At 39.2% G+C, this 138,081-nt stretch overlaps 9 protein-coding genes across 12 annotated transcripts; 4 read left to right on the forward strand and 5 right to left on the reverse strand.

Annotated features, from left to right (window-relative positions):
• Positions 1–5,186: 5,186 nt before the first annotated feature.
• LOC146550811 (transcription initiation factor TFIID subunit 4-like) lies at positions 5,187–18,577 on the reverse strand. The gene is made up of 16 exons (XM_085258807.1): positions 18,295–18,577; positions 17,331–18,131; positions 15,664–15,818; positions 14,159–14,278; positions 12,415–12,570; positions 12,166–12,288; positions 11,941–12,030; positions 10,446–10,673; positions 10,146–10,281; positions 9,610–9,724; positions 8,893–9,062; positions 8,667–8,797; positions 8,434–8,559; positions 8,144–8,200; positions 7,920–8,039; positions 5,187–7,811 (listed from the first exon to the last, which is right to left on the reverse strand). The coding sequence occupies exons 1-16, from the start codon at positions 18,560–18,562 to the stop codon at positions 7,644–7,646; spliced, it is 2,964 nt and encodes a 987-aa protein (XP_085114933.1). The 5' UTR covers positions 18,563–18,577; the 3' UTR covers positions 5,187–7,643.
• Positions 18,578–19,050: 473 nt separating this feature from the next.
• On the forward strand, positions 19,051–22,983 carry lsm14b (LSM family member 14B). Its single transcript, XM_085258811.1, has 8 exons — positions 19,051–19,448; positions 20,022–20,185; positions 20,281–20,410; positions 20,510–20,731; positions 20,914–20,997; positions 21,103–21,264; positions 21,740–21,869; positions 21,959–22,983. Exons 1-8 carry the CDS (start codon positions 19,331–19,333, stop codon positions 22,080–22,082), a joined length of 1,134 nt encoding a protein of 377 aa, XP_085114937.1. The 5' UTR covers positions 19,051–19,330; the 3' UTR covers positions 22,083–22,983.
• A 413-nt stretch (positions 22,984–23,396) lies between these two features.
• Positions 23,397–32,415, forward strand: LOC146550813 (calcium-responsive transactivator-like). Of its 3 annotated transcripts, XM_085258808.1 has the most exons (11): positions 23,397–23,546; positions 24,265–24,341; positions 24,435–24,519; positions 24,703–24,835; positions 25,272–25,520; positions 26,284–26,448; positions 28,085–28,186; positions 28,695–28,787; positions 28,884–29,003; positions 29,105–29,232; positions 30,457–32,415. In XM_085258808.1, the coding sequence occupies exons 1-11, from the start codon at positions 23,478–23,480 to the stop codon at positions 30,481–30,483; spliced, it is 1,248 nt and encodes a 415-aa protein (XP_085114934.1). In that variant the 5' UTR covers positions 23,397–23,477; the 3' UTR covers positions 30,484–32,415. The 3 variants fall into 3 exon arrangements, with proteins under 3 accessions (XP_085114934.1, XP_085114935.1, XP_085114936.1); XM_085258809.1 differs by lacking the exon at positions 28,085–28,186; XM_085258810.1 differs by lacking the exon at positions 25,272–25,520.
• Positions 32,416–33,008: 593 nt separating this feature from the next.
• mtg2 (mitochondrial ribosome-associated GTPase 2) lies at positions 33,009–36,412 on the forward strand. The gene is made up of 6 exons (XM_085260753.1): positions 33,009–33,534; positions 33,682–33,829; positions 34,518–34,633; positions 34,757–34,975; positions 35,070–35,208; positions 35,341–36,412. Exons 1-6 carry the CDS (start codon positions 33,304–33,306, stop codon positions 35,712–35,714), a joined length of 1,227 nt encoding a protein of 408 aa, XP_085116879.1. The 5' UTR covers positions 33,009–33,303; the 3' UTR covers positions 35,715–36,412.
• A 9,554-nt stretch (positions 36,413–45,966) lies between these two features.
• LOC146550815 (cadherin-13-like) lies at positions 45,967–56,038 on the reverse strand. The gene is made up of 20 exons (XM_085259469.1): positions 55,397–56,038; positions 55,008–55,145; positions 54,770–54,916; positions 54,537–54,681; positions 54,242–54,417; positions 53,971–54,099; positions 53,704–53,886; positions 52,016–52,353; positions 51,768–51,910; positions 51,448–51,672; positions 51,054–51,278; positions 50,581–50,702; positions 50,302–50,373; positions 50,103–50,204; positions 49,891–49,947; positions 49,011–49,118; positions 48,792–48,851; positions 47,588–47,698; positions 47,407–47,466; positions 45,967–47,268 (listed from the first exon to the last, which is right to left on the reverse strand). Exons 1-20 carry the CDS (start codon positions 55,430–55,432, stop codon positions 46,921–46,923), a joined length of 2,925 nt encoding a protein of 974 aa, XP_085115595.1. The 5' UTR covers positions 55,433–56,038; the 3' UTR covers positions 45,967–46,920.
• A 4,539-nt stretch (positions 56,039–60,577) lies between these two features.
• On the forward strand, positions 60,578–71,383 carry LOC146550816 (uncharacterized). Its single transcript, XM_085259281.1, has 9 exons — positions 60,578–61,345; positions 67,568–67,849; positions 67,922–67,957; positions 68,035–68,205; positions 68,335–68,451; positions 68,612–68,674; positions 68,758–68,820; positions 68,907–69,002; positions 69,105–71,383. The coding sequence occupies exons 2-9, from the start codon at positions 67,777–67,779 to the stop codon at positions 69,656–69,658; spliced, it is 1,173 nt and encodes a 390-aa protein (XP_085115407.1). The 5' UTR covers positions 60,578–61,345; positions 67,568–67,776; the 3' UTR covers positions 69,659–71,383.
• A 629-nt stretch (positions 71,384–72,012) lies between these two features.
• Positions 72,013–73,320, reverse strand: LOC146550817 (uncharacterized protein F54H12.2-like). The gene has a single exon (XM_085259995.1). It carries the CDS (start codon positions 73,318–73,320, stop codon positions 72,013–72,015), a length of 1,308 nt encoding a protein of 435 aa, XP_085116121.1.
• Positions 73,321–86,787: 13,467 nt separating this feature from the next.
• On the reverse strand, positions 86,788–96,616 carry LOC146550818 (B-cadherin-like). Its single transcript, XM_085259402.1, has 20 exons — positions 96,197–96,616; positions 95,811–95,945; positions 95,573–95,719; positions 95,340–95,484; positions 95,045–95,220; positions 94,774–94,902; positions 94,507–94,689; positions 92,819–93,156; positions 92,571–92,713; positions 92,251–92,475; positions 91,857–92,081; positions 91,382–91,503; positions 91,103–91,174; positions 90,904–91,005; positions 90,692–90,748; positions 89,811–89,918; positions 89,592–89,651; positions 88,388–88,498; positions 88,207–88,266; positions 86,788–88,068 (listed from the first exon to the last, which is right to left on the reverse strand). The coding sequence occupies exons 1-20, from the start codon at positions 96,230–96,232 to the stop codon at positions 87,721–87,723; spliced, it is 2,922 nt and encodes a 973-aa protein (XP_085115528.1). The 5' UTR covers positions 96,233–96,616; the 3' UTR covers positions 86,788–87,720.
• Positions 96,617–102,761: 6,145 nt separating this feature from the next.
• On the reverse strand, positions 102,762–116,639 carry cdh26.1 (cadherin 26, tandem duplicate 1). 2 transcript variants are annotated; one of them, XM_085259721.1, is made up of 19 exons: positions 116,343–116,639; positions 112,685–112,744; positions 112,484–112,576; positions 112,232–112,375; positions 111,995–112,142; positions 111,578–111,747; positions 111,338–111,472; positions 111,073–111,258; positions 110,687–110,934; positions 109,572–109,717; positions 109,245–109,469; positions 108,923–109,144; positions 108,410–108,522; positions 108,238–108,309; positions 107,534–107,590; positions 105,796–105,855; positions 105,155–105,199; positions 104,946–105,020; positions 102,762–104,716 (listed from the first exon to the last, which is right to left on the reverse strand). In XM_085259721.1, the coding sequence occupies exons 1-19, from the start codon at positions 116,364–116,366 to the stop codon at positions 104,498–104,500; spliced, it is 2,442 nt and encodes an 813-aa protein (XP_085115847.1). In that variant the 5' UTR covers positions 116,367–116,639; the 3' UTR covers positions 102,762–104,497. The 2 variants fall into 2 exon arrangements, with proteins under 2 accessions (XP_085115847.1, XP_085115848.1); XM_085259722.1 differs by having other exon boundaries at positions 104,946–105,017; positions 116,343–116,636.
• Between the last annotated feature and the right edge of the window lie 21,442 nt (positions 116,640–138,081).

A 138,081-nucleotide genomic window follows, 5' to 3' on the forward strand; every position in this document is an offset into this window, starting at 1 on the left:
TCAAGACAGACGAGATTCCCCCCCCCCCCCCCCCCCCCTAAATTATTAACATAGAAATGGAACTGGCATTTCCGATTCTGCAAGATAATATGTAATCTTGACATTTATCTGTTTATAGATTCAACATCTAAATCCAATCTTTGATATTTGCAGGCTTTTGTCTTTTTTAGTCCCCATAGGAAAAACATTTCACTGCTGTGTTAGAATAGACACAGCGGGTAGCTTTAAGTGGAGTCCCATTTTCAACAATTGGGATGCTGTGAAAAATATAAATAACAGAATTCAATAATGTGAAAATCTTTTATACCATATGTTTAATTAAAAAATTGTACAAAGAAAAGATATCAGATGTCCAAACCAAAAAAAAGGGAAAAATGTTGAATTTTATTCCAAGATTGAACAGATTGTCAGTTGGACATGTCTCTAACAGTCTTTTCAGCTCACTGTGCCGAACGTTATCAAGAATCGTGTCCTAACCTGGAAATAAATAAAAATTGCATAGCCTTTGATTTTCTGACCTTTTAACTTAAAATCTAATAATAATAATAATAATAGTAACATAGGCTTTGATTCCAGACCTTTTAACTATAATTTTGCTTTATTGTTGGTGTCTTGATGTTTTAGAGGCCCATAAAAAAGCTCCTACTCCTATTGCTTGAACACCTCAGCATCTCCTCCAGTCATGGGAGCAGGGTTCAAAATAAAAAGCAACTCACAGTTGTAAGACCCAATGCCTCTCGAAAACACAAACAAACTCTGGCATCAGACTTGTTGGAGTTTTTAACTCATGGTGAGTTTCAACTAAGCAGGTGCACATATTGCTGTTTTTCACTGTTGCTGTGGGGCATGCTTATTTATCTGCTCCGATCCCTGTGGTAAAGTTGGTAGCCAGCTGTTTAACAGTGGCCCATCACGCTAGTTATTTATTTATTTATTTTTTGTATTGTTCTGAAAGCACACTGTTGAGCAGACCAGCAAGGGAGGACTACAAGGAAGAATTAGCTTTAAAGGCTGCTGCTACTGATGATGAAGTTTGGTGACAGAGTTTTACTTATACAGACGTATGACGATATGCTGTGAAGAAGTATTTTTTCCCTCAATTCTTCCCCCCCCCCCATTTGTTACACTTACATGTTTCCAATCGCCAAACATAATTTTAAAAGGAAGTTGTATAATGATCTAATTTATTAGCAGAAAAATGGTATCCAAACCTAACTGGTCTTACGTGAAAAAGTAATTGCTCTGCCATGTTAAATCATGAATTAACTGTGATTAACTACATTTTTTGGAAAGCAACTCAAATTCACTGGCCACACCCAGGTCCGATTACTGCCAGACCTGTTCAATCAGGAAATCATCTAAATAGAACCTGTGTGACAGAGGAGGTGGTGCAGCGCAACACATCATACCACAATCTCAAGAACAGAGGAGGAACAATAGTCACTGACATCTATCTATCTACAAAGCCATTTTTAAGCCTTTGGGACTGCAGCGAACCACAGTGAAAGCCATTATCTACAAATGGAGTAAACTAGCGGCAGTTGTGAACCTTCCCAGGAATGGATGGCCTACCAGAATTACTACAAGAGTAGCATCAATGACTCGTCCAGGAGGTCACAAAAACCCCAGAATAGCATCTAAAGGTCTAACTTGTTTCATTTAAAGTCAGTGTTCATAATTCAACAACAAAAAAGAGACTGCCCCAGTGTCCGTGGCAAAGTAGCCAAAAAACATCTTGATGATCCACATAACTTGTATGCCGTGGACTGACGAGACAAAAGTTGAAATTTATGGAATGTTTGAGTCCCGTTACATGTGGCATAAAACTAACACACCATTTTATAAAAAGAACATCATACCATCACACCTGGTGGTAGTGGGGCAGATATGTAGGGGGGGGGAAGCAGAAAGAGGGGGAAATACTTTTTTCACAGCCTTGTGGCTTTTAATTTATTTTCCAGGTTTGTTGAAGAAACACGATACATGTTAAGAAACCGTTTATTTAACAGAAGCTGTTTAGCCGCAGCGTCTGACTCGAGGAATGGCAGTGTCAGCACTGAGCCTGTCTGCCTGTCTGCTGTTTTGGCCACAAATAAAATGTCCAACGCTCACTGCAAAGGTTCCCATGAAATTTGGAACTGATTGTCCCCCGAGGATATTCCTCATATTTTTCCCATTCCCTCTTTCACGATAAAGCTCACATCAGTGGTTTTAAGTAAATTGTCTTACCAACTACGAAAAGGGAGACATTTGAGGCACAATTTAATGCCCCTACTAGAGTTACCTAAATTTAGCACTTTTATGACTTTTTGCCACATGTCATCAACAGGTCAAAACTTGCTTTGCAGCTGATTACAAACTAAACTGGTGTCACCCCTTCATCCTTGGCTATACCTTACTTTAAGTGCTAAGTAGCAAATATTAGCAAGGTGGCACCCTGTTAAACATTAGTATGTTAATACATCATTACAGTATGAGTATGTTAGCATGCTGACATTAACAATGAAACGCACACGTGCTCATTCTTGATGAAGTTTCAAAGTACATGTGAAAGTCATGCATAATCACCTCGGACAGGTGTCCACTATATTTAAACCATATGCAAGCAAGTTCTACTGGGGATCAAAGGAGCCCTGCTCACCACATTTTTAAGTATGTATACTGCACTTCTAGAATATATCAAAATATGTGAAATATATTCGCTCATCTTCATAACTGTCAGTCAAAGACATTATCCTGTGAGCAGCCAGCAGCCTCTCATTATGCAAAATCAAACAAGGCAGTGGAATTGAGTTTGGTGTCCCAGAGTAACATAAGCAAATATAGCCTGACAACTCATATTGGAGAAGACTTAGAAGTCTGCCTATGCCTGGATATCAATACAACAAAGACAATGGTTTGGGCACCTACAGGCATGAGATACCTTGTCTGCAGAGGGAACAGAACAAACAACTCTGTAAGCCTCAAATCCACCAAATCTGAAGGAATACGGGGAAGTGCTTTGGTATGATCCTTCTACGGAAATGTCCATCTGTGTGCGAGTGTGTGTTTTTGTGTATAAATATCCTTAGATCTTCTAAACAGCTAAAGTTATGAAGTCAGTGCTTGTATACAATGATAATACAGCTGTTATCCTTACAGACCAATGTTACACAGAAACGCATTCCCAACTTCCTGTTTTGATGGGTAAGAGTCTCTTTCATTTATTTATTTTTTAAGTAACATGTGGTGATAAAAGATATATATTTAATTAGCGATCAAACAAATTCTCAGGTTCTGCAGCTGTCAGAGATCTCAGTTCTAACGTGGTGCACCAGTGCCCTCCTGTGGAGCTCTGCGCTGCACCTCGGCTACAGCTTGTATCTGCTCTCTTCACTGCTACTTGCTAAAAAGAAAAAGGAATGCTGAGGCATTAAAGTAAGAAAAGAAACAGTGTCCTGGCTTAATAAAGTGCCATAAAGTGAGGAAATGGATGTACGAAAGAGAACGGTAAACAGAATTTTAAGGGGCGAAAAATGTAAATCAGTTTGTGAATCCATTTTCTTTTCTTTTTTAAAATAGATTTTAATTAGTGTAATTACTTATTTAACTCTTTATTTATTTATTTTTTTAAAAAAAGGGTTTTTATTAAATGTTTCATGTTATTTCTATATGTCATTTTTATTGATAAACAGTTCATTTTGGAAATTATTATTGTTTTTGTTAAAATATCAAATAATGAATTTTTTTACAAAGAAATTTTTAGATAATTTATTATATTTGTTTAGACATTAATAAAGTAAAGTTTGTAAATGAATTGACTATTGCATAATATTATTGTCCAATAAATCATTAATTCATGAAAAGCATTATTACAATTACTTTTCCCAAGGGGCTACTTAAGTAAGATGAACTCCACTTTGTATTCATTTTATCTCTTTATGAGCTAAATGGTATGGACTTCCACAACAATACCAGTTTTCCATGTGGCCCCTTGGGTTTAATTATTCCCCACATCTGCTCTAGGTCCTCAATACACAAGGACAGCTTCAGGACTGTGGACTGTAAATAAAAGATGGCTGCAACCAAGCAACATAAAAAGAAGACATTTTCCTTTTTTTCGCACATCTATTTATGTGAAAGGAGTCAAGAAAAATGTTGAAGCTTTTTTTATATGAAGGTACATCACAGTGAAATAGTGTAGCATGTAACTTCAAGTGCCAAAGCTGTGTAAACTGTACTGTATCACTTCAAAGTTTGCATGATGTAACAAAACTCTTCTTTAGTTTTCCTGTTGTGGTGAATGAATAGACATTTTTGACTGAAAAATAAGATTACAGTGATGGATCACTAAACCTAAACCTCTTCATGACTTCTGGTCTTAACTTAATCTAAAGACTGGCATTACCTTTACTGTAGTTCTTTAAAGAAGTCAGCAAGAGGTTGGGAGATTAAAAGTTGAAGTTTTATTCTGAGCAAAACATCTTTTGATAACATTTGAAGGTTGGAGGGGAAATTAATTCTTAGTGTTCTACTGTAACAGGCTTCTATTTATGTGATTTTGTGGACCAGGACTCGTCATTCTTGTGCCTAATGGGTGCAGAATATTAGAATTTTTTTTAACGTGGAAAGAGAGAAACCACTAAAGGCATGTTATCCTTTTACATCACATTTGTCTTTTTCTGAGAGGACATTTTCCTACCTATTGAAAAGCATGAACAAAAAGCACTGTGAGGAATCATTTTAGAAAAGATTTATAAAAGATCCCTGAGTTGAGCACGTATTTTATAATTTCTACTTCATGGTCTACTTCTTTGATGCATCTGAATAGTTTGAAAGCTATTTACTATGAGCTGTACACTTTCACACCCAGAAGAGATGGAAAATTCAGATGTTATGATTGGACAAGACATAATGTAGTTTGTCAAATCAATATTATGAATTACAATCAGACCATGAAACAGTCCACCTTCTAACTTCATTAGGACTTGACCACGAAGCTCCCAGCACCAGTGTTTGTGCTGACGTTAATGCCAGAGAAGATTTGGAAGTCTGCAGTCTTGAATCAGCAGAGGGTTGCTAATGTTTTCAAATTTGGATAGGGGCTTGATTTTATGCCTCTTTGGTAATGGGACTGAAAATGTCTGAATTCCAATTCCACATTGTGAACCTGTCAGAAATTAAGACCATTAAGACAGAAATAGTTGTTTATGTTTTATTTGGAGAACTTTTTCTCTCAATCCATTATAAAATAGCAATTAAAAACCTTTTTGTTTGAAAATCCTCTATTTACATATAAACAAGTACCTGTGCAAATTTTACAAGATATTGGCAAGAAAGCATAATATTTTTGTCTCCTTTTGTCACATAATTGTACAAGAAAAATAAGACATTTTTTCGTAATTCAAAATTGTCAAGTAAATCTACAAAGAGCAACTTAAGTATATACAGTAATAAAACTTGCTGATAAACATCTTGTCATAAAATGCTAAAGGTATAAAGACAAAAATTAGTATGTGCACAAAAATATAAACAATTTATAGAAGGTATGTTCATTTGATTGATTAGTTTTAGAAAACTGATCTGTCAAAGTGCAGTTGTTGCTCTGCATTTCACGTTTACCCAAAATAACCTCTATCATTCATAAATAAAAAAAAGTGTGGACATTCAACTTATTGAAAAAAATGTAATTCACTTAAATCGCTGAAATTAGTAATAATATTAGAATCGATTTTAAAATTGACTTTAAAAATCACATTACAGTAAAAATCCCCCCAACCTGGCTATGTTAAATTATTAAGAGCCATTTCATTTCCAAAATCATAACAACCTAGTCTTACTTAGTAAGTCTTTAGTTCTGTGGGTGATATTAAATAAAGGCATCATAAAAAACAAAAACAAACAAAAACCGGCTTATTTATTTGCGACAATTTTCAAGAAAAGGAGTAAAATTACCATTTTTGTTTTCAGAATTTAAATTTTTCATTTTTCTCTGCTCTTCTAAATATGTGGACCGTGAGCTCGCTTCCACTGCAGAAAATCTGCCGCTAAAAGTTTACACCGATGACTGCAATCACACTGTGATGAATAACAATTTCTTTGGAGAGGATTTTCACTGTGATTCAGTCCTTGACGTAAATGTCGTACTGACATCAGTGAAGAAATGTATTAACGCTACTAGCAGCTGGAGATGGGAAAGGAAATCTCAGTACTAAACAGTTGCAGTCAAAGTTTTGCAGCTCCATCAATAACAGCGTATACCCTCAGTACGCTTTGTTTATCATTTCTACATGCACAAGTGCAACAGAAGTCACATTCTGTTGTTCAGACAAACTATAGATGACGGTGGCAACCTGCTAGCAACTGCAAGGAGATGTTCAGTGCAGCACCATATACTTCTAGGGAACCAACTTCACATTAGAAACAGCAACAACCTCGAGCAAACATTCACCAATCATTGGCAGAATACATCCTTTTCCCTGGCAACAAGTGGTTACCAAGGGTCACTGACCAGCCTAACTGCTGCCTGAATGGACCATAAGAAATTTATTTCACAGTAGTTGCCAGCAACCTACAGTAAGTACTTGCAACTGCTTGGAAAAATGCGCATTTCCCCCTTCTGACTGGCGATTACCAGATGGTTGCCAACCGATCTCTAGGCTTGTATGTGGTGGAGTGCTCCAGAGGTTTAAAAGGAGATGGCACAAATTTAAGTCAGGTAAAGCTGACAGGTAAAGGGTGGAGTCACGATACCTTATGAGTACATCTTACCTAGTTGCTTTTAATTACTGACGAGCGACATAAAGTATTTAAATTCTCTGTAGAAAATACAAGACCCTAATTAAAAAGACTTCAAAATTTGTGCAAGAACTCTCACCATAAATCAGAAATCCTATGACAGTGAGCTCTAATACCACCTCTACACTGCACACAATACATGACACATAAAATATCATTGATTCCAATCACAGACAAAGATAAAAAAGAAATAAAACAAAACAAAACAACAGCCAACCAACAACAACAACTGTATCCCTAAAAAATCCTCTCATTCTACAAATCTGGAGAGAAGTGTTGGATATATAAAATTCCTTGATCAACACATTCTAATCCATATGGCTTAAACTGTTAAGAAGGCAACTCAGCAGATGATAAGACCGGTTAAGATTAATCTCTGTAAAACGATCCACAGGCATTGCTAAAATATAGTATAAATGTACGATAAATTAAAATCTCTGTTAACGACTTAAATAAACAAGAGTGTCTGCCAAGCACTTCAAAGAGATTTGCTGCTACAGCACAGACGCCACTGACACACGTTTTAAATCTGAAGTGTTCGGTTTGGTAAAGACATTGTTCTTTTGTGTAGCATGAGGCAGTGCATCTTCATCGAGTGTGGTTGGTTGTAACTGCAGAGCTGAGAGGCGCACTGAATTCAGGGCCAAGTTCCAATATTTGCTCCATTTCTCCACTGAAAATACAAAAGTCATTTTCTTTAAGAGGCTTTTAAAAGCCAAGGTCTCTTCAGCATGACTCCCACAGACAGATGCCTCATAATTCAACAGTGGGTGATCAAAGGAAGTACCGGCAGGAAGGGTCGGAGCCGATGGTCCACTCTGCCTCCTTAATGCCACTGAGTGAAACTAGTCATTTTAATGCGGGGGCTATTTGAGGAAGCCTTTATAGAGCAGGTGTGAGTGACTGGTTCCTCTTTCATTCTCCAGACAGAAGAGCAGGTCCCTGAGGTTGACTCTAGTGATGCGCTGTCGCATAAACTGTCTGGAGCCTGTTCCACCTGAGCCTCCAGTCTGAGAGGGACACGACCCTGATCCCTGGAGGGTGAAACAAAGCAAGGACATTCAATTTTTCATCAACTGCTTTTGTGAATCCAGAAAACTTCAAAATAAGCACATTCCTACTTTGGGTTAATCACACCTCACCTCTGCATTGGCACCTCTACCCGGTGAGTCCATTTTCCGCTTTTTCCTTGGGCCGATTGCTGCCAGCGCTGTTAGGTTGGCTTCTCTCTGCCTGATTTGAGCCAGCTCCTGCTGCTGCATCTGAAATACAAGTAGTAACACGTACATTCAACGTACAGGCAAACTCATAACAATGCTTCAAAAAGAAAGCAATCACCCAGGATATTATTTTAGCATATACTTACTTCTTTGGCCTTCTGTTTCAGTCGGAGTTGCTCCGGGTCTTCTTGCCGTGACCGAGACTGAAATAATATCGAGGACATTTTAATATTTCAAAAAGGATATGTAGAATTTATTAAATGACTTGTTTTATTCATTCACTCTCTCAGTTTCCATGTCTGGCATTTGGTGATGGCAGGGAAAATGTATATTAATGACAATGACCCAAGAGCACTCACTTGCCTTCTCTGTATAATTATGCATACAAGATTGTTTCTGTCAGTGATACCGTGTGTCCTTGTTCGAATGCTGTTACCTTGGCAGCTTTCAAGAGGATCTCTCTCTCCTGCTCTTCCTTCCTTTGCTTCTCCATTTGATCCAGCTGCTCAAAGAATTTGAGCTGGGTTCGCACATCGCTCGCCTGCTCATACTGTTCATCTTCCTGGAGTTGGCATGAAAAGCGAGGACAGACAGGAAAATGAAACAAGAGATCTTAAAACACAGTAGTGAGTGGGTCTCCCCTACTCTACAATTGCAATCAATTATCACCTTAAAAGTCAAGTTCTTCTGCTGTGCAACATGCGACACCTTTTCCAGTATGTCTTGCAGGCGCTGCTGTGTGGCATGGGAAATGTAGTTGATCACATCTGTGCCCAACTCACTGACACTGAACTTCTTACCTGTCGCAACAGGAGTGAGTATGGATAAAGCTTTAGACGGTGTCAGCATAGTGAGGAACATGCTGTGCATTTTCTCGACAGTGTACGTCTCTCACCAATGTCCAGAACTATCCGGGTGAGTAAAGAGGTGGAAAGGAAGGTCTCGTCCTTACAGGAACGAGTCACCATGCCAACAAGCTCGGAGTTGGTTGCTAAGATACGGGCACTCTCTTCTGACAAGTTGACTCCTGCCATTGAGGCCACATCGTTGATATCGTCATCGTCCCTGGAGAAGAGACAAAAACAGTTTTCTTACTTTTTGTGTCTTAAGCACATTTATACAGAATAAATACAACATTAAAAAAAACCAACACAACACACACAGAGTACTTGGCACTGTATGATGACAAAGAGAGGTGTTATCCTTAATATGGGTATCACAGGTGTACAGCTCTGGCTGTGGTCCCAATCACCTGTTATTATAACCTTCTATTCATGAGGCAACCAATTGGAAGCACTTGTTTAACACAATTAATGAACTAAGGAGCTGCACAAAGGATAATAAAGTAAATAATTTCTGTTCTGAATTGTGAAAAGCTACTCTAGTAGAGGCCAAGACTGAAAATATGGTGCTGGAAGTCAGTATGACAGGTAAACTTTAAGATAAAAGTAACAACAGCAATAAACTGCATTAATTTATCTTACGGTTGGCACATAAAAAGTTATGACATCACGTAAGTTTCTATGGATACTTAATTCTCTGTGAACGCATATACAGATACTGGTATTTAACAGTGAGTTGGATTTCTTTTTTTTTTTTTGGTCTCTCGTACCTGAAAGTGCCTCCTCCTTCCTTCAGCTTGTTCTTCTGAGCTGCACCGAAGGAAGGCTGACTGAAAGCTTGTATTCCTTTGGGTGCTGGAGCCAATGTCTGCTTCACTGCTGGTACTAAAAATCATAAACAGGAGCAAAAACAAGTTTTCTGTAGTGAATTTAGACTAATGAAAGGCAGCTGCACCTAAAACTATTAGAGCACGCAGTAGAATTTGAATATACACTTGACTCTTGTATTCTTGGACTTTGTGTCTTGCAATTATAAACAGTAGCCACAAGGTGGTAGCACTTCCATAGACGTGTTAAATGCATTAAAGACAGAAGCTAAACTCAAGCGTAACAGCTGCAATTTAGTGGATTTTAGTGATGCTATTGCATTAGTGGACCATGGGGATGTTTTCATGGATATCCATTTGAAACTGTATGAGGTACTAAAGTAATGAAATACAACACTGAGACTGAACATTGAAACTAACTGTACATTGATCAGTAATAAATATCAGTTAAGCATTAAACAAATATTAATATGACCCACTTGTTTGTAGCTGTTTGATAACCTGTGGCTGGCCCACGATGATGCGACTGTGAGTTTGTCCTCTCAGTGTTACCACGGCAGACTGAGCCAGCGTCACCGGTGGCCTCACAATGGTCCCCTGTTGCTGGGGTACTATCTGTGCACATTCAGAAAAAGACTAAGAATGAGAAACCTAAAAGAAAGCACACAAATGAAAGAAGTAGAGACAGGCATATATTCAGAAGCATCCACTTGTTCATACATGTTCATCAATATATTCCGATACAGGTAATAGCAAAAAAAAAAAAAAAAAAACATTACCAGTCCCGGTTTACTGTGAGGCGTCTGTGTAAGGCTGATAACTGTGGTTTTGGTTGTGGCAGGGCTGGTGGTTGTAGTGATGGTGGTGGAGAGAGGAGGTCGCAGCACCACAGCAGTGAGTGCTGTGGAGGCTGCGGCTGCAGGCTGAGGGCTCAGCTGAGGCAGCAGGCTTTGTTGGATGAAGGCCTCTGAATCTGGGGTCATCTGGCGCAGCGCTGGAAGACTTCTCTACAGTCAGAATGAATGAAGTGTGTATGTATTCAGTTCATAATGTGAATGAGTCAGTTAGTTGTGGTTATTGTGCTGGGGTCTTGGCCAGAGTACTCTTTAAAAAGAGAGGCTTTTACCTGGATAAGTAAAGAATATAATAGAAAGAAATCTAACAGAAGCAGCTTAGTGATAAATGATTACATTTCTATCATTTCTACACATCACATAGTACTCTAAAGAAACTGCAGTGCATAGAATTTAGTTTATGATGTAAGTGAAGTTCATTATGTAAGTGGAGTTCAGAAAAGTTTTTTTCTTTTTCATTTCTGTTCTTTGACTTTTCAACAAGAAACTATTGCAGAAGCTATATGAAACAACATGCTTTACAGATTTTTAAATATTATGAAATAGCTTTATTGATTTGATTATGAAAGAGAAATGCAGAGAGAATAAATTTGCCCCATCCTTTCTAGATTTTTAAAGCTACCTGTCTGGCTACTACATCACCATGTCAGCCAGCAGAGCAGATATTTCCTCTAGTTTTTCAGTAGCATTTAAGTCCATGTGTGACAAATTGCTATAGCTTTTGGCCTGGTCCTGATTAAGGCTGCAAATCCTCCGCTCACCTGCACTCTAATCTCTGTCATGGAGTGGGTACATGTGTGCGAATGCACACCTAGCAGTAGAAGTCACCAACCACTGGCTTCTTTTTGATACAGTGAATTTTAGGATTAGCGTTAACTGCTGCCTACAAAACAGGTAAAAGATGGCTTGCAAATTTTACTTTCCAAAATGCTGTTAAAAAATTGGTCAAGGTGAAGACCAACACAACCTTCAGATAAAGTTGCATTTGTTTGGCAGGAATGCAAATTAAAGTCCCATGTGACCACAAAGGAGCTTACCTTTATATTGTGGAGCATCTACATTATCAGCTTTCAGCCCAAAATCACATGATAACAATTGACAACACTGAGTAAACTGTTAAGGGGGAAAATATTCTGCTTTGAGGCTAGAAATAAGGTTTCCATGAAATATTAATCAATTTAAGCAAAAATGCTGCAGTGATCCTAAGCATGCCTCAGAACCATTATTGAAAATCTGTGGGCAGATCCTAAACATACCCAATGGACAAGATGTGCAATAATGTGAGAAAATTCTCTAATCAAAGACAAGAGTCTTGATGGCTTTTAAGTTTGTGAGTAATACAGTGCTCAACTGTAAGTCCCAAAGTTACAGAACAATGTAATAACTTTGGTTTTGTCTGCAGGTGTGTCACTAATCTCACCTTGAGAAAAGGTACAAGGTATGGCTGCGGTGATGAGTTGAGCTCCTGGTATAACCTACTGGTAAAATCTTCTGGCTCTATCTTTGCTTCCTGTTACAAGGAAAAAAGAAAAAAAAAAAAACATGATGGATGAGAATACATCATACATAAATAAACTTTGAAGGAATTTCACCAGGAGAAAGATTAAGTGTCAACCCAGAGAAGGTAAGAGGGAGAGAGAAGTACCAGTAGGTTCTTGACGAGCTCCTTAACATTAGCTGTGGTCTCAGACGACTGTTTCCCGCTGGATGCCAGCTTGATCAGTGTCGACAGAAAATTTCTACATTTTTTCACATTCTCCAGCGTCTCCTGCAAGCACACACAAATATTTTCTCTCAAATATTTACATAATACATGAAAAAAACATTAAATAGGGTGTAGGGAAAAAGGTATTTTTTTGCTGTTCATCAATCATGGTTAGCAATTCTCTCTTACAGCTGTGACAGGTGTCGGAGTGACAGGGGTTGCAGTAGCTCCAACGGGCCCCACCCTCTGTGCTACTGCTGTGGAGGCGGATCCGGGCTGCACTGTGGTGGCGGTTCCTAGCGGCTGTCCTGCGGTGGTAGCAACTCCTCCCAGCATGATGGTGTTCTGTATGTGTCAGTGAATATGCACTTGAAATTAGACCCAAGAAAAATGATGAGGTCAGAAACAGCTTTAACACGAGCAGGCCTGTTGAACAGTGCATTTCCTTTTTTTCCACATAACACTGGTGTTCTATGAATTTTACTTTTTATATACACAAATGCTTTAGAGCTTACTTTAAAAGCATGATCTGGAAAAAAAAACTAACAAGGTTTAGCAAAAATATATTTAAGGAATTTCCATGGCAATAAGGACATAAAAGATGAATAGAAGCAGCAATGTTTTTAAAAGTGAGCAAACAAGCCAGCCAGAGAGGAACTGAAAACAACTGTGTTGACCTTGTTGCAAAATCCCATCCTTTCACGCCACAGTTAGACCGTTTGGCAGAAAAATTGACCATATAATCTATGAAACAGATTCTGTGCTTGTTTTTTTAAAAACCATCTCACAGTAGGAAATCAGTCCTAACGAGTTCATGGAGGATACATTCAGCTTTTACTTGAGCAACAGTAATAAGAGTCTTACTTTAATATTCTCATATACCAAGAACCTTCTGCACAGCTGTTCTCAGCAGGTGTACAGTAACAGGCACACATTCCCTGACAAATAGAAAAATTATGAAGTGTAATTCATTTCAAATAACAACAACACTCTGCAGACACTTCAGACACACCGCTGACAATTCTAACTGAAGCAAATGTCATGTAAGTAGCAGCATGAGTTAGACTAATTTGGGTCAACTGTGTGAGATTAATGGAAACAGGATGTGACCGAGATCATAGTGAGGACCACTTGTCCAGATGTGGAAGATGAGAGAGTAGTGGTTTTAATCCAGGTCACAAGGGGGTATGAGAAACAATGATAATAAGATTTGTTTGTTTTTTCCTAAAAAAAAAAAAAAAAAAAAAACCCTTTAAATTATTCTTAATGTTAAAGATGATTGAAAAGATGCCTGGGTATGGCTATATGTAGGAAATGTTAAAAACAAATTGGGAATGATTCAAAAACTACACAGGAGTTTACGACCAAAATTACATGAAACCATTCAAGGTTCAGAGAATTTGGAAAAATCTCTGCACACAAGGAATGAGGCCAAAATCCAGCACTGAATAGATGTTATGTTTGGGCTGTTAGGCAGACCTACATTAAAAACAGAGATGATTCTGTAGTGAAAAATCACATGAGCATGAGATTGGAAAAGCTTTAAAAACTACAGTTCATAAGTGCATCTACAGGGGCAATTTAAGACAACTTTTTAAGATACTTTTTCCCTTGGTTTTAGTCTATTGTAGGGTCTCAGATCTATAAATTTTTCTAAAAAAAAAAACTTTTTGAAATTTGATCATTTGATTTACAGGTGATTCTATTCCTATTTTAATAATGTTTTACACAGCTTCGCTCTGGACAAGAGTATGCAATGCCTGGGTTCAAACCAGGCCAGGATGTTTGACTTAACCCATTAGGGATAGTGTGAAAAAACAGAGCTTCCCCAGGTAATCCGCAAAAGCATAGGGGGAAAATGCAAACTGAGCCTATGGGTTACACTTGGTGTTATGGAAATGAATCATTTGATTTAAATATAGTGAGAGTTTACCTGCAGAACAGGAGGCCTCTGTAGTGCGGTGGTAGCTGTCACAGTGGTCTGAACTGTGGAACACTGTTTAATAATGGTGGTGGGAGTAACAGGACGAGCCAGCAGTGGTGCACCTGGTGCCTGCAGGACATATAAAAGAAGATGTTACGCTTTTGGCAGACAGTGGAGCAGCAGGGGTTTTTCGGACACATGCTATATTGCTTAATAAAAAATAAATTAATAAATAACAAAAATCAGAAAATATTCAAAAAGTTACATATTAGTAGTAGTAGTATATAGTATATGTTTTTAAGTTGATGCAACAGTTACTCTGTGGAACGAAAATTAAATCAGAAATACTTGTTTTGTAAATGTTTACCAAGCAGAGGCACAGTATTTATGTTGAAGCAGTAACCAAAACTCAATTATAAACAGAAAGTAAAATAGTGATTAAGTTTATCCTTACTTTGAAGTTACAAGAGAGGTGTAATGTGAAAGAAGTTCAGCACAGCTTTCTTTGCATTACCTGGCATGTCAAAAACTAAAACCCCTGCTAGAAGTGAATGGGTATCACTTCAGTGGTTATCTACTTCCAGTGTTAACGCAGGCTTTCTGCCTCAGGCTCTGTGGACGCTAACAAAAAAAGGGGGCATTTTACGCATCACGAGTGCCGCCTACTTCGATCAGATGACGATAAAACGGTGATAAAAATCTATAAAGAGCATAAAAATTTAACATGCAATATAAAAGAAAGGAAAATGCAACCCCGTTACAAGTAAGATAGGAAATTAATACAGCAGAAAATTATTAATCTCGGGATTTAGCGCACTGAGGTGTAAAATAAACATTTCTATTTGAGTTAATCATTTTAATGCCGAGTGCACTCTCAGTCCTGCTTAGTTCTAAAATGACGGCTGCATGTTAGAGCTCTGAAACTTTCAACTGGACACATTTAAACATTAAATGGTACTGTCCCAAAGCCTGATAAGGGGACTGAAAATCACTTTAGTGAAAATTCAGTGAAAATGTGACAATTTACAGGTGACTTTAAATTAAAAACCCTGAGCATGACCTGCTTCCAACCAGGTTATGTGTTTAGCATAAGTTATCACTGTGAAAACCAGATAAAAAGGAACATATTTATGTATATGTAGCTTTAAAAATGATATGTTAATGTTACTGGTATAGACAGCATTGAATATGTCTATGAGTCACTGTAGATGGGATGTGGATGACCAGAGAAGAAAAAAAAAAATCAATAAAAGACAACTAATTTGAATTAATATAACTGATGTTGGGAATATAAACAAGTTTACTGGTTTTGCCAGACTGAACTTTATTTCAGTAAAAAGTCACTTGTACTCTTTTACTGTTAAAGACTAATAAATCAAATGTGAATTGGGAGGAATTACCTTTTTTGGGTTCTGAGAAAAAGTCTGAGAACCAACTGTTACAGAAGGTTTACAGAACTGTACAGGTATCTGAGTCATATTTTCTGCGTTTGACTGTATCTAGCAGATCTGTACCTGTAGGGATGTGATCTGGACAGGTGGAGTGCTTGTGGGAGCTGGAGGTCGTGGAGTCATGGCGCTTTGTGACTGCGACTGAGCTTGCATTTGAGCCAAAGCCTGCTGGGGAATCATCAGCAGTTGCCCACTCTCACTGCGAACCAAGACCATTCCTGTACGTGCCAAATATCCAAGGAGTTAAAATATTAAAAGGTCATTATCTTCCTGTCCCAATGAGTCACCAAAAAAAAAAGGATGTATGCACGCATGTATGCATCAATAGTGAGCCCTATTTAGTCCTAAGCCACTCAGCAACTTGTCAAACCAAAATGAGCCACAAGCATGTTAGCAGAGTCTGACTGATATATGTGACAATATTAAAACATTTATTTTGTTAGGAGTATAATGCAGGAGAGAGAGACTTGGGGCAATAAAGGAATAGTTTATACAGAAGAACAGCCCCATTTCAGTCTTTACAAAACTCTGTCTGCAAAAGAGCAGAGCAATCAGTGATGCAGGGATGAGCAGCGTCTTCAAAGTAAATAGAACTAATAGTAAAGTTAATAAACAATTACCCCACCATTTTCCTGTCTCAACATAACTCTTAAATGCTTAAATACGTATGCCAGTATACCCATATTTATTATTATTGGAATTTTATATTTATAAAAAATTGATATTACCAGAAAAAAAACATTATCAGTCAGGGTCTATATGGCAGCATAAATAAAAAAAAAAAGTTCAAGTCACAATCCACCATGCAAAAAGCTAAAAACATTCTTGTTCAAGGGGCAATTAAATCTGCCATGGAAGAAATCTGCCATTAATACAGTGGCCTACAACAAAGAACTATATCCTACAGGGAGGCCACAAAGGGGATTTTCCATTCTAAATTGCAAATAGATGCATTTGTCAAAAATGATGTTGTTTGTTTTAGTATTTGTATTTGATTTAGTATCTGTATTTGATCTGGATTCATTTTCTAATATAATAATTCTTTATTTTATGCTATACTGAGCATAAAATAGAATCACTGCACTTTTACAAAACCCTGAAATAACAGTTCACAACTGAGACAAAAATGCTAACCTGAAGACTTTGCATACTCAACACATGCATCCCAGAAAGTTGATTCAGTTCATTTGAACGTGGCATTATCAGTCGGAGAAATGTTTCATTATGCATTCAAGTGACTTTATCAGTCAGTCACTTGGATAAGTGATGAAATATTTCTCCCACTGAAAACAGTGCATCCAGATAGAGGGAATCAACTTTCTGGGACTTCCTTACATGCATTATTGAGCATGCATCAATACATTTTAACACATGCATCCAAACACACATAATGCTTGAGAGATATCCTGTATATTTTATCCAGCTGGTGCTATTATAATAGGATGTAATCGTCTCAGACAAGACAAACTAAAAAGAATCAATAGACTGGAATGGACAGCTACATTGATAAACTATATGAAGAATGTGTTGGCTGAGTTCCACTGAGTCCTGCTTTTAATCTGCTACAGAACCCTGGCCACCTCTAAAGTTGCTACTAAGCTACTACAATGTGTTTCAAATCATCTATTGCCTGCAAAGGCATCTCGGGAAACCGTTAAAGTTAATAATAATAATAATAATAATAATAATATTAATCTTCCACATGCTCTCAGACTTTACAACTCAATTACCTGGAGGCAGCTGAATGTTTTGGATATTTGGGGCGTTTTGTTGAGGCTGAGCGAGTCGAGGAGCTAACACCTGTGGAACAATAGTTCGTATTCCACCGGGAGTTGCAGCAACTGTTGAAGGTACTGAAGTCCTCAAGCCCTGCAAAACAGTCGGACTCCTCACTGTCGTCCCTGTAGCAACAACTGAAGCCACGACGTGGGCACCAGTAGGCAAGATAACTTTTGGGCAGTCAGTTTTGCTAGCAGGAGAGCCAGTTGTGCTGGTAACACTGACAGACGGTGACGTTAAAACTGTGGTTGGACTGCCTGTACTTGGTGAAGGGTTCATGAAGGTTTGCATAGGTGGCCTCACCAGCGTGATTGTGGGAACAGTTTTCACAGAAGGCTGGGACGAGATAACAGACGAAGTCACAACATTTTGCGCGTTCAAAGTAGCTCGGATAATAGTACTAGGTGTTCCAGGCAGACCTGCTGCGCTTGGTTTGCTCACAGGTCCGTTGTTGAGGAGTGTGACAGCACCGGGCTGCGAGTTGTTGCTGTCAGCGGGTCCGCCTGCGGTTATTTGACAGTTCATCACCACGGCACCTCCATTCAGAGTTTGCGCATCGGTCGCTCCAGGTCTGCCAGCGCCAGCTGTTGCATCTAGTGTAACCATAACAACTCCACTGGCTGCGTCCGACTTGGACTGACTCTGAGTGGCTGTCACACTCGGTCCTGCCGTCGATGTGATCCCTGCTGCCCCATCCATGCTTGAACCCAGGGACCCCGTACTGTTACTGACACCTCCTTGCGCTCCTGTCCCTGCAGCAGCGGAAACACATGAAAACAAGGGGAGTGTCGAGCAACTCTCCGATTCGCTTTAGTTTCGGGACACAGACAAGTGAAGCCAAATAAGCTATAACCAGCTGAGTAACGTGACCAAAATTAGCTAATGTTAGCTAACCGGAGTGCGCAGCTATCTTACCTGCTTTAGCAAGCTCTTGTTGTGAAAGTCCCATTTTGCTACCCTGAACATTTAAACTACTACCTAGAGCTGAGTTTCCGCCATGATTTTCTGCAGACGGGGCCCTAGCGGTTGTGTTATCGCGCCTTGTTTCTGTTAGTTCAGACTCCAGGGATCCATCTAGGTCACTAACTACTTTTTCGTCCACCTCTGTGCTCAAGAAAACATCACCCAGCAAATCGGAGCCCGCCGCCATCTTTTCCCAGCTACGCTCGTTCGTGAGACGCATGCGCCGATTGGATGCATCCTCCGTGACGCGACCTTAACTCGCCTCATGATTGGCTGTTGGATAAAAATAAAACCTGGAACAAATGGTTGCGAGCTGCAGTGCAAAGTGCCACCGCAGTCGGACTATTTCGTTGGAAATAAGCGACATCGCTCACAGAGCTGTGCCTTGTGGAGCATTAGCACATCGAAGAAACTGTCAGATAGTTCTCATGCACTATCACATGATTTCAAAGATGCTTGCATTACACTATTTTACTCTCTGAACAATCCAAAATGGCTGCGTTGATGCTATTTTTCCAGGACACCCGCAGTAACCGCCTAGTGCTCACAGACAGTGATGTGAAACTACCTGGATAGTAAACTTTTGAGAGTGCAGATCAGCACTTAGGCAGCCAGTTTGCACGGTTGTTTATGCATCACAGGACTCAGCCTTTTAACGCCGTGACTGTGACTTTTGTTGCAACTTATAAAAATTATCTAAAAAATGTTTTTATGAAAAAAATATGTACCATAAGCACAATCATAATTATTGATCGAATTCGTAACAAATCATAGATTACGAAAAAATTCAAACGAATGGGTCACAAGTGAGTTAAATCAAGCCGTGGTGATTGGCATTCATTTTATTGCCATCAATGATTGCCAGGTGCTTCAATCAGGTCAGCTGTGTACGCCTATAAATTGTTTCCGGTTTTACTAGGACTCGAAATGTGCCATGTGATGAGTCTTTATAGAAGTTTATAGCAACGGCCCCGGATATTCTCGAGCCATGGCTTCGAAGCCATACATTGGCTGTAAAGTATCACTCCTCTCAAAAGCCCAAAATCGTTATGAAGGGATTTTGTATACTATTGATGCAGCGAACAGCACAGTAGTTCTGGCAGAAGGTGAGTTATTTAGCTATCATCCATCCATCCATCCATCCATCTTCATCCGCTTTGTCCGGGGCCGGGTCGCGGGGGCAGCAGCCTAAGCAAAGAGGCCCAGACCTCCCTCTCCCCAGCCACCTCCTCCAGCTTGTCCGGGGGAATACCAAGGCGTTCCCAGGCCAGCCGAGAGATATAATCTCTCCAGCGTGTCCTGGGTCTGCCCCGGGGCCTCCTCCCGGTGGGACATGCCTGGAACACCTCACCCAGGAGGCGCCCAGGGGGCATCCTTGTCAGATGCCCGAACCACCTCAGCTTAGCTATCAGTGTTCTTGAAAATCTGTCAGCGTTTCAAAAACTTGCTTTTTAAATTTTTTCTCCATTTCTAGTTATTGTCATTTAATCTTAGCTGCTGGCAAAGTTTCTGGGCTGCCTTTCCTCATAACAGCCATCCCTCAAGAGTCTCTCCATCTAAAGCAATGCATTATCAGGGACTTTAACATCTAGTCCTTTTAACTGAATTGGAAAGAAACTGGGCAAGTGAAATATGGGTGGAACTTTCCTAACTTTATCCATTGTTTTTCTTTTCACTAGTCAAGTGTTTTGGAACTGAGGGACGGCCAACAGATAGGCCAACGTCACCCAAAGATGATGTCTATGAGTACATTACTTTCCGGGGAAGTGATATTAAGGATATTACACTGGGTGACCCTCCAAGGTATCACCATGGCCTGCCTCAGGATCCTGCAATAATACAGGTGTACAAAAACTGCTTGGTTACACCCTCCTTCTTCTAAAAACAGACTAAGTATGTATATGTGTGTTTAAACATTAACATATTTGGTTCATCCAGACCTCCAGTTCAGGCGCTTCAAGCATCCAATCTACCGTTGGATCACTCAGCCCTTTAAGGATGCCTGCCTACAACCAGGTTGCTGCTAGCTCTCTGCTTAATCAGCAGTATGTTGCAGCTCTCGGCCTTGGTAAATCAATGACAGCAAGTTTCTAACAAGTTAATTGACTAAAAAAATTAAATTTAAATGGGTTCTTTCTATACTACACACTTCATATCCTTTACCCAGGGCCTTTACTTCAAGGCTTACTTGCTCAAAGAGGTCCCATGGTGGAAAAGGCTGTTCAAACTGTCAGTGTAAAGACATTTAGGCAGAGAAGAGGTGCGAGTGGATCCCAGCAGCAGGAGCAACAAGAAGAACAAGGACAGCAGCAGCAGCAACGGAATAGGAGGCAGCCCAAGGGGACGAGAGGAACAAATATTCAAACCACAAGGGTCACTGAAGCCACCAGTGAGTAAACAATGTTGCAGCAATGAGAAGGAAATGCTGTTAAAGTACTGTGATGTTTCCCAAGTGAAACAGGTTGATTAACTGTGGAGGAGTATGTATGTTTTGGGGAAAATAATGGGGTATTTTTCTAGGCAGCTACATGCACTTAAAACTAAGTGTAGCTGTTGTGGGTGTCTTTGCAGTGCAATCAGACCCAAGTGGATCCACTTCTCAAGACAGTCAGCAGCAAAATGCTGAAACCAGGCCACCTGCTAGAAAAAGACAAGGTATTAAACATGCACGTTTCCAGTAGACTTGAAAATCAGAAAGGACATCCTTGTATACAAAACAAACTTGAGGTGCACTTAATAAAAAATAAATAATAATCTTAGGACCTCGACGGCGCAGGAACCGCAGAAGAGGCCAGCTGATGGTGGCTAATGCTCCATCTCCCACCCTTAAATTTGACACAGACTTTGATTTTGATTCCTCAAACGCACAATTCATTAAGGAGGCGCTTGAGGAGAAGTTCCAGGAGAGGCTGACTCTAAAAGGTTGGTTATCAGCTGGAGTTGCCAACAATGCACCACTTTTTTTTTTTTTTTTTTTTTTTTTTTTTTTAAATCACCTGCTTTGTCAGTTAATTCTCTTTGAAGGAATGCTGTCAATTTAAAGGTATGCATTATTAATGTTGTGGCATCTTCATGGAAGTTGTGCTCTCATGTAACTCTGTTTGAATGAGTTAAAGGTGTGGTGACAAAAATGAATGTTTGAATAGAAGTAAATTTGCATTCAGGTAAAATAAGCCTTCTAATGCCATGTTTCTCTCTGGCCTATAGATAGATAGATAGATAGATAGATAGATAGATAGATAGATAGATATAATTTCTTTAGTGGTTGTTTGTGTGGGTTTTGTTTTTTGTTTTTTTGTTTTTTGTTTTTTTTTTTAAAATAAATGCAATAGCTGAAAACCAGGGAATTGGTCTGTCCTTCCACTGTCAGTACTTTTTTTTTTTTTTCTGTTTTCAGATGGGAATTCTGAGGGAAGGGAAACGGAGGGGTTGCAGCTGAGTTCAGGGGAGGATCGTTTTGGTCCAAAGTGCTACTATGACAAAGCAAAGTCTTTCTTTGACAACATCTCATCTGATAATGGGCTCAGGTAATCAACTGACTCTCTTTGTCTTATATAAAAGTTGGTCTTTGTACAGATATGTGCTCATGGCTATTTATGTACATCAATGGTTTCAGACTGACGTGGGCAGAAGAGCGAAAGCGCAATCTGGAGACTTTTGGTGTCCCTGGACGTTTCCTGAGGGGCCAAGGATTCAGAGGTGGATATACCAGAAGAGGACAAGGTGCTGCTCGAGTCTAACTCAAAGAAATGCAACTGGGCGGCTGTACAGATCAGTTTCATACAAAGGCAGTAAAGCCACCTTGACTGATTTCATACCCTATTTCTGGAAGGTACTGGATCCCCTGTAAGAATCTTGCCCCCCTTTTCTTGACAGACCTTTTGATATTTAGTACAGTGAAGAAATCACAAGGGCAATAATGAAGGCTGTATTGCATTTGGAAGAGGTGCTATGCTGTGCATGTTTGTTTACAGTCTGTTTACTGGGATACGTGATGGAACTAAGCCATCATTATTACAGCTGTGCTGTAACCAGTCAAAACGTCTGTCATTAAAAAGTTTAACATTATTTCTTTGACATTTGACCTTGTTTTTATGTGGGTAAAATTTACTCCAACTTTTTTCTTTTTTTTTTTTTTTTTTTTTTTTTTTTTTTTTTTTGTTTAAAAGGGGGAAACCATGAATGCTTCAGTTTCTACTTTTGTTTGCTACTTGCACATTTGTAAATTCTTGCTTTTGCCTTTTGGGAGTATTAATCAGATTTGTCCATTCAATGTTGTATAGTATTAATATAATGAACAAAAGGAGCTTTCAGACTTAAGACTTAATTTGGTATAATCAAGGGAATGAGTTGAATGTAAATAAAATGGATGTGCTGATACACCTGTTATGAGACTAAAAGACATTTTGTTGCACAAGTAAGCATTTAAAAATTCTTAGTTGTACAATCCTAATTATAAATAATCTGGGATAGTATCTGTGTTCTATGGCTGTTTCTTTGTCCTTTTAAGAAGGATCACTCCTTTAAATAACGTTTGCAATATATTCAAGATTCGATTATATAAACTGGCAATAAAAAAAAATTTAAAAAGCGTAAATGTCACACTGATAAGATTACACGTTCCCTGATTCAGCACGTGAGGGGCAAGTGCTGTTGTTAAAAAGTAAACACTCCACAGTGAACGGTGGGATTCTCACATTTCCTGAAATGCTGAAAGCAACTTTGGCTACAGCTGATCCTTAAAGGTTTTGCGCACTGAGCAGCGTGTGCTCCAAGCAGACTGCTTTCTTGAATCAAACGATACCCCGTCTACAGTGAGGGGAAAGTGGTAGGCTACTCACTGCCTGGACTATACCAAAATCTGAGGGAGAGGGATTTGTCCCTTACCATCATATCCCTTTATATGCATGTAATTATTTGCACGCAGATAATAAATAATAGCTTAAGGGAAATCCTGTTTAATGCCATTCAGATAAGTCAAGTGTTTTCTAATTTTCCATCTTTCGCGACATGGCTCTGGTTTGGTCAGTACCCCTATTCCTGGTAATGGAGAAACTATGTAACCAAATAGAAGGCTGCGCTCGAGATAATAAATATTAGAATAAAAGCGGCTCTTTTATTTCCCATATGACAAAATGTCGGTGGCGTTTTCATCGGCGCGCCCCAGAAGTAAAGGGGAGGTGACACAGCAAACCATTCAAAAGGTAAAAAAAAATCCTAAAACGTCGCGACATTTCTATTTAGATATTCTAGCATGGGAGTATGTGATCCCCCTCCAGTGCAGAGAAAGTAGCCAGTGGTGAATATCAAAGAAATGGCAACTGGTATTGGAACGTTATAGTCAATTGAAGGTGCGAACCAAACAAAGCCATCGCGGTGATGTAGACGAGCGCTCGGCTTAACGCCGGCTGGATCTCTGCTTTCTTGGTGATGCTGTCTGTCATCCTCGCAGATATTTTGAGACGAATGGGAATATTTTTGTGTGAGAAATTGGAAATCAGTTTTATTTCCTCGCAAGATGGTTAACAAGAATTCTCAAAGCAGCAGCTCTGCCCTGGTGTTTAATTAAGTAGGCTATAGATTGAAATTGAAGGCAGGTGTTACAGTATATGTCCTAGGGCACCGCTTTTATCCTTGATTGAACCGTTTAGCGCGAAAGTAAAACGTAAACCCTATCCTTGAAAGCCAGACTTTCAACCGGCGTCCTAAATAAAGACAGTGAAAAATGAGTTCTTCTTTTGGCTCTGTTATATAAAAAGAAAATGAAAAAGATGACCCAGAAAAAAACACTCAAGGGCTGGATAAAGTTCTGAGAATCAAGCACAGCACTGTTTTAATAGAGTATTTGTTAGTTAATAATTTACTATACACTTATAGGACTTCAGATACAGTGGAATGAAGTTGTTTTATTATTTTCCAAAGATGCTGGATGAAAATCATCATTTAATACAGTGCATAATGGATTACCAAAGCAAAGGCAAGACGGCTGAATGCACACAGTAAGTGTTTTTTTCTTTCCTCCCTGACCAATACCTGCTAAATATCAAAGCATAGCACAATTAAGACTGGTTTTCTTCTTCTTCCTCCTCCAGGTATCAGCAGATCCTGCACAGAAATCTTGTTTACTTGGCCACAATAGCTGATTCAAATCAGAACATGCAGTCATTACTACCTGCGGTAAGTGTGATTTGTGACTCCAGTAATGGCAACTATGAAATATAAGTATACACTGTGTCCACTGAGAAAATAGAACATTAATCGAAAACAGAAAATAGATGCATATAAATACAGTGTGAAAAAAATGAACTGCATATCATTTATGACTGCCACTACTTAAATATTACGTTTCTACACCTTTAGCCTCCGACTTCCAGTATGTCTTTGGGTCCTGGAGGGATGGGCCAGAGTGGGGGACATGCTCAAAGTAACCTCAATGACAACATGGGACCAGCACTGCCCCCGACATCAATGATGCAGAGCCAAATGAGTAATGGTGAGAGTTAATTGCATACCTGTGTTTTACAGATAAGCCCTGAATCACTTATTTCAGCCCAAAGATGCCTCCCGATTTTGTTGTCTGTCCAGTGTCTTGCTTGCTCGTCTGATTCTGACTTAGTTGCATGTTTGTCTGCTGACACAGTACCATGTCTTGTCTGCCACAGTGCCCGCACTTCTATATTGCTTCATTGCCTTTAAGTATCTGTGGTTTTAAGTTCAGCCAATGAGTCAGATTGTTTCACAGTTATGTTACTATATTCCCTCTTCTTGTGAAAAAAATATACACACATCCTTAACGTGCGTTACTCTACCTTTGTTCAACCATGCACGTCTCCTGTGAAGATGAACTGAATGTGGGGCCGTGGTTAACATGACATGGCACCACAGGGGAATGTGTGGTGGCTGCTCTGACTGTGCGTGTGTGTTGTCAGGGCCCAACCATGCCCCCATGCAGCAGCAGTCTGGTCAGGTGCAGTCGGCTATTCCCTCCACCTCCCTCAGCCTGCCAGCAAGCAGCTATGGCAGCTCGGTCCCTGGGTACAGCCACGCTGCGCCCTCCTCCCAGGGCAGCATGATCCAGGGCCCTGGGCCTGGTTATGGCTCTTCCTCCTCTTCTTCCTCCACATCCTCATCCTCTTCTTCCTCCTCCCGCAGCAACCTCAACATGCATTCCAACCAAGGTGAGCCAGGTATCGTAAAGCCCAGTCATCAGGAATTGGTCTCTAAACCATCATGATCTGATAGTCAGGAGTTACCATCTCTCGAGATGCAAGATGCCGTACTTGTTTTTTACTTGTTTATGTGTATTATACAAGATTTGGCATTTAGAGGATGGGAATGATGAAAATAATCTTTTCAAGTTTTCAGGGTGAAATACTGTACATGGTAGCTGTGCCCCTTTTGAGCTTGCATAAAAAACATGCTTGCATGCATATCTTAAACTTTCCTCCTGTGTAACAGACAAATACGAAACACATTCAGTTCATCAGTGAGGTGTCCTGCCTCCCTCCTTCTTCCCTTTGCTTCAGGTTTAACTTCTCCTACTTTTTGAGATGCACCCCTCCTTTCCCTGGATGTCCGTGTGTATTTATCGTACTTCTGTTAATGCGCTGACTTCGCTGGCTTTGTTTACACTTAAAGCAGCATCTTGAAAGCATTTCTTTAAAGATATTTTTTTAAAAGACCCTTGACTGCTGTATGCTATGGATCCCTTTTGGCTTTCCTCTTGTGTCCTGATTGCCTTGGACCTCCTTCTACATTTGTTTGTATGTGTAACTATACACATTTCTGTCAGGCTCAGATCTGGAAATTCTGCTTATGCTCCAGAAGGCTGTGCATTCTGAAGCATAAGCAGGATTTATCAGCATTATAGATGAAGTTTATCTCTATATATTAATGTACAAGATCTCCCCCTCCCCCCAAATAATCCCACCTCCTCCACAGTCTCCATGATGCACCAGCAGTCTGCCACACCACACTACTCCTCAGCCCAAGCTGGGGGGCAACATTATCAGGGACAGCAGGCTATGGGCATGATGGGTCAGGGCAGTCAAGGAAACAGCATGATGTCTCAGAGGCCCATGGGATCCTACCGCTCTTCTCAGCAAGGTAGGTGGCAAGATTTCTTTATGCTGCTTTGGTATGGCTGTTGTTTCAGTGAGTTTATTTGGACTGATTTGTGTACTTATGTACACTTGTGTGGGTGGTTGTGTGTGAACACCTGAATGTCTGGCGAATAGTTTTCCAGGTCTTCCAAGTGTGACGGTGGTTGCCAGTATCTAAGTTTTGAGATGGATTGAGATGAAAGCCATAGTTGCTGCAAAAGCCCCTGATAAGTAGGTAGTATTGGTAGTATGATGTTCCAAGATTATAAAACGAGAGTGATATTAGACATCTGGAATTGTGTAGGCTCTAGTTGCCTTCCTGTAACTTTAAGAAGTAGCCTGGAGATGTATCACTTGTGTCACTTTAAGTTCCCATCTCTGTAAATCACCTAACTTGCAATGTCAGTGCGTGCCTAATAATAGCTCCACTCTGTCCCTTTGTGTCTTTCAAAGGGTGCAGGCTTTGAAGGCATGTAGTAACTTAGATTTAGAAGAAGCATGTGATACTAATTCCAGTGCAACAGGCCGTACCCTATTGCATTATAGTGTGAAGTGCTTCCAGATAGATGTGTGTTACAGGAATATTGTGTCCATGGTTAAGCTGTGTGGATTTCCCACCAGCCTTTGGTTGTGCAGCAGCTGGAAGGGATATTTTGATTATCTATAGCTAATTGGTCATATCTGGAAGTGCAAAAGACATGTACAGTTGTGGTGAGAAGTTTATATGCACTCATCATGGACATGGATGTCATGGTAATCTGGTGTTTCAAATGATTTGAATGATTTCTCTGAACTGTTCTTGGAATGATTGTACAGCAATCAGTTGTCTTTAGTGCACTTGTTGTTAATTTAATGAAACTGAAACCAAATATTAGTGTGGATGTATGTATATATTGTAACCTGTCTGAACCTGTGTGAATCTGAATTTATTGAATTAAAGATGTATGTTGTACAATCATTCCACCCCAGAAAAATCATCAAAACCCTGAAATTTGCATGGCATCTGCCCATGGTGAGTGAATATAAACTTCTGACCACAACTGTATGTTTTAGATTGCTTTGGTATGAGTGCGTTCTGTGATTCTGCCCATCTTTGTATGGAATTTTTGGCTTTGTTGTAGATTGAAGGGAGATTAGACTATGCTGACTTTTGTTGCAGTTTTCAGAGTACTTGTTATTTTGTAATTTTTTTTATTCTCTAAGATCCAGTTCAGATAAAAAAAACAAAACGGAAGTGGAATCTGGAGTTTCTGCACACCACCACCAAACAAATCCTAATTTTCCAGAATAACAGACCTTCTGTACTTCACACTTTATCTTCAAAAATTGCATATCATGCATTTTTCATTCAACCAAGCAGTGCAATTGTTTCACTTCAATTACTAAATCTAAAATTTGGATAAAAAAATAAATCTTCCTTCATATTATTTTTATTTAATATTATCAATTTAATCTATTGAAAATCATTTTCAGTGACTTGTACAGTACTCTATTTACACAAGTTATAAAACATCATTACTGTAATATTAATTATTTTTATTTTAAGCTATTTTTAGTTCTCCTGGCCACAGCCATGTCCAACACATGGCCAGTTGGTTTGACCAGTTGTTTAACCAATCATGGTCTTACCTGTCTTGCAGGATCTGCACAGCAGTACATGGGACAAGACGAGTTCTACGGAGAGCAGTATGGACACACTCAGAGCTCCAGCGAGCCCATAAACCAGCAGTATTACCCTGATGGTAATCGTGCACATCCATAAACTTCATACACACAGCTTTCAAACACACAACCCGCATTGTAGGTCATTCCATTTCCCTTTAGCACTGTCCTACAGGCCTGAGCCAGATTTATTGCTGAAGCTCTTCCTCCCAACTTTTCACTGTGGGAGACAAAAGTAATGAAAAAAAAATTGAAAACTCTGACATTGGTCTATTTTCTGCCACTGTGTCTGTGTCCATACTGTCCCCTTTGGTGTGCCGAAATTTCAGATTTCAGAGAGCGATATAGCAGCGTGTCACAGAGAGAGCTCAAACTTCATCTGGGGTGGTTTTTTTTAAAAAAAAATGCTTTGTGTAATACGTTGAAGTGAAAAGGCTGGCAAAATGGTGTTCGTGTGAAAATTTGTTGACAGACATTTATTATGAATGTTTCAGCTGCAACCTGCAAATAATAACTTCTCTTTCGTCTGTCACTGGATTTTGCCTTAGCAGAGGAGTTTTTGCATGTGTTGAATCGTGTTCTCTGCAGGTCACGGGGAGTATTCATATCAACAGTCCTCTTATGGGGAACAAGGGTATGATAGATCATTTGATGAATCCTCACAACATTACTATGAAGGAGGTAATAACATTTCTTAATTTAAATTGCATTTCTATATTTTATTGTTTAAATAAATACTTAACTATAGTAATGTGCATCTGATATGTCTACCTCCAGGGAACTCTCAGTACAGTCAACAGCAGGCCCAGTATCAACAGAGCTCTGGCCAGCAGCAAGCCTTCAGCCAACAGCAGTACTCTTCTCAACAAGGCTACAGTGGACAGCCCCAGGGATATGGTGAGAGTGACTCATACAGTCGTTTTTGTGCATCCAGGCAAATTTAAACACGCACATAAAATAACTGAAAACATCCACCTAATTGAACTCCTGTGCTACAGGTCCAGTCCAGGGAGGATCATCTCAATATTCTCAGTATCAGCAGAGTCAAAGCCAACAGTATGGATCCTACCGATCTTCCCAGGGAGGCCCTGGAGCGCAGACGCAGAGGCCGTTCTCCTATGAACAGGTACATGAGATGTTTTAACTTAAAGCAAAATGTATGTATTATTTAGGTATAGACATACTGGCACAAGTCTGTGCACGAAACAAGAGTAATAAAATAACACAGGACCTTGCTAGACCCCCTTTGTCTCAAAGGATTGTAATTGAATTTGACCATGATCTAAAACACTGTTTCCTGTTTCCTTATATAATTACACAGAGCAACAGAAAATCAGATTCATGTAGGACCAGTGAAGTAAAAAAAGATGTTGTAGTGTGTGTCTGTTTTAGTACTAATAGAAACATATACTCTGAAAGCACCATGCAGACAGTTGTGGTCAGACGTTTACATGCATTCATCATCAGCATGAATATGGTGTAACTGTTCATTTCCCACGGTGGAGAGCATGCATCTTTAATGAATAACTTGTTCTTATGTACATGCTTCTTTAATGACTTAAAAACCAAGAATTGGGTGCACATCTTTGAAATAATTTTTGGGTTTTCTGTAATCCACACAGGCCCAAAATGTTATATACAGACTAAAATATATACCTACATCTCCAGTAGTATTTGGTTAAATGTTCTTTAGCAATTTACACCTCAACCAGACACTTCTAGTAGCCATCAACAAGCTTCTGACATAATCCAAGTTCAGTATTTGGCTGCTCTCATTGGCAGAACTGGTGGAGTTAATTTAAATTGGCTGGTTTCCCAGCAGAGAACCTTTTAAGCATAGTCCAAAGATTTTCAGATTTGCAGATTCCAGTTCATTTCATGTTTGAACCTTGGGAATTCCCTGGGTTGTTTCTGAATATCCTAAATAATTTCCTCTCATCTGAGGGTGACATTTTGGTCTTCTTCCAGATCCTGGCAAAGTCGTGACACATCTGAATAATTTATATTTATTTATAATTGTTTGAATTAATGATCCTGAAATCTACAGCTGTTTTGAATTGGTTCTAAGAGACCGTCCCAACTTGATTAAATCTACAATTCTCCTTTTTAGATCTCCACTTTAGAGTTTCCCAGACATTTCCCATTGTTTTAAGTATCGGTCTACATCTTGAAGATGTATGTTAGAGTCATTCCACCAAAAAGAACAGTTCAAAAAATAACTAAAAACCAAATATTGTCTTTAAATTTATGCCCATGATGAGTATATGTAAATGTCCAACCACAACTTTAAGCAGTATATAAATAAATAAATAAATAAATCCAATTAAACATATATTTTTTCTAATTTCAGGGTCAATATGGAAATTATCAGCAATGAGGCAGCACAATGTTTTGCTGGTGGAAGAAAATGTGCGATGGAACATTCAACAGTAATGAACTGGGCTCAGCTATGGATTAGATCAGGCTGCCATCAGATTTATTATCCTCTCATTAATCATCATTCTAGCTAAAATAATTAATCCAGTCAAATGTGATGCTTCCCTCCTCCGTTTTAATTTCAACAGGGTTGTAGCTGGTTGTGGTGCTTGCAAAACCAAGGCAGTTAATGTAACCATTCTATACAAGCTACTAAAAAGGGCGCTGTGGAGTTGTCACATGCACCTCAGCCACATGCACAAATAAACTTGTTCTCTGTCCCCTACCTTTATTGTTTTAAGAGCTTTTGATGTTATTTTATTTTTGGTGCACAGCGCAAGTGAGACTGTGGGAGTACAAAAAAAAAGCTTATTAGCCTTGAAGAGAATATTCTTTGATATTTGATAGAAGACTATAAATCTTGCTCTTATTCCTGGTATAAACACTGTTATATCTCATGGTACATCCTTAAAAAAAGGTGAAAATGTTGGTCGTTAAACCTGACTTGATCATGGGGTTTGTCTGTGTTAGTCAAACTGTGATGTGTTGCTGTGTGGTATAACATTATGTGTTTTCACTCTCTACATATGTCTTGCTGAGGTAATCGACATAATAGATAGTTGACAGACGAAAACTTAACAATGTGTATCATTGTCCATGATAATCTTACATCGTGGTAGTATTTTTGACACTATATTTTGAGTGGCATCGCTCTGCGCCGGCTTATAGCGTCTGTGCAGAGGTAAGGAGTGTTGCGCTCTGATGCCATAAAGTAATGATTTTTACATAAAATTGCATTGCCACTTTGTCTGCACTTTATTTTACAGTGACAGTGTATGTATTGTCTAATATTTTGTATCGTAGCGTGATTCAGGCTGTTTTTAAGAGATGATACTCAAAAAGCCAAAGTAACACAGGAACAGAACAGTAACATGTCCTGCACCTCAACTTCAATAAGTGCAATACACTCAGCTCCGTCAGTCATGTTGAGGTTGGCTCTTACGGTGAACTTTACGTGATTATATGTAGTTTTTTTTGTTTGTTTGTTTGTTTTGTTTTTTTACATACAGCTGTGATAAAGACAGAGATCGTTTGTCTCAAATTATTCAGTGTTATGTTACAGGAAAAGAACAGAATGTGATAGACTATTTAAGAATATTACTTCTTTATTTACGTGACTTAGAGGCAGATATGTGAATATATCAAACATAAATCTTACTACTTTAGAAGTTTTTTTCTTTGTAATTTTTTTATTGCTATTATTTGTATTAGATCAAGGAATTCATGTAAGAAAAATAATACAATTGTTGCAGCAGTATAATTTTTGTACATGTACAAGAATTTACCTTTTTCATATTTATTATCGATCGATCTATCTGCAAGTTATTTCTTTGTTTATTTAGTTAAAAAGAAATCAGACAACTTTTTTTTTATTTCTGTGGTTGTGAGGGTCCAACTTAGCAGTATTCTGTTATAACATCTTGTTGTAACTCAACTTACCTCAGAGGGGAAGAATAACACAACAACTGTGGTCATTCTGCAGGGGTTATCAAGGATGGGAGATACCTGGCTGTCAAACAGCTGATTAACTATGTACCACTCAACACTGACAATCACAGGCGTCTCTAAATTGGTATCAGTTTCTCATTTTTACTGTGAACCAAACATGTGCGGCAAGTTGTTTTCCAGTTCTACGTAGTGTGTCATCACTCATGGGTGGTATGCCTTGTTAGTGTGCGTGTCGGTGTGTGTGGATGTGCGAGAAGGAGAGTTTGATGTGCATAATCCAAATATGAATGTTATCTACTTATCTATTGTAAGACTGCATCGCCTGATCTTTTCTGCTGTCTTTTGTTACTATTTGCTATACAAAAATAAATTGACATTCACCTTTTGTGTGTCTGGATTTTGTCATCTGAACGTGAGTCAGAGATTCTTTAATATTTCATTGTATGCTCATTGGTCACTTCATTAGGCACACCTGTTCTTCAGATTACTAGGCAATAATTTAGACAACTTAATATGCTCAGGTTTAAGCCAAGCATCAGAATGAGGAAGAAATGTGATTTCTTTACTTTGTAGTTGCTGGTGCCTGGTGGGCCATCTCTAGGGTTTCCAAAGAAGGGTCTCAAAAAGAGAAAATATCCAGTGAAGAGCAATTCAGAGTAAAAATGTCGCCAGAGAAGAATGGCCAAACTGCTTTGAGCTAAGAGGAAGGCAGCTTTTTAAATCTATTCAAAGAAGAAGTAAGGCAATTTTAAAGGCAAAAGGGGGTTTCAACCTGATACTTGTAAGGTTTACTTAATAAAGTCTCCATCATGTGTAGATTGCAACATGGTTAGGTCACAACCAAACTTCAGGAGCCCTTTTTTTTGTTAAGGTAGACACATTTTAGAGTTTTGAGTTGAAAATATGAGTTCTTTGGCGGTTCAGGTATGGGGTTTCCTTTTCTTTTGTAGCACAGCAGGTGGCGGTAGTGGACCGCAAAGCAACGGCAAAGACTGATTTTGACCGGTGGGGCTTCCGTACATGTGTTGGTCGTAGTCGGTAAACGTGTGATGGGTAGTTGCGATCGTTTTGGAAACGCCAAATAATTATACATATACAAGGGAAATCCATGAATGGACGTTTAGATTTTATAAACCCTTACCTAGTTCCCCGATAGTTTCCTGTTTATCACGCTGGTGGAGATGCGTATTAACGTAAACGGTCGACGTGACATTGACAGATCGCTTTTAGCTACTTTAAAACTGTAACCGGTGTCTGTTTGTTGAACGCTATAATGTTGGCAGCGTTGTCTCGATTTAAAATCCCTCGCCGACCATCCTCGGAATTACTTTTAAGATGTATTTTCGAACAAAAGGTCGAAAGAGGTGAGCTGAGCCCCCTCACACTCAGTTCTGTGACTTGTAGTAGGAAAGTCGGCGGTGTCAGAGATGTCAGCACCTCGAGTACACTGTGCACCAAAGTCCGCGGAAACTCCAAGAAAAGGGAGCTGTCTGAAAAGAAACTGGTATGTTACGTTAAAGCGTATTTTACACGTCTTATTTCTCAGGATATTTGCATATTTACAAAGCATAAACACACCTGTCGTGGAGACTATCAGAGTCGTAAGCATGGTTCACTCTACTGTGACATTGCTTCTTTTTGCGCCTCACAGACCCGTCACTTTGTGGACCACCGCCGTGTGAAGCTGGTGGCTGGGTCAGGGGGTAAAGGGGCCAGCAGCTTTCACAGTGAGCCTCGGAAAGAGTGGGGTGGACCGGATGGAGGGAATGGAGGTGACGGAGGAAGCATCATTATAAAGGGTAAGTTTGATTGGTTACAGGAATGTTTATTTGCACTATTTGCTATGTAGAAGTCAATATACTCTCAAGAGCAAACATACGGTAATTTTTCAATCTTCCGTTGTTCAGTTTCTGTGAGCCTGTGTGAATTGAAGCCTCAGCTTTTTGCTCTTAGCTGGCAGGAGTGGCGCCCGATGTAGTTTTTATGCTGCTGTAGCCCAACTGCTTCAAGGTTCAGCAGGTTGTCTTCCTATCAGCTCACCTCTGACCTCTGAAATCAACAAGGCATCTTCACCTGCTGAGAACTGCTGCTCACTGGATATTTTCTCTTTTCAAGACTGTTATGTATAAATCTTTGAGACCATTGTGCTGGAAAATTCCAGTAAACAAGTTTCTAAAATACTCACACCAGCCCTCCTGGCACCAACAATCCAGTCACATTCAAAGCAACTTAAGTCATGTTTCTTCGCCATATGGTGCTCTGTTTAAACTTGAGCAATTGGTCTTGACTGTGTCAAGATGTTTTATACATTAAGATGTTGCCATCTGATTAAATATATGTTTTAATGAGCACCTGGTGTACCTAATGAAGTGGCCGGTGAGTGTGTATAGACAGGAACCAAAGCCAGGATCAAATGGACAATAAATTCTTCAATAAGAATGAGTTTCTTCATGCTTTTATACGTATTCCTTTTTTGTCTGCTTTCAGCTGACCGCTTTGTCAAATCATTAGCACAAGTAGTTCCACTTTACAAGGGGGAGGATGGGGAATCGGGAGGCAGCAAGAACTGTTATGGTCGGAATGGCAGCCCAACCTACATTCGTGTGAGTCCCTGCATTTCATCATAAATGGCACCCACTTTGATCATGAGTCTGGCCTGACCTTACTTAACCTCTCCTGTGATGTTTTTTTTGTGTGTGTGTGTTTGCTTTTTTAAATCTGTAAAGGTACCATTAGGAACTGTAGTCAAGGAGCCGGGCAAAACCATACTGGACATGACTGAGCATGGTCAGGAGTATCTTGCTGCATTTGGAGGGGCTGGAGGGAAAGGGAACAGATTCTTTCTGTCAAATGAAAACCGTTCTCCAATGACAGCTACTCCTGGAATAACAGGCCAGGAGCGGCTCCTTCAACTGGAGCTTCGTACCATGGCACATGCTGGACTTGTGAGCAGACCCTGTTTCTGAAGAGAAAACTGGCGTCAGACTTTTCATCAATGCAGATGTATTGAAGTGTTTTTATTCTCTTTCATCCCATCAGGTTGGCTTTCCAAACGCTGGGAAATCATCTCTGTTGAGAGCCATCACCAATGCTAGACCTGCTGTGGCTGCTTACCCTTTTACAACTCTCAATCCTCATGTGGGCATAGTCAAGTACAGGGATCATGAGCAAGTTGCAGGTGGGTGGTTTTAAGCAAAGATTCTAATTGTCTATTGTAGGAGAAAAAAAAGGTTATTATTATAGTATATTACAGTATGATAAAGTTGAATGATGTTGTGATTTTTTTTTTTTTTATCTTAACTTTATGCAGTTGCTGACATCCCAGGGATTATTCGAGGAGCCCATCTAAATCGAGGCTTAGGAATCTCCTTCTTGCGCCACATAGAGCGCTGTCGTTTCCTCCTTTTTGTTCTGGACTTGTCGGCTCAAGAGCCCTGGACCCAGCTCCAACATTTGCGTTATGAACTGGACCAGTATGAACCTGGACTGTCCCAGCGGCCTCAGGCTATCATAGCCAACAAAATGGACCTATCTGAGGCCCAGGAAAAGCTGGAAACTCTTAAAAGCCACGTTTCCCAGAGGGTCATCCCTGTTTCAGCTCTCACAGGACAAAACACAGAGGAGCTCATTCTCCACCTGAGAGAGTTGTATGATGGCTACATCCAAGGGGGAGGTAATGGGTGAAGGGAGATTCAATGGTAGGAAAAACTGGCTACTTGCTTAATAGAAAATGTGTATGATGAATATTTATATTGGACAATTTAGTCAGTATTTTAATTTCTCAATAAATAAATAAAATAATAAATAAAACATAAGAGTTTGGTGTTTAATTAATGATGGTATTTACACATACAATATTTAAATGTATTATTTTATAAAAGATGAACAGCAAAAGAGATTTTCAATGCTGCCTTTAAGTTTTACTTGATCAATTTTTTTTAAGATATGATTTGTCAGGAACAAAGTTATTGAGAGTTGAAAGTAGATGGAATTCCTTGCTAAACCAGCAGAGGGCATGTTTGTCATGTTTTATTGAACCTCAGTGGTAGTTATGTAAATAAAGCTCCATATAGTCAAAGTAAAGACATCTGAGGGTTTGTGGAGAACTTAGTACAGTTACTGTGGTGAGCAGGGAACTTCAATTGATTTTTACAAGCTCATAAAAAGATTGGTGGTTGTGTATGTGTGTGTAAATCTTTAGAAAGTGGTGTCACTACAAACTAATATTTTGGGGTAAATCTAAATATGACTTGCAGCTTTCTCTCCTGGAGCTGATGTGGTTTCAGAAATGTGTGTTAAATTTTCTGTCAGTGAACGTTATATGAGTTTTGAATTGAACAGAGTAAAATAGCCCATTATTGTCATTGTACGTTGTGGGTACACCGCAGCAACTGTGCAGGAATAAATAACAAACAGGAGAAATATATACAAAATGCTTGGTCAGAGTAGAGACTATGTCCAAAAAGCCCAGGGGAAGAAGGAGTTTGAGAGATAGATATTTGTAAAATGCTAATTATAAAATCAGTACAGCCAGTTGGATAAACGTTGTTGACTGAGTTTATAATTTATAATGTTTATAATTTGATTATCAAGTCTGGTCCTCCTTTCATGTGGAAGCAATGGGCCACATTCCTAGCTATAATATGGTATAGCTCTTTGTGCACTTTGCGCAAAACAAACCATGTTAATAAGCTATATTCATTTTGTTAGTCTAAATGCGGTTTGTAAATAATTAAAAAAGCTTTTACTTACAAAGCTGCACCTCCACCAGGGGGCGGAAGAATCAACAAAAAACAGCCCTGATGCGCTGCAACTTTTAAAGTTAAATTTTAACAAAGGATTTGATAATGTTTGCAGGCACAAATAATAATTGCCATATAGAGCTGGGCGATAGAACGATAACGATATGTATCGCGATATAACTTTTACTCGATAGAGAAATTAAACTATCGCGATAGACCTCGCCACTCTTGTCCTCTTAAAAAAAAAAAAAAAAAAAAAAGGTCAGCCAATCCAAATTAAGTAGCGCAGAGCCGAACCAATCACAGCCGCAGCGTCACGTCGCGTGACTTGTTACATACAGCACAAGTGCCAAGCCGCACATGTGTATTTGTTTGTGAAGCAGCCAGCCACCGTACCGCCCGGGTGAATGAGTGTGCCGACTAGAAAAATCAACCGAGCGTGACCGAAGGTTACCGAAGAGAAAACAGATGATGGTTCCAATGCCGGAGAGATTGTCGAACGGAAGAGCCATAGAAGTTCCGTAGTGTGAAGGTATTTCGGCTATTTCAAGTCTGACAAAAAACAGAGTAGCGTGCACTGTAAATTGTGCCGAAAGCAAGTCTGGAAATACAATAAACTGGTGCATGCGTCACACTGTGCGCCACGTTATTGTTTCGGTGAAATGAATTTCTACAATACTGTTACTGTTAATTCTACTCTCTGCAGTGTTTAAATGCTTACATATACACACAGTTACTGTCCCTCCACACATACGACTCGGCTCTGCTTCTATGCCCCAGCTTTGTTTACTTTTTCCCACCGAGGCTTCTAGACTTCTGATTGGCCAACATTTCTGCACGGTTAGGAATCTAGCGCCACCTGCTGCTTTGGCATGTTCATAGCAGCGTTTTCCTTCATTTCTGCCTTTATGTGTGGACGGGATTATTTTTTAAAACAAACGGAAAATCTCCGTTTTCAAAAATACCCGTCTACGTGTGGACGTAGCCTCAGTCTCTGACTGGAAGCGCTAATTCGTCATTCGGCTTTTGTCAGACTAAAGTAACTGTTAAAACTGTTTGAAAAGCTAAGCTATACAACAAGGAGAGATTGAGAATTTCCTTTTAGTTCTCAGTTTATTTGATATTGACAAAAGTTAGTCAGTTTTGTCTGTTCTTCTGTAAAACAAACTAAGATTTATTTTTAGAATTAATATTTTGTTTCTAAGTGGAATTGACAATTTAGTAGTCTGTTTCGTTTGTTCTATTTTGAAACTTAAACGCTTTAGCGGCTGCCTTTTGTGTAGTTTGCAATATTTGCCTTTTATTTATCTGAAAAAGTCTCATGTTCCTTAAGTACATCTACCCTGTTGAACTTATTATGGGAAATAAATATTTAAATAAAAACAAGCTGCTGATTATTTCACATTTTACTTGTGAGCAACGGCACATTTAAATCTTACTAATAGATATCTTTATCGCCTGAAATGAAAAAAACATATCGTGATATGAAAAAATCTTATATCGCCCAGCTCTATTGCCATATCATTGTAACCTGTTTCTGGTCAAGAGATGAATAGACCTTCCAACTCAGGTTTGTTCACCATCATCTGGGGGAAAAAAAAGATTTTTTTTTCTCTTTAGCTAACAACGGTTTTCTTCACGAGCTAGCATAATAAGTGTGTCCTGTTTGGTGTTGTAAGTCAAGGATCAAGTAGACCGGAATTTCGCTATATATGATCTTTTTTCTTAACCAACAAGAGGTTAAGAAGTCTGTAACACCTCATAGCTGATTTTATTTCCTTTTTACTTTATCTCTGGGTAAGTTAATTTAAAACAAAAATGTAACCCAAGCAATTCGATTTAAAACTACAGTTTGATAAATGTATATGTATTGCTTATGCTTCTTATGTCTATTACTTCCTATGTCAATAAGATGTATACAGCACTGAAAGCAGTGTCTGATGTCAGAGTGATGTGTTAAATGACCCAGTATATCATCAAATGCCTCTGGGGAAGGATTAGCTGCCAGCCCGGGAAAACAAGGTCAGGAAGAGCACACTCAGCAATTTCTCCACTTTTAATTAAGTGTAGGGATGAACCTTTACAAGAGGTACTTACATCACTTTCCAGAATAAATTTGTTCTTTTGCTGGTCTCCTCAAATAGGTTATTTGAAAGAGCTGCAAAACACTATGCTTGATAGTTGGTATGAAGCATTTATGCTGATGCTCTCTGTAGTTTCCTCTTATGACCAGACTTGGTCTGGTCTGTTCAAAGGACATTTTCCAGAAGGGTTTGTTCAGATACAGCTTTGTAAACCTAATCAACACTGTCATGTTTCTAGAGAGAAAATGCTTTCTCATTTCAAACAATTCATAGGTTTTCTGTCCTTTTCTAATTGTGCTCTCATTAACTTTAACATTTAACAAGCTAATTGAGGCCTACATAGTTAACAATTATGGCATTGTGTTAACATACACTCCCATTCTTCAGACTTGAAAACTGTTAAAACCTCTGCCTGCACTTGCTGATGATAACAGAAACATTTTTTAAGTTGTATCTTCAGGCATTTTGTTACTAACAGCCTGTCACAAAAACATAATTTGTTCTGATTCCAGGAGTTTATTTATAGGATTGTCGGTAGATTAACGGCATAAAATAACATTTTTGTACTAACAAGACAGGAAAGGATTCACAGAAAGCAAGTAAACTTGAAATTTAACCATAGGAAAAATTAAAACTATGCCTTAAAAACTGTTGAGAACTCAAAATTACAGTAAAAAGCATTTCCCTGTTATGACTGTTGATAACCACATTCTCTATCTAACCACTATCACTGTCTAATGATATCGTAGTGAAAGTAGCATGTGAACCATTCTCATCTCTAAAGTCAAGTTTTCTTTTCCCATAACCCAGACCCCATCATATCATACTATCATCTCACACAATTAAGCTATACTCTGGCTTTGCGTTTTGTTAAGCTAATATTTAGATCAAGAGCAGCCATTTAAAATGCCTTACTTTTCATAATATTGTAATATACACTTATGAGACATATTAGAGACTATGAGTACTGAGCTGGCACTGAGCTCAAAGTTGTGATCTGTGGAGAGCATCCTGCTGGAGAGTATTCAAATTCTGAAAAATATAGACAAAGGGGTGAAAAAGAAGAGATAATACATTAATAACAGAATCTAGCTGTTTAGATCTATGTTTGCTGGATTTATTACTTTTTTGCTATTGCCTTATTTAGTAGAATTTTTAGAGAATATAGACAGAATCCCATTCAAGTCTTGAAAGTTAGAAGTAGAAAGTTGTATGAATTAGCTTGTTTCAGATGACTTAACAATAGCAACAAAAGTCTCTGTAAAAACCTTTCACACGAAAAGGTCTCATATTGCTTTACCCCAGGCTTAGGTTGTCCCTGCAGATGTCTCATTGCCATGTTTGAGGACGCTTCCAGTGGCTGGAAAAATCAAGCATTTAAATGTTAATAGTTTTGACCAGGTTTGCAAAAGTCTTAACACCTGCTTTTAAAAATCTGACAGATTTACTCAGTTATAATAAGAATAATTATTATAATAATCTGTACCATGCGTAACATTTTCATGACTAAATGATTGTGCCATTGAGCCTTCCTTTTGGGACTTTGAAATCAGTGCGCAGATTTCGGATACTCCAGGTACGGCTTTATTCATCACCTGAAAAGAAACCAAACAAAGAAATGTCAAACGTAATGTAATATCCAACGGTGCAATAGACTCACAATACTTGAAATGTGCAATTCCCTTGTATTCTTATTCCTATTTATTCTATTTATCCCTTTTGTATACTCTGTATTTATATATGTGTATATATGGTATATTTCTGCTCACATTCTGTAACTTCTGTCGGTGCAGTGCTATTGGAAACCAGATTTCCTGAAGGAACCCACCTGAGGGATATTAAAGTTTCATCTAATCTAATCTAATCTAAACCATGGCAGTATTTCATGTTTGAAATACAGTTGTCATCCAAGCCCATCATGCTAAGCTGGCTTGATGTACTTTTGTAGTTAATCTTGGAAAAAGACCAAATTCAAATGTTTTGACATCTTCTGTCCAAATTTCCAAACCTATATGTGACTTGGCTATTCTTAATGAAAATGTAAAAAAATAAAGACCTTTGACAAATAAACACTTATTTTCTTGGAACTATGTAGTTTTATTAAAGAGCAGAAAAGAAAACATTACACAAGCAGGAGTAAGTAGCATCTACATGTGCACAAAACACCCGCAAAAACCTTTAAATGGTCTCTCAGTCTAGTTCCGTAGGCTACACAATCAAGGGGAAGACTGCTTACTTGACAGTTGTCCAAAAGACAACCACTGACACGTTGCACAAGGAGGGCAAGACACAAAAGGTCATTGCAAAAGAGGCTGGCTGTTCACAGAGCGCTATGTCCAAGCACATTAATAGAGAGGCAAAGGGAAGGAAAAGATGTGGTCGAAAAAACTGTACAAGCAACAGGGATAACTGCACCCTCGAGAGGACTGTGAAACAAAACGCCTTCAAAAATGTGGGGGAGATTCACAAAGAGTGGACTGCAACTGGAGTCAGTGCTTTAAGAACCACTACGCACAGATGTATGCAAGACATGGGCTTCAGCTGTCGCATTCCTTGTGTCAAGCCACTGTTGAACAACAGACAGTGTCAGAAGGGTCTCGCCTTAACCCTAACCCTTGCCATGTCATCTGCTGGTGTTGCTCCACTGTGTTTTCTGAGGTCCAAAGTCAACACAGCCATATACCAGGAAGTTTTAGAGCACTTCATGCTTCCTGCTGCTGATCAACATTATGGAGATGCAGATTTCATTTTCCAACAGGACTTGGCACCTGCACACAGTGCCAAAGCTACCAGTATCTGGGACCATGGTATCCCTGTTCCTAATTGGCCAGCGAACTCACCTGACCTTAACCCCAGAGAAAATCTATGGGGTATTGTGAAGACGAAGATGCGATTTGCGAGACCCGACAATGCAGAAGAGCTGAAGGCCACTATCAGAGCAACCTGGGCTCTCAGTGGGGCGATTGTGGCTCAAGAGTTTCGTCTTGTAATCGGAAGGTTGCCGATTCGAGCCCCGGCTCCGACAGTCTCGGTCGTTGTGTCCTTGGGCAAGACACTTCACCCGTTGTCTAGTGGTCAGAGGGCCTGGTGGCGCCATGTCTGGCAGCCTCACCTCTGTTAGTGTGCCCCAGGGCAGCTGTGGCTACAATGTAGCTTGCCATCACCAGTGCGTGATTGGGTGGATGACTGAATGTAGTGTAAAGCACTTTTGGGTCCATAGGGACTAAGTAAAGTGCTATACAAATGCATTTACCGTTTACCTGAGCAGTGCCACAGACTGATCAAATCTATGCCATCCCGCAGTGCTGCAGTAATTCAGGTAAAAGGAGCCCCAACTACGGCAGAAATGAGCTTCCTCCGAAGGGTGGCTGGCCTCTCCCTTAGAGATAGGGTGAGAAGTTCGGCCATCCGGGAGGGGCTCAGAGTAGAGCAGCTGCTGCTCCACATCGAAAGGAGCCAGCTGAGGTGGTTCGGGCATCTGACAAGGATGCCCCCTGGGCGCCTCCTGGGTGAGGTGTTCCAGGCATGTCCCACTGGGAGGAGGCCCCGGGGCAGACCCAGGACACGCTGGAGAGATTATATCTCTCGGCTGGCCTGGGAACGCCTTGGTATTCCCCCGGATAAGCTGGAGGAGGTGGCTGGGGAGAGGGAGGTCTGGGCCTCTTTGCTTAGGCTGCTGCCCCCGCGACCCGGCCCCGGATAAAGCGGATGAAGATGGATGGATGGATGGAGCCCCAACTAAGTATTGCGTGCTGTACTTGCTCATACTTTTCAGTTGGCCAAGAATTCTAAAAATCCTTTCTTTGTATTGGTCTTAAGTAATATTCTACTTTTTTGAGATACTGAATTTGGGGTTTTCATTAGTTGTCAGTTATAGTCATCAAAATTAAAAGAAATAAACACTTGAAATATATCAGTCTGTGTGGAATGAATGTAACCATTATACAAGTCTCACTTTTCGAATGGAATTAGTGAAATAAATCAACTTTTTGATGATATTCTAATTACATGATTGGCACCTGTATTTAGGACAGTTTTGTGTTATTTCAGGTTTAATGTTTTTTTAACAGGATGATAAGTGTGTAATCAGCTCAAAGTAAATTGCGGTCACTCGTAATAGTAAAAAATAAGTTCAATGGCACAGACGATTAAGACACATTATATTTGGATTTATGTTACAATGATGGCACCTTGTATAGCAACTGCCTGCTCCTTTTGGGCTTTTCACAAGATTTGTTGAACATACAACCTAAAATATCACAAGAACAGTTTTATAATTTGTCCAGTAGTGATAGTTGATAATAAAAGTGTCCAATGCCAATTTTTATTTGGACTTTGTGACTTTTGCAGGAATTAATTTTCGCACATGTCATACTCCTCTAAGTGGCCATGCATCACAGTTGAATGATTTGTGACAGGCTGCAATTCAGAGCCACTCATTAAAAAAAAAAAAAAACAGCTAAAAAATTGTATTATTACAAAAATATATATTTTGCAACACTTACTGGATTCGTTGTGACAGTTTTAACGTGAGATATTTCTTGCATCTGGTTCTCTTTTTGGTTCCCGACACCTGCTTCAGAAATAGTAATAGTGTTTTAAGTTTTTCCACCAAAACCAGTCACAATTGTACGGAAGAGGATTAGGGCCACTGGAAAAAAAAAAAAAAGAATTCTGACTTTAATCCCAGAATTCTGAGAATAAAGTCAGAATTCTTTTTTTTTTTCCAGTGGCCCTAATCCTCTTCCGTAGTTATGTGTGTAGCAAGTGAAAATAAAATAAAATAAACAATAAAATCAAAGGTGAATCAAATAGACCAATATGGCAAGCCGGGATGGTCCATTTGGTAAAGTAAATCCGTTGGGTATCTTTCTTTGCCTTTAGACAATAATTCTGATGGCAAAAGCACCAAACGGGACAGGCGAAAAAACGAAAAGCGAAAAGTGCTTTAATTCATCTGATTTTTTTTCCATTTTATAAATACATTCTTAAATAAATACACCTGATATAAACTTTTAAGTCAAAGCTTGAAAAATGTATTTTTGAGCTCATTAACAGCTGTTTATTTGGAGAGATGTAGTCCTTACTGGACAGCCAACACAAACATATGATTATATATGTAGTACATGATGCACTACCCGAGATTAAACAGTATCTCCAAAGTGTTGTGATTTACAGATTCGCTTGCTAGGCCTCTTTGGGTTTTTATAAGGAAGGGCATCCAGCATTAAAATGTGTTGGATCAAAACATGCTGCTACAGTCTGTAGCGACCCCTTGTGGATATGGGAGCAATCAAGTAGCACTGGAGGTTAAACAGAAATATTTAAAATGAGCTCAACCATAAACAACTGCATCATTAATACTGATTCACATAACACTGTAAGTACTTTTTCATTTGATTGAATTTATGTACAGTTTGGCATTAATACAGTTTTATGTGTAATATGCTATTGTTACTTTTGCTAAGGGATCTTACATGATTTCTCCAGCACGTCATTGTGAGCTCAAGGAAATAATTAGATATAAACTTTATAATATTTCAGCCAGTTAGGTGTGCAGAACAGTGGTGATGTAAGACTTTTGCACAGAACTGTACTGTAGCCTTCCCTGTTGAAGTTGATGTGGTTTTAGAGAATTCTGTCTCACATATTCTTGCAGTGGGCATGCTGGGGGGTGCCAATGCTACCCCTCAGCCTCCTAGTAGATACAACTGTGGTATCAATTTCAAACTCCTTGTCGTCTTGTTCTCAAGATATTGCATTCGCAGAATTTTCAGAAAACCTGACCTCTGACCTGGAGGTCAAGGTCACCGAAATGCAAACTCATCTGAAATTTTTAGTAGCTGCACCTTTTGTATGAAATTCAAAATCCTACATCACCTCATTTTGTGGTCAAGGTAACTGGGATTCTGACCTTTTTGGGACCTGTACAACTGCAGTGAAAACTCTGGCTGCACTGACTGTCCCAAGTCTGATATTAGATGCATATCTAAAGATGCATGTGTAATTTACTTTTTGTGAATAAAATGTTGACAAGGTTGCCAAAAGCAGCACGATTTTATTAAGTGTGCAGTGTGAACCCTTACAGGAGGTTCTCACCTCACTTTCCACCATAAATTTGTTCTTGTGTTCCTTGTCTTGTCCTCAGACATTTTTCTTGAAAGCTGATTCCATTCCTTACAAGAGTTAATTAATAAATTATGTTGATTCTTCTAAAGACTAAACTTAGGAATGAATATGTATTCCTAAATGAACCCCCCCCCCCCCCAAGGTTTATGATTATGGAAGTTGAGACATGCCATAATCAGTGGCGTAACCAAGCTGATGAGTAAATCAGATGCTATCATGTGAAATACGAACTACAAGCCATGATTCCATAGTTTGTAGACCCACCGGCAACAAACTGAAGTCTAAAATGGTTGTGGAGGAATTTTGTCCCATGTCGTTGGTTCTGTTTTATAAGGTTTGCAGGTTTTTATTTATGCAGAGTTTTTGTAAAGTCCTACCACAACGTGATTCGTTAGTTTTTTTTAGCTATTCTGTTGTAGATTTTCTGGTGTACTTGGAACCATTGTCCTGTTGCGTGACCCTTTTTTGGCCAAGCTTTAGTTGATGGACTTATTATGATTTATTATCAGTATTTTTCTGAACAAGTGGAGCAATAGAAGTTGACTGCTTTGAGACTGCTTCCTTTTTACTTACAGTTGTTTTTATCTCTTTTATGTTCAGATTTCCATCTGTTGCAATAGACTAATCTTTACTAAAAGCACATTTTGGCATCGAATATGTCACCCCAAATAAATAAAGCTTTGTCTACAGAAAAGTTTAGGATTTTGACTTTAACCCATCTGACAAATCTAAAGCTTTGATAAGAAACCTGAGAGTTATTTTACTCATCTTTGGATGTTTTTTAATTAGTGAGAAAAATGTGCAATGACAAAGCTTACAAGAATGCCATTTAGAATGAAAAACTAATTCAGTCAGGCTTGTGTAGAAGCTTCTGACAGATTTAGACATTAATGAAATGTGAGTAAGTCATTAGATATTTACTAAGTTTAGTAAATATAATTTTAATGCACTTCCCAACATTACCTTTGCTGGTATGAGTGTTCAGAAGTATTTTTACTGTATGAATATGGCTTAATATAACTAGGCACAAATACAAATATAACAATTTCTTTGTAAAACCACAAGGAGTCAGTGTTTCACAAGAATTAGATTAATAAACATGATAGTGATAGTTCTATAGTGAGAATCTTGTTTGAGAGGTTCAGATTAACACGTTTATTAGTATTACCACTATACAAACATTTGATGCACATAAAACATGGTTACAATGATCCTTAGAAGCATATTAACTAGTTTATTAGATGCACCCAGATGCTCAGACAGTGTGGGAGAAGGCCGACCATCCTCCTCACCGAAGCAGTCAGCAGACTTACTGTCCTGCATGTACAAACATGAAAACACCCATACAACCACAGATACCCGAGAGCACGCCCACGCCAGCTCCTTTTGATAACGTGGAGTCTAAACAACAAAATGAGAACAAGTTTGACAAGTTTGTCGTGCCAAAATGGAAATACCGTGGAATTACATTACAGCGGCAGTCATCATTTATTCTGGAGAAAGCTTTTACTTGCACAAGACACACCTGCATGCCTTTAAGATTCATGCATTCAAGCTTAACTCTGTTTTTTTAAAGGCCTGACAACCTCTAATGGACAAAGAAAACAGTTCACACGCTTGAAATATATTATTTCGCAATAGAAAAAGATAAAAAAGTGACCTTAAAAAACACTTTTGAGAACAGAAGCTCAAGATAACCCAAACGAAAGTAGAAAGCATTACCCTCTTAGTACAATTGATCGTATGTTTCCCAAAGTGCAAATAAGCAGATTTGATAAATACCATATTCACCCCTCTGCATTAGTTTTTGCATTACCCAGTCTTTATTGTAAACATTATGACATGACACTGCATCTTACCATACCATGCTCCCGGACAACTGAATAAATATTTATGACTTTTCATATTGTACCTTATACTTGAGGTCTGGTGACTTTATTGTGAAATGTAAACCTCATTTATTGTGAGTTTCTGCCAGTTTAGTTCATGGCTTTCCTCTTGGACAAGAGTTGCTGTTTGGATTTTCTGTATTGTGGTGACATCACTAGGCATGCAGACTGAGGCCAGAGTAGTGAACTTGTCACACAGATCCATTTCAGGGTCAAAGGAAACATCAGCAATGGAGATTGAATCAAGCTCAAAGTTATGCTCTGTGTCTCCCTCCTCATTATATACACGAGGCAGATAATTGCCCAGTTCCTTTCCTTGTTCCTGGAGAGCATTTATCCTTTTTGGTATTACCTCATTTAGTAGCTGGTTTCGTTGGTCTAGTCCCATATAAATCTTAAAAAGTAGAAACAGGAAGTTGTATGAATTTTCTTTTTTGAAATATTATTATATTAGAATTTAAATAGGAATTAAGGTAAGACAAGACTTTGTAGTTGACCATAAATGACAAAACTGTAGAAAATGTTGCTTTACCCCATGCTTAGATTGAACCTGCAGATGTGCCGTTCCTTTGTTGGATGATCCTCCGAGTGACTGAAAAAATCAAGCATTTAAATAGTTAAGCAAAATTCTTAACACCGGACTATTTAAATATGACACATGTACTTAATGATAACAAGAGTAAGTACAAGTTTTATAAGAAAAATCTCTGTACCATGCGCATAAAGCTTCCACGAGTAAAACCTTGTGCCATTGAGCTTTCCCTTTGAAAAGCTGAGATTATTGACCCGGTTTGTGATGCTCCACGTACGGCTTCATCTATCAGCTGAAAAGAAACCAAACAAACAAATGTCAAAGAATGACAGCATTTCATGGTTGAAATCATTTTAATTATGATTAGGCTTGTCCTCCAAGCCTATCATACTTGGATCATGTTAGAGCAAGGCTGTCAGTTGATACTGTACTTTTCTGTGTTTAAAACCTTTTAAAAATAAAAGAGCAAGGGACTAAAGAAGAACACATTACACAAGTTAAACCAAGTAGCATATATTATGCTACTTGCATACTACTTGCATAATAATATGCACACACAGTGGCTGCTCTCTGTCCCGACAAAACTGTGTTCCCGTCTTTGACTTGAATTAAGGATTTTTATCAGTTATTCAGTGTTTTAATGAGTATTTGGCAGCAGGATTATGTGTATATAATCATCTCCAATTATGTAATAATGCCAATATTCATCTTTATTATCTATCCTGTAATATGCGGCTGTTGTTACATCGACAATACCTGTTAACAACAAAATTTGTTCCATAGTAGGAATTGCATGCAACAGCCACTTCATTAGGAATAACTGTTCAACTGCTCATTAATGCACATTTCTAATTAGCCAACCACATTCCATCAACTCAGTGTTACTGGCAGAGGGGTGATGGGGAGACGGGTGAACAGCTTTGAGTTGCTAGGATGGCAACAGTAAAAACTACTCGATCCTCCCAGGGTAGGCAGAAGTGCATCTCTTAATGGAAACAGGGAAACCTGAAACCAATGGGCTACAGTCTTCTGATGGCTCCTTCCAGTAAAATAATGTGCAACACCAAAACTGGTTTCTTGAACATAACAATGACTTCGCTATACTCAAATGGCATACTTTAATTCACAGTCTCCAGATCTCAATCCAGCAGAGCATCTATGGGATGTGGTGGAATTGGAGATTTGCACTTCTGCAAAATTTGTTAAACACTATCATATCAATAGGAACCAACATTTCTGAGGTATACTTCTAGCACCTTGTTGAATACATCCCATTATGACGACAAAAGGGTACTTGCAAGGTGTAACTAACAAAGTGGCTGGTGAGTGGAAATTATAAAATAGTTCTGGAAAATTTAACATCAAAAGGACTCATGTTGCTTTACCCCATGCCTGGATTGCCACTGGAGATGTTTCATTCCACTATTTGATATTGCTCCCAGTGACTGGAAAAATCAAGCATTAACTGGTTAATACTTTTGAAACTTCACAGAAAAGCAAAATGTCAAGAACCAGCAAAATCCTTAACAACCACTTCGTCAAACAGATGTACTCAATACTACTACTACTACTAATTATACTAATACTAATAATAATCTCAGTACCTTCCGCATGATGGTTCCACGAATAAATGCTGACCCTGATCCTTCCCCCCGGTACTGTGAGGTTAGTGAGTTCATTTGTGATCCTCCATGTACTGCTTCATTCATCAGCTGAAGAAAAAACCGCAAAACAAACACATCAAACCATGACATTGTTTCCTGGCACAAATGATTTCAATAAGAATCCATTTGCTAAAGTCTATGATAACATACAATGTAAAAAAGCAAGGCCAGCAGATTGTTCTGTGCTTTTTTAGTTTTCAATCAATCTCATAAAAAAAGGACCAAAACCCGAAAGAAATAAAGACTTCGTTTTTTGTTCTAAGGCTAAACAGTTTCTTGAAAGAGCAGGGGACTAACCCTACATCTCAACTGTGAAGCAAATGGGCTACAGCAGCAGCAGATGACCACACTGTCACTCTTGTCAACTAAAAACAGGAAACTGAGGCTATGTTTTACATAGGCTCACCAAAAACAGACAAGAGAACATTGGATGTATTGGCTTCTGTTGTGAAGTATATGATAGGAACAGTTGCATAAACAACATCTAAGCACAGGTTCATCCATCCTTATAGAAATGATTCAATCAGGTGGGGGTGATGTAATGGCGTGGGCGATATTTTCTTGGTATACTTTGGACCCCTTAGGACAAAGTCAACATCATTTAAATGCCACAGCCTACCTGAGTATTACTGCTGACCACGTCTGTCCCTTTATGACCACAGTGTACCCAAATTTGGATGGCTGCTTCCAGCAAAATAAGGCACCATGTCACAAATCTCAAATCATTTCATGCTGGTTTCTTGTAGAATTAAGTCAGTTCTGACAGAAAAGGTGGTCCAGCACTTTCAGAAGGTTTCATATGAAAAGAAATATTACATACCCCACTCACAGATTGTCCCTGGTGATATCCCATTCCCACGTTTGATCCCCGCTGTGACTGAAAAATCAAGCATTTAAATACTTCTGAGATTTGATAAATTTCATGAACAGAAAATTATGATGAGCAAAATTCTTAACTTCTACCTGTTTAAGTATCACAGGTTTACTTAGTGATAATAACAAATAAAACAACAGTAATCATAATATCTGTACCATGTGCATAAAGCTTCCACGAATGAAAGGTTGTGCCACCGAGCTTTCTTTTTGATACTTGAGGAATTCTGTGCTGGTTTCTGAGTCATTTAGAAGAAACGCCTGAAAAACATCAAATATTTCTCACAATGCATGGTATATTACAAAAATACTCTTTACAAACTAGTTATTACAATAATATATATTTTGTAGCACTTACTGGACTCATTTTCACAGTTTTAACTTGAGATATTTCTTGCATCGCATTTCCATTCTGATTCACAATGGCCACCTTGACAAAGTAATGATGTTTTAAGGTTTTTATACCAAAAACGAGAAGTTATGTTTACATAATTTCAGTCATTACAATTGCTGAAGTAGGGATAATTACTTTTAAAAAGTCAGGCAAAATGAATCTTTAATTTAAAAACCAACAAATATCTGTGTGTGTGAGCATTTGAGTGTGTGTGTAAGTGTGATTTATGATAAATGTATTTACCGAACAGTCTGTTCCTGGATTCTCAGTGTTAGACTTCATCAGTTGTTGTTCAGAAGATAAATCCTCTTTGATTTCCAAGATCTGTTTTTTGCAGGACATCAGAAGAGCCAAAAGTAGCAAACCTGGAGCATAAAGACCACACACACAAATATATGACATACAAAACATGCTAGATGTTTATTGCTGTTATAATTCTGTTATTTTTACTTTAAATAAATATTTAAAAAAAACTGTTTTTCAAAATCTTAACAAGTATAAAAATAAGTACTTAAATCTAACTGAAAAACACCCATCGAAAACTCATTTACATTTTTTTCCTGAAGAAGTCCAAAGCTTATTATTAAAGTCAAAGTTATTTCTTATTGTTAGACCTTTTTTATTATTACATTTTAATCGTTTTTAAATAACAACAACAAATATAAATGAGGATATCTTATTTATAATGATGGAAATATTTGAAACATGTGTCCAACCTGTGATCAGCAGCATGGCCAAAAAAATCATTCCCACTCCCCCTGCTCCTAGTGTGGTGCCAGATGTCCTCACATGACAGTTTGGGGTTTCTGAGTCTAAGCAGCTGCAAACAGTAACTGACAGGTTGTGGAAAGCTGATTTCCCCTGTTGGTCAGAAACTTCTAGCGACAGCTCATGGTGATTGGAATGAACTGTAGGCTCTTTAACCAAGTTGACTGAATAACCTGTGTGTCCAAAATGAATACATAATCAGATGTATAACAGTCATTGTGGCAGTCTATGTATATACTACTTATACTTTTATATAAAGGAGGCTTAGAAGTATATTTAATACAAGTGACATTGTTTTTGTGAGTAATATAAGGTTGAGTATCTGCAGACTCTAAAGCTTACCAGTGACAGGGTCAATCTTCCACTTGCCCTCAACATCTCCATGGAGCTTGAAGGTGAAAGGGCCACTGTAGGGCTCAACATCTGAGTCCAAGGCTGTGATGTTGGCAAAGGATTGTCCGTCAGATTGGCACATTTCAACTGTGCTTACAACCAGGTATGGAGTATGATCATTGTCATCTCTAACATAGATACTAAGAGTTGCAGTGCTTGTCATTTGTGGTTTCCCTGGTGATGAAAAAGTATTGCAACTTGTTTAGAAATGTAATGAGGAAATGTAAATGAATAATTGGCCAAATATGTAAATACTTGTCGATTCATACCATCGTCAACAGCACATATTGTGACTACATAAATGTTGTCTTTAACAAACTCTGACTCTCGATCCAAGGGCTTTGATGTTGTTATGTTTCCAGTGTCAGGGTCCACTTTAATCCAACCAGCTGGATCGTGTCCTATAATGTATCTGAAATGGTTTGTTAGTCATTTTCAAAGTGTCTACTGATGTAGTAATGCTGTATGTTTTTGTCTTGTAGAAGTGACATGTAGTTGTATAGTTGTCAAGACTTACTTAAATGTGTTTTTGTTGGCAACATCAGGGTCTTTAGCTGTGAGTGTTGCCAGGTATTGGCCTTCCTTAACATTCTCAGTGACCACAGTTTCTATGGAAGTCTTGTCAAAAACTGGAGGCTCATTGACATCCTCAACAGCCACGATCACTTGACGGCTGGATGCAACTGTTCCAGCCACGAAGCTCATTGCAGACCCAGTAGCAGCGGAACCAGATATGGTAACTACTTTCCAAAGACCAATGGAGCTGCGTTTTTCCACTTTGCATGAATAATAGGGGATCTCATTCTCTACAGTGATAGTTATATTCTTCAGAGCACCATCTTCATAGTTTAAAGCCTGTAAAAGAGCATAACTGTTGGAGTCAAATTGTTAAATGTTGTCATTGTGTTACTTAAATTTGTAAATCATGGAAATAAAAGGCTGCGAGGAAGGCTGTTTATTTGATTCTGGCTAGGAGACAGGTGAGGAGTGTTCAGCTCCCACCGCCAGTCTCCCTTGCTAGCAAGTAAAAGCTGTTCATCTTGCTTCCTTGCTTGACGTTAACGGGAATAGGTTTCTAAACCAGCGGGGCCTGTGGAAGCGCAGACCCAACAATAACTTATCATATTTTTCCAGGGCTTTTTAAATCATAGCTTTGGTTAAAACTGTTTGCTACCCGATTAAAATTGCTTTTAGCTTGAATAAAGCCATATCGATTTGTTAAAATCCTGAATCGATTTTTAAATATAAATGTACTTTGCCAGAAATGCCAGAATCTCACAAAACTATTTCAGCAACCACAAAACAGCTAAAACAGTAAATGAAAGCAGGTAAATGGATTCCACAAAAAGACTCTCGCACAGAGCGCGGACCCGATGCATCACAGTGAGTGAGATTTCGGCTTTCTTTCACATAAACAGTCAGTGCTGAAAGTCGACAGCTCACAGATTCTGATAGGTCGGGGCTGCGCTTTGTGTTTTTGTCTTTTTTTGCACTAGATTGTAAAGCTGTAGGTTTTGTCCCTCTCCAACCAAAATAGACTGAACCAGCAGCAAAAGAAGATCAAAACTATGCTTCGCCGCTTCACATTTCACTTTACATAAACATCGTCATGAATTCCCTCTTACTTTTGCTGTTTTGCTTCCACTATGATAAAATCACACTTCCTGCACAGCTCTCTCTCTCTCAGTGCACTTCAAGAACAGTTTCCCCATCTCAAATCTGTTTTCTGCATGATTTGCTTGCTTATTTCCAAGCAGTCTACTGTTGTTTACAGCACTGTTGGTCACTGCTTTTTCTTATATAAATGACTTCTGACAACAAAGTCTCATTTCTGCTGTTCAATACTGAATAAATATAAACTTTTTAAACTTATGCGAAATTGCAAAACGCTTAGCTGTGTCTAATAAAACCACTGTAATTTTGTTCTGCTTCACTTTAGCAGCATCAGGTATGTTCATATGCTGAGTCATGGTTTTCTTCCATTTTTGTTCTACTTCAAATTATTTTTAAGGTTATCTGCTATAAAAAGCCAGGCCAGGAAAATCTCTTTCATATTTTTCTGTGTTTTATATACTAATTTTTGAAGATAAAAAAGAGCTTATGTTGGTTAATTTAAAAAATGCAACAGGGTTTTTACCACAGAGACTGTTTTGAACTACTTAGATTGGAAAGTTTAGTCTACTGTAAACATAATCACAAAAATACCTTTTCCACATGGAGTAGTCCATCGTTTGTCTCAGGATCTGTAGTTATTCTAAAGTTGTTGTTTGTGTCTCCTTGGATTGTATATTTGGCTCTCCATGCTGGGGTTCCTCTGGTGTCTTCATCATGAACTTGTATACGTGAAACAAGAACATTTGTCTGTCCTTCTTTCACTTTTTCTGGGCCCTTGGGTCACAAAAGAGGAAGATGTAAAATAGGAAATGATTTTCATTGAATAAATTATTGTGACTGAAATAAGTAACTGCTAACTGTTTGCTGTGTGATGACAGGAAGGTGATTATTTCCATCTTCTATATTGATTATGATGGTGCAGGAGCTGGATAGTGGTTTTTCTCCATTGTCTTTGGCCTCCACTATAATGGTGTATTTCTCAGCTGTCTGATGGAGAAAAATAAAATTTTGCTCATCTTGAATGGATGTCAAAAATATTGAATTTAGTTGTACTATTGAAATTTGAGGAGATTCATGTTGAAAGATTAAAATGGAAAGTTTTAATTTTTCAAGCAGTAATTTCTCTCACCTCATGGTCCAGACATCCTTTAAAAGAAATGACTCCAATGCCTGTCTCATCGATCTCTTTGAAGTAGAACTCAAGATCCTTAGGTTTAGGTTTGACTGAAACTATGTTAAGGTCAACTTTGTTATATATCTCACTTATGTCTTGATCTGTTGCTTGAATTCTACCCACTTCAGTGCCTGTTAGTATCAAAAGGAAATAATGATTATTTTGTTTAGATTCACTGTCACAAAAACATAATTTTGACACCATAGCATTAGTAATTTAAATAATATTTCTTTCCAAATGAGAAAATTACCCTGTGATGTTGACTCTTTTATGGTGAAAGTGTACTTTTCAAACAGAAATTTTGGAGGGTTGTCGTTTGTGTCCAAAATCTCTATATAAATCCCGAGCTGTGTCTCTATTTCATGTTTTTCTCTGTCAAGTGCTTTAAATTTAAGCTGCAATGGAAAGATGAAATAATCAAACCTCACTCCATGCATAGCTTTTACTTTCCATTTAGATATTTTTTTTAAAATTTCTTCTTACCTTAAGAGTTTTATATTGTTCGTAGTCCACCGAACGGAGGACCTTTATTTCTCCTGTATATGAATTGATTTCTAACACTTGCGTTGGTTCCTCATCGACACCTTCTCCTTGTATCATAAAAAGAACGAGGTCCTTCTCAACCTCAATCTGTATCAAACATAAGACACACGAGCAGTGAATTTTGGAATTATCTTTCCTTATTTCATGATATGTGTTACATTTTAAGGCATACACTCACTTTGCCCAGTGAATATGGGAAAGGTCCCTGATAACCTTCATCAATAGTAAAGGAATTAATAATGATCCAGTTTCTTTTTTGACGCAGCAAAAGTTGTGAAGATGATCTGTGGACTCCCCAACACTGCAAAAGATCACACTGGAAAGATTTCTTGCAGTAAATGTGCAGCACAGCATATTTATGAGTATCATATATATTATATATTATATTATATTCTTAGCAGATTTTTAATCTTTAAACACTGGCTATAACTCAGTATAATGTTGACAGACATAATCGTCATAAACACAATTAGTAAAACAATTAGACATATTTTTAAAATATTTGTGTTGAAATTTATGGCAGAAGTAATAAAAGATTACATGTAGTTTTACATACTTAAGCCTTACCAGAATCAAAAGTAGAATTGGGTGTATTAGTTCCATTTTATATCCACAGAACGGCTAGTTTTGAAGTGAATTCGTTGCAGACTACTACTTGAATGCACTTGAGTAGAAACTCAGCTGCATGCCAATGTGAGCTTTGGCAGAGAGATACCGGTGGGAGGGATATCTTTATAAATCAGCTGTATACGTCTAGCCATGAGGTAATCGTAATCTTTATCTGTATCTGTATGGGTGTGTACAGTTTTCACCTTGACTAACAGTACCCGCTTGCTTGAGAACCTATAATGATGCTAGAAAAGAAAAGAAAAAAAAACCCAACTAAAAACCACGTAAAATCACATTTAAAAACATAATTAGTCTATGATATTATATTATGTATTATAATATATTATATAATATAGAATAGAATAGATAGAATTGCATTGTATTGTATTGCATCTGTGTGTCTGTGAGTATATGTATTTGTAACTGTATCTTGGGCAACTTTTATAGGTTCACTTAAATACATTGGAATAGATTATGGGTTTTTGCAACAGGCTAATCACCACAAAATGTCTAAAGGGACAATTTAAGATTTTTTGCTCACTTGTCTGTGTGCGCACACAACACACACCTTGATTTAGATACCTTTTGTGATTGAAGCGGCTATTTACAGAAAGGCAAGCAGACATGGTCGCCCCCTCAAACCACACAACAACAAAAATATATAAAAATATATCTACAATTACCAAATATGTTCTGTTAGCTGACACAAGTGGTGGAGGCATTTTTGCAAGGTCAGTGTTAAATGGCTTAAATGAAGAAAATCCCCCACACACAATTCTCTTCTAAAAGATTTAGAAAAATTACAAAAATGTCCAAATATGAAACAAACGAAGGCTGGCTAAAGATTGTTACACAATACTGATTGTATTTTAATACAGACAATTTAAATGTTGACAATAAAGACTAATACATGTAGTCACAGCACTGATTCAAGGGAATCAAGGACAAATGCGTTGTTTGATTTGCTCCGGATGTCACACATTTGAGTAACCTCACTCCAGAGTTAACTGCATTCCATTTGTAAAGTTGGAAAAGCAACTTTTTAAATGCTCTATGTCAAGGTACAATCATTCATCAATTACCATTAATATAGTACAAGGCCTTTTGTGTGATTAAAACCGCTTCATATTCACAAATAGAACATGGTTAGTGTTCTGTGTATGATTTATTTAGTGAGTCTCAAATGCACAGAAGTAGCTGTACAGATTCCAAGTTTTACAGGTTCCCTGCTGTTTATACGCAAAGCTGTCATAGGATTGTCAAATCTTGGTCGTATGGCTTCTCTGACTTTATGAATTTTATACACAAATTCAGAATTTCCACTTCAAATCAAATGCAGCAAAAAATACAGAGGCCACACATGACTTATTTGTTTCATGGTGGTAACCCGAGCCCTTGCGTGCACAAGTTAGCACATGATACAACATTATTAGAATTGCAAGATGGCAAAAGTTTTGGGAGATCTTGCAAAAGTTCATCTTTATTTTTTTTTCTCCAATGTCACTTGCGGGGCTCTGTACAGGTCAATTATCCAAACTAAGTCTAAAACGAATTATATTTTTAAAGTTTTTGTTTTAATGTTTTTAATCTAGTGCTTGTTAAAATGTTTACCTAAACACATATAGTCCAAGAGTTTGGTTGAGGCTTTCAGCACCTTTTTGTCTTGAAGTGTACCTTTTCTCATTGTGTCCAGATGTTCTAAACCTTAAGAGACCACAACAGGTGTTTCCAAAATGCGCCTGGCATGTTCAGACTTCTAGTGGAAGTCAGTTACAAGTATAGCATGTTGGGGATAGGCTACACAAGCCTTTCAGTGTTTCAGGTCTTACAGATCTTTCCAAAGCTACTTGACAATGCTTTTGTTGCAATTGTGGTAAAGACGGGATGAAGTCATTACAGAACTAAATGAATAGAAACTCATAGTTTTCCATCAGTTAATGATGAATGATTTGAGTGCCTTATTGTACACAATTTTATTTAGAGTTATATAGCTTTATAGATATTCTTTCTCGGCCAAGAAATGGAATGGTGTTTTCTTTTCGGCTTTTGTGGTATCTTCATTTAGAAAGCATTTTTGAAAATTGTACCTAAAAAGCAGCCCAAGAATCAGATTCATTCCCTTCAGGTTTGAGGCATGTGACTTTTATTTATAATACAAATTTAAAACACAAACTAACCCAAGTTCTGTCAGCAGAAGACAAATTAACTTTATGCAAATACTGATAATTTTTGTAGTAAAAATGTTTGTGACTAAAAAAAAAAGAAAGGGATTAAAATTGGGGTAAATAGCAGATTTAAAATACAATTTTGTTCTTCATAACACATATTTTCATGACTAATAGTAAGCTCTACTGTTATTTACATTTTTTATTTGTGTTTAATTTTAAATTTTAATTTTAATTAACCCTGACAGCAGAAGTTGGCAGCTTTTGTTACAAACTGTAACACTGTATAAATATATAAAATCTTGAAACTCTGACCTACTGAAAACTTGCTAGAACACAGAAAAAATAGTAAATAGTATTTGCTGATGCCACAGTCAGTTAAGTCAAATATTTAAGTCAAATGAATAAATCCCTTTAAAATTTGAAACCAAATTAGAAAGAAATTAGTTGTGGCTCAAGACTTTTGCATTTAGTAAAAAAAGAAAGAAAAAAAGGTGAGACTAACATGGTTTATGTCCACTACCCTGCATATTACTACAGTCTTGAGGACAGAAGGAGTTAAGGACTTTTAATCTGTTGCTTCAGGTTCGGATTAATCTGTATCTCTTCCCAGAAGGTGGAAGGGTTGGAGGAGTGGGAGGGTATTGGTAATGTCCACAGTGGCTCATAATAATAATAATAATAATAATAATAATAATAATAATAATAATAATAATAATAATAATAATACAGTTGTTTTTTTTAAGTGATTTGATTTATTTCATTTAGCCATTGAGCTGAAGGAACTAAGCAGGAACTTGCATACTTATCTGGAAATAATAAACAATTACACCACTCCTAACTTGAGGCCCTTTTCTCAAGAAGTGATTTGATTGCTTATAATAAAAGCTTTCATAGTTGTTTCGCTTTCTTTCTAACTAAGTGACAGAAATCTTTTTATGTATTTTAAACTAGAGATGGACCGATCTGATATTACGTATCGGTATCGGTCCGATACTGACCTAAATTACTGGATCGGATATCGGAGAAAAATAAAAAATGTAATCCGATCCATTAAATATCACGAAAGCACCTCACAAAACTTGCAACACGCTGTAACTCACCTCAGAACGTTAGCACGTCGGAGCAGTATGCATCACGTGATAGAGCGGCTGTGGCATGCGGGACCTGTCGGTGGTCTGGATTAGTGATGTGCGATGGACTAAACCCCAATTCAACCAGACCCAGAACTGATCCAGAATTAAAACAGGACTACAACAGTTCAAAAGCAGGATTACTGAGGACTTAACCAAGACATAACCACAATCAGAACTAGATGATAGTAGCACTAAAAATCATCATAGACCTGCGCTACACTTATTTATTTAATTCTACCAAAGTACAATATTTAGATTGAGAAAAGTTTATATAATTATTTAGCCTTGTTGTGCAAACAAGCCTGCAGAACTTAATAAATATAGAATTTGAAAAATAGCAAACCTAAAAAGAAACACTAGGTACGAGATACATGAGTACCTATGATACAGTGATACTTTTAGTAAGCAACCATTTGACTAACATGTGTGTCTCACCTGCTCTTGTTCATCTCTGTTCTGTCCTCATTCTCCATCTCAATCTCTGCTCCTCTCTCTCCCTCTTTGTGCTGACAATCATCAAATATACAGTTGAAACCAGATATTTACAAACTCTTCAGATCAAAACACAAACACTTTTTTAATTGTAACATCAAATCAGACTAAATGTTTATTTTTTAGATAAATATAAAAACATATTTGTTAACTTTAAGAGTAAAGAGAGAAACTGTCTGTGTTTTTTAATTGCAAATGGCACCAAATTGTATTCAAACTGAGCCACACTTATGGAGCTCCACGATTCTTTTCCTGGTGTTTTGGTTGACATCTCTTGATGTTCCCATGTCAAAGAAACAGGCTCTGTGTTTTACCTTATATGCATCCACAGCTGTGCCACCAATTTACTCACATGGACTCTACTAACCTATCAGAAGCTTCTTCAGCTCAGAATGGAATCGTCTGGAGTTTTCTTATTAATTAACAATAAACTTAGTGTATATGTACTCCTAAATTTAATGAAAGTGATAAAAAATAGACAGCTCTGTCTCTCTTTATTCTGACATTTAACTAATTCAAAATATATTTCAATATTTATCTAAAACAAAAGTTTACTCTAAATTGATGTTGTACAGTAAAAATGTTTTATGTTTTCTCCCTAAAGTGTAAATATCTGGTTACAAATGTGAATATCCTGCTGTGTACTGAAATCCCTCTTGTTTTGCATAGAAATATACTGAACAACATACAAAGCATAATATATAAAATAACATTTACCTGAGTTTTTTCTTTGAAAGAACCCTCTAATGTCCATTCTTATATTTCAGTACATAACTGAAACCGAATTAGTCGGGGAGGGTAAGAACTGAAAATATGAAATAAACACACGTAAGCTAAGACTCTCTAAAAAATAGCATTTGTTCGGCTTTTCATTTCGCCATTTGTTGATTCACTTGAAGAGCAAGTAAAATAATATTGGTCAAGTGATCAGTTTGATATCAATCTTTCGTGATGCACCGTCATATTTACATTATTTGTACGGTACGAATGATTTGCTTTGGTACCTGCTCAAACTTAAGCTCTCCTTAGTATGGCTGGCTCCGTCTCTCCAACAGCGCACTCACGGGCAGCAGCTCCCCCCGCCCCCTCGCTCAGTCGCTTAGTGCCTGAGCTTGGATCATACCAATATCAGGGGGGGATTCACGCACAGTCGTAAATTCCCACAGTGTGCACTATGTGCTTCGAATATTGTGTGTACTTTTTGTTTTATACAGTTGTCAGCCAGGCATCTAACTATGAAAAAATTACACTCCAAAATACCCCGGGCTTCTGACAAAACAACCCGGGCTTAAGCCCCGTAAGCCACCCCCACGCTCCGCCCCTGGTTTTCACACAGCTGAATAAACGTCAAACAGAAAACTGATTAAACAGAAGAGTTTACGTCAGTGTCCGGTTATATTTTAGACAGCAAGGAGCAGACGGCAGAGTTTCACTCCACCGAGGGAGCTCGTGACGTACTACCCGGCTTTCTTTAGACCGCGAAGGCCGGTCCTCAGGTGGAAGCAGCCTCTGAATTTGGACACCCCCGCTGTTTCCGGGCCGGCCAATAATAACGGTGACATTTAACGTATTTTATCCGATAAATAAACCCTGTAAAATATATTTATCCGCCCAAACAGCCCTTTTGAATGTCTCCCTAATTCTGAGGTCTCAAGGTTGGCAAGTATGGCCACAACACCTCACTTTTTTTGCCACATTTATTGCAAACCACGGCTCAGCTGTTTGTGGAGGTAAAATACATCCGCACAATTACGCTCAGCCATTGTTGTGAGTGCGCACGCCAAGGGGCTGCGAGACATTTATACAGCCGTATTTCGCACATGACTATGAAAGGCGGAAGAGGAAGTAGTTCCTTTGAATGTAGGCAATCCGAATGTTATAGTTTCTTTCCACTGTGTTCCTGTTAATGATAAACTACAAATTTACTCTAAATTACTAAAATATCGATATTTTAATGTGAGAATCGATTCTAGAACATAAATGATTGGTATCGGAGGAATCGATATTTCAGGATCGATCCGCACATCACTAGTCTGGATAGCATGTGGAGCTTCGCTAGCAACCTGGCATTTCATCTCCGACAAAGTTATCCCCGAGAGAAGTAAAGCAAGTGTGTAAGTCCATCTCTGAATGTTTGTAAAGCATTCCTGCGTTAAGCTTAACAAGCGACTGCCTCTCGCTCTCCGGCTGCTACTTCAATCGTGAAACTGCTTAATGATCAGCTGATCGGCTTTTCTGTCGCGACTCCGTCTCTCTTGTTTGTTTTTGCCCCACTTTGCACCAGAAAGAGGAAACCAGCGGCTGAACAACAGCAGCACGTTTAAGCTTGATAAGCTGTTGTTAGAATTTATTTAATATTACTTTCTACACCAGGATCTTTTTCTACGTAGCTGACGTAACTGTGCAGGGGCGGATCTAGCAAAGTTTAGCCAGGGGGGCCGATAGGGCATGAACAGGGAAAAGGGGGCACAAAGACATACTTTTCTTTCTTACTCTCATTTAAAATGTCGAGCTTTTAATAAATAATTATCTGACACCCAAAGTTTTAATTTGATGTAAAATGAATAGAAGTCAATTACTGTATATAGTGACTATTAAGTCTAATATATATACCCTAGTAAGTGTCATGATTCGAGTTTTGAGGAGAAGACAAACGACTGCATGGTCTCAGTAGATGTCAGAATAGTGATCTTTATTACACACTTCTAAGACAGAAGCATGGGAAGACAAGCGTACAGCCACAGATCTCCAAAGAGTGGACCGTTCCCCATCCTTATATAACCCATGATGACATCACACAGTTAGACCTTACTGGAAATGATAACAGTCTCCCCATAGTCCAAAGTTCTCCTTATACAAACATCAGATGATACTTTAGAGAAAAACAAGTGTGTGACATGTCATGTTGTGCAGTTCTGTGAGCCTGTGTGTCCAACTAGAGAATGTCCTGACATGACCTCCCTGTGTAAATAAGGGTGAACGTGCGTGTTTACATAACTCTCTATGTGCATGTTCTGATGTAGGCCTGCAAATGAATTAGAACAAGGTCCTGCTGGACCCTCCAGTTATGGACGGTGAATACAATGCTGTGGATACCATTTGAGACTTGATTACAATGATGATAACCTGCATACATTAATCTTTACTCAGATTACCATAGATATAAAACAAAGATTATACTATCATCAGATTCCACAATGGTAAATGATTAATCAATGATAACTGATTATGAGAATACAAAATAAAATATCTCCTGATCACACTCCTCCTCTTTGGCCTTTAGAAAAAAGGCCAACATTTAGAGATATTGTGTCACTCCTCCGTCCAAGCGGCTTCTCGCAACGGCATCATATGTTCCGGACCAGCTGACCCAGCTGGACCAGAGTCTAGGGCCCTGCTTACCAATTATACCAAGACACGCCTTAGCAGAGGAATGAAACAACACCCGATCATCAACATTCCTAGAAAAACCATAAAAGAAAACATGGCAGACATAAACACTCCCTTTTCATTGCCCAAAAACAGACGTCATCCGATCCTCCAGCGCCGTGTTCACACTTGGATGTACATACATTGTTAAAGTGTTTTTTCACCACGTCCGTCGCAAATTCAAGACATGTGTAAATATTTTCGTTTAGGCGTGGATCGACGTGTTTGCGTACGTTTGTCAATTCGCGGATATAAACCTGATAAGGTGGTGCAGTTACCTGTGTCCACAGCCTCTCTAGTTAATTTCAAAATACACTGATAACCCCAGTCATCCTCTGGATACAGAGGAGCGGGCTCAGTAAACTGTGTCAATCATCTACTTGCTGTTCTTTAGCAATTTGAGCCATCCCAGCCGGCGACTCAATCAATTTGGACTCTCGAGCGGGTAGACCTCTGCGTCTGGGCAATTCACCCGTCTGTCAAAAAACAAACAAACATGTAGCAACACTCATACATGTCAACTCCCCCTTTATTTTCCAATTTCCCCACAACCCAGCTGAGCTTTTAGCTTCAGACTCGAGTCTCAGCCTGTCACGCTTCAGGCCTCTTCGCCACCTCCTCTTGGAGTGAAGAAACACCCTCGGATTCTTCTTTCTTCAGCTCCCCAGGTAGACTACTGAGTGAGCTAGCCACGTTGCAGAGGATTATTCTGCCTCTGTTTTACCACCCGTGTTGTGACTTGGAATGAGTTTTCCCTGAGCTCCCCTCGGCTCATTCACCTTGAGACCACCGGAAACAGAACTATTACTTCCGGAGCTTGGCACGCTCCCTCCTTCTCCTGGAAGCTCAGTAGCACAGCTCTCTGTGCCATTTCCGCTGTTCTGCTCAAGATGATCCCTGACGCCTCTCCGCTCACGTCTCATCCAAGCATTCCCCGAGACCTCATTGTTCTGGTGTCTATTCCTTTCTCTGCAAGAGACAGAAAGCCAACACATCTCCCTCGCTGGCTCTCCTAACCTAATGTTGTTGACTTTGTTCATTCCAATCCTATGCTATGCCTATGTGACTGATTTATCTGATTCTGATTCCGATTCTATGTGTGTAAGCGTGCATGCATTTAACCCTCTTCACTTGAAGTCAATACCTCCAATATATCAATCCGATCCTTCGTCAACTGGACCATCCCGTCTCCTTATAAGCACATTTGCAATGTGTGTATAAAAGTGAACAACAGACCTCAAACAAATTGGGCATTCTTAATTCTAACTTAAGTTTAAGTCTAGTACTCAGTTTCTGATCATCTAATTATGTGTCTCACTGGTTCCCTAAATTGACTAGAAACCTTTAATTTTGCCATACCTAAATCATTAAAACACAAACGAAATCATAGACCCCTGCTATAGCTTTTTGCCTTATGAAGCTGAGCACAAATTCTATAATGAGCAACAACCTGCAATATGTACCAAAAATCTTCATGGTTACACCTGCAATTAAAGATCAGATGCATTTTATATCTGTTTTAATTCTTCCTTATATAGAACCTCCTCAGTGTCAGGTTAATTTTAATTAATCTCAACTAATAGTTCTAGTTGTATTTTGCAATTCAGCTAAAAAGCAAACCTGTTAAAGCAAACAGCTTATTTACAACCACCTGCAAATCATAAGAGTAATAAAAGATTCAGCACAACAGACAAGTATCATGTTCAGGATTTCTCTGATCATTAAATCACTATTATTGCCACAATTTGTTTTATTCACCCTTTGGGCAATGTTACTCCACTTGTGTATCCCTACCAAGAGCTCCCTAGTGGCCAGTTAGTGAGCTCTGTCAAACTGTCCCCAAATTAGTTATTTGTTATTATTACTTGTTTTCATGTCACTTGTCTGTTTTCTACTGCACCCTCCTCACACATTCTTAACACAGCAAAGCAAACATTAGCAGCACATCCACATTCCAGAGGTGCTATAAAAAGATTTCCTGTAAAAAGAATCACACATAAATTCATCCACCCTCTTGTTCTATCTCGGTGGAGGTTAACCTTAAGTCGTAGTCAAGTCTTGTCAGCTTTTACCAGTCAGTCCGTTTGTTTTATTTCCAGTCTTTCATCCATTCATTCATTCATCCATTTTTTCTTTCTTTGCTGATAGTGGAAACCATCGCCGCATTTAGATTTCCGCCCTCAGCAAAATTAGCTCATTTCAAAAAGAAAAAGAAGAACTTGAGATCGGATTACCTCGCTGAATCCTTTTTTGGGCAGGGACTCTCATTTTCTAATTGTCCCCATAAGTGGTTTCCTCCAGAGCCAATTCTAATGCGGAGAAACTCACTTACAACAATTTTCTCGCCGACGTGTAATGCTTGTAATTTCCGATGTGCAGATCTGCTTAAAGAAAAGATTCACAAACAAAAATCAGTGCACTGTTCAAAATATAAAACAAAATAAAATAAAAGATAACAAAAACAAAAATACCAACGCCCGGGTCTTAGGACTTGTCACTGAATATTCCTCCTATCAGTAAAAATACCCACCTAAACCTACACAGAGTCAAATCAACACCACCTCAACCTTTTCATATTCATAACCCTATATGTTTTGCGTTCGTGAAACAAAATAGAACCGTTTCCATATTAAGTAATTTGAGCTCTTGAAATGTTTTAATTCTCTTAATTCTGCCAGTTTATTTCAACACTTATTCCATGACTTTTATTCAACTGCTCCTTGGTCACTCAAATTTTACCTGTTCAAATTGCCTAGAGTTCAACAAAGTCTAGATCCCCATTGTCATGAAACTTGAACGGGTGTACGATAGAGAGTTAATCCCATACAGCTTATGACAAAATTTGATCCGAAGTGATTGATGGCCCTAATCACGACCTTTTGACCTCCCGCCCCTCCCCCCCGGAAGCGTGTAATGAGCGTGACGAATCGTATCCGGAGAAGGGGGGGTGGGAAACCCCCCGCGTGACGAATTATATCCTGAGAAAGGGGGGCGAACCCCGGAAGCGCGCCATCTGTTGCTAACCGTGTCGAATTGCACCCTGAGAAAGGAGGGGTGAACCCGGAAGCGCATCATCTGTTGTTGGGGAAAAAAAAAAAAGTTTTTAGAGGGAGGGGGGAAACCTCCGGAAGCGCGTCATCTGTTGCTGGGGAAAAAAAAGTTTTTAGAGGGAGGGGGAAACCTCCGGAAGCGCGCCATCTGTTGGAGGGGAATAAAAAAGCAGAGAGAGGAGTCCGTCACAATTTCTAAGGCACAGACACAAGATGGATTCTTTCCTTCTGCAGCCCCGCAGCGGTCCTGTGCCCGATGAGATCTGCTCTCCCAAAGAAGAAGGTTTTGAATATGACATATTCAAATACAGCATATTTACTATGGAAGGCATCGATCCGGACCTTATGACCCTACCGGAAATACTCCGGAAGTGTCTAGTCATTTTCAGACCTGTTGCATCATGTTCCCTAAGCACAGCGGTGATGCAGCAGATGATTCTGTGATGTATAGAGAGACAGAGCGGATGTAATTTTACTTTCTTAAGCTGCACCGGCGTTTGTAATGGAAATAAAGAGTGACTTCCTGTAGAGATTTCAATAGTATTTTATTTTCCTATAATACAGACGCTGTAAAAAAAAAACCTTTAAGATACACCATAGCTTGTGATGAAAAGAAGAACTTTCTATCCGCTTGTAACCTACAGGCTGCCTATGTGTAAAAAAAATTGAATAAATATCGCTTAGTGAATACTACTTTTCCTTTTGAGAGTCCTTTTTTACAAGAGACTGAAAAAACAAACCAGCGACAGGCGATCTTGTTTCACACACACACACACACACACACACACACACACACACACACACACACACACACACACACACCCACCTCTGTGGGAAAGAGTCAACCATGAGAGTTTTGTCAACAGCAATTGTCCATTTGGTAAAACAAATATCCGTCTCAAAGTCGTATTTTACCGTTGCAGAAAACAGACAGCGTTCGCAAGAAGGCCCACACACACACACACACTCACACACACACACACACACACACACACACACACACACACACCGCGGGTCAAGGAGGAGTGAGACAGCAGATATCAGTTTTTTCTCAATGCTTATATCCTATAACACGCCCCCCAAAAAAATATTATTATTATTATTATTAAAACATCTATATGAGGTAGGTTTTGCGCAACCTGCTCCTTGTCAGACCAAAGTAGAGAGTTTTTTCTTCAATACTTTAACAATAAGTTTTCTCAATAGATAGAAAATGTTGATCCGCTGAGGAGTCAACATCCGATATTATCATTGCTTGTAACCCGGTTTCTTACATCTCCCCATAAAACTAGTCTTAGTGAAAAAAAGCTCATATTCGAATAAGTTTATTAAAGCACCCCCCCCTCTGTGGGAAAGAGTCAACCATGAGCCGAGTTTTGTCAACAGCAATTGTCCATTTGGTAAAAACAAATATCCGTCTCAAAGTCGTATTTTACCGCTGCAGAAAACAGACGGCGTTCACAAGAAGGCCCACACACACACACACACACACACACACACACACACACACACACACACACACACACACACACACACACACACCCCGCGGGGCAAGGAGGAGTTTTTTTCTTCATTACTTTTTACAATAAGTTTTCTCAATAGATAGAAAATGATGACGCTGAGGAGTCAACATCCGATATTATCATTGCTTGTAACCCGGTTTCTTACATCTCCCCATAAAACTAGTCTTAGCGAGGAAAAAAGCTCATATTCGAATAAGTTTATTAAAGCACCCCCCCTCTGTGGGAAAGAGTCAACCATGAGCCGAGTTTTGTCAACAGCAAGAACAAGGTCAGACAGCAATTGTCCATTTGGTAAAACAAATACCCGTCTCAAAGCCATATTTTACCGTTGCAGAATGTGGGAAAACAGACGGCGTTCGCAAGAAGGCAATCAAAAAAAAAAACAACCCACTCTAACTATCGGTATTGTCAAGAGAAAGATGCGAAAAACAGATGCTTCGCTAGACTAGGATAAAATGAGAGAAGAAGCGGAAGGGGAGTCGCTATCTGCTCATCCCCTACTGTGACAGTTCTACCAATCGCGAGGAAGAATCCGTGAATATTATGTCAGCATTCCGTTCAAACAACGCCGCCGATCAGAGCGCCATCTCGCCAGAACTGTTCATACCTCACCCCGGTAAGTTTTTTTCTTTACGACTTTAAATTATATATCAACAGAGATGTCAATAATTTGATTACTTTCTTTTAGATTTCTACATCAATGATTTCACGCAAGTGGACTACGGTACGTTTAAATAAGTATATACCATTTTTTAAATAAGTTTAGATAGACTTGATTTAACCATGCTCTGATACTTACAGAAACAATCGATAATGCAGTGAGTAACAGCAGAAATCCGGCCGTTTTCCGCGGCGAATTAGAAGCCATATCCCCCGCAGAACCTCCGCTGCCGCCGCGTCGAAGAGAAGACGGCACTATTTTCGTCTCCGCATACCGGGAGAACCGCGGAGAAAAAAGTTTTAAAATCGAAGGTAAACAATATGATGCATTATCCGCCATTTTGTTGAATATCAGGATGTGACGGAGTAATCCGAGTGTGCTATACCGCCCCTCCCGACCCGGAGCAGATTTTTAAAAAGTTTTGCTTTATTTCTCGACAGAGGTAACCGAGAATATACAGACCCCGCCGCAGCGAAAAGAAGAAGAAGAAGACGACGACGTTATTTTCGTCAACGCATACCGGGAGAACTGCAGGAAAATACCTTTTAAACCAAAAGGTAAACAATATGATGCAATATCCGTCATTTCGATAAATATCAGGATGTGGCGGAGTAATCCGAGTGTGCTATACCGCCCCTCCCGACTTGGAGTGGCATAAAGCGTGCTAGAAAGTTTTTTTTTATTAAATCTTTCTCTTTTTGTTTTATTTCTCGGCAGCCGAGATTGCGGATATACCTATTCAAGCCCCCTCCGCTACAGACAATCGCGCGGAGGAGCGAGGTAAATAAAAAGTTTTTTCATTCTCGAAAAATAAGGAGGAGGAGGTTGTTTTCTTAAATCTCTTCTGTTTTATTTCTCGGCAGCCGAGATTGCGGATTTACCTAACCAATCCCCCGCCGCTACAGACAATAGGGCGGAGGAGCGAGGTAAATAAAACGTTTTTTCATTCTCAAAAAAATAGGAAGGATGAGATTGTTTTCTTAAATCTCTTCTGTTTTATTTTCCCCGACAGAGACCGATACAGAAAATCAGGCGGAAGAAAATCAGGCTGAGGAGGAACCGTCCAGATCGCCTCCTCTCAGGAGAGCTCCTCTCAGGAGACTGAGAGGTAATTGACGGGGGGATGAATCGATCCTATTAAACTTCTCTGCTCTATAAAAATAAAAAATGTAAGGTTTAAAAAATACATTCTGTCCGTCTTTTCTTACAGCTCGACGGATGCTTCATAAGAAGAGAATCCTTGAAAACCTCGCTTTCATGTACGCCATAACAGCTTTCACCACAGCCTACGCCCGTCTAAAACTCTACGAGTATTTAGAAAAATTGCAGCACAGCGTTCTGTACACCGACACCGACTCTCTGATCTACGTAGTGAAAGAGGGGGAGGAACCTTTAGAGCTGGGTAACTATCTAGGGGATCTCACGGACGAATTAGACGGGGACACCATCCAGGAATTTGTCTCCGCGGGTCCAAAGAGTTACGCCTACCGGACCAGAAACAAAAAGAAAATGGTGGTAAAAATGAAAGGAATAACGCAGAGGAGAGAATGTTGCGAACGTGTCAATTTCGACAGTATGAGCGGGTTGGTGGAAAGTTACCTTTCTGGTATGAAAGAGGCGGAGCTCCAGACCCCTCAGAACGGTATTCAGAGGGATAAGAGAGGCTTTGTGCTCAAAAACAGAACATTTCAGAAAAAGTTTCGCGTGGTTTACGACAAGAGACGTCTCTTTCCAGACGGTACAACTCTGCCTTTCGGGTACTAGTGTTTTTGTTTTAGTTTTCTTCTAAAAAAGAATGGAGGAAACTGATTTTGATCACAGACTGAAAGTGCCTTTTTCCTGTCTAGTTGTGGGTCCTAGCGGGTGTGGGAAAACTCATTTTGTAAAGTGTGTTTTGGAAAACTGTGAACGCGTCATGGATACTGTGCCCGCGAATATTGTGTGGATTTATACTTCTTTTCAACCCATGTATGAGGAGCTTTCAAAGGCCAATAAAAACATTAAATTTGTCGAGGGGCTGCCTGATTCTTTTGAAGATTTCCGAGACGTTCTGGTGGTGCTGGATGACGTCATCTTTCAGGCCTCGGATCACCAGGAAGTGGTTAAAATTTTCACTCAATACCGCCACCATAAAAACGTCTCGGTTATGATGCTAACCCAGAACGTTTTCCATCAGGGTAAATACAGCCGCACCATCAGCTTAAACTCCAATTATATGGTGTTGTTTAAAAACCCCAGAGACAAGCTGCAGATTGAGATTTTGGCCCGTCAGATTTTCCCTTCGCAAAAAACATTTTTCTCAGACAGTTTCAAAGACGCCACTGAGGAACCCCACGGGTATTTAATCCTCGATCTCACTCCCTCGTGCCCAGAACGCTACAGAGTGCGCGCCGGTCTGCTTCCGGGGCAGTACCCCGTCATTTACCTGCCTAAACCCAAGTAGCCATGTCTCAGCGTATAAAAAGAAACGCAGTCTTACTGCAAGCTCTGTACCACGCGTCGCCGCAGAAACGCAAAGACATTCTCGCTCACAGCTCCCCGGATTTCCTCCAGGCGCTGTGCGAGATAGCTTTAAATCTTTTAAGGGGAAACATACCTCTTTCCGCTCCTCAATACCAAAAACTGAAACGCCAGAAAAAGATCATCAGGCTGCTGGCCGACAAGAAAACGAGTTTAAACCGTAAGCGTCAAGTTTTAAAGAAACAAACGGGCGGGTTTCTTTTCCCTCTGTTGTCCGCAGCCGTACCCATTCTGGGGAACCTGCTGGGAGGAATATTTCAAAAACGCTGAGATGTTTAAAAAAATGATTCTCGTTCCCTCTCACGAGTTGAAAAAACTGACCCGACCCACCGAGCCTACCGTCAGAGAAACTGCCAAAGACGATTTGGACGAAAAGATGAAAGCCATACTGGAGGATCCGCGGTTAAATTCGTACGAAAAAATCAAAAGATACGAATCTCTGCTGCGGAGATATCTCACACTCTCTAAACAGGACCGGGACGAGGAGAGTAGGGTGACTTTCCACCTCCCGCCAGAGGAGGCGCAGCAGCAGGTGCAGCAGCAGGTGCAGCAACAAGTGCAGCGGCCCAGAGAGGAGGATGATGAAATGATGGAAGAAGTATTAAAATCCTTACCCCCTCGAGATCGCAAAAACGCCCGCTACATTATGCAGAAATTAGCTGAGGGTGGAGGAGGATGGACAAAGAGGGGTGAATTTGTTTACAAGGGGGATGCGGTGCGGGGTTCGCACATGATCGATCTATTTAAAAACCTCTCCCTCTCTTTTAAAAGTAAAAACCAAATGCGACCGAAAGGATGGAACGCGTTTTTAACTACTTTGGTCGAAACAAACATACCCTCATCCTCAATACATAACCGTATAGCTCGCGATCAGTATGCGCGTCTTAAATCTGTGGAGGAGGAGGGAGGACAGACACCTGCGCGAAGGGGGAGAAAACCTTCTCGGGTCAAAATAACGCTTTCCCCGACCTGGACCTCTATGTAAAATCAAATGTTTTTTTTTGTTTACAAATGAAATAAAAAAACGCTGCAACAAACTTTTTTTTGTTTACGTTTCTTTATTCGATACACACATCTTTAAACTTTTGTAAGGAGCACGCCACGTGATGACCTCTGCGAGAGCGAGCGGGGCAGCGTCCTTTCAGAAAGTCAGACACCATGTCATCATTTTTAAACACATCGTTATAGTACAGAGAAAGTATTTTACCGACGGATAACCCCTGAGCCTTGTGACATAGATAAAAAATGCAATGTTGCCCGCAAACGACAGACATAGGGTGCTGAAGTTGACGATCGTGATAGAGTATTTTGTCAGAGCGGCCTTCCAGAAACTCTGAGATGACAGAGGGATAGTGAGCAAAGTCAGGAGGGAATCCGTAAGAGTCAAAAAAAGTGGAGGAACCGTCCTTTTCCAGAGTCAGAGCCAGCCAGTGTTCTCCCCTCAAGTGCGAGGGGTGAGTGTTTACTATAAAGTAGGCGGGGGGTTTAAAGTCGCGCCTCAAAAAGGCCAGCTGGTCCGAGGCCCAAACCCCGCAGAAAACGTCTCCCAAGGCGCGATGTAGAATGTGCTCCAGCTGAAGGTTATCCATGTATATATTTTAGTAATAATCCACCAGCACCTGTCTTTTAGAGTCAATCTCCAAAATTGAGTTGTAGCAGGCGTACACTATGAGAGTTGTGGTCTGAGGCAGAGGAACTCTGAATCTCATCTCCAGCCTCAAATTCCCGTTGGAGACGGGAGACAGGGCGTCAGCATCCTCGCTGGGTTCCAGATTAAAGGCAAAAAGGGCGTACCCTTCGTTAAATTCCCGGCGATCGATGCTCAGAGGTAAATCTTTGAGGTGTCTCCCCGTGGCGGAAAACATGTGATAAAACTCCCTGACCGAATTTCCGCGGTCAAACTGTGGCTGGAAAGCTTTGGCGGGCACCTGCCTGCCGTCCTGACACAACGCCAGATACTCTACATCGTTGTGTCTAAAGTTGAAAGGCGACAGATCCCTCCTCCCGGTGAAGGCGTCGTGATGAACCATGCCCAGGACCACGTATTTTGGCATGGCTCCCAGAAAGAGATTCTCTTGGTTGCAGATCCTGGAATTTTCAGGGATGGAGTAGGTTTTCACAGAAACGCGCGAAAGAGGATAGAGGGCGTTTCCTTTCATCAGGGCCGCGGCGTGCCCCAGCCTGACGGCCGGCGAGACAGTGACCTTTTTAACAAACAGAGAGGCCGAAGTTATTTTCAGAGCAAACTGCGAATCCCGAGTTCCCATCAGACTGAAGGCATCGCTGTTGCGTATCAATTTAATTCTCAAATCCACAGAGTTCAGCAGGAGCCTCTCGCAGAAGAAAATATCTGCGTGGAGGGGACCCAGCAGGTCCACTTCTCGCGACTCGGCCGTGAAAACGGCTCTCTGTTTTATCCCTCTGTTCGGCCCGTTGCTTATAACTATAGAATCCATGTCTCCGGCAGTGTCTTTGTAAAACAGACCGGCGCTGAATTGACTCTTTAGAGTGTCTTCTGAAAAGTTGAGCAGCGTCTCGATCATGGCCCTGTAAGGATGGGTGGCGCTGGACTGCGAAATCAATCGATCCCCCAGAATAACGTCGCACTGACTGAAAATTGTGTTGAGAGGATAATTGATGAGGGCTACCCCCGCATCGGGTGGGATGTTGCTCCCGTCCCTTTCCGTAATTTTCACTCTCAGATGGAGCATGGTGTCGTTCAGATCGAGATACTTTTCCCCGTCTCCGGGGATGAAAAATTCAATGGGTGAGTTGTCGCTCAAAGCAGAGAGGGGCTGACATTCTTGATATTTTTTATCCTCTATGGATAGCTGGGTCATGGGAGCCGAAAATAGATCCAGTTCGGCAAGGGTGCATTCGGCAGATTTCTTGTGTAAGAGAGACATTTTTTATTTATTTTCTTCTAAAATATGTCAGAGCTCCTCTGGGGCTTCCTTCTCTTCCCGCTGCCAGCCTTAACTGATTTACTTTTTACTCCGACGCTTTTATTTTTAATCCGCTCGCCCGGAGGGCGTTTCCTCTTCCTGCGGGAGAGGACCATCATACCCCCCGCCCCCTCCTGGCGAGGCTCTGTCAGCTTACCCATCACTCTTTTCACAGCGTCTGTAGCGATATTGGTTGCGGCCGTTTTCAGGTGAGGTTTAGCTACGGCGAACCCGGATTTGAAGAGAGGAGACACGAAACGAAACAGTCTGGAGAAGATGGATCCTATCCCTCTGCCGTACATCACGGGCGCTCCGTAAAAACCCGGAAGGGAACCTCCCACCTGCCCCTCATAATACCTCACAAAACGGTGGGGGTCCTGCGGGAGACGCGCAGCCATTCTCAAGCCGGTTTAAAGTGCAGCTTGACTATCGTTTTCCCGTAAACAAAATCCACGAATCTGTCGCGGTCCGTTTTAATTTCTACGCGTATGGTTTTAATGTATTTTTTAGAAACGCGCAAGTAATGGACCGTATTATGTCTGATGCTGATCACGTCTCCGTAATCGCCTTTCACGTTAAGGACGCTGAGCAACGGTGAGTAACTGTCACCGACCGGCTGGTACTGAACGATGTCGGTGTAGAGAAACAGGTTATATACGCCCGCGTTCATATCGCACGGATACGGAGTAGAGCGCTTCGACAGAGTCCACCACTCGTTCGTTTTCAATCCCAGCATGTAAGCCAGAGGAGGGAAGACCTTTATTTTATGGCTCCCGACTCCTTTGATATCCAGACGTTTGGTGACGTTGTTGAATGAAGCCTCGAAGGACGGGTCGTACTTTTGGATCGCCGGCACCAGGTGATCCAATAGATCTTTAACGCGTCCGTAATGACCTCCCCTGCCGAATTTTAAAATCACCAGGGGCTGATCTTCCTCCGTCGTCCGCATCAGCTCCAAGTAGGAGGCGTCCGGCGGTAGATTGTACCATGTGCGCGGATAAATGAATTCGCATAAGCCCACGCTCCATTCTCCGGTCAGCTCGAGGGGTTTGGCCAGATCCACCGTGTAGCAGCCGCTGGCGTTATCTTTAAATAAGCCCTTGCTGGCGTTGGAAGGCAGGGTCACGTAAAACCCTTCGGACTGCATGATGAATTTTAAAAAATGAGCCGAATGATGCGAGGGGTCTCTTTTTTTATACGCCTACCACTTCCGAGGCTTTCACCCAGCTGTTGAATTTATCCGGCCAGTTTTTCCACTTGACAAAAACCTGTTTTTCCCCTCTGACTGTGCGCCGCTTTAAAATCTTCTCCACATGAAACGCTTTGTCCTCGGTCAGTTTCACTTTCTGCAGCTCGGGCTCATAAAACGACCCATCAATGGGGTCCCCGTCATAATCTTGTAGTTTATACACGGGTGGCGATCGGTGAAGGACCCTGATCACAGTAAAGATTTCGTCCGTGAAACTCTGCTCGTATTTTTTATCAAATACTCCTCTCAATTTGGATATCCTCACCAGATCCGCCCTCTTAAATTTCAACTTTATTTTAGGACGGACGGGTGTCTTTCCATACAAGTTGCGAAACACCTGATCCGCGTTCTCGGGGCGCACCTCGGCAGGTGCCATTTTAATGCTGCTGTGATAACTGCGGTTATATCCTTCTAACAGGTCGGGCAACACCTCCAGATAGCGTCTGGTATTGTGCGCGGTGAAATATCTCCACATCCTCGTTTTCAGGGTGCGGTTAAATCTCTCCACCACCGAGGCCTTTAGGTCGCTGGCGGTAGCAAAATGGGAGATGCTGTGATTTTTCATCAGAGCTTGAAAACTCTTGTTGAAAAACTCTTTTCCCGCATCGGTCTGTAAATTTTCCGGTATTTCACTCTCTCTCAACACAGATTCGAAAGCTTCAGTCACTTCAGAACCCGTCTTCTTTTTCAGGGGGCGGGCGTAAGCCTTTTTTGAAAATACGTCTATGACGGTTAATAAATAATTGAATCCGTCGTTGTATTCAGACAGCTGTCTCATGTCGCACAGGTCGGCCTGAAGCTGCTTCAGGGGTTTGGTCACAAACACTCTATTTCTCTTAAATCTTACTCGCGCCGGCTTGTGCAGAGTATAGGCGTCCTGCTCGGATAAAAAATTCTGCACCTTGCGGATATCAACTTTTTTACCAGTTTCATCTTCTAAAGCGCGTCGGAGTCTATTTACTCCTCCGAAACTACCTGGGTGATGCGGGTCATAATACACTTTTTTCATCTCACTTTTCTCGGCCATCTCGTCTTCTGATAAAAAGCTCGTCTGCGTTATAACGTCGCAGGAGTCGGCTTTTATTATTTTATTCAAAAACCAGAGATGAATGTTTTTTATTATTATTTTTTTGAAACCAGAGGGCTTAATGTGCAGAAAACAGGAATACAATATTCAAAAACCAGAGATGAATGCTTTTTAAATATTTTTTATTCAAAACCAGAGGGTTTAACATGCAAAAAACAGGAATACATTTTTATTCAAAAACCCTGAGATAAAACACACTTATAGAATACAAGTAAGTTACAAAAAAAACCAGGAATACACTTTTATTCAAAACCCTGAGATAAAACACAGTTATAGAATACAACAACTCTTTTTTTTTTTTAATTCAAAACCAGAAGGTTTAACATGCGAAAAAAACAGGAATACATTTTTATTCAAAACCCTGAGATAAAACACACTTATAGAATACAAAAAAACTCTCTTTTTTTTTTAAAAAACATGAGGTAAACATGTTAAAAGGTTACAAACAGGATACTTTTTTTAAAGCATACACGATTAAAAAACGTAGTTTTTTGTTTTTTTTGTTTTTTAAAAAGAAACAGAATACATGATTAAAATAAAGCAGAATTAAAAAACGAGGTAGTTTTTTTTTTGTTTTGTTTTTTAAAAAGAAACAGAATACACTTTTATTCAAAACCCTGAGATAAAACACAGTTATAGAGTCAAACGGTTACAAAAACTATTTTTTCTTTTTTTTAAAAAACATGAGGTAAACATGTTAAAAGGTTACAAACAAACAGGATACTTTTTTTTAAAGCATACACGATTAAAAAACGAGGTAGTTTTTTGTTTTTTTGTTTTTTAAAAAGAAACAGAATACATGATTAAAATAAAGCAGAATTAAAAAACGAGGTAGTTTTTTTTTGTTTTGTTTTTTAAAAAGAAACAGAATACATGGTTTAAAAAACAAGGTTAAATATAGGAAGCATGCAGGATAAGAATCAGCAACCTTTGTAAAACTCCGTAACCAAACGGAGTTCCCCGATTTTAACCACATCTTGCCCCACCAAATTGTCATAAGCGTCTGTGATGGCGTCAAAGACTTTCCTCACCGATTTCAGCTCATGAAGCAAGGTCTCCGCAACCATCCCGACTTTAACATCCTCAGTTTTGATGTTGCGGGCAATCAGCAGACGTTGAATGGAAGGGACAAAGCGAGGAGTGAGCAGTTTCTTTCTGATGTTATAATAATTGTCGGAATAAAAATCATCCTCCAGAATTTGCAGGCACTCGTGTTGTCTCTGGCTGGGATGGTCTATCTTACATCCATTACATTCGTCGGTGCGGTGCTTGTTTATCACCAAGTTGACCAGATGATACACAGCTGTTTTCACAGTGTCGATGAATAAAGAAGACGCCCAGCCGTCCATCTCGTCGGTATGCTGCTGCCGCCTCTGGCGCTTCAGAGGCCAGTAACCGGGAGTGTCGGGTACCAGCTCGCCCTCGTCAGAAAAACAATCGGTGGAGCCGGTCTCCTCATCGCAAAGCAGGGGTGCAGAGTCCATCTCTCTCTCTCTCTGAGCTAAAAAAGGCTTTTTGATCGGACTTTTAAAACAGAAGGAAGGGGGGCGTGGTCCGGGAGGGGCGGGGATTTTCAGAAGTTGAGACATTTCCTTACTCCTACGGCATCCCTCCAGCAGCGGCAAGTTTGAAAAAGAATTGTAATATCCTTCCTCACTTGCAGCATTCTTACGACCCACTCTTTGGCTGGTATAACCATCATGCTGCGAAATAATCCGCAGTCGGGGTTGAATTTTTCCATGACAAAAATGTCAGGGGCATCAGACTCGTCAGTCGAACGCAGACTAGCTCTCATTCTCCATCTCCCTGTGGCTGTGGTTCCTGAAGACCAGACGGTTGACAAGATTGTTTTAGTCTTGATCAGCTGCTCATCATTGAAGCGTATGCCTCCGTTCCGCGGCGGGGGAGGGGGAATAGCTTCTATTTCTTCTTCCGTAGCTTTTTCTGGAGCCGGGGGAATGTTTTCTTTATTCTCAGCGGCTGCTTTCTCCTCTTTTATTTCTGGAGCTGGGGGAATGTTTTCTTTTTTCTCAGGAGCTGCTTTCTCCTCTTTTATTTCTGGAGCTGGGGGCTCATCATCTTCTTCTGGAAGTTTTTCAGCCAGGGGCTCGTCATCTTCTTCTTCTTCTTCTTCTTCTTCTTCTGTAACTGTGTCGAGAGGATGATCATCATCATCATCAGCTGATTCATCAGGGGAGGAAACATCCTCTACAGAGGGGATCTTTTCTTTATCCTCATCATTCTCAACAGCAGTATCCTCTTTTTCATCAGAGGAGACAGAAGGAGGGGAAGGAGGATCTTTTTCATCATCAGCAGCATCATGCTCTTCTTCATCACCGAAGCCGGAAGGAGAAGGAGGAGGAGGGGGAGGAGAATCTACCTCTCTCCGGGGTCTTTTAGCGGCAACATCTTCCTCTTCAGGAATGGGAAAATCCTCATTTGCCTCTCCGATAGCCATCGCAACCAGCAGCTTCAGCACGGCCCAGTCATTGGGAGTCAGCTTCACAATGCTGCTCGATTCCGTCAAGCTTTCTCCTTCGTTCAACTGATAAAACCAGAGCTCCCCCGATTCATATTTGAATATGTAGCCCCACTTTCCACAACCCTCAGCAGGCAGAGTCCATTCTCCTCGCAAGTTTCTCGGTGCTGGAATTTGGCTGCGGAACATGAAGACGCTCTTACTTCTTCCTTCTTTCCGCGGAGTGTCGGTTGCTTCGGGTCTGGTACTGTAGACAGAGACCGGCGTATCGCTGATAATCGACGATGCCCACTCGCTGCTGCTGCCGCCCATGCTCGAGGGTTCTGCGGGAGAGCAGATTTCTTCACCGTCCAAGTAAACAGGACCGCTGGAGGGCTGCAGAAGGAAAGAATCCATCTTGTGTGTGTGAGACTTAGAAATTGTGACGGGGCTCCACCTCTCTGGTTTTTATTCTCCTCCCTCGCTGCAGTCCCTCCCACTAAAAACTTTTTTTCCCAACAACAGATGGCGCTCTTCCGGGGGTTCACCCCTCCTTTCTCAGGGTGCAATTCGACACGGTTAGCAACAGATGGCGCGCTTCCGGGGTTCGCCCCCCTTTCTCAGGATATAATTCGTCACGCGGGGGGTTTCCCACCCCCCCTTCTCCGGATACGATTCGTCACGCTCATTACACGCTTCCGGGGGGGAGGGGCGGGAGGTCAAAAGGTCGTGATTAGGGCCATCAATCACTTCGGATCAAATTTTGTCATAAGCTGTATGGGATTAACTCTCTTACGATGATTTACTTACAGTAATTTAGAATCATCACTCAACCTAGCTCTACTACTGGCACTGCGTGACTTTTCTCCCACTGGAAACCAGAATTTCGTACAGATCTTTAATACCTCAGGCAATCGTGTTCAAGGGCTGCCCCCCCCTTTCTCTTCTTCTTTGTCCGTGTGTTCCTCCTTTTATTAAATCTCCATCACAATGATGTGGCGCTCTGAAATAAGACTCACACTGTTAATTCATCGTCTTCACTCTGCACCACTGCTCAGGCTGTTTTCTTTTCTTTTTAGTGTACAGTAAACAATTGAGTCGAGGCCTTAAGCCCCAGATATCTCGCACGGGCATCGTTTTCATAACCAAACTGCTCTGGACTCTGCTCCCCAAACCACACAAATGCCCTCTGGGCTTATTATTGTAACAGATTCTGTATTTGGATTTGTTGTGTGCAGCATTGAGCCTTTGTTAATAAAGCATTCTTCATTGCAGCAGCTGGAGCATTGTGTGTCACTTCTTAGTGAATTGAATCAACATTTTGATTTTGGTGCATGGGTGTGTATCAGTTTTCACTCACTCAACGAGTGCATAAGTGTTCATGTGTGTGTTTCTCTTCATTCTAAGTCGGCGGATGCAGAAGTGTGTGTTTGTGTTCATCACCTTCCTGTTCTGTTGTTTGGGTAAACCAGCGGCCTGAAGCATGCCCTGAGGTCCTGCCCTCCTCTTTGGGTCTGTTTGCATCCGTTGTTGCAGCTGCCTGCATCTTCTCCTTGTAACTTGACCCTTTTGCTTCTGTAGCTCCTTCAGGGCTTGCTCCTGCTGTTGGAGCTTTGCATCAGGTCTGGCGACCTCCTGCTCCAGCAAGCTTCCGCCTGATTTCAAGTCCTGTATGTGGGACTCCAAGTCTGAGTGATGGGTTCAATTAGCAGCCAGCTCCTCCGGAGCCATGCTCAGTTTCTGCTCTGATGCCTTAAGCTCTTACTGAGGGCAAAAACCTCAGAGTCTTTTCCTTCCACGTCAGATCGGAGTCTATTTATGTTGTCTTTACTTTGCTCCACAGCCTTCTGCAGCTCTGCTGTTCGGCTCTTCTCAGAGGTCAGCATTCTTTTGCTCACCCTCCCTTTTCCTCCGGGCTTAATGCGCGTCTCGTCACAGCTCAAGTTGTTGTTGTGAGTCCAGCTGCTGTGGCCTTCAGGGGTCAAAGGGTCAAAGATGGTAGCGGAGAGGGCAACGATGATAGCGGGGAGGGTAGGAGTCCAGGTCAGCTTCGGCTTTCAGAAAAAACAAAAACAAAACAAAACAGGCGAACAGGAAAATGATGTTGTGCTGACTGTGTTGTGTTGGCTGTGTTATCCAGAGAGGGGAGAAACAACTGGGCCTCCTCCCCCCCTTTTTGTTTTTTCTTACCATATAATCAACTCATAACCCCCCAAGTTGGCAGGACAACACAGGTACGTGTTAAAATTCTTAAGATCCTGTTTAGAAACCTAAAAAGGAATTTTCTACCATTCAGTAGTCATTTGTCTTAAACAATCAACAAAAACATGTCCCAATTCGACCCTTTTAACCACTAAATTTGTCGTGTCCTCACTTAATCATCAGACCAGTATCTTTGTCTTTTGACGTTAAGTTGTTGTCCTGCAACCCAGAGAGTTTATTTGTCAGTAGTGGATAAACTATATCATTTAAAAACAGGTGTATGTTAAGTGTCGCTACTTTAACCTTGCATGTACGTGCACATGTATGTAAGCTGTTTCTTCATTGCATGTATATGGGTTAATTTTAACTTTTTCTCAAATGAGGCATTTCTCTAACACACACATGTGTCTGTTCCTCACACTTCTCATACCTTTCTCTGGTTGTGTGTGGTTTTATTTGTTTCAGTCATTTACCAGGAACATCTTTTCCTTTTTTCTAGCGAGACAGGAGAGATGTGGCGTTGGAAGTATTTTGGTTTTCATGTGACGTATGACCCTGAAGGTAAGCGTGTCATGGACAAAAGTAAAACAGTATGTCGGATGTGCCACGCAATGCTCAATTACATTGGTGGGAACTAGTGCGTTAGCGCAGTTAGCTCGTTAACGTGTTGGCCGTCCAGCCCCAAGCACTGGGCGATCCGCGGTAGCTCGTTAACGGAGATTTGCCGTGTTGTGGTGTTAAAATCATTTCAGATTAACGCTGACAGCACTAGTGGGAACAAAACGAATGTGACTGCACATTTACTCCGACATCATCCTAGTGCAAAGACAAGTGGAAGCAGACAAAAACAACAAGCACACATGGTACATGTCACGAATCGCCGTGCGGCAGGCAGGAGTAGGACCCAAAATGCAGGACTCACAGGCACGAGGGAATGAACTCAAAACTCAGCTTTATTTGCTGGCAGAACAAATATACAAACTAAACTAAACTGGGAAACCACAAACTAAGAACTCACAGAGAGACACAGGGAGATCCACACACGGCATGAGGGACGACGTCACGCTGAACAGAGGGAGACGCAGACAGAAATACACAGAGGGTTAACGAGGAAAGTGGGAACACACGGGGAACACAGGTGACACTGATAATCATAACGAGACAGGGCGGGGTGAACTGAACATGACATGTACGGGCGTGAGAGTCACAAAGTAAACAGGAAGTGCACAGAGGTTCAGACAGGAGGAGAGAGAGAGCACGGGGAAAACACAGACATAACGGGCTGGGAAAACATGAAACAACCACAAAGGGAGACGAGGGCTCATAAATACATAGAGGGCACACAGGGGGAAGAGAGAGCACGGGGAGAACTTAGACATAATGGGCAGGGGAAACATGGAATAAAACATAAGGAGAGACGAGGGCTCACAGATACACAGAGGGGCACACAGGGGGTAAAAGCCATGAAGGGAAAACACTTAGGGAACAACACAACAGGGCAACTCAGAAAACATGGCCTAAGCAAGGAACAAAATACAAACATACAAGAAAACTAAGAACACTGGGCCAACATGGCCCAGGACCATGACAGTACAAACTTTACCCGAGTCATTTAGACAGCCGTTAGCACATGATTCTCCTTATGGGGACCTGATATGTTTAATATGCTGCCCAGAAGAAGCGTATAGTATAGCTTTTATTTTGGAAAGAGCCATTTCTCTGTAATAAACTCTCTTTTCCAAAGATGAGTGATTCCTCAATCAGATAGATTTATGTTTTTTATTACTTTGTTGTTTCAGCAACATTAAATTTAAAAACTGTACTTTTGAGTTAAAATATATATTTATAATTTTAATAAATGACAAATTAAAAAGGCATGAACATCTACAGGTGCACAAAACACCCGCAAAAACCTTTAAATGGTCTCTCAGTCTAGTTCCGTAGGCTACACAATCAAGGGGAAGACTGCTTACTTGACAGTTGTCCAAAAGACAACCATTGACACGTTGCACAAGGAGGGCAAGACACAAAAGGTCATTGCAAAAGAGGCTGGCTGTTCACAGAGCGCTATGTCCAAGCACATTAATAGAGAGGCAAAGGGAAGGAAAAGATGTGGTCGAAAAAACTGTACAAGCAACAGGGATAACTGCACCCTCGAGAGGACTGTGAAACAAAACGCCTTCAAAAATGTGGGGGAGATTCACAAAGAGTGGACTGCAACTGGAGTCAGTGCTTTAAGAACCACTACGCACAGATGTATGCAAGACATGGGATTCAGCTGTCGCATTCCTTGTGTCAAGCCACTGTTGAACAACAGACAGTGTCAGAAGGGTCTCGCCTTAACCCTAACCCTTGCCATGTCATCTGCTGGTGTTGCTCCACTGTGTTTTCTGAGGTCCAAAGTCAACACAGCCATATACCAGGAAGTTTTAGAGCACTTCATGCTTCCTGCTGCTGATCAACATTATGGAGATGCAGATTTCATTTTCCAACAGGACTTGGCACCTGCACACAGTGCCAAAGCTACCAGTATCTGGGACCATGGTATCCCTGTTCCTAATTGGCCAGCGAACTCACCTGTGCCACAGACTGATCAAATCTATGCCATCCCGCAGTGCTGCAGTAATTCAGGTAAAAGGAGCCCCAACTACGGCAGAAATGAGCTTCCTCCGAAGGGTGGCTGGCCTCTCCCTTAGAGATAGGGTGAGAAGTTCGGCCATCCGGGAGGGGCTCAGAGTAGAGCAGCTGCTGCTCCACATCGAAAGGAGCCAGCTGAGGTGGTTCGGGCATCTGACAAGGATGCCCCCTGGGCGCCTCCTGGGTGAGGTGTTCCAGGCATGTCCCACCGGGAGGAGGCCCCGGGGCAGACCCAGGACACGCTGGAGAGATTATATCTCTCGGCTGGCCTGGGAACGCCTTGGTATTCCCCCGGATAAGCTGGAGGAGGTGGCTGGGGAGAGGGAGGTCTGGGCCTCTTTGCTTAGGCTGCTGCCCCCGCGACCCGGCCCCGGATAAAGCGGATGAAGATGGATGGATGGATGGAGCCCCAACTAAGTATTGCGTGCTGTACTTGCTCATACTTTTCAGTTGGCCAAGAATTCTAAAAATCCTTTCTTTGTATTGGTCTTAAGTAATATTCTACTTTTTTGAGATACTGAATTTGGGGTTTTCATTAGTTGTCAGTTATAGTCATCAAAATTAAAAGAAATAAACACTTGAAATATATCAGTCTGTGTGGAATGAATGTAACCATTATACAAGTCTCACTTTTCGAATGGAATTAGTGAAATAAATCAACTTTTTGATGATATTCTAATTACATGATTGGCACCTGTATTTAGGACAGTTTTGTGTTATTTCAGGTTTAATGTTTTTTTAACAGGATGATAAGTGTGTAATCAGCTCAAAGTAAATTGCGGTCACTCGTAATAGTAAAAAATAAGTTCAATGGCACAGACGATTAAGACACATTATATTTGGATTTATGTTACAATGATGGCACCTTGTATAGCAACTGCCTGCTCCTTTTGGGCTTTTCACAAGATTTGTTGAACATACAACCTAAAATATCACAAGAACAGTTTTATAATTTGTCCAGTAGTGATAGTTGATAATAAAAGTGTCCAATGCCAATTTTTATTTGGACTTTGTGACTTTTGCAGGAATTAATTTTCGCACATGTCATACTCCTCTAAGTGGCCATGCATCACAGTTGAATGATTTGTGACAGGCTGCAATTCAGAGCCACTCATTAAAAAAAAAAAAAAAACAGCTAAAAAATTGTATTATTACAAAAATATATATTTTGCAACACTTACTGGATTCGTTGTGACAGTTTTAACGTGAGATATTTCTTGCATCTGGTTCTCTTTTTGGTTCCCGACACCTGCTTCAGAAATAGTAATAGTGTTTTAAGTTTTTCCACCAAAACCAGTCACAATTGTACGGAAGAGGATTAGGGCCACTGGAAAAAAAAAAAAAAGAATTCTGACTTTAATCTCAGAATTCTGAGAATAAAGTCAGAATTCTTTTTTTTTTTCCAGTGGCCCTAATCCTCTTCCGTAGTTATGTGTGTAGCAAGTGAAAATAAAATAAAATAAACAATAAAATCAAAGGTGAATCAAATAGACCAATATGGCAAGCCGGGATGGTCCATTTGGTAAAGTAAATCCGTTGGGTATCTTTCTTTGCCTTTAGACAATAATTCTGAAGGCAAAAGCACCAAACGGGACAGGCGAAAAAACGAAAAGCGAAAAGTGCTTTAATTCATCTGATTTTTTTTCCATTTTATAAATACATTCTTAAATAAATACACCTGATATAAACTTTTAAGTCAAAGCTTGAAAAATGTATTTTTGAGCTCATTAACAGCTGTTTATTTGGAGAGATGTAGTCCTTACTGGACAGCCAACACAAACATATGATTATATATGTAGTACATGATGCACTACCCGAGATTAAACAGTATCTCCAAAATGTTGTGATTTACAGATTCGCTTGCTAGGCCTCTTTGGGTTTTTATAAGGAAGGGCATCCAGCATTAAAATGTGTTGGATCAAAACATGCTGCTACAGTCTGTAGCGACCCCTTGTGGATATGGGAGCAATCAAGTAGCACTGGAGGTTAAACAGAAATATTTAAAATGAGCTCAACCATAAACAACTGCATCATTAATACTGATTCACATAACACTGTAAGTACTTTTTCATTTGATTGAATTTATGTACAGTTTGGCATTAATACAGTTTTATATGTAATATGCTATTGTTACTTTTGCTAAGGGATCTTACATGATTTCTCCAGCACGTCATTGTGAGCTCAAGGAAATAATTAGATATAAACTTTATAATATTTCAGCCAGTTAGGTGTGCAGAACAGTGGTGATGTAAGACTTTTGCACAGAACTGTACTGCAGCCTTCCCTGTTGAAGTTGATGTGGTTTTAGAGAATTCTGTCTCACATATTCTTGCAGTGGGCATGCTGGGGGGTGCCAATGCTACCCCTCAGCCTCCTAGTAGATACAACTGTGGTATCAATTTCAAACTCCTTGTCGTCTTGTTCTCAAGATATTGCATTCACAGTATTTTCAGAAAACCTGACCTCTGACCTGGAGGTCAAGGTCACCGAAATGCAAACTCATCTGAAATTTTTAGTAGCTGCACCTTTTGTATGAAATTCAAAATCCTACATCACCTCATTTTGTGGTCAAGGTAACTGGGATTCTGACCTTTTTGGGACCTGTACAACTGCAGTGAAAACTCTGGATGCACTGACTGTCCCAAGTCTGATATTAGATGCATATCTAAAGATGCATGTGTAATTTACTTTTTGTGAATAAAATGTTGACAAGGTTGCCAAAAGCAGCACGATTTTATTAAGTGTGCAGTGTGAACCCTTACAGGAGGTTCTCACCTCACTTTCCACCATAAATTTGTTCTTGTGTTCCTTGTCTTGTCCTCAGACATTTTTCTTGAAAGCTGATTCCATTCCTTACAAGAGTTAATTAATAAATTATGTTGATTCTTCTAAAGACTAAACTTAGGAATGAATATGTATTCCTAAATGAACCCCCCCCCCCCCCCCCCCCCCAAGGTTTATGATTATGGAAGTTGAGACATGCCATAATCAGTGGCGTAACCAAGCTGATGAGTAAATCAGATGCTATCATGTGAAATACGAACTACAAGCCATGATTCCATAGTTTGTAGACCCACCGGCAACAAACTGAAGTCTAAAATGGTTGTGGAGGAATTTTGTCCCATGTCGTTGGTTCTGTTTTATAAGGTTTGCAGGTTTTTATTTATGCAGAGTTTTTGTAAAGTCCTACCACAACGTGATTCGTTAGTTTTTTTTAGCTATTCTGTTGTAGATTTTCTGGTGTACTTGGAACCATTGTCCTGTTGCGTGACCCTTTTTTGGCCAAGCTTTAGTTGATGGACTTATTATGATTTATTATCAGTATTTTTCTGAACAAGTGGAGCAATAGAAGTTGACTGCTTTGAGACTGCTTCCTTTTTACTTACAGTTGTTTTTATCTCTTTTATGTTCAGATTTCCATCTGTTGCAATAGACTAATCTTTACTAAAAGCACATTTTGGCATCGAATATGTCACCCCAAATAAATAAAGCTTTGTCTACAGAAAAGTTTAGGATTTTGACTTTAACCTATCTGACAAATCTAAAGCTTTGATAAGAAACCTGAGAGTTATTTTACTCATCTTTGGATGTTTTTTAATTAGTGAGAAAAATGTGCAATGACAAAGCTTACAAGAATGCCATTTAGAATGAAAAACTAATTCAGTCAGGCTTGTGTAGAAGTTTCTGACAGATTTAGACATTAATGAAATGTGAGTAAGTCATTAGATATTTACTAAGTTTAGTAAATATAATTTTAATGCACTTCCCAACATTACCTTTGCTGGTATGAGTGTTCAGAAGTATTTTTACTGTATGAATATGGCTTAATATAACTAGGCACAAATACAAATATAACAATTTCTTTGTAAAACCACAAGGAGTCAGTGTTTCACAAGAATTAGATTAATAAACATGATAGTGATAGTTCTATAGTGAGAATCTTGTTTGAGAGGTTCAGATTAACACGTTTATTAGTATTACCACTATACAAACATTTGATGCACATAAAACATGGTTACAATGATCCTTAGAAGCATATTAACTAGTTTATTAGATGCACCCAGATGCTCAGACAGTGTGGGAGAAGGCCGACCATCCTCCTCACCGAAGCAGTCAGCAGACTTACTGTCCTGCATGTACAAACATGAAAACACCCATACAACCACAGATATCCGAGAGCACGCCCACGCCAGCACCTTTTGATAACGTGGAGTCTAAACAACAAAATGAGAACAAGTTTGACAAGTTTGTCGTGCCAAAATGGAAATACCGTGGAATTACATTACAGCGGCAGTCATCATTTATTCTGGAGAAAGCTTTTACTTGCACAAGACACACCTGCATGCCTTTAAGATTCATGCATTCAAGCTTAACTCTGTCTCTAATGGACAAAGAAAACAGTTCACACGCTTGAAATATATTATTTCGCAATAGAAAAAGATAAAAAAGTGACCTTAAAAAACACTTTTGAGAACAGAAGCTCAAGATAACCCAAACGAAAGTAGAAAGCATTACCCTCTTAGTACAATTGATCGTATGTTTCCCAAAGTGCAAATAAGCAGATTTGATAAATACCATATTCACCCCTCTGCATTAGTTTTTGCATTACCCAGTCTTTATTGTAAACATTATGACATGACACTGCATCTTACCATACCATGCTCCCAGACAACTGAATAAATATTTATGACTTTTCATATTGTACCTTATACTTGAGGTCTGGTGACTTTATTGTGAAATGTAAACCTCATTTAATGTGAGTTTCTGCCAGTTTAGTTCATGGCTTTCCTCTTGGACAAGAGTTGCTGTTTGGATTTTCTGTATTGTGGTGACATCACTAGGCATGCAGACTGAGGCCAGAGTAGTGAACTTGTCACACAGATCCATTTCAGGGTCAAAGGAAACATCAGCAATGGAGATTGAATCAAGCTCAAAGTTATGCTCTGTGTCTCCCTCCTCATTATATACACGAGGCAGATAATTGCCCAGTTCCTTTCCTTGTTCCTGGAGAGCATTTATCCTTTTTGGTATTACCTCATTTAGTAGCTGGTTTCGTTGGTCTAGTCCCATATAAATCTTAAAAAGTAGAAACAGGAAGTTGTATGAATTTTCTTTTTTGAAATATTATTATATTAGAATTTAAATAGGAATTAAGGTAAGACAAGACTTTGTAGTTGACCATAAATGACAAAACTGTAGAAAATGTTGCTTTACCCCATGCTTAGATTGAACCTGCAGATGTGCCGTTCCTTTGTTGGATGATCCTCCGAGTGACTGAAAAAATCAAGCATTTAAATAGTTAAGCAAAATTCTTAACACCGGACTATTTAAATATGACACATGTACTTAATGATAACAAGAGTAAGTACAAGTTTTATAAGAAAAATCTCTGTACCATGCGCATAAAGCTTCCACGAGTAAAACCTTGTGCCATTGAGCTTTCCCTTTGAAAAGCTGAGATTATTGACCCGGTTTGTGATGCTCCACGTACGGCTTCATCTATCAGCTGAAAAGAAACCAAACAAACAAATGTCAAAGAATGACAGCATTTCATGGTTGAAATCATTTTAATTATGATTAGGCTTGTCCTCCAAGCCTATCATACTTGGATCATGTTAGAGCAAGGCTGTCAGTTGATACTGTACTTTTCTGTGTTTAAAACCTTTTAAAAATAAAAGAGCAAGGGACTAAAGAAGAACACATTACACAAGTTAAACCAAGTAGCATATATTATGCTACTTGCATACTACTTGCATAATAATATGCACACACAGTGGCTGCTCTCTGTCCCGACAAAACTGTGTTCCCGTCTTTGACTTGAATTAAGGATTTTTATCAGTTATTCAGTGTTTTAATGAGTATTTGGCAGCAGGATTATGTGTATATAATCATCTCCAATTATGTAATAATGCCAATATTCATCTTTATTATCTATCCTGTAATATGCGGCTGTTGTTACATCGACAATACCTGTTAACAACAAAATTTGTTCCATAGTAGGAATTGCATGCAACAGCCACTTCATTAGGAATAACTGTTCAACTGCTCATTAATGCACATTTCTAATTAGCCAACCACATTCCATCAACTCAGTGTTACTGGCAGAGGGGTGATGGGGAGACGGGTGAACAGCTTTGAGTTGCTAGGATGGCAACAGTAAAAACTACTCGATCCTCCCAGGGTAGGCAGAAGTGCATCTCTTAATGGAAACAGGGAAACCTGAAACCAATGGGCTACAGTCTTCTGATGGCTCCTTCCAGTAAAATAATGTGCAACACCAAAACTGGTTTCTTGAACATAACAATGACTTCGCTATACTCAAATGGCATACTTTAATTCACAGTCTCCAGATCTCAATCCAGCAGAGCATCTATGGGATGTGGTGGAATTGGAGATTTGCACTTCTGCAAAATTTGTTAAACACTATCATATCAATAGGAACCAACATTTCTGAGGTATACTTCTAGCACCTTGTTGAATACATCCCATTATGACGACAAAAGGGTACTTGCAAGGTGTAACTAACAAAGTGGCTGGTGAGTGGAAATTATAAAATAGTTCTGGAAAATTTAACATCAAAAGGACTCATGTTGCTTTACCCCATGCCTGGATTGCCACTGGAGATGTTTCATTCCACTATTTGATATTGCTCCCAGTGACTGGAAAAATCAAGCATTAACTGGTTAATACTTTTGAAACTTCACAGAAAAGCAAAATGTCAAGAACCAGCAAAATCCTTAACAACCACTTCGTCAAACAGATGTACTCAATACTACTACTACTACTAATTATACTAATACTAATAATAATCTCAGTACCTTCCGCATGATGGTTCCACGAATAAATGCTGACCCTGATCCTTCCCCCCGGTACTGTGAGGTTAGTGAGTTCATTTGTGATCCTCCATGTACTGCTTCATTCATTAGCTGAAGAAAAAAACCGCAAAACAAACACATCAAACCATGACATTGTTTCCTGGCACAAATGATTTCAATAAGAATCCATTTGCTAAAGTCTATGATAACATACAATGTAAAAAAGCAAGGCCAGCAGATTGTTCTGTGCTTTTTTAGTTTTCAATCAATCTCATAAAAAAAGGACCAAAACCTGAAAGAAATAAAGACTTCGTTTTTTGTTCTAAGGCTAAACAGTTTCTTGAAAGAGCAGGGGACTAACCCTACATCTCAACTGTGAAGCAAATGGGCTACAGCAGCAGCAGATGACCACACTGTCACTCTTGTCAACTAAAAACAGGAAACTGAGGCTATGTTTTACATAGGCTCACCAAAAACAGACAAGAGAACATTGGATGTATTGGCTTCTGTTGTGAAGTATATGATAGGAACAGTTGCATAAACAACATCTAAGCACAGGTTCATCCATCCTTATAGAAATGATTCAATCAGGTGGGGGTGATGTAATGGCGTGGGCGATATTTTCTTGGTATACTTTGGACCCCTTAGGACAAAGTCAACATCATTTAAATGCCACAGCCTACCTGAGTATTACTGCTGACCACGTCTGTCCCTTTATGACCACAGTGTACCCAAATTTGGATGGCTGCTTCCAGCAAAATAAGGCACCATGTCACAAATCTCAAATCATTTCATGCTGGTTTCTTGTAGAATTAAGTCAGTTCTGACAGAAAAGGTGGTCCAGCACTTTCAGAAGGTTTCATATGAAAAGAAATATTACATACCCCACTCACAGATTGTCCCTGGTGATATCCCATTCCCACGTTTGATCCCCGCTGTGACTGAAAAATCAAGCATTTAAATACTTCTGAGATTTGATAAATTTCATGAACAGAAAATTATGATGAGCAAAATTCTTAACTTCTACCTGTTTAAGTATCACAGGTTTACTTAGTGATAATAACAAATAAAACAACAGTAATCATAATATCTGTACCATGTGCATAAAGCTTCCACGAATGAAAGGTTGTGCCACCGAGCTTTCTTTTTGATACTTGAGGAATTCTGTGCTGGTTTCTGAGTCATTTAGAAGAAACGCCTGAAAAACATCAAATATTTCTCACAATGCATGGTATATTACAAAAATACTCTTTACAAACTAGTTATTACAATAATATATATTTTGTAGCACTTACTGGACTCATTTTCACAGTTTTAACTTGAGATATTTCTTGCATCGCATTTCCATTCTGATTCACAATGGCCACCTTGACAAAGTAATGATGTTTTAAGGTTTTTATACCAAAAACGAGAAGTTATGTTTACATAATTTCAGTCATTACAATTGCTGAAGTAGGGATAATTACTTTTAAAAAGTCAGGCAAAATGAATCTTTAATTTAAAAACCAACAAATATCTGTGTGTGTGAGCATTTGAGTGTGTGTGTAAGTGTGATTTATGATAAATGTATTTACCGAACAGTCTGTTCCTGGATTCTCAGTGTTAGACTTCATCAGTTGTTGTTCAGAAGATAAATCCTCTTTGATTTCCAAGATCTGTTTTTTGCAGGACATCAGAAGAGCCAAAAGTAGCAAACCTGGAGCATAAAGACCACACACACAAATATATGACATACAAAACATGCTAGATGTTTATTGCTGTTATAATTCTGTTATTTTTACTTTAAATAAATATTAAAAAAAAAAACTGTTTTTCAAAATCTTAACAAGTATAAAAATAAGTACTTAAATCTAACTGAAAAACACCCATCGAAAACTCATTTACATTTTTTTCCTGAAAAAGTCCAAAGCTTATTATTAAAGTCAAAGTTATTTCTTATTGTTAGACCTTTTTTATTATTACATTTTAATCGTTTTTAAATAACAACAACAAATATAAATGAGGATATCTTATTTATAATGATGGAAATATTTGAAACATGTGTCCAACCTGTGATCAGCAGCATGGCCAAAAAAATCATTCCCACTCCCCCTGCTCCTAGTGTGGTGCCAGATGTCCTCACATGACAGTTTGGGGTTTCTGAGTCTAAGCAGCTGCAAACAGTAACTGACAGGTTGTGGAAAGCTGATTTCCCCTGTTGGTCAGAAACTTCTAGCGACAGCTCATGGTGATTGGAATGAACTGTAGGCTCTTTAACCAAGTTGACTGAATAACCTGTGTGTCCAAAATGAATACATAATCAGATGTATAACAGTCATTGTGGCAGTCTATGTATATACTACTTATACTTTTATATAAAGGAGGCTTAGAAGTATATTTAATACAAGTGACATTGTTTTTGTGAGTAATATAAGGTTGACTATCTGCAGACTCTAAAGCTTACCAGTGACAGGGTCAATCTTCCACTTGCCCTCAACATCTCCATGGAGCTTGAAGGTGAAAGGGCCACTGTAGGGCTCAACATCTGAGTCCAAGGCTGTGATGTTGGCAAAGGATTGTCCGTCAGATTGGCACATTTCAATTGTGCTTACAACCAGGTATGGAGTATGATCATTGTCATCTCTAACATAGATACTAAGAGTTGCAGTGCTTGTCATTTGTGGTTTCCCTGGTGATGAAAAAGTATTGCAACTTGTTTAGAAATGTAATGAGGAAATGTAAATGAATAATTGGCCAAATATGTAAATACTTGTCGATTCATACCATCGTCAACAGCACATATTGTGACTACATAAATGTTGTCTTTAACAAACTCTGACTCTCGATCCAAGGGCTTTGATGTTGTTATGTTTCCAGTGTCAGGGTCCACTTTAATCCAACCAGCTGGATCGTGTCCTATAATGTATCTGAAATGGTTTGTTAGTCATTTTCAAAGTGTCTACTGATGTAGTAATGCTGTATGTTTTTGTCTTGTAGAAGTGACATGTAGTTGTATAGTTGTCAAGACTTACTTAAATGTGTTTTTGTTGGCAACATCAGGGTCTTTAGCTGTGAGTGTTGCCAGGTATTGGCCTTCCTTAACATTCTCAGTGACCACAGTTTCTATGGAAGTCTTGTCAAAAACTGGAGGCTCATTGACATCCTCAACAGCCACGATCACTTGACGGCTGGATGCAACTGTTCCAGCCACGAAGCTCATTGCAGACCCAGTAGCAGCGGAACCAGATATGGTAACTACTTTCCAAAGACCAATGGAGCTGCGTTTTTCCACTTTGCATGAATAATAGGGGATCTCATTCTCTACAGTGATAGTTATATTCTTCAGAGCACCATCTTCATAGTTTAAAGCCTGTAAAAGAGCATAACTGTTGGAGTCAAATTGTTAAATGTTGTCATTGTGTTACTTAAATTTGTAAATCATGGAAATAAAAGGCTGCGAGGAAGGCTGTTTATTTGATTCTGGCTAGGAGACAGGTGAGGAGTGTTCAGCTCCCACCGCCAGTCTCCCTTGCTAGCAAGTAAAAGCTGTTCATCTTGCTTCCTTGCTTGACGTTAACGGGAATAGGTTTCTAAACCAGCGGGGCCTGTGGAAGCGCAGACCCAACAATAACTTATCATATTTTTCCAGGGCTTTTTAAATCATAGCTTTGGTTAAAACTGTTTGCTACCCGATTAAAATTGCTTTTAGCTTGAATAAAGCCATATCGATTTGTTAAAATCCCGAATCGATTTTTAAATATAAATGTACTTTGCCAGAAATGCCAGAATCTCACAAAACTATTTCAGCAACCACAAAACAGCTAAAACAGTAAATGAAAGCAGGTAAATGGATTCCACAAAAAGACTCTCGCACAGAGCGCGGACCCGATGCATCACAGTGAGTGAGATTTCGGCTTTCTTTCACATAAACAGTCAGTGCTGAAAGTCGACAGCTCACAGATTCTGATAGGTCGGGGCTGCGCTTTGTGTTTTTGTCTTTTTTTGCACTAGATTGTAAAGCTGTAGGTTTTGTCCCTCTCCAACCAAAATAGACTGAACCAGCAGCAAAAGAAGATCAAAACTATGCTTCGCCGCTTCACATTTCACTTTACATAAACATCGTCATGAATTCCCTCTTACTTTTGCTGTTTTGCTTCCACTATGATAAAATCACACTTCCTGCACAGCTCTCTCTCTCTCAGTGCACTTCAAGAACAGTTTCCCCATCTCAAATCTGTTTTCTGCATGATTTGCTTGCTTATTTCCAAGCAGTCTACTGTTGTTTACAGCACTGTTGGTCACTGCTTTTTCTTATATAAATGACTTCTGACAACAAAGTCTCATTTCTGCTGTTCAATACTGAATAAATATAAACTTTTTAAACTTATGCGAAATTGCAAAACGCTTAGCTGTGTCTAATAAAACCACTGTAATTTTGTTCTGCTTCACTTTAGCAGCATCAGGTATGTTCATATGCTGAGTCATGGTTTTCTTCCATTTTTGTTCTACTTCAAATTATTTTTAAGGTTATCTGCTATAAAAAGCCAGGCCAGGAAAATCTCTTTCATATTTTTCTGTGTTTTATATACTAATTTTTGAAGATAAAAAAGAGCTTATGTTGGTTAATTTAAAAAATGCAACAGGGTTTTTACCACAGAGACTGTTTTGAACTACTTAGATTGGAAAGTTTAGTCTACTGTAAACATAATCACAAAAATACCTTTTCCACATGGAGTAGTCCATCGTTTGTCTCAGGATCTGTAGTTATTCTAAAGTTGTTGTTTGTGTCTCCTTGGATTGTATATTTGGCTCTCCATGCTGGGGTTCCTCTGGTGTCTTCATCATGAACTTGTATACGTGAAACAAGAACATTTGTCTGTCCTTCTTTCACTTTTTCTGGGCCCTTGGGTCACAAAAGAGGAAGATGTAAAATAGGAAATGATTTTCATTGAATAAATTATTGTGACTGAAATAAGTAACTGCTAACTGTTTGCTGTGTGATGACAGGAAGGTGATTATTTCCATCTTCTATATTGATTATGATGGTGCAGGAGGTGGATAGCGGTTTTTCTCCATTGTCTTTGGCCTCCACTATAATGGTGTATTTCTCAGCTGTCTGATGGAGAAAAATAAAATTTTGCTCATCTTGAATGGATGTCAAAAATATTGAATTTAGTTGTACTATTGAAATTTGAGGAGATTCATGTTGAAAGATTAAAATGGAAAGTTTTAATTTTTCAAGCAGTAATTTCTCTCACCTCATGGTCCAGACATCCTTTAAAAGAAATGACTCCAATGCCTGTCTCATCGATCTCTTTGAAGTAGAACTCAAGATCCTTAGGTTTAGGTTTGACTGAAACTATGTTAAGGTCAACTTTGTTATATATCTCACTTATGTCTTGATCTGTTGCTTGAATTCTACCCACTTCAGTGCCTGTTAGTATCAAAAGGAAATAATGATTATTTTGTTTAGATTCACTGTCACAAAAACATAATTTTGACACCGTAGCATTAGTAATTTAAATAATATTTCTTTCCAAATGAGAAAATTACCCTGTGATGTTGACTCTTTTATGGTGAAAGTGTACTTTTCAAACAGAAATTTTGGAGGGTTGTCGTTTGTGTCCAAAATCTCTATATAAATCCCGAGCTGTGTCTCTATTTCATGTTTTTCTCTGTCAAGTGCTTTAAATTTAAGCTGCAATGGAAAGATGAAATAATCAAACCTCACTCCATGCATAGCTTTTACTTTCCATTTAGATATTTTTTTTAAAATTTCTTCTTACCTTAAGAGTTTTATATTGTTCGTAGTCCACCGAACGGAGGACCTTTATTTCTCCTGTATATGAATTGATTTCTAACACTTGCGTTGGTTCCTCATCGACACCTTCTCCTTGTATCATAAAAAGAACGAGGTCCTTCTCAACCTCAATCTGTATCAAACATAAGACACACGAGCAGTGAATTTTGGAATTATCTTTCCTTATTTCATGATATGTGTTACATTTTAAGGCATACACTCACTTTGCCCAGTGAATATGGGAAAGGTCCCTGATAACCTTCATCAATAGTAAAGGAATTAATGATCCAGTTTCTTTTTTGACGCAGCAAAAGTTGTGAAGATGATCTGTGGACTCCCCAACACTGCAAAAGATCACACTGGAAAGATTTCTTGCAGTAAATGTGCAGCACAGCATATTTATGAGTATCATATATATTATATATTATATTATATTCTTAGCAGATTTTTAATCTTTAAACACTGGCTATAACTCAGTATAATGTTGACAGACATAATCGTCATAAACACAATTAGTAAAACAATTAGACATATTTTTAAAATATTTGTGTTGAAATTTATGGCAGAAGTAATAAAAGATTACATGTAGTTTTACATACTTAAGCCTTACCAGAATCAAAAGTAGAATTGGGTGTATTAGTTCCATTTTATATCCACAGAACGGCTAGTTTTGAAGTGAATTCGTTGCAGACTACTACTTGAATGCACTTGAGTAGAAACTCAGCTGCATGCCAATGTGAGCTTTGGCAGAGAGATACCGGTGGGAGGGATATCTTTATAAATCAGCTGTATACGTCTAGCCATGAGGTAATCGTAATCTTTATCTGTATCTGTATGGGTGTGTACAGTTTTCACCTTGACTAACAGTACCCGCTTGCTTGAGAACCTATAATGATGCTAGAAAAGAAAAGAAAAGAAACCCAACTAAAAACCACGTAAAATCACATTTAAAAACATAATTAGTCTATGATATTATATTATGTATTATAATATATTATATAATATAGAATAGAATAGAATAGATAGAATTGCATTGTATTGTATTGCATCTGTGTGTCTGTGAGTATATGTATTTGTAACTGTATCTTGGGCAACTTTTATAGGTTCACTTAAATACATTGGAATAGATTATGGGTTTTTGCAACAGGCTAATCACCACAAAATGTCTAAAGGGACAATTTAAGATTTTTTGCTCACTTGTCTGTGTGCGCACACAACACACACCTTGATTTAGATACCTTTTGTGATTGAAGCGGCTATTTACAGAAAGGCAAGCAGACATGGTCGCCCCCTCAAACCACACAACAACAAAAATATATAAAAATATATCTACAATTACCAAATATGTTCTGTTAGCTGACACAAGTGGTGGAGGCATTTTTGCAAGGTCAGTGTTAAATGGCTTAAATGAAGAAAATCCCCCACACACAATTCTCTTCTAAAAGATTTAGAAAAATTACAAAAATGTCCAAATATGAAACAAACGAAGGCTGGCTAAAGATTGTTACACAATACTGATTGTATTTTAATACAGACAATTTAAATGTTGACAATAAAGACTAATACATGTAGTCACAGCACTGATTCAAGGGAATCAAGGACAAATGCGTTGTTTGATTTGCTCCGGATGTCACACATTGGAGTAACCTCACTCCAGAGTTAACTGCATTCCATTTGTAAAGTTGGAAAAGCAACTTTTTAAATGCTCTATGTCAAGGTACAATCATTCATCAATTACCATTAATATAGTACAAGGCCTTTTGTGTGATTAAAACCGCTTCATATTCACAAATAGAACATGGTTAGTGTTCTGTGTATGATTTATTTAGTGAGTCTCAAATGCACAGAAGTAGCTGTACAGATTCCAAGTTTTACAGGTTCCCTGCTGTTTATACGCAAAGCTGTCATAGGATTGTGAAATCTTGGTCGTATGGCTTCTCTGACTTTATGAATTTTATACACAAATTCAGAATTTCCACTTCAAATCAAATGCAGCAAAAAATACAGAGGCCACACATGACTTATTTGTTTCATGGTGGTAACCCGAGCCCTTGCGTGCACAAGTTAGCACATGATACAACATTATTATTTTGGAGAAATACCACATTGCCTTTCACTATTATGCCGATGACATCCAGATCTATTTTGAGCTGAATGATGATCTAGCTATGTCCGTGAGTAACTTTCGAGAGTGCATGTGTGAGGTCAAGCAATGGCTTCTGGCAAATTTTCTTATCCTTAACGATAAGAAAACTGAAATTATGATCTTTGGCAGTGACGCTCTTCGTGCCAAACTTCATGATGCTTTTGGTTTTCTCACTAGTTCTTTCCCTGACACTGTTAGGAATCTGGGTGTGCTACTTGACAGCTCATTTAAACTTGACAAACAAGTATCTGCTGTCATCAGATCTAGTTTCTACCAACTTCGCCTTATTTCCAGGGCCAAACATTACATCCCGCACAATGACTTGGAAAAGCTTATCCATGCCTTTGTTACGTCACGACTAGATTACTGTAATTCACTTTATTATGGTCTCCACTCTACCCTTTTACATAGATTACAGACAGTCCAGAATGCCGCTGCACGCATTCTAACTAAAACTAGGAAGTTTGCTCACATCACTCCCGTCCTTGCCGATCTGCACTGGTTGCCTGTGAAATTTCGTATTCAATTTAAAATTCTGTTGTTTACTTTTAAAATTACCAATAACACAGGGCCAAGTTATCTTAAGGAACTCTTAAATTCATATCTTCCTACGAGGGCCTCAAGATCTTCCTCACAGTCATTGTTGGTTCAGCCCAGATCTCGCTTGAAGTCTAGAGGTGATCGAGCGTTCGCTCTAGCTGCACCTGAGCTGTGGAACAGTCTCCCGATTGGCATCCGGGCGTCTGATTCTATTCAATCTTTTAAATCACGGCTTAAAACATATCTGTTTGAACTTGCTTTTTCTACCAGTTAAATTCTCGCCTTGCTTCTAGTGAGTTGTTCTAATGTTCTAATGTGTCTGGTTGTTTTGCGTTGTCCTGTGCTGTCAATGTTTTCCATCACTGTGTTTGATGGTTCAGCTTTACAGCTTTACTCTGCTTTAGCTGTGTGCTATAGTTTATTCTTATTAGTGGTTTTTACCTGTGAACATAATCTCACACTTATATGACTCTGACGTTATAGTCTTAATTATTTTATTATTTTATTGTTGCGTTGCCTATGTCCTCTATCACTGTGTATGATGGTACAGTTCTTCTTTGCTACAGCTGTGTGCTATTGACTGTTCCTATTAGTGGTTTTTACCTGTGAACATAATCCCACACCTATATGATTCTGATGTTTTAGTGTAAATCATTTTATTGTTTTATTGTTTCATGTAAAGCACTTTGGCATGCCCCTGGCTTTTAATGTGCTCTATAAATAAAGATTGTTGTTGTTGTTGTTGTTGTTGTTGTTGTTGTATTAGAATTGCAAGATGGCAAAAGTTTTGGGAGATCTTGCAAAAGTTCATCTTTATTTTTTTTTCTCCAATGTCACTTGCGGGGCTCTGTACAGGTCAATTATCCAAACTAAGTCTAAAACGAATTATATTTTTAAAGTTTTTGTTTTAATGTTTTTAATCTAGTGCTTGTTAAAATGTTTACCTAAACACATATAGTCCAAGAGTTTGGTTGAGGCTTTCAGCACCTTTTTGTCTTGAAGTGTACCTTTTCTCATTGTGTCCAGATGTTCTAAACCTTAAGAGACCACAACAGGTGTTTCCAAAATGCGCCTGGCATGTTCAGACTTCTAGTGGAAGTCAGTTACAAGTATAGCATGTTGGGGATAGGCTACACAAGCCTTTCAGTGTTTCAGGTCTTACAGATCTTTCCAAAGCTACTTGACAATGCTTTTGTTGCAATTGTGGTAAAGACGGGATGAAGTCATTACAGAACTAAATGAATAGAAACTCATAGTTTTCCATCAGTTAATGATGAATGATTTGAGTGCCTTATTGTACACAATTTTATTTAGAGTTATATAGCTTTATAGATATTCTTTCTCGGCCAAGAAATGGAATGGTGTTTTCTTTTCGGCTTTTGTGGTATCTTCATTTAGAAAGCATTTTTGAAAATTGTACCTAAAAAGCAGCCCAAGAATCAGATTCATTCCCTTCAGGTTTGAGGCATGTGACTTTTATTTATAATACAAATTTAAAACACAAACTAACCCAAGTTCTGTCAGCAGAAGACAAATTAACTTTATGCAAATACTGATAATTTTTGTAGTAAAAATGTTTGTGACTAAAAAAAAAAGAAAGGGATTAAAATTGGGGTAAATAGCAGATTTAAAATACAATTTTGTTCTTCATAACACATATTTTCATGACTAATAGTAAGCTCTACTGTTATTTACATTTTTTATTTGTGTTTAATTTTAAATTTTAATTTTAATTAACCCTGACAGCAGAAGTTGGCAGCTTTTGTTACAAACTGTAACACTGTATAAATATATAAAATCTTGAAACTCTGACCTACTGAAAACTTGCTAGAACACAGAAAAAATAGTAAATAGTATTTGCTGATGCCACAGTCAGTTAAGTCAAATATTTAAGTCAAATGAATAAATCCCTTTAAAATTTGAAACCAAATTAGAAAGAAATTAGTTGTGGCTCAAGACTTTTGCATTTAGTAAAAAAAGAAAGAAAAAAAGGTGAGACTAACATGGTTTATGTCCACTACCCTGCATATTACTACAGTCTTGAGGACAGAAGGAGTTAAGGACTTTTAATCTGTTGCTTCAGGTTCGGATTAATCTGTATCTCTTCCCAGAAGGTGGAAGGGTTGGAGGAGTGGGAGGGTATTGGTAATGTCCACAGTGGCTCATAATAATAATAATAATAATAATAATAATAATAATAATACAGTTGTTTTTTTTAAGTGATTTGATTTATTTCATTTAGCCATTGAGCTGAAGGAACTAAGCAGGAACTTGCATACTTATTTGGAAATAATAAACAATTACACCACTCCTAACTTGAGGCCCTTTTCTCAAGAAGTGATTTGATTGCTTATAATAAAAGCTTTCATAGTTGTTTCGCTTTCTTTCTAACTAAGTGACAGAAATCTTTTTATGTATTTTAAACTAGAGATGAACCGATCCGATATTACTATCGGTATCGTCCGATACTGACCTAAATTACTGGATCGGATATCGGAGAAAAATAAAAAATGTAATCGATCCATTAAATATCACGAAAGCACCTCACAAAACTTCCAACACGCTGTAACTCACCTCAGAACGTCGGAGCAGTATGCATCACGTGATAGAGCGGCTGTGGCATGCGGCACCTGTCGGTGGTCTGGATAGCATTTGGAGCTTCGCTAGCAACCCGGCATTTCATCTCCGACAAAGTTATCCCGAGAGAAGTAAAGCAAGTGTGTAAGTCCATCTCTGAATGTTTGTAAAGCATTCCTGCGTTAAGCTTAACAAGCGACTGCCTCTTGCTCTCCGGCTGCTACTTCAATCATGAAACTGCTTAATGATCAGCTGATCGGCTTTTCTGTCGCGAGTCCGTCTCTCTTGTTTGTTTTTGCCCCACTTTGCACCAGAAAGAGGAAACCAGCGGCTGAACAACAGCAGCACGTTTAAGCTTGATCAGCTGTTGTTAGAATTTATTTATTATTACTTTCTACTCGAGGATCTTTTTCTACGTAGCTGACGCTGGTAGCTGTGCAGGGGCGGATCTAGCAAAGTTTAGCCAGGGGGGCCGATAGGGCATGAACAGGGAAAAGGGGGCACAAAGACATACTTTTCTTTCTTACTCTCATTTAAAATGTCGAGCTTTTAATAAATAATTATCTGACACCCAAAGTTTTAATTTGATGTAAAATGAATAGAAGTCAATTACTGTATATAGTGACTATTAAGTCTAATATATATACCCTAGTAAGCTATAGTACTTTTTACTTTGGGATGGTACCATCTGTGCAGTCTGCAATTTTGTTGAAGAAAGATGCTGAATCTATTTAATATTTCTTGAAAAATAATTGATTTCTGTGCATTTTATTTTCACACTGCATCAAATTAAGGTTGATTACGTCGATTAAGCATCATGAGGTGGAGCGTGAGGGGTGGTTCCCTATTTTTTATTTATTTATTTTTGTTGTTGCTGGGAGTTGGAACCCTATTAGTTAGGTTGCTTAATATTTACGCTAAGTACTCTTTAAAATACCAGAATAGGGAGGATGGTGTAGGTTTGAGTTTATTAGATTGATCAGTATTGCTGAACTATGAAATATTTTTTTTGTATACAGGTATAACAGAATAGCTTTAGTGTAGTTGTTGTTTTAAACTTGAGTATGAACTTGCAGACTTGCAAAATGCAGCAAGATATTTTAAAAAACAGTTTTGTTGATTAAAAAACACTATATCGGATTCATATCGGTATCGGCAGATATCCAAATTTATGATATCGGTATCGGTATCGGACATAAAAAAGTGGTATCGTGCCATCTCTATTTTAAACACATCAAATTGAGTAGCAGCAATAATTTGATCCTCTTTAAAACATTGTGTTCAAAGCGTTGCAGTCAAATTCAAATAAAGGAAACCCACACGGCATGTCATGGGAAAAGTAAAACCATCAGTTTTGGGAAATCAAACCAGATTAGATGTCAGCAATTTGAGCCTCCTTACAGAGTGATGGGTTAAACTTATTTACCCCTACAACTACTGAAGTTTGTGGTGGCACTGTGCAGCTATGGAGATCTCCAAAACCTTCAGAAAAACACTTTGTCAATTCCTCTGAGTCTGGTAGGGAAAGGGAAGAAGATCGCTTTCTGGAAAATAATGTACACATTTTCAGTGACTTACCAATTTGTCTATGATTTGCCAATTTAGTGATCAGGAATAGAGCCCTGGCTCCTGTCTGCTAGGCTTTTATTTTATTTTTTTACTGTTGGGATGTTCGTCTTTATTATTAAAATAACTATTTTATGGCCTGAAGCAAAACAGCCTTTCAGAGCCTTTACCAGCAGCACTGATGAAATCACTTCTTCGGAAAACAGATAAGAACTGTTAATGAACAACACCCTGCGTGGGAAGATCATTGCCAAAACCACCCCATGCAAAAAAACAAAGTAAAATAACTAAACAAACTGTTTTTCTAAAACAAGCAGGCTTACTTTAAAAACACAGAAACCCCCTATGCGTTCTTGTATGTACTTTAATCACTTTAATCCAGTCATTCTCAAACTTTCCTACTGTAGAAGCTAAAAAAAGGTTTTAAGAAAAAAAGTTTGGAATAATAAAAGTCAGCAAAAATGCATCAACAAGTTCAAATTTTAGTTTCCTTTTGAACCATACCGCACCTCACTTACACCAGCCAGAAGAAATGGAAAAAATGAAAGTGAACTTTAAGATTCTTTACATGTCTTTAATGCCCTTATTATCGCCTCATTCGATGCCTTCATCTGTCTGTTTTTGTTTCATATTATGTTTTATTATTTATAATCCATGTTTTGTCTTTTTATGAATTCTGGCAATTCATTTGCACTTGTAATAGAGAAAGGTTTTTAAGTTATGCATGCAAACATGTTCATAGATTTGTTTAGCATATTACCTTCTGTGGCTCACCTTGACTACCTGCTGACATTTGTCAGTATTTTAAAAAACAAACAAGTTCAGACACTTGATGAAAGAGCTATGACTACACGGCTTACAGTCAGCACAACACAACAAAGCACATTGTTAAGGAGCTGTCACAACGTTTTACAACCGAAGCTCAAAACTTTGCACAAGTACAGACAACCCAACTCAGTGTTACAGTGATATTTCTATGCAGTGATGTTTTTGAAGCCACACTTTAAGTAGCCGGGTTAGAGGAGCATTGTGCAAACATAAACTGAATAAATATAATTAATTGTTGTCATTAGAAAGTGTAAAAAAATCTTTGTATAATTTTAAAAAGTTGAAGTATTTCAGCCCAAAAACTACAATCTTTATTTTAATTCCTAACAAAGAAAATATTTTTTACAAATATGCACATTTGCTCTCTATTCTATACAGTTTCCAATTTTTCTATATTACTTGTAAATCACTTAAAATCAGTGTTTTTATTGTTTTAGTCCCCGGAACAAGTCTGTTACGCTTAGATCAGCTCAATCAGTCCAACCGTCCAGTAAACTCAAAAAATATACCTGTATACACTTGCTCTTCTAAAAATAACATTTCATGATGTATCTTGCTTTTTTTGTTGTTTTTTAATTTCATTTTTATTTTCATTTTTTTTATGTCATTCATTTTATTATGTATTTTATAAAAATGTGTTATTTTTGTATTGTAAAGTATTTAAAGAACCTTGTGACTGGTTTAGAAAGGTGTTATAGGAATAAAGTTTGTTATTTTTGTATCATGAAATGCAAATACGAAAACTAAACATTAACATTAACGTTTTAATCTTGTAGGATATCCAGTGTTAATTCCAGACCAGTATGTCACTCGATCATCAACCATAGGCCAAGGACATTTCTAACTTGCATGAACAATAACCCATTATGATAAGCCCTGTGTTCTCATCAAAAACCCTTTACAAAACAGTACTCTAGAAAAATGTGACTAACAGGAGTCAGCTCAGTTTCAACAAAAGAAGTTCTATTAAATTTCCCAATAATACTGCCCTGACAAAGCAAACTAAAAAAACAAGAAAACACACCTAATCCCTTTCAAGTTATTACATTTTACAAACCACTTGTGCGTCACTAGCTGTGTAGTGCGTTAAATCCATCTTAATGCCAACAAAATATATCTAGTTTAGGATGAATTAGATGTTATAGTCCATAATCTTTAAGTAAAAATATTAAAACGTAGTGGTGTATCGTCTCTGCTCAGTCTGTATTTTAGGGAGCGAAACTTGGAATACAATTTACATTTCAGCAGTGCCTTTTAAAGCTGTACTTTCTTTTTTTTAATTGCCTCATCATACATCTGTCCCAAAGTCTTGAACTTTGGCCCCAAATCATCCAGATACTTAAAATCCTCTCCCATGTCGTGGAATGACAGTTTATCCAATGACTGACATATGCTGCCATCTCCTTCAAAGGCATAGCTGTGGGGTTGGTATGTTGGGTGGTCAACAACATTTCCATCAACCTCGTTACATCTCTGTGGAATTTAGAAGTCAAAAATAAATGGCTTGGCTTAATTTGTAAAACAAACAAAAAAGAGAGATCACTCAGTATAGCGTTGAATTGCATTTGGTACAGCATGACTGCAGCCCTTCCACACATCATTGCTGTGCAGTCAGTGCAGTTTAATGAATGTGATCGTCAATAAAATCAAGTGCATTATAAGCCATATACAAGGCATGCTTTGTGTGAAATAAACCTCTTACCCTGTTGATATGGTCTTCAATGCGGTCAGCCGATCGAAGGCTGAAAGAACGTTGGTAAATTGATGAGCCGGCCTGCTTACAGAGAACAGGGTTGTCAGATTTTATTGCATCATATAATGCAAATGCATAATTTTCATAGTGCTTTGTTAACATAATCACTGATTTTCAATGTTTTGTAAAATATGAAGCCACATAAGAGTACTCCTTACCCGATAGGTGTTCATTCTGTTTGAGTTCCATGTAGAGTTCATCCTCTAAAAAAACCAAAATAAATTGTTCACTGCAGACTTAAATTTACTCTGAAAATCTGTGTATCTTTTCACACAAAATTTTTTTTTAACTGCTTCAGCATCTACCCACTTTAGTAATTGAGTAATTAAATACTGAACATATAATAAAATGAAGCAAAGCTGCCATTATGTGTGTTTGTTAACATAAGAGTAAATCTGTGAGTATAAATGTTGTATTTTAATATTATATTTAATATTGGCAGTATAGAATAATAATACTTGTAATCAAACATCCTCACTAATGTTTCACTTTCTTTAAACTACTTTTAGTAGTATTTGTATGTGTGTAAAAGCTAACAAGCTAGCATGAGTTAAATATTTTATCCAAAAAAAGGTAAGGCAGTATTTTTTAACATAGGGGTTCCAGCACCCTCTTGTGGATCTAAAGTGGTAGCATGGCTATTCATCATAGAGTTTACCAGTGCCTAGTACAATTCTTTTATTACAATATGATATTATTATTATATTATATATTAAAATAATTTTATCTAGAAAATAAATAGGGTAAGGTAAACGGTTAAGAAGGAAAAGTTCTTTTTATTACAGCCATTGAGACTTACCATGCTTCTCATGCCATGGCTCCTGTAGGTTTCTTGTTGATGCATGCCTAGTGGGTGGAACTGTAGGAAAGACACAACAAAGCTAAATAAAAAAACAACAACAAGCCCTGCTCCTTTGGTCAGATTTGTGCCTTAAAGTTAAATATTTATGCCCATAATTAGGGATATATATTGTTAGGATTGTATTCATATGATACAGACACTGCTTATTGTTTACCTTTATTTATCTACACTTTTGTTGATGCTACAATGAACATTTTATTGTAAAATTAAAAGATTACATTGATAATAGCTGCTTTTAGACACTGACAAGTTCAGCCGGTCTTCATACTCGAGAGCTATGCTCGGCCCAGCATAACCATGGGTAATACCAAGTTGTTTACCTGTGATTGGCAGGACAGCTCACACGAAGTTTAGGATAGGTCAAACAAATTTGTGGTACATACTCTTGACTAGACTAGGGGTGAGTTGGCTATCCTTTATAAATGAGTTTACAAGGGTCTACAACGTTTCAGGATATGTAGCAAGTCTGTCTCCATACAGGTAGCTTTTTTTGTAAAACACATAAGGGGTGGATGAAAGCGGTTAAAAAAAGATAACTTTTCTACATGTTGCTTAATGGTCGTGGAACACATACTGTGATCCAGAACCACCTTTTTCACTTGTAAAAGGTTTGATTGTGCTCACAGTAACAAGAGTAAATGTTAATTCCCTAAAAATGTTCTCTTTCAGTTCATCAGTTTGTCTTCATTGCGGCACCTCTTGTCTGTCAGCTACATGCCAGTGAGTGTCAGAGAAGACACACCTTTCTATTCTCACATGATGTTCTTCACTCGGCAGGTACCAGGGTGTCTGCTAGTCACTCACATCTGTTTTATTATACGAATGAAATGGTTGTCATTGCCTTAACTTGCATTCAAGAATGAGTTTGATTTGGCTGTCAGATCTCCAGTGAGAGCCACGTTTAAGACAAGAAACTACAGTAGACACGTTTTTTTCGGATATAATTCTGATCTATTTAGAGAACTAAAAAAATCAAAAATACACTGTTCACTTCAAGATTATTGTTTCAATTCTTATTCAACATTCCTCTCACTTCAAGTAAATAAGCAATGTACACTGAACATATAATAAAGTGCATATATTATATAATTAAAAAATCTAATAAAGTATTTGCAGAATATAGCCAAACATCCTCTACTTTTTTAACTTCACCTTTTTCCATAAAGTCAGCACTGTCATACATGACTCTTCCCACCCATTGCACAACTCATTTTAACCCCGACTTCTAAGCATTTAAAGAAGTGCTTAGAATTGATGCTTGTTCTGAGTTTATGAGATAATTTGTGCTAGAGAAAAAACTTTGAGTGCTTTTGGAAAGAAGAGAAGATGAGCTTCATTTTTGGTGTATCACGGTATAATAAAACATTTACAAAGCACTGCTGTCTGGAGACAAACAGAAAAGTGAGCTCTGCATAGTAGATTTTACCATGTGCATTTTACCATAATTGCTCAACCTTTTTGGACCTTTTTGGGCTATAGCGGAAATTCAAAAGCTTTATCATCAGGGAGCAATAAGTAATTTTGTCAAGGGACTTGTAATTGATGCTATACTTTAGGACCAAGCAGTCTGACACAAGAATCTGTTTAATAATGGTCCTCAGTACCCATCCCAAAGCTTAATTATCATGTACACTTAAAATAAACAAAAGAAAATATTTTAAAAAGCTTTACTCACCATGGTAGACACTGAGCTGTTGTACCTATTTACGTCATATGGTCCTTCTGTATCAATCTGGGATAGATAATTGAGCAGAAGAGGTTAATTAAGCATTGAATTCAGAAAATATTCAAGTTTTATAAAAAATGTTTTAAGTTGAATTACTTTTCAATTAAAAACATCTCAACAGATTTGAAAATGAAAATGTATCTATAGCACCTTCTTCTAAATAATAAAACTTTATGCTTTCTTAAGTGCTCACAAACTTCCCAAAACTGTATATTCATTGGTACAGAAATCAATTCCTACCTGTAGCTTACACTTAAAGACCACCATAGAGATTCACAACTTAATGCAGCAAATATGATCAGTACATCTAAAAATGAAGAAGCTGTTCCAACTTGTCTTCTCTATGATGTGCTCACACTTTTTAAACGTTTACCTTGCAGACTGTATGCAAACTCTTTCCTATAGCTGTATACACAGCATACATCTTAACCACTGCCTTACATACCTGTCTGTCATCAAAGAAAAATATGATAACAACTGGATTATAGCTGCCATTCATTTTAAGCAGGATTAACTGACACATTTTGGCTTCTCTCCTGATGTCTTTAACTACACTATGACTGTGTCCAAATTGGCACAACTGATGTCTCTTTTGGAAAAAAAAACCCTTCACCAAAAAAGAAAGAAAGTGTCAGAGTTGAGAGGTTGATCACCTGCATGGTATCCATCTGACCATTTGTCACTGCCATATTATCTACTTGTGACTGGACGAAATTGGGCTCGGTCTGAAGGAAAGAGAGAATATTAAAAAACATGTTTTGCTTGGTGGAGAAATATAGCACACCGTTGTCTTGAATTTACACGCAGAGAACATGACAAACCCACCGTGCATGGAGAGCACCCTCCTTCTTGATTGTACTGGATTAGAGTCTGATTGCCCTCATCTTGTGGCAAAATCTTATCTGGTCCAAACTTGCAGAAAAATGCAATTAGAAGCACTGCAGACACACATGAAACAAATGCTAAGAACACAGTGTGCATCTTGTCTTTGTGTTTTATTGAACTGTCATTGCCATGGGTACCAGAAGGTCTCCCAAGTAGTACATTAAAGTTGGTTGGGAAAGCAGAAGAGCCGAGTCTTCCTTATGAACAACAGATGTGACTGTGGTTGTACTAAGGAGTTCTAAAAGTGTAACTGTCTGATTGGGTTATTCCTAAAAATTAAAGCATTTCTTACAGTGAAACTGAAAATTGAAAACAAAAAGGTTTTGCGGTCAACACTTGTGTATTAATGCTAATACAGATTTTTTGTTTTTACCTTCAAAAACACAGGAGACTATAATCTTATTAGAATTTATAATAGCTCAGTTTTGTCTTCTCACTGATTTTAATACTCACACAAAAATGCAAGCAATCCTATAATAACCAACCCAATGCCAGCTGGTCCAAGACGGGTTGAAAGCGGCTCTCTGTCGCGACAAACATCATTTTCATCACACTGACACACGGTCAATTGCAGAGTGTCATGTCCAGCTATGCCCTGTTGGTCCATAATCACCAGGGGAATGGAATAGTTAAGATAAGGAAGTGTCTTCTGGCTAACAAGAGATACTTCCTCACCTGTGTGGGGTGAGAAAACAGCATGGGGGTTTGTGGCTTTTTCCCAGAAATGTTTGTTTAATATAGAAATGAGGGTTAACATATATCTAAATGTACCAACCATAGTCAGGTTCTATTTTCCACTGTTGCTTTTGTGTTTCATCCCCCAGAGTAAAGTGGAAGGGTCCACTGTAAGGAATGGCATCTAGGTCCTTTGCACGCACCTTGACCTTGTTAACCTTGTTTCCACACATGACAGCGCTGTTGTTGACCAGTTTAGGAATATTGTCATTGATGTCCGTCAGGTGGATCCTGACAGTGCATGTGCTCGTGGCTGGAGGCTGACCTTTGAAACCACAGCAAAATTAAAAAAAATTGCTTTGTTATTCCAAAGATTTGTTTAAGAAATTATCCAATTTATTTTAACAATAGTAGAGCTTCTGTGTACCATCATCTATGGCAGCTATGACGACTGTGTAAACATTCTCGTCATCAACAAATCGTGACTCTCTGTCCATCCTCTTAGTTGATTTGATTTCTCCTGTTTTGGTATCAATGGCCACCCAGTCAGCTGGATCTGTTAGGAGCACATACCTAAAGAGTAATCAGAGAGTGGTGCAGAACATATTAGATGAAAATACTGAGTTTAGCTTGTGGAAACCAAAGTTGTAGCTTTTTGTGTACTGCAGTGCAAAGGGCGTTACTCCCTCAGTAGCCATTTCTAACTTAATCATGTTATGCTTCACTGTGACACCTACTGGCCTTGCAGTGGTAAGGCCACTGTTGTATAGGCTTATTTTCTGATAATCTATATGACCAGGTGTTGATAAAGACATGATTAGCTTGGGATAGCTACCATTTCTTGTTGCTTATCACGCTTTGCAGGATCTGTTTTTTCTTTCAAGAAAGAAGAAGAAATAAAAGGGTTTAAATAAAACCCTTGTCAGTCTCTATTTTATGTTGTAGCTTACAGGCAGAATGAAAAATCTTGGATTCACATTAGACTCAATCAATGAGATTATCATGAACTACAGTACAGTATAACTCAAATTAAGTCAACTGACCCAACCTTTATGTCAAGAAGTGTTATTGCTGAGGAGATTTGGGCCACTTGGGGTTTGTTCTATAAACATAGCAGATTTAGTCATGATTTAGTAACTGAGTATTATCAATAATCAATGCCGCAGAGTTTTACTGGCACAAATGCAATTTTATTGGCCTGTAAAAAACGTATATATATTATTATTTGTAAATATTAATGCAGTTTTATTAATATTTTATTTTATTTCACTTTAAATCAGAAAAAATGATGTTACGCAAGCCTTGAAATATGCTTCTAGATATGTTTCTACTGCAAGTCTATTCTTAGGCACAAATGTGGGTGAAGCACTCAGGTTTACATGGGGACAACTGAGCGCTACACAGCCGAGTGTTATCAAAGAAAAAATTTGTGTTGAGGATTTTTTATAATTGAGTTATTCGAATGACTCAAAGAATCATTGCAGCCCTTATATATTTATGTCAATCAAAATAAGCTTTGTAGAAAGGTTGTAGACACCCTACCTGGTAATATTAGAGTCGACATCATGAACCTTTGGCTTGAACAGCACCTTTCCTGGCTCTGCTTCCTCCTTCAAGTGCATGTCATTTATAGCTTTTTCAAACTCTGGTGGATCGTTGGTATCAATCATTTTTAGAGTGACATTGGCTCTGTCTGTAGGTGGATTTGTGCCAGCACAAACAAATATGTCTTCAATGTTTTTTACTCCAATCTGCAGGTTTATTGAAGTTGTGCGTTCAAAATTTTTTTTCTGAAACACACAACACGTACACACACAAACAACTTTTATTAAATGCTGATACAGTTTTTGTGATAAAACATTAGTGGACTAGTTCTTCCCAGAGTAAAATAATCAAGTTTTTAATCCAAGTGAGAAAAGCAGAATTACCTTGACAATACTCAGGACACCCTCATTTGTTTCTGGATCAGTTTCAATTTTGTAGATTCCTTCTTCATTCCCTGCAATAATGGAGTACTTGGCACGCCATGCATCAGTGTTTGGAGTGTCTTTATCCTCCACAGCAACTCTCAAAACATTAGCAATGGTCTCCATTTCTATTGCTTCACCGTTGTACTAAAAAGAAGGAAAAATTTCAAACGTTTAATATGTGCGTCTGTTAAAAAGCACTTTTAGTAAGTAAAATAATTGATACCTGTCTCTGCTTAAATCTTGGTTGGTGAGTGTTCGCATCGACAATGTTCAGGGTAACAACAGCAGTAGAGGACTGAGCCTTTGGCTTTGTTCCACGATCTTTTGCTTGTAAGACGATGGTATACTTTGTTGCTTTCTGAAACATATAAAATATATTTGAGATATTTGAAAATTCTACATGTTTATTTGCATGTACATTAACTTTTCAAAGATTTAGCAAGAATATCGCAATAAATCTCACATCATAGTCAAAGCATCCTTTTAAGGTGAGTTTGGCCAGTCCTCCTGGAAGTTGCTGCACAGCAATTTTGGGCTCTGCTGGAGTCTGTGAAACCATCGTGATGTCAAATTCAGAGTTGGGTGTGTTCTCCTTATCTTTGTCTGTGACCACCAGGGTAACTGGCAAAAGGCCTTTAAGAAGTTGGGTAAAGACAAACAAGGAGAGTTGGAGAGTAAATGTGGGATAAAGAAAAGGTTTTCAGTCAGGAAAACATAACTATAGAACTATGTAGTATGATTATAGTAAGATGAAATATGAGACTTTGGTTTGAAATGATTCTATATTCTCAAAGAGTCTTAATATCATTTGTTTTATTTTTTTAGTGTTTGAAATAGAAAATGTGCACACTATGAGTTATTTACCACACCGTATACTCACTTCCTTGTATATTTTCTTTTACATTAACTGTTACTTCAGGAAAAGAGAACTTGGGTGGATTATCATTTATGTCTTGTATTTCAACATCAAATGCTAGTTCCTTGTCTAGTTTTTCACCCGTATTTCTGTCCAAGACATCAAAGTTAATCTGTGGATAAAAAAAGACGCATCACTTAAAAAGCATCAATATCAGTTGCGTTTATTGTCAGAGGAATTTATATTCCAGTATTAGCTCACATGGTAAAGTGGCTTTTGCTCCCTGTCCACTTTTTTATGTGCAAAGACGGCTCCAGTGTTTTCATTGATGGTAAACACGTCCGGCACACCATCACCACTTAAACGGAACCTAAAGTCTTTCCCCTGAGTCTTGTCGTTATACATCTAGTCAAGATACAATCAGGCTGTTAATTTTTGCATATTAGATTTGTCCATAGTGACCAGTCATATCATTTATCAGTATCAGTTATTTCTTTCATATAATTTCCTTACCACTGAAATCTCTATGGGGTACTGTGCATCCTTCTCTTCTTCTAATTCAATTGTAGATAAGACCCATCTTCTTTTGGAACGCACCAGGAGATCCTGATAAGGCCAAAATATGGACCAAACTTTACACCAGCTTTGTTTTCTACAGAAAGTTATTTTACAAAAATAGCCTTAACAAACAGATAAAGTAAAAATTATGTTTACCCTTTTGGAAGGGCTGCTGTACTTGCTACCATAACAATCTGCCACGGCTGCTGCAGCAACCTATATGCAACAGGAAAACATTGCTGTGAGATTCAGTTGCTGTAGCAAACTTCAGTGTGCACTGGGACAGAAACTCAGGTCTCCCTTCTATCACAAAACAAATATACACAGGAGTCCCTTCACACATATGGGGAAGTCAGTTTCTTGTTCAAATTAATCTGCATGTTAATAAGAAAAACAGAATCATTTGTACAAGTATTGGAGAAGGAACTCATGATGAATGTCTCAGTGAATAATAAGATGTTGTTTTTTTATGACAGCCTGATGACAAATTAACAGTAATGAGTGGGAAGTGATCATTATTTAATCAACTCCTGCAATTCTAACATAATTCATGAAGTATAATTGCATTGAACTAATGATTTTCAGGTGAACATCTGTAGCATTGTGTAACTGCGGGCCATAAGTGACTTGAAATGAAACCTTGTCTCTTCTTTCTTGCTCTCTTCCTTCCCTGCCTTTACAGACTTCCTCTGCTCAAAAGCCATTGCTAAGTTACTGTTAAGGGCACATATAGACAGCTAAAATAGTAAATAAATCATTAACTTGAGCACAAACAGCAGTCCCAGTGCTTAATGTTAACAGTTATAATCCTAAAGTTAAGACAGGTCAAAACAGGTTAATGATAAGGAGAACCTATAGTCCTATGTCGGGACATGCAGAGATCTTCACACACAAAATAAATATCATCAGAGGTGGGAAGTAACAAAGTGTAAATACTTCGTTACTGTACTCATGTACAGACTACTTTTTACTTTTACTGCCTGCATTTTTAAACAAGTGTCTATACTTTCTACTCCTTACATTTTCAAAGCAGCTTTAGCACATTTGGGTGGGTTATTATTTTGTCTCTGTGACCCTTCACACATCAAACCGATTTGACCCTAAACAGAAAAACGTGAGTGGCAGTCCTGTTCATGCATTAATCACCAGAGGATGTTGCATAAAAAGAGATGACGTGTACCAAATTTACGGGTTAAAAGTAGACCGGTGCTTTTTGTTTTTGCCACAACACCGGAACAACAGCAGATCTACGGAAGTCATGTTTGTGGTACTTTGGCATCGAAGCTAGTCCTACAGAAGAGGAGTGAATATACAGGGAGTGATTTTTGTGTTTTGTGTCTTTGTTGGTTGCTCTAATGTGTTTAACATATCTACAAATGAATACTGACATTACTTTTATAGAGAATAAAGGTGACCTTGGTTCTTGCAACCTGTAGAAACTATTACACAGCCTCACCATATGGCTTAGAACAAATGACATTTTTAAGTATTAGTTTAGTTTGGGTTGTTCATGATGCTTATTTTCACTAGGGATCACACACAAAAACAGATGTCTCATATATGGCAGCATCTGAACAGGGACTCAAACAAACAATTTGCAGATTACTAGTAAGGTGTACCAACCTCTGGTCTTCATCTTGTTTAGGTTGCTGTGTAACTGCTATAGTTGCACAAGCTGCACACCCTAGCACACAACCATGAGCCCCACGAAAGTGTATAAATCCCCAACAACTCTGTTACAGATACTGGCACAATACACAGTATTTTACTGAGAGATGACAGGAACTGTTGGGTGGAGCTGGCAAGAGGGGAGCTCTAGGGTCACTGCATACTACCTTGACCAAAGCCTTTCAATGAGGTCCTACTTATACATATCTATATATATCTGTATCTATCTGTCGATATATAATCAAAAGTTTAAGACCACTTGAAAAATGGCAACAACAAAAAAATTGCATGGCTGGATCTTAACGAGGTTCCAAGCAGGGCTTCAACCAGTGTTGCCAACTCCTCAGTAAGGAAAATCACTATTGGCTGTCCTAAAAGTCGCTAGAAGTTGCTAAATTACGTCATTGTCATCTAATTAGCATAATTGGTCATGCTAATGTAATTGTAACCTGTTGGAGAGAGAAATAACATCGTGGAAGAGACATAAAGTCAGTAAAAAAACGTCTTAAATGCATTTATAATTTATTTAGAACTACAAATTAAATTTCTTTTAGCAATTATTGTTTTTTTTTAATGTAACAATTCCAAGACTGCTCCTTTTCCGGGCTTGGACCGGCAAAAGTGACCCGAAATAGGCACTCTGGTGGAGTTACCTTGTGTGTGTGTGTTTATAAGTAGTTTTAAACCTTGTGGTCCACAAAGCAACATAACAGTAAAAGAAGAACTGACTGCGTTACGGTCAGTGCGGGAGCAGCGGCTTGGCTCATGCGCGATTCATTTGCAGTTTGGACGCATAGGTGTGAACATCTCCTGCCCTAATAGCAGCTGGGGGAGTGCTATCCTCGGCCTGTGAGCGCTTTGGCACGGGCAAGGTGCACCTGCTGCTTATTGAGAGTAAGAGCGATACGCGCTTTCACGTCAAAAAGTCGTCATAAATAAGTCTCCAATAACACCAAAAAAAAGTCGCCGGATTTGTCGCTAGTCGCTTTTTTAGAAAAAAAAAGTCGCTAAATATAGCGACAAAGTCGCTAAGTTAGCAACACTGGCTTCAACATGCTAGAAGAAGAAATGGGAGTGAGACAAGACATTTTTTGAGTATGCAATTTATTAAAAGCACTCCCATTCCTTCTTGTTGCATGTTGAAGCTCTGCTTGGAACCTTGTTAAGATCCGACCATGCAATTTTTTGTTGTTGCCATTTTTCAGGTTTTCTTAAACTTTTGATCAGGGCTCTATATTTAGTTTTTGTGTATAGTTTTTTTTTATTTATATATACTTTTATCCACATTCATCTTAAAGCCTAAAGGTCTTCTGTAAGTTTCATATAAAATAAACAAGTGAAGAGTGTGCTTAAACCTTTGCAACAGTATGAAACATTTTGTGCTTTATTTTAATATAATTGGCTCCCTCAAATACAAAATATGGAAAACCATTCAAACAAAGTACCCAAAATTTGTTGAAGTCATTTATATCAATATTTTCTGGATTTTTTTTTCTGAATGAAGAATAATCATCTGACAAACATGCAGTATTATAGCATTTAGTTTACCAAGTGCAGATGACAGGACATATATTATGTTATTAGCTACTAAATAAAATAGTAAATAATTAAATGAGCTTCAGACAATAATAGGAAGGTCTGTAGGCTAGTACATATAGTACGATGGATGAACCTGGGAGTGAGCATATAGGTGTGTGAGCAAATAGCTTCTTGATTGATTGTTTTTCCCACAACAGAAACTAAATATACTGCAAAGTAAATTTAAACACCTAAAGCACCTGAGCACCTAAAGGCTTATTCACCGAATACACTGTGTTAAAGTTCATAGTCCACAAGCTGTAACAACACTGCATAGAACAAGTTCTGCTTGCGTTGCTCATCTATCTCTTGTGAACGGATGGGAACTTATACATTAACAGAAGCTAAATGCTCTATGCAGGTTAATGTAACCTGAAAATATCATTAGATATAATACAAATAAACATTACAGAAAAAATATCAAACATTGAAATTGATGTTTATCTTCAGTGGTGAATACAATTATCTTTTTTGGGTTTAACAATAAGAATAAGAAAAAGAATAACAATAAGAATTTATAAGACAATCCCTTATCAATACTGAAGATTATTAAAAAGGTTGTACTCACCAACAGAAAAAGGGAGATCCTCATCTTGCTCTACACTCCTTAGAGCACTCTGCTGGAGTGCTCTAAGTTTCAAAAACAGCTTGACTAGGAGTGCGGGAAAGCCCTGCCCACAGCTGCTGTAGAGAGCAGATTGGCTGACTTTCCAGTCTACACAGACCTGCGTCTTCATGCTGTACTATTTGATGTATCAGGGTGCAATAAATGTATTTTTTTTTTCAGTTTTGTGCAGTAAAAGACCAGTTGGTTATGCATCCCATAAATGTGCCTGTATAAATGTCCTTCATGAGAGAATGTATAAGCTACTGTGAGTTTTTAGTCTGTGGGTGTGCTTCGCAGCTCAGGTGTACATCCCTCCAGCTCTACAGCTCAGGTTACCGTGTTTTATTTATGCGCGGCCTACATCATATGCAAATGAAGTTTGACTCCACAGATCCTTCAGCTTAGTCGCTTTGAGAACCTTTTAAGCACACAGGTAAAAGTAGCTTCACTTATACTCAGTCAGTGATATGTTACACACACTCTGTATGTGCCTTCTCTACCTGCGTATTCCTATAATTCCTAAATATTTAGTACTGAAGCTTTGCAGTTCTTTTCAGACTCAGAGTCAGTGGATTTGAATTGTAATTAACAGTTATTATCATATAATCCTTGACTAATGGTAACTGTGTCCACCTTGCCAAAGGCAATGCTTTTTGGCAGGTTTTGGAGGTATTAGTTTTGGCTTCCACAAAGTTGCAGGTAAACAGTTCCCGCTGACTAAGCCTGGTTATTAAAATGACGCATCTGTATTTAAGGAGGTGAGCCACATCTAAAAAAAATAAATTTGGATGGTGATTCACTACTTTAACACGGAATCAAATTACTTCGTCACTGATGTTTAACACATAATTTATTAAACTTATATATGAATACTGCTATATTCTTGAATACTGTTTTCTCTCTCCCATGGGCTTTGTTTTGTCCCGTCTCCCTATATATGTATATTAGGGGTGCAACGATATTCATATCGATATTGAACCGTTTGATACAGTGCTTTCGGTTCGGTACGCATATGTATGAACAATACAAAATTTTTAATTTATTTTATCAACTTTCCTTCTGACGATGCTGTCTGTGTTGAGCGCTCAGTGGATCTGCGCTAGACAGTGCAGCCTAGGCGGAGTGATCGAACGCAGATTCACTGAGCGCAGGGCAAGCTAGCGAGACAGGAGAGATGTGGCGTTGGAAGTATTTTGGTTTTCATGTGACGTATGACCCTGAAGGTAAGCGCGTCATGGACAAAAGTAAAACAGTATGTCGGATGTGCCACGCAATGCTCAATTACATTGGTGGGAACTAGTGCGTTAGCGCAGTTAGCTCGTTAACGTGTTGGCCGTCCAGCCCCAAGCACTGGGCGATCCGCGGTAGCTCGTTAACGGAGATTTGCCGTGTTGTGGTGTTAAAATCATTTCAGATTAACGCTGACAGCACTAGTGGGAACAAAACGAATGTGACTGCACATTTACTCCGACATCATCCTAGTGCAAAGACAAGTGGAAGCAGACAAAAACAACAAGCACACATGGTACAAACTTTACCCGAGTCATTTAGACAGCCGTTAGCACATGATTCTCCTTATGGGGACCTGATATGTTTAATATGCTGCCCAGAAGAAGCGTATAGTATAGCTTTTATTTTGGAAAGAGCCATTTCTCTGTAATAAACTCTCTTTTCCAAAGATGAGTGATTCCTCAATCAGATAGATTTATGTTTTTTATTACTTTGTTGTTTCAGCAACATTAAATTTAAAAACTGTACTTTTGAGTTAAAATATATATTTATAATTTTAATAAATGACAAATTAAAAAGGCATGAACATTTTTTTTGTATCGAAAAAATATCGAGTGACGGAAGGGAACGGTAAGTGACGGAAGTGATGTTGTAGGTGACGTCAGACGCCGGAGATTTTGGCGGAGAAAAAGCAAATGGTAGCATAGAGTTTAACAAAGGTTTTCCAAGCTTCAGTATTACCAAATATACTAATCAATTGTCATATAACTAACAACATCTGTTTTATCATCTCTAACACCCTGGAGGACAACGGGGAGAGTTTAGACGCTCTCCAAGATTACATCGACCGCTGTTTTCAAGATTTAGTAATGCATAAGGCCCAGAGTGCATCTTCCCCGGCCAAAATCGAGACGCCGTCATCGAAGAGAAGTCGCCAGGCAGACTCCCCCGGTACAACATCGCCTGCCGGCAAAGACATCGCAGAAATCCTGGAGTCAATCGACAAGCGATTGTCCAGTTTCGATGCGAGGCTGTCCCTGGTGGAGATTTTACACCGGGAATTTAAATCTCTGAGAGAATCCCTGGAATTCAGCCAGCAGCAGGTGGAAACGCTTGCCGCTGAAAATGCCACGCTACGGGAGTCGGTTAAATCTCTCACCGATAACGTGACCCAGCTAAACATTGAAAATAAAAAAATAAAAGAGTCCGTTATCGATCTACAAGCCCGTAGCATGAGAGATAATCTTGTGTTTTCTGGTATTCCAGAAACTGCCGGAGAGGACGCAGAGGCAACGGTGAAAAACTTCATTAAAATCCACCTGAAGCTGCCGGAGGACACCGTAAAGAACATCGACTTCGATAGAGTACATCGCTTGGGGGGCGCGCGGTCGCGGACCGGGAGACCACGGCCTATTGTGGCCAAATTCAGTCAATTCAAACAGAAGGAACAGGTGAAGAGTCGCGGCAGAGAGCTGAAAGGAACGGACTTCAGCGTGAACGACCAGTTCTCCAAAGAGATCCTGGAACGACGCAAGGTCCTGTTCCCAGTTCGACGTAGCTTCATCCAGAAAGGCTCCCGTGCTGTCATCGCCGTGGACCGGCTCTACGTGGACGGACAGCTTTACCGCGACCTCGGCACCACACCGTGGTTATATTAACTGCACTCCAGATAAGAACCCGCTACACTCTTTTCTTATTCATTCACACTCTCTCCTTTAACATGAGTTTAAGCTAGTAATATCAATATGATGTCATAGCAGATATAACACCGTCACCCTCCGTCATTGCTTTAATTGGAATGTTTCCGTTTCGTTTCTTTTTTTTTTGTTGTCGCTCACAGTTCATGTGGTTTCTTTCTTTCTCTTGTCTTTCACTGCTGTGGTCACCTACTTCCCCACTCACCTACAAACAACACCCTCTATTTCTCCATATTTTCACAACACGATCACGCAAACACATCAGCTCAACGGCAGCACATTCACAACAGCCTCACAGCACGCACAGACTTGCAGGACACATAAGCAAGCCACGCTTGTTCATATTAGTGAATATTCACACACATAGTCAGACTTATGGAGTCTCTCACCACACTTCTTTTTCTCTTTCTATTTACAAACAAGGGATGTTTCCATATTCTCTCCACCTGTCTAAACGAAACACCCAGCATACATCATTAGACATACACGCACAATTAAGGGCATGCTGAGGTTTGTCACATGGAATGTAAATGGAGCTGGCACCAGAGGAAAGAGGTTAAAAATATTTAACCAGCTTAAAAAACTACAGGCAGATGTTGTTTTATTACAAGAAACTCACAAACCTGTCACAGGTTTAAATGAACTTAAAACACCTGAGTTTCCTAACGTGTTTGCAGCCGGTTATAATTCTAGACAACGGGGAGTAGCAATTTTAATACATAAAAATGTTAATTTTACAGTACTCGATACAGTTATAGATCCAGAGGGTAGATTTCTAATTATTAAACTATCAATATTGAACAAAAAACTATGTATTGTTAGTATATATGGTCCAAATGTTGATGAACCCTCATTCTTCCACGGTTTTTTTTAGTGCACTCTCTGAACACCTTGATTGCACACTCATTCTTGGCGGTGACCTCAACCTTGGACTAAATGAAGAAATGGATAGGCTCAACACAACAGGAACTCAGCGTAATTGGCAATCCACAAATATAATCAAACAGTATATGAACGACTTTGGTCTTTGCGATGCTTGGCGCTCTCTTCACCCCACCAGTAAGGAATATACTTTTTTCTCGCATGTTCATCACTCTTACTCTCGTCTGGATTACTTTTTGGTCAGCAGCTCACTGCTGTGTGACATTTCAGACACTGAGATTCATCCTATAGCTGTCAGCGATCATGCTCCTGTATCTTTAACACTAATGCACAAGAATAATACTACGCCAAGTAAAAACTGGAGATTTAATATATCACTACTTAAAGATGAAGACTTTATTAAATACTTTAAAAAGGAATGGACTTCATATTTAGACTTTAATGACACTCCCGGAATATCTGCTTCTGTTCTATGGGAAGCAGGGAAAGCTGTGATGAGAGGTAAAATAATTTCTTTCTCATCACACAAAAAGAAAGAAGAAAACAAAAATATTCAGGAATTAGAAAAAAACATCAAATCACTAGAAGAAGCCTACGCGTCCCACCAAGATCAGGAAACATTGAACAAAATATGCAAAACAAAACTAGAATTAAATGAAACTATTAATAAAAAAACACAATTCCTTATACAAAGACTTCGCTTGCAGAATTTTGAACACAGTAACAAATCAGGTCGATTTCTAGCTAACCAGCTAAAAATAAATAAAGAAAAAATAACTATATGTGCTGCTAAAGATTTATCGGGGAACACAATATATGATCCTGGAAGAATAAACAACATTTTTAGGGATTTCTATGAAACTTTATACTCACCACAAATAAACCCATATAAAATGAAATTGATCTGTTTCTTGACAACGTAACTCTTCCAAAATTACTAGACAGTCAAGCAATGGAACTGGATTCGCCACTGACGCCAAGTGAACTCCAGGAAGCCCTGATAAGTATGCCCAATAATAAGGCTCCAGGTCCAGACGGCTTCCCTGCAGAATTCTACAAAGAATTCTGGACAATTTTGGCACCAGTATTCCACAGCATGTTGCAGGAAATCGAGGAAAAGGGCAGACTACCACCAAATATGAATTCTGCCAACATTAGTCTCCTGCTAAAACCAGGCAAAGACCCTTTATTTCCCTCAAGCTATCGTCCAATTTCTCTTTTAAATGTAGACCTTAAAATAATCTGCAAAGCTCTCTCAAAGAGATTAGAGAAAATGACCCCCCTCTTAATTCATCCTGACCAAACTGGTTTCATAAAAGGTCGGCACTCCTCAACAAACACTCGTAGATTACTTAATTTAATAGACTACTCATACGATAAAAACATCGAAACCATAATATTATCTCTAGATGCAGAAAAAGCATTTGACAGAGTTAATTGGAAATTTTTATTCGCAACTTTACACAAATTTGGTTTTGGAAACTCTTTCATAAACTGGATAAGAATATTATACAATTCCCCAACGGCTCGTATCAGAACAAATGACCAGACATCCTCCAGCTTCTGTCTCCTGAGGGGCACCAGACAGGGATGCCCACTCTCCCCTTCACTTTTTGCAATTTTTATCGAACCTCTAGCAGCAGCATTTAGACAGGCTACAACAATTAAGGGCATAAAAGGTAAGAACATAGAACATAAAATCAGTCTCTATGCGGATGATGTGTTGCTTTTTCTGCAAAACACACAAACCAACCTCTCTGAGGTAATTACTTTAATAAACTGGTTTTCAAGAGTTTCAGATTATTCAATTAACTGGCCAAAATCTACAGTTCTCCCCATTAACTGCTCCTTCCATAATTCTTCCTCTGCCCCACTGCAATCCGGAAATATTAAATATTTAGGTATTAATGTCTCTCCTAAGCTTTCAGACTTAACTAAACTAAACCACATCCCACTTCTAAAGAAAGTAGAAGGCGATCTGACTAGATGGAAATCTTTACCCATATCACTCATGGGAAGGGTCGCCACTATAAAAATGATGATCTTGCCAAAAATAAATTACTTATTTTTGATGATCCCTAACAAACCATCACAAGATTGGTTCAGATCTCTGGATTCATATATTTCCAAATTCCTTTGGAAAGATAAACCCCCGCGTATCAGCTTAAAAACGCTACAAAGAACCAAGGATAGAGGAGGATTAGATCTGCCTAATTTTCACCAATACTTCTTAGCCAACAGGCTTCAGTTCATCTCAGAATGGTTAAAACATACCTTCTTAGTTGAGCCCTGGCTAGATGTTGAACAGGCACTATGCAAGGATCTAGAGATTTCAGACCTACCATTTATTAGCTCAAACATCAAAAGACATGAATGCTTTAAAAGTATCAACATCAGCTTTTCTCTAACAGCATGGTGGGAGAGTCTTCATTAATCCCATGCAAACGTACACCTATCTGGAATAACCCTGACATATTACAAAACAATAATATGATTAATTTCCCAGAATGGAGTTGTAAAGGAATTAAATACTTAGAACATATATTAGAGGGAACAGAATTTATTCCATTTGACAGACTAGTTGAGCAATATGGGATCAACAAGACAAGGTTTTTAGAATATCAACAAATTAAATCCATAGTAAAAAAGAAATTTAACCTCAGTCAAGTTGAATTACAAACACCACTAAGTGCGGCACATTTTCTTACTCTTAAATCCCCCAAATTATTATCTAAAATATACAGAACACTTTCTAAATTAGATGAATCAATATCCCTTCCTACTGCAAAGTGGGAAGCAGATTTATCAGTCAACCTAGACCAAAACTTCTGGTCTCAGATTTGCTTAAAAACTTTTAAATTAATTAAAAATCCCAGTCTGCAATTAATACAATACAAAATACTTCATAGAGTGCACTATACAGGTCATCGGATGTTCAAGATGGGCTTTACATCTTCCAACAACTGCTCACACTGTCAAGGCAATACACCAGACAATTACATCCACGCTCTTTGGTTCTGTCCACCAGTGCAAAAGTTTTGGCGCGAGATATGTGAAGACTTATCAAAGTGTCTGAAATGTAACATTCCAACTTCCCCCTTAGTGTGTCTACTGGGCAGCTTAGATAATGTCACTTCAGAAAAGAATATAGCCCATATGATCTTCACTGCCCTATGCATAGCCAAGAAAACAGTCCTCATGAACTGGAAAAATAAAAATAATCTTAATTCTAACCAATATAGAAATTATCTATTAGATTACATTAGTCTTGACACAGCCTCTACCACCACATTAGATCAATTGCTCTGGGCCCCTTTTATCAGCTCCATCACCTAGTGGGGGTGGGGGGTCATAGTTTGGTCCCGCCTTCACTGTTGTGATTGGTGAGGGGGTAGGGACAGGCTTAGGGCGTCGGGGGGTTCCCCGGAGGCATCTTCCTTGGGGGGCTCAACCCGGGGTAGCGGTCACGTCCGGTTGGGGGCTCTGTTGGCTCTCAGGTGACTGTTTCCTCGCGGCTGCGTGCAGCGGGGCTAGGGGAGGGTCTGTGCTGACGGGCGTGGGTTACTGACCTGGCAACCTGGCTGCCCCTGGGTGGGTCCGGGATGGGCGTGAGGTTCTGGGGGCACTCCGTCTCTGGGCTGGGGCCCGGGTCGGGCCTCGGGGGCTTGGGTCCTGGTTGGTGTGTTGCTGGGGTTGTGGGCGGGTGGGTGCATGGGGGCCCGGCCCTGGAGCAGGGTGCCGCCGGTGCGTCGAGCCGCCTGGGGGGCTCTTCAACTGGTGGGGGGGATGGTCACATCTTGCAGGAGCTTTCTTCTCTTCAGGAACTCTCTGCAGGAGGGGGAGATACAGGAGAGGTGGAGGAAGATCTCAGCCTGGGCGTTTACCGTCTTATGTAGTCTGGAAGATGTGTGGATGGTGGGGTGGGTGCAGTTTTCTCTGTGGTGGGGTTGGGTGGACTGTCCAGGGCTCTGTGGAGCCAGAGGGCGCTACTGCACTGGGCCCCGGTCTGATGGGCCTGGGCCCCCCTTCCCTGGCGGGTCGCGAAGGGTGGGAGTGCCTACTGGGGTCAGCGGGGGAGCTGGCCCCAGGGAGGGGTTACCTGCCCCTCCCTTCCTTCCCTCCCCATCTCCAGCTGCCTCCCTCTTCCCGCTCCTCCACAACCACCCACACATGCAGGGTCTTGGAGTGGGGGTATGTCACCAGGGTGCAGAGGAGGCTACCCCCCCCCCCCCCCCCCCCGTCCCCCCGTCCCCTTCTGGCTGCCTCTGCCTCAATTTTATCCCACAACTTAGACATTCACATTATTCACACTCTCATTACACATACATATAGGATCTTGGGGGTGGGCACAATCACGGAGTCCAAATTACCATCAGGGTGTATACCTCACCCCTGACGTCGTTGCCCACCTCTCAATTTTAAATACACTTAGTCATTGAGGGCTAGCAGGAGGGACTATGCGCTTACCTGCTGCTCCTTGGCAGGTAGCTCCATGCCCTCCTGGGTTTTAATTGCACCTTAGAACACATATGCATCAACACTACAATGAGCGGGTGGAGGGAGGTTTGGAGTCTTCTCCCACCCCCATTCTCTGCGGCCTGCTGGAGCGGGAGGGCTAGTAGGAGGAGTTGGCCGTCCGACTGCGGTCTGGGGTGTGGGGCCTCCCTGCTGCTGCGGAGTCGGGGTGGTCTGCCTCTCCCCACCGCAGGGAAAAGGTAACACCACCTGGGTCTGGGTGCAATTCCCCCCTCCAGGGGCAAGGGTACCTAGACCCGGTTTGTAGAGTACGCTTGGGGAGTGTGATTGTGTGTACAGCGTCTCTTTATGTCTGTCTCCACGTTGGTTGAGTGTGGAGTGAGTGCATATGAGAGCATGAGGGTGGGAATGGATGTTTGTGTCTGTGTGTGCCTGTATGTCTGTGTCTATATGTCAGGTTGGGTATCAGACGCCACCTCTCTGGGGACACCTCAGGCCCTCCAAGGTTTGGAGGCCTATCTCCACCCACCACCACTTCCCCTGCCGGTGGCGGACTCCCTCAGGTGTCGGTGTGTTGGTGGTTCTTTGTGTCTGGGGGTGGGCGTCCGGGTACACACCGGCTCACTCCTTGGCGGCCGCTTGTCGGGGCCTGGGGCCTGGGGCTCGCTCGGGCCCCTTTGGAGGTGGGGTGCCCCCGGCCTCTCGGCCTGGGGCTCGGTCACTCAGGCACAGCTGGGGGCCGGCGGAGCTCACGGGCGCGTCACTGCAACTCCCCCTGACTTCTGCTCCGCGGCTGCTGGGCGAGCCCTCATCTGGGACTCTCCTCAGCTCTTACTGGAACAGTGGCGCGGCTGCCCCTCTGTTGGTCTTCCATGGTCTCTTGTGTTCTGGGGGCCTCTGGATGTCTGGAGTTTTGATCTCCTCCATACCCGCTTCACACCCTGGAGGACGGGGCTGTGGTCCCCCCACACTCCCTAGCAGATCATTACATGGAGAAACTTTTGGAATGCAAGCATGCTGATCCACACAGGTATGCACACATGGGTATTCACAGACGCGGACTAAAGCTTTCTTGGCTGCTGCCTCAAAGCACACTGTGCGCTGTCTATCTTGCGTGCTGCACAATATCGTTTATTATTTAGTAAATATTGATATCTATGACTAGCTAGTTTATTGTGATGGTGCTTTGTTTTCTCTATTATTATGTTGCTCTTTGTTGTTTGCTGTCTCCTCTGTTTGTTTTTTTTGTTTGTTTTTTTTTTTTTCTCCATACAGGTGACCCAGGAGTTCTTTTTTTTTTTCTCTCTCTTCCCCCCCCTTCTCACCGTCTCTTCTCCCCTTTGGTTTTCTTTCTTTCTCTCCCCCTCTTTCTCTCATTCATTCCCCCTGTCCTATTTATTAAAAAAAAAAAAAAAAAAAGAAAAAAAAAAAAATGACAAAGGATGAACTGAAGCTCTGCCATCACGTAATGTCGCATACTGCTGTTTCTGATGTCATTTAGGAAAAAAAAAAAAAAAAATATCGAACCGTGACACCAAAGTATCGAACCGAACCGAACCGTGAATTTTGTGTATCGTTGCACCCCTAATGTATATGTATACAAACTTGAATTGAATTGAAATTGAATAACTCTGTGTACTTGTACTTGTGTTGTATAAATTAAAGGGATAGAGAAGCTAAATCAGAAAAAAATTACATTAAATGGGCCCTAGTGTAACTTGACCACGACATCCCACATATAAAAAAAAGCTTCCAGGTGTTTTGTTTCTTTGTTTTTTTAAAAGAAAAATATTTTAAAAGTACACAAAATGGGCAAGTGCAACTCATATCCTGGAGCCTTCCTAAGCAACATAAAGAAGGTTCAAATTGTAAACCTTAAAACTCAGTAAAAAAGTAAAACTACCAAGCCTAAAGGAGTACATTGATAGACTGATGCCACTACTAAATGACTCGTGGCCACTAAAGAAAGAAAACTAAATTCTTTAATCTCTAAAATCTACGGAGGAGGTAAAGGTCTGGCAGCTTTTACTATCAGAGTTATGATCTGAATGCGCTAGTTGTGCCAAATACATTTTGCTTTTCCATCATTAGCTCTGTAAATACTCTATAGGCTTCTCTTGTTAAGATGTTTGTTTTATCTGTTATTTCAGTTATTACGTAGCAGTATGACAATCTGTAAGACAGGACAGGCTGGGAAAAAAAACGCCACACTCTTGTTTATTAACCACTTTCAGTTAATGTCAGTTAATGAGTTCTAGCTCTTTCTAACCTGTTTCAGTACACCGTGATGGGAGGGGAGGCTTTGTTTCTGTGGAATGCAAGTATGAAAGTATCTGCAGGGTTTGACACTAGCGAGGCCTGGCCCAGTGCCAATAAAAAATAGAGAGCTGCATAAATCGGTGGCTGTTTGGGCCTCCTACTACTGTTTGTAGTAGGATTGTTATGATACAGATAGTCACTATACTGGACTGTAATTTCAGAAAATTATAACTATAATTTTAACTTGTCTGTAGAACAAAAAAATACGGTGATAAGGTGTATATATGATAATATATAAATAAAAAAAGACCAGAAGTAGAGTATCTTTTCTATCGTTCCATTGTGTTCCAGTTCTAGTGACTTGGCATATTTTATACTGATCAAATAGAGTTGGCAAGGTTGCCATTGTTTCTCTCTATTTCCTGGTTGACCTTGTTTAACCTCAATCTGGCGCTGCTTTGGAGAAACATAGAACTTTTTAGACAACAATAATTGAGTTTTCTTAGTAAATTAACACTGTGTTGTTCAGTGCTGTGAACGTCAACTATGCATTGATTATATGTTGCAGACAAGGACAGCTGGACACCCGACAGCCAAGTAATCATTCCTGTTATACTTGGCCTGGAGTCTGCCTGGGCCACATGTGCGGCTGGTGCATTGTAATTAAAATTCTCTCGGGAGAAGTCACAAAAAAACAGGCAAACATGAGGGCATCCACACGGACTCATCTGATAAAATTTATGTAACTTGGCCCCCAGTGGACCCTAGCAGACTTGTGTGCATGGAAAGTATTACCAAGGCTTTAAGCTGCTATTGAGTGAAAATCTTCCTATGAAGATTTCCAGGGATTCCTGATATATTTTAAAACATGTACACCTGTGTGAAGACATATCCGCAGAGCTTCAAGATGACAGTGATTCACAGGCATTTAAAATTTCAAATTTTTGCATTTTCCATAGATGAGTTTTCAACTGTAAATACCCATTCTTACATATTTATCCCTATATTTGTTTGATAACAGGAATAGTGATGATAGCGTCACAATGAGGAGGGCAAACCCCAAATCTGAAATAAAAACCTTTTTCAAAAGTTGACATCTTATCTTTTTAACAGTATGTGAATGTGTAAACCTTCCCTGAAGAAACCAAATATAGTCATTTGTAAAACGACCTGTTCAACAAGCTTAAACATGTGGGAAAGTAATTTGCTTATTTTCATCTGCTTCCTTGCAGCCTCCACTATTTTCAACACAACCACAGCGTGCTTGCTAGGTTGTTGAACCAGACAAAATGAATTCTGGCTCTATGAAGAGTGTTGGCTGGTTAGTTGACAGATTCTTGTGGAGTTATCTGCAGGCTTACAGTAGTTGCCTCCAGAGTCTGTATATGTGTATATGCGTGTGTGTATTCGTGGGAGCACAGTGCCAAACCTCTCCAAAAAAGTTATAGTGTAGTAAGTACTATCTTTCTAACAATACCCATACCATTATATCAAAGCAGGAAAAGGACCATAGGTGGAATGTAACAATAATGTTTACTTAAGTAACAAATAATTTACTGCAGCCCCAAACCTTTGCTTGAGTGTGAATTAGTGTTAATGTGTTAAACAAGAACCACATAGTTTAGATGTATATATGTATTTAACTTTTATGATAACATTTAGACCATTTAATGTTATGGACATTTAGTTTTTATGTCGGTGTGTCTTTGCTCTGTATCTTGAAGTTATATTATAAGTTTATGTAAATGACATATCAACCTCCTGAGGGCTTTTTGGATGGTGTGCCATAAAGCTGTCAAAATGAGCTGAATTGAGAGAAATCCTGCTGAGGAGCTTTGTACATAAATTATATACAAACAGCCTTCATCTATGGAAAGACAGGGATATATTCTGCTCACTGCCTCTCATGATTTCTCTCTCTGAATCACACACATAGAGGTTCTCTAAACACTATATATACATTAAAGTTGAGATAGTAAGAGAAAAATAAAGCAAACAAGGAAAAAATAAATTAAAAAAAAGAATTGGGAGTTGTAGGAAAAGCTTTCTCAATAACCAATTCCAATGAAGACTCCATTTTCAGTGAGAAGGTAGTGTTATTGATATTTTTCTTGGCATCAAAATAGTGTTCACATTTGCTTAACGATTGCACCAGAGTAATTGATGCCTAACACTGTTTATCCATGGAAGAAGTTGCCCATAGTTTGGTTTTTCCAAAACCTCAACATGAACAAAGCAATCCAACAGTGCAAACAAATTAGTCACAATCATTTTCAAAAATCTGCATGACTTTTACCAATCACTACATGTAGCACCTTTTCACACAGAGATTTAGTTAGGTGATTTTTCAAAAATGTTTCCCACTGCAGAGTCAGAACATAAAACATAAAACTCTTGGCACAAAAATGAGCTCCTCCCTTTAGACCCAAGTAACCTTAAGGCTTTTATGTTTGTCACGCAAAGATGGCTTTTACAACCTGCTGTATTTTCATGAATTGTTTTTTTTTGTAGTCTTCTTTTTAGTTATTTTCTCTGTCAATGAAGTTAGCTTTCTTTTTGTAATTTGTTATTCTTTCTACTATTCTGTCACTATTCTGTGACTATTAACAAATTTAACATCCCAAACCCACCTGATACAGTACAAAATTGTCGATTTTCTGATAATAATTATTGTTTGGTTGATAAGAATTATATTTACATTATCTTAAAAAAGAAGGAGTAATTAATTACATGTTCTTTAAGATTTAAGTGTGTTACAATTATTGGAAGAAACCACTTATAGGCTGTATTTTTGGTGCTTGCACCTATTTAGCTTCTTTCACTAAGTTGCTGAATCAGTGGATATGGTGCACAAATCTTTAAAACAAAATAGGGTTTAAATTTGAGCTATCTGTGATTCCTTGACATGATATTCAAAGCAAATTTTCATTGCTCTGGTAGTAGCCCTGCCACAAAAGATTATTTTGATAGTCGACTAGTCACCGATTATTTTTGCGATTAGTTGACTAATCAGATCATGCATAAATTGGAAGTAAAACGTACAGCTTATTGCACCAGCAGCATCTGCTCTTATATAACTATCATTATCTTACAGCTTGAAGTTTTTAAGGTATGTGCTAACTAAAAATAAAGACAAGATGACAGTTTATTAAACTTTTAATGAAATTGGCAAATTGTCTTGGTGGAGTTTAATAAACTCAGCCGTCTGCTCCTTGCTATCTAAAATATAACAGGACACCGGAGTATATTCTCTATCATCTCACACTTCGGTTTTCTGTTTGATGTTTATTCAGCTGTGTGAAAACTATAACTTTAATCTCAGCCAAACTGATTTACTCAGGAACAAATAAAACACTGAAAAAAGGCAAACAATAAGATTTTTACGTTATCTAAGTGACTTATATATCGTGTTTAACTGAAGTAGCAAAAGACCGCGGGGGGTGTTCTCGCCAGCTCTAGTGAGTCTTGAACCCTGGCTAGCTATCGAGCTGGTGGCTAACAGACCTCTCCGAAATCGTCAGAGCACTTTTGCAAATATGTGATGTCTTGATAAATCGAGCAGATATATGAAGTTTACACAGCTACATTCTTGCCTGAAAATATGTTAAAAGTTTATTTTGTGACCCAGAAAGAGTAATATTAAAACTCAGTAGCTGCCGCCATTGTTGGAACATGAAATTGGCTGGGCTGCGCTATGAATTCTGGGATAGGTTGGGCCACGAAGGATACACCCAACCCATCCTTCCAATCTGGAGAAATGAAGGACGCATTTGTCGGCCGCATTTGAAGAAACCTTCAAATTTGAACAGCCTTTGTCGCTTTGCTGTAACGTAATTGGCCAACAAATGCGGCCTCCGAAGGATGAGGCCCGTGAATTTGGACACAGCTACGATACCGGAGACTGCTTCTTCTTCTTCTTTGGCATGTAACTGCAGCTGGCATGTTTGTATTGCATTGCTGTCATCTTCTGTTTCGGTCCATTATTACACTCTTAAATCCAACTACTTAGTCCTGCATCTTTTAGGATCTTACAAAGCTTCAAACAACGCGTCGACTATAAAAGTTGTCGTCGATGATTTTGATAGTTGACGTAATCATGATTCGTGATGGCTACCAGATAGGCAGCCCTATCTGGTAGCCATCACTGTACTGTATAACAAATCAGGAATTTAACAGATCAAATGTTTAGAAGTCAAAACTTGTTTAAATGATTTTGTTTATACTAGAGATGGACCGATCCGATATTACGTATCGGTATCGGTCCGATACTGACCTAAATTACTGGATCGGCTATCGGAGAAAAATAAAAAATGTAATCTGATCCATTAAATATCACGAAAGCACCTCACAAAACTTGCAACACGCCGTAACTCACCTCAGAACGTATGCATCACGTGATAGAGCAGCTGTGGCATGCAGGACCTGTCGGTGGTCTGGATAGCATGTGGAGCTTCGCTAGCAACCTGGCATTTCATCTCCGACAAAGTTATCCCCGAGAGAAGTAAAGCAAGTGTGTAAGTCCATCTCTGAATGTTTGTAAAGCATTCCCACGTTAAGCTTAACAAGCGACTGCCTCTCGCTCTCCGGCTGCTACTTCAATCGTGAAACTGCTTAAATCAGCTGATCGGCTTTTCTGTCGCGAGTCTGTCTCTCGTTTGTTTTTGGTCCACTTTGCGCCAGAAAGAGCAAACTAGCGGCTGAACAACAGCAGCACGTTTAAGCTTGATAAGCTGTTGTTAGAATTTATTTAATATTAATTTCTACACCAGGATCTTTTTCTACGTAGCTGACGGCTGGTAACTGTGCAGGGGCGGATCTAGCAAAGTTTAGCCAGGGGGGCCGATAGGGCATTAACTGGGAAAAGGGGGCACAAAGACATACTTTTCTTTCTTATTCTCATTTAAAATGTCTAGCTTTTAATAAATAATTATCTGACACCCAAAGTTTTAATTTGATGTAAAATGAATAGAAGTCAATTACTGTACATAGTGACTATTAAGTCTAATATATATACCCTAGTAAGCTATAGTACTTTTTACTTTGGGAAGGTACCATCTGTGCAGTCTGCAATTTTGTTGAAGAAAGATGTTGAATCTATTTAATATTTCTTGAAAAATAATTGATTTCTGTGCATTTTTTTTCACACTGCATCAAATTAAGGTTGATTACGTCGATTAAGCATCATGAGGTGGAGCGTGAGGGGTGGTTCCCTATTTTTTATTTATTTATTTTTGTTGTTGCTGGGAGTTGGAACCCTATTAGTTAGGCTGCTTAATATTTACGCTAAGTACTCTTTAAAATACCAGAATAGGGAGGATGGTGTAGGTCTAAGTTTATTAGATTGATCAGTATTGCTGAACTATGAAATATCTTTTTTGTATACAGGTATAACAGAATAGCTTTAGTGTAGTTGTTGTTTTAAACTTGAGTATGAACTTGCAGACTTGCAAAATGCAGCAAGATATTTTAAAAAACAGTTTTGTTGATTAAAAAACACTATATCGGATTCATATCGGTATCGGCAGATATCCAAATTTATGATATCGGTATCGGTATCGGACATAAAAAAGTGGTATCGTGCCATCTCTAGTTTATACCGGCATTTGAGCCAGCCAACTTGACTGGAGAAGCTGGAACTTAATCAAGAGTAAACCTCGAAAACTAGTTTTTGTCTTTCAATTTCAGTAAATAACTAATTTGGCATTTGGATTCTAGTTTTACTATTCTTTTGTTTGTTTTTTTGTACAAAAAACATCACTTTGAAAAGTCATTATAAAAACAACAATTATATTTAAGTATTAAAAATATTATTTCATTATAGTGCTTGAGCATAAACCATAAGCTGGTGGTTAAACCATTACAAAAAAACAAACAAAAAAAACCCCCCAAAGAAATCTTAGGTCATAACCTAATTTAAAACATACATGCATCTATTTTCTTCTGCTTATATACAGGGTTGCTGGTGGGCTGGAGCCTATCCCAGCTGCCAGGGGGCAAGAAGCGACTTAAAAAACTGACATGAGTGTTGCCTATTGTAAAGTGCCAGTTATAATATTGTGTTTGAAAATGAAGCAAAGTGCACACAAGTTCAAACCTGCATATTAGGTTCAGTACTTGTACTTATTACTGCTATACCTGCCTCTAAAGTAGGTTGATACTGTATGAAAGAACCTGGCCTGACCTTGTCAGTTAGAAAATAGTTACACAAGACAATGCACAAATAATAAATATAAACACACAAAACCGTTTTAAGTGTTAGTCAGTGTCAGTTTAGTGAATGAAAGGTGTGGAAACAGGTATATTTGCAGCTGGTTTTATTATATATGTATTTGTAGGAGATTCCTTTTTTGAGCTCAACGTTTCAGAAGGAGGCTTTGTAAATGAAGCACACACAAAAAGGGGTTTACTAAGGTTTGCAGCGGACATTTTGCCACAAAGAAGCATGTCTTACTTTGTACCTGATGTGGTTTTGATAGATGATAAGTAAGTGTTTATTTATTTGGAATGGGAGGAGGAGATGTAAGTGCGTAACTGGCAAAGATGGATGGAGGCTATGGCTTCAGTGCCAATAATTTGGCTCTGCCCTGTAACTCTTCATTGAGTCCTCACTAGAGCTGGGCGATATGAGATTTTTTCATATCACGATATGTTTTTTTCATTTCAGGCGATAACGATATCTATCACGATATAAGCCAAATAACTATATTTGTAAGATTTAAATGTGCCGTTGCTCACAAGTAAAATGTGAAATAATCAGCAGCTTGTTTTTATTTAAATATTTATTTCCCATAATAAGTTCAACAGGGTAGATGTACTTAAGGAACATGAGACTTTTTCAGATAAATAAAGGCAAATATTGCAAACTACACAAAAGGCAGCCGCTAAAGCGTTTAAGTTTCAAAATAGAACAAACGAAACAGACGACTAAATTGTCAATTCCACTTAGAAACAAAATATTAATTCTAAAAATAAATCTTAGTTTGTTTTACAGAATAACAGACAAAACTGACTAACTTTTGTCAATATCAAATAAACTGAGAACTAAAAGGAAATTCTCAATCTCTCCTTGTTGTATAGCTGAGCTTTTCAAACAGTTTTAACAGTTACTTTAGTCTGACAAAAGCCGAATGACGAATTAGCGCTTCCAGTCAGAGACTGAGGCTACGTCCACGCGTACACGGGTATTTTTGAAAACGGAGATTTTCCGTTTTCGTTTTAAAAAATAATCCCGTCCACACATAAAGGCAGAAATGAAGAAAAACGCTGCTATGAACATGCCAAAGCAGCAGGTGGCGCTAGATTCCTAACCGTGAAGAAATGTTGGCCAATCAGAAGTCTAGAAGCCTCGGTGGGAAAAAGTAAACAAAGCTGCGGCATAGAAGCAGAACCGAGTCGTATGTGTGGACGGACAGTAACTGTGTGTATATGTAAGCATTTAAACACTGCAGAGAGTAGAATTAACAGTAACAGTATTGTAGAAATTCATTTCACCGAAACAATAACGTGGCGCACAGTGTGACGCATGCACCAGTTTATTGTATTTCCAGACTTGCTTTCGGCACAATTTACAGTGCACGCTACTGTGTTTTTTGTCAGACTTGAAATAGCCGAAATACCTTCACACTACGGAACTTCTATGGCTCTTCCGTTCGACAATCTCTCCGGCATTGGAACCATCATCTGTTTTCTCTTCGGTCACGCTCGGTTGATTTTTCTAGTCGGCACACTCATTTCCTCCATTATCCGCTGGCTCCATTACCCGCTGGCTGCTTCCCAAACAAACACGTGCGGCTTGGCACTTGTGCTGTACGTAACAAGTCACGCGACGTGACGCTGCGGCTGTGATTGGTTCGGCTCTGCGCTACTTAGTTTGGATTGGCTGACCTTTTTTTAAAAAAATTTTTTAATTTTTTAATTTTAAGAGGACAAGAGCGGCGAGGTCTATCGCGATAGCTTAATTTCTCTATCGAGTAAAAGTTATATCGCGATACATATCGTTATCGTTCTATCGCCCAGCTCTAGTCCTCACCCTGCATATTCAGAGCCAAGCCTAGCATATCCGTGCTCTTCAGTAAGTAGTGTCCCGATGAAGCAGACCAGAACCTACCTGAACTGAACGGTGTAAGAGAAAGGAAGGGAATCCCCTCAGCCTCACATAGTCTCACACAGCCTGTAGAAAAAACATGCACATGGCACAGTAGTGATATCTTCATTAACATATGGATAAGCTGAGAATTAATGGTAAATGTTATATTTTCTTCAAGACAACATAAAAGTCAGCTATTACAGACAATTTAAGGTTTATACCGTGGAATAGTTTGTAATAACGCAACTCCTCTCTTAGTTTATCAGGAGAAGATCCAGATGATTTACACAGAGGACAGCAGTCCCCAGCACCTTTTAAAAAAAGAATAGTTATCCTTGTATCAAAAACGTTGATTTACCTTCAGCATCTTCTTGTATATATGATTTGTCTGTATTTCTTTTGGCGTGCTTTTATGCATTCATTTTGTTAGTATGTTACTCTCGCCAAATTTGGTCTATTCATTTTTGGCTGTCTTCGTTACTGGATCACCCACAGAACTCTCCACTCCCATTTGTGAAACTCAAACTAGCAGCAATTTGCCCTGCTTTGTAAGTGTGGCTCCTTAAACTCTGGGCAGGAGTTAAGAATTTTCCCTAAAAGTGTGTGACGTCTGTAAAAGCTGGTTGAAATGGGCTGGAATGAGCTTATTATATTATATTATTATAGCCAGTATTGGAAATCAGAACCTGACTAACAATGTAGTGGGTAGAGGGTGTTTTATTCTTATACATTAAAATACGTCATTTAGGTTGGTGGTGCATTGAAGGCCCGCCATAGCAGTGCTGTTGTTAGTCTACTTAAAACCCAAAGGGTATTACACAGAAAACATGAGCAATGGATGGAGTCGACAAAAGTAGTCAGAATGTGGTTAATAGTGAAGGATTGACTGTGATTCCCACAAGCTATGTGGTTTACAGCTACATGTTATAGTGTGTTGCTTTTAAGCAGTTCAGCAAAAACGCTGCTTGTCACGATGATGGGCAAAACAAAGAAGCCACAGATAGCAGTTGCTTCTATGAAAGGTGATCCAAAACAAATTTGTCAAACTGGTTGAACTAGAAAGCTAGCTGCTGGGCACTAAAGCAGCCAGTATATTATGGAACTATATATCTTTGTGAGTTGCCATTAAAATTTTTTACATGTAGTGAGGTTACTTCTCTTGCAGTCTATTTATTAATGCAATGCTGGAACATCAGAAACAACAATGAAGCAAAATCCGCAAAATCTGAAGCAAATGAAAATACTTCCAACTGTTCCAACTATTATTTTTATTTTTATTTTGCAATAAGATGCACACATCATAGGAACACTGTATAAAGGTTGATTTGGAAGTAGTCACAGGGCCGAGCTGGGGAATGCACGAAACTTTTGGCATCTGCGTAGACACACATTAAACACTGAGCATTCACACACAAACTGCGTTCACCTGAGTCACTGCCACTCCTTCTAGCTATAAATATGCATTGTCCAAAAAACACGTCAAATGGAGAACAGGTGCCACCTGCATAGTTCAGTAATGCAACACTAGTAGTACTGAAAACATATGAAGTTGTCACAAGAACAAAACACCATGCATATGTAAATACAATATTTCCATTCATGATTCTGTAGTTTCCACATGCATAAAGCAATAATTTATAAAATCTTAAAGAAATATAGGTTTTGGCAGAAGGAGGAGGGTATTCACTGTGACTCGTTTTGGTGACTCATTTCTAATATTCTTCTTTTTATCTTTCCATCACAACGAGGAGAGTTCCCTGACTTTTATTGTGTATTTTCCACTTTGAACTCTGTATAGGCACATCACCCTTCGAGCCAGATGCTGGCAGATTGAACACGTGCACAAAGGCATTCTCACACTTAGGACAAAGAAGTCACAGATAATGGACTAAACAGCTCATTCTAACTTTTCTTCTTTTATATCGATCACTGAGGTCTCAAGGTTAAAAGTGGAGCTTCACTTAGAAAAATGTTTTCACTTACTTGTTTTCACTTTAACTTTTATCTTTCTGTGCTGGATAAAGACTTTGTCCTTTCTAGACTCTCAGAATTACTTTCTCTTTCTTGAGAGGAAGAACTGAAGACAGTGACGTGTTGTTTTAGCCTTGCTTAAATGTGTACACATATACATAGCAGACATAAAGTTAAACATAAATGCACCCTTCTGGAAGTCTAAAGTTAAGAATTGAGCTGTATTATGCAGCTTTTGCATTTGCATTAAAAGTCTTTCCAGCACAAGTTATTTAGGTCATGAGATCTTGGTTTCATAGTCACGGCCCTTTGAAATGAGTCACACCTTCAGGAAGGTGTTCATAGAGAAGTCTGATAACTTGCATGATGGGAATAGTATCTGTTGCACTATACAGTGGGGCAAAAAAGTATTTAGTCAGCCACCGATTGTGCAAGTTCCCCCACTTAAAATGATGACAGAGGTCAGTAATTTGCACCAGAGGTACACTTCAACTGTGAGAGACAGAATGTGAAAAAAAAATCCATGAATCCACATGGTAGGATTTGTAAAGAATTTATTCGTAAATCAGGGTGGAAAATAAGTATTTGGTCAATAACAAAAATACAACTCAATACTTTGTAACATAACCTTTGTTGGCAATAACAGAGGTCAAACGTTTACTATAGGTCTTTACCAGGTTTGCACACACAGTAGCTGGTATTTTGGCCCATTCCTCCATGCAGATCTTCTCTCGAGAGCAGTGATGTTTTGGGGCTGTCGCCGAGCAACACGGACTTTCAACTCCCGCCACAGATTTTCTATGGGGTTGAGGTCTGGAGACTGGCTAGGCCACTCCAGGACTTTCAAATGCTTCTTACGGAGCCACTCCTTTGTTGCCCGGGCGGTGTGTTTTGGATCATTGTCATGTTGGAAGACCCAGCCTCGTTTCATCTTCAAAGTTCTCACTGATGGAAGGAGGTTTTGGCTCAAAATCTCACGATACATGGCCCCATTCATTCTGTCCTTAACACGGATCAGTCGTCCTGTCCCCTTGGCAGAAAAACAGCCCCATAGCATGATGTTTCCACCCCCATGCTTCACAGTAGGTATGGTGTTCTT

This window comes from Mchenga conophoros, linkage group LG20 (assembly GCF_057382185.1).
Source record: "Mchenga conophoros isolate Kocher_MC1m ecotype Shallow Benthic linkage group LG20, M_conophoros_male_GT1.1, whole genome shotgun sequence".
Classification (NCBI taxonomy): domain Eukaryota; kingdom Metazoa; phylum Chordata; class Actinopteri; order Cichliformes; family Cichlidae; genus Mchenga; species Mchenga conophoros.

Bases quoted from the DNA above. Each gene is read 5' to 3' on its own strand.
- LOC146550811 (XM_085258807.1), bottom strand. From the start codon at position 18,562: ATGCGTCTCACGAACGAGCGTAGCTGGGAAAAGATGGCGGCGGGCTCC. The intron at 15,819-17,330 runs GTAATTGAGTTG...TGGCACGTACAG, and splicing joins AAACATTCAGCTGCCTCCAG to GAATGGTCTTGGTTCGCAGT. The intron at 7,812-7,919 runs GTGAGGTGTGAT...TTCACCCTCCAG, and splicing joins GTAGAGGTGCCAATGCAGAG to GGATCAGGGTCGTGTCCCTC.
- lsm14b (XM_085258811.1), top strand. From the start codon at position 19,331: ATGGCTTCGAAGCCATACATTGGCTGTAAAGTATCACTCCTCTCAAAA. The intron at 20,732-20,913 runs GTGAGTAAACAA...GTGTCTTTGCAG, and splicing joins AAGGGTCACTGAAGCCACCA to TGCAATCAGACCCAAGTGGA. The intron at 21,265-21,739 runs GTTGGTTATCAG...TTCTGTTTTCAG, and splicing joins GGAGAGGCTGACTCTAAAAG to ATGGGAATTCTGAGGGAAGG.
- LOC146550813 (XM_085258808.1), top strand. From the start codon at position 23,478: ATGTCGGTGGCGTTTTCATCGGCGCGCCCCAGAAGTAAAGGGGAGGTG. The intron at 23,547-24,264 runs GTAAAAAAAAAT...TATTTTCCAAAG, and splicing joins CACAGCAAACCATTCAAAAG to ATGCTGGATGAAAATCATCA. The intron at 24,342-24,434 runs GTAAGTGTTTTT...TTCCTCCTCCAG, and splicing joins AAGACGGCTGAATGCACACA to GTATCAGCAGATCCTGCACA.
- mtg2 (XM_085260753.1), top strand. From the start codon at position 33,304: ATGTTGGCAGCGTTGTCTCGATTTAAAATCCCTCGCCGACCATCCTCG. The intron at 33,830-34,517 runs GTAAGTTTGATT...GTCTGCTTTCAG, and splicing joins AGGAAGCATCATTATAAAGG to CTGACCGCTTTGTCAAATCA. The intron at 35,209-35,340 runs GTGGGTGGTTTT...AACTTTATGCAG, and splicing joins GGATCATGAGCAAGTTGCAG to TTGCTGACATCCCAGGGATT.
- LOC146550815 (XM_085259469.1), bottom strand. From the start codon at position 55,432: ATGGAACTAATACACCCAATTCTACTTTTGATTCTG. The intron at 54,917-55,007 runs GTGAGTGTATGC...TGTTTGATACAG, and splicing joins TCCCATATTCACTGGGCAAA to ATTGAGGTTGAGAAGGACCT. The intron at 50,205-50,301 runs GTAAGTGCTACA...GATGTTTTTCAG, and splicing joins AAACTGTGAAAATGAGTCCA to GCGTTTCTTCTAAATGACTC.
- LOC146550816 (XM_085259281.1), top strand. From the start codon at position 67,777: ATGTCAGCATTCCGTTCAAACAACGCCGCCGATCAGAGCGCCATCTCG. The intron at 67,850-67,921 runs GTAAGTTTTTTT...ACTTTCTTTTAG, and splicing joins ACTGTTCATACCTCACCCCG to ATTTCTACATCAATGATTTC. The intron at 68,821-68,906 runs GTAAATAAAACG...TTTCCCCGACAG, and splicing joins CAATAGGGCGGAGGAGCGAG to AGACCGATACAGAAAATCAG.
- LOC146550817 (XM_085259995.1), bottom strand. From the start codon at position 73,320: ATGTCTCTCTTACACAAGAAATCTGCCGAATGCACCCTTGCCGAACTG.
- LOC146550818 (XM_085259402.1), bottom strand. From the start codon at position 96,232: ATGGAACTAATACACCCAATTCTACTTTTGATTCTG. The intron at 95,720-95,810 runs GTGAGTGTATGC...TGTTTGATACAG, and splicing joins TCCCATATTCACTGGGCAAA to ATTGAGGTTGAGAAGGACCT. The intron at 88,069-88,206 runs GTAAAGCAACAT...CTACTTTTTAAG, and splicing joins AGGTTCAATCTAAGCATGGG to ATTTATATGGGACTAGACCA.
- cdh26.1 (XM_085259721.1), bottom strand. From the start codon at position 116,366: ATGAGGATCTCCCTTTTTCTGTTG. The intron at 109,145-109,244 runs GTTGGTACATTT...CACCCCACACAG, and splicing joins GAAAATAGAACCTGACTATG to GTGAGGAAGTATCTCTTGTT. The intron at 105,200-105,795 runs GTAAGTCTCAAT...TGGTTTTTTTAG, and splicing joins GCCATGGCATGAGAAGCATG to AGGATGAACTCTACATGGAA.